General features: G+C 38.0%; 6 protein-coding genes and 1 long non-coding RNA gene across 14 annotated transcripts in view; all 7 read left to right on the forward strand.

Annotated features, from left to right (window-relative positions):
- The window catches only part of LOC111871882 (tripartite motif-containing protein 3), a 102,245-nt gene extending 84,785 nt beyond the window's left edge, over positions 1 to 17,460 (forward strand). For all 4 annotated transcript variants that reach the window (XM_023865264.2, XM_023865263.2, XM_023865265.2 and 1 more), the window contains exons 6-11: positions 1,959 to 2,246; positions 4,969 to 5,337; positions 8,528 to 8,713; positions 11,930 to 12,037; positions 13,034 to 13,184; positions 15,143 to 17,460. In XM_023865264.2, the coding sequence (XP_023721032.1) occupies positions 1,959 to 2,246; positions 4,969 to 5,337; positions 8,528 to 8,713; positions 11,930 to 12,037; positions 13,034 to 13,184; positions 15,143 to 15,381 (1,341 nt within the window). In that variant the 3' untranslated portion in view covers positions 15,382 to 17,460. The remainder of the gene's footprint in view (positions 1 to 1,958; positions 2,247 to 4,968; positions 5,338 to 8,527; positions 8,714 to 11,929; positions 12,038 to 13,033; positions 13,185 to 15,142) is intronic.
- A 3,719-nt stretch (positions 17,461 to 21,179) lies between these two features.
- Positions 21,180 to 57,577, forward strand: LOC111871881 (DNA damage-binding protein 2-like). Its single transcript, XM_023865262.2, has 8 exons — positions 21,180 to 21,582; positions 28,321 to 28,515; positions 31,046 to 31,191; positions 32,175 to 32,330; positions 36,577 to 36,708; positions 48,835 to 48,967; positions 50,625 to 50,835; positions 54,193 to 57,577. Exons 1-8 carry the CDS (start codon positions 21,376 to 21,378, stop codon positions 54,243 to 54,245), a joined length of 1,233 nt encoding a protein of 410 aa, XP_023721030.1. The 5' UTR covers positions 21,180 to 21,375; the 3' UTR covers positions 54,246 to 57,577.
- LOC111871880 (mRNA-decapping enzyme 1A) lies at positions 40,659 to 43,468 on the forward strand. Its single transcript, XM_023865261.2, has one exon. It carries the CDS (start codon positions 41,027 to 41,029, stop codon positions 42,494 to 42,496), a length of 1,470 nt encoding a protein of 489 aa, XP_023721029.1. The 5' UTR covers positions 40,659 to 41,026; the 3' UTR covers positions 42,497 to 43,468.
- A 4,337-nt stretch (positions 57,578 to 61,914) lies between the features above and the next one.
- On the forward strand, positions 61,915 to 77,757 carry LOC111871889 (splicing factor 3B subunit 4). Its single transcript, XM_023865272.2, has 6 exons — positions 61,915 to 62,214; positions 67,261 to 67,344; positions 71,575 to 71,720; positions 73,704 to 73,832; positions 74,863 to 75,682; positions 77,352 to 77,757. The coding sequence occupies exons 1-6, from the start codon at positions 62,181 to 62,183 to the stop codon at positions 77,585 to 77,587; spliced, it is 1,449 nt and encodes a 482-aa protein (XP_023721040.1). The 5' UTR covers positions 61,915 to 62,180; the 3' UTR covers positions 77,588 to 77,757.
- A 13,939-nt stretch (positions 77,758 to 91,696) lies between these two features.
- LOC111871876 lies at positions 91,697 to 97,132 on the forward strand. The gene is made up of 3 exons (XR_004513826.1): positions 91,697 to 91,845; positions 94,307 to 94,534; positions 95,438 to 97,132. It is a non-coding gene; the product is annotated as an uncharacterized LOC111871876 (long non-coding RNA).
- A 2,985-nt stretch (positions 97,133 to 100,117) lies between these two features.
- On the forward strand, positions 100,118 to 126,960 carry LOC111871888 (protein FAM117B). The gene is made up of 9 exons (XM_023865271.2): positions 100,118 to 100,519; positions 100,929 to 101,089; positions 108,461 to 108,549; positions 110,978 to 111,216; positions 113,585 to 113,742; positions 115,779 to 115,905; positions 120,565 to 120,642; positions 123,193 to 123,325; positions 123,406 to 126,960. Exons 1-9 carry the CDS (start codon positions 100,288 to 100,290, stop codon positions 123,767 to 123,769), a joined length of 1,581 nt encoding a protein of 526 aa, XP_023721039.1. The 5' UTR covers positions 100,118 to 100,287; the 3' UTR covers positions 123,770 to 126,960.
- A 12,837-nt stretch (positions 126,961 to 139,797) lies between these two features.
- The window catches only part of LOC111871901 (Ca(2+)/calmodulin-responsive adenylate cyclase), a 375,443-nt gene continuing 371,061 nt past the window's right edge, over positions 139,798 to 144,179 (forward strand). For all 5 annotated transcript variants that reach the window (XM_023865290.2, XM_023865293.2, XM_023865296.2 and 2 more), the window contains exon 1: positions 139,798 to 140,238. The gene's annotated coding sequence lies outside the window, so the exon portion shown is untranslated. The remainder of the gene's footprint in view (positions 140,239 to 144,179) is intronic.

Consider the following 144,179-nt stretch of genomic DNA (forward strand, 5'->3'; position numbering starts at 1 on the left):
TTTTTCAGGCTTATTTGCATCCTTTAAAATGAGTGGATATCAGTGGAGCATACAATGACTAATCAAGCAAGATGATACCAAAGCTTTGATATAGATACCATCCCTGCTATATTTCTGAATATTGCTCTTGCTCCAGCTGTACACACATCAACATATTTCTGCCACCTGATTTCATGTTCTTTTATGTAGGTATCCATGATATTATATATGTCTTTATCTGTAGTGTGGTTTTCAAGGGACTACAGCACAGTTAATCTTCCTCAGTTTTATTTTGGTAGCAGGAACAAGCAAACTTGATAAAGACTGTCAGTCTGGATACATCTGTTGATTCATTAATTTGTAATAAAAACCACTGCATTATATAAGTTGCATGTTTTTCATCAGCTGATGGAACCTGAATGCAATTATGAACACCTGCTTATCCATCAAACACCCCACCATTCTAACACATGCGTTAATTCTTTATTTATTTACTTTATTAATTTCTGTTCATCCATACTGGTACAACCACTGGATATAGAAAAGTAAAAAATGAATACAAGACAGTACAATAATAATTACAATAACAATTAAAGTTTTCAGCATTGTATAAGTTTTCCCTGTGCATGTAATTTGGTAATTCACCCTGTAGGAGGCCATTTCATTTCATTTATTCACCTTCCATAAATCCTGTTGAAATGCTACCAGGGTTGCATTTCCATTGTTACTCTTTACAACTTGGGCTGTCAGCTGTGACAGCATTTTAGTGCCTCAGCTTCTACTTGAAAGACATGTGTCTTTAGCTGTATGTTTTGGTCAAGAAATTTCAGAATGCCCATCTACATAGTTTAGCACTGTTTATACTCAATAATGCTTGTAAACCCCAAAGACAATTAAGATTTACATTACCCATTTCTGCTTTCACTGAGCACTGCATCTGGATTGTCGCTGTTGGTGCCTTCAGACAATGATGTTGACTGAAATTTGTTTGCCTCCTTTGTTCCAGCTGCAACCTTGCCTGATCTGTTCTTTAAAATCCTCCCTTTAGCCACTGATTCATCAAAGAATGTACAATTACATAGAAAAGTGGCTAACTGCTGGAAATTTTGCACTTGCATAAGTGATTAAAGTATAAAAGATTAAAGGAAAATTAACACTGCTTATGTATGCTTCACAATTCTGATGGCAGCGTACCGCAGCTCAAACAAGACAGAACTGTTGTTTGAGACAGTTCACATATGTGCCTTACTCTGCAATAGACACAATGATGTATTGCTCATATCTCTTACATATATTGCCCCATGCTCATTTTTTAATAAATGTGTTAGGTATAGGGAGTTTCTGAATACAGTTTATTAGCAGTGGTAAGAAATCCATGTATCACACAATTAAAGTACCTTTGTGTTTCTTTTAAGGACATAACTTACTTATTCATGAATTTTGTAAAATTAAAATTTGTCATTAGAGAAAGTTTTTGCAGATTACCTTGTAACTCTTGGCACAGACTGTGCGCTGTATAAAGTACACAAACAGCTGTTAACATTACTTCCAACTACTACCATGCTTTTATTGCACAATATCAGTTACAAAATTTGAGATGACATCCCTAGGTATGTAGTAGTAATAGTAAATAAAGCTGTTAAAAGTTTCTTTTTAATTCTTTTGAAAAATCGGTTGAAATATAGTGACCGTTTTTTAAGATTCATATCATGTATTCTTTAGCCCTTCAGTTCTGAATCTTGGGATCTTATGCTAGAACTTACTATTGGAGAGGTTCTTTTGACTGTTCTTAGTAGAATACATGTCCAAATAGCTTTTTTTTAGGAGGAGTGAATTTGATTTTTGAGGGGTACTTCTTTTAGTGTCATCTTTTCATATTTTATGTTACTATTAGTACTCTGTCTGATTTTAAGTGATTCAGGTGCTGTAGAGTATAGGTCTCCTGTCATGGTGTTAAGACATTACTGCTCTGTGTTTAGGTGGAGAGAGAATGTGAAGGTTTGCAGTATCAGGTGGAGGTCCGCAACATCACACAGCGTATTGGCAGCCTAAGTGAAAAGTTAGATGCTGCAGGAACACTAGGAGAGCCTCGAGAAAACGCATTTCTTACATGTGATTTCACTCACAATGATAGCTATGCAACACTTGAGACTGCTCTCTCCAAGCTTGGCCGAGTTCGCACAAGCACAACATTTCCCAGCTTGTGTACGGCACATCTAAACAGTCCAGCAGTAACACAACTAGAAACAATAGCTCTTATTCACACAGTAAGTAAGGTGGTATCACAGACTGCTCAGTATCATTCCAGAATGGAACTGGAATGTATTACAGATACAATGTCTCAGTTTTAAAATCAATTAATTAATTAGTAAAAATTTGTCTCAATAAAATGAATGCAGCATGCTTTATTTGACATGAAATTTTGTGTAAAGTGATAGCACAAATTGACTGATATGAATTTAATTTCATCAGTGAAGTTTAAGAACAATGAGGATTGCATTTAATGAACTTTGATTTGTCTTCATGTGTATGCAGACAGTTAAACAGTTTCCATTTTTTTTTTTCAAAATTTCAAGCTTAATGTAACTCAGAATTCCCAAATACTTAGAAAAACAAACTATTTGCACATCTCCTACATGAAAAAAGCATATGCAAAATCTTGTACTTTGAGGGTATTGCATGAAATGTTTACCCCTTCCTTTTTTTTGTTAAAAATGATCAATCCCTTGTTAGGAAGGAATATCAAACTTTATCAATGAATGCAATAGTGGCAGTATAGTTACCCACATATTAGACAATGGAATATTTGCTGTCAAGGAAAGCAGAAGTTACACTGTTTTTTGTGTCAGCAGAAAATGTTGCATAAGCAAAGAGATATCTTCATGTGTAGTTACTATAGGATTCTGACGATGGTGTATAACACACAGAGATATTGGATTTTTGGACTTTAGCCATCGTCCTGGTTTTAAGATAACTAAGAAAAACACGACATTTTGGAAACTGGATCTGTTTCCATCCTCAGGTGAGGGAAAACACCTATTCTGTTGGGTCCCTTAGAAAGAGCTAGCCTCAATCCATTGTGTTTTCCCTCACCTGAGGACGGAAACAGATCCAGTTTCCGAAACGTCACGTTTTTCTTAGTTATCTTAAAACCAGGACGATGGATAAAGTCCAAAAATCCAATATCTCTGTATGTTCATGTGTGTTTGGTGCCTGGTACCTGGATTTCTGCAAAACAAAGAATATGAAGATTCACAAAGGCAGTTCAGAAAGAAGGGTTCAGTGCTGGAGCGAAGGATCTTTCACTTCAAGCATCCATAGCCCAGAGAATATAGAAATTGAAAGCAATAATGCAACAAAGCTAGAGAAAATCAATGAGGGAAAGAATAATGAAATTGGGCAGATCACAGTGTTTAATTTAACAGATGTTGCTCTGAGATCTGCACATTTTGTAGAAGGTGTGATGCTCAGACTTGGTGAACATGATAAAGAGCAGAGAATTAATTTTGTTGCATTGTTGTATTTCACAACACAAGATTATCTGATGATCAGTTCAGTTTGTTTGGATTGAAAATAAGCAAAATATAAATTTCTGGGCTAATGAATGTCTATGTCAAGTACATAATAAATGATGATTGGTGGAATAAAATTACTGTGAGGGTTGCCACAGTATAATCAGACCTTTCTTTTTCTTCAGTGACTCAGTCAACCCCATTATTTGTCATGCTGTATAACAAGTTTATGCTTCAAATTATTGTTCATGGACTGGTGGTTAACACTTGATGGTCTGTGCAAGATAGACACAACTAATGTGAGCCATGATTTCCTGGATAGTCGTTCCTCACCATTGTGTAGGTGACCATGTCTGTGGAGAGGATTGGCAGTCCTATAGGATATTAATTCATGTGCTTTCTTTCTTTGGGACTGCAAGGAGAAATTATATCCAAGGAAACATGGTTTATTAATGTAAACCACACACATCTGCTGTTTCAGAATACATGACTTCATCTTGAGGAAGTCATAAAGCAGAATGATCATATTGAACAAGTTTTGCAGTGAGAACAACTTTGTGTTTTTGTGCTTGTGTGAATATAGGATTTATAACATTTTGTATTCAAAACTTGTGTATTTTTAAAGGGTAAACATTTTATGTGCTACTTCTTCTATTCTAAAGAAGTTTTCACTTTATTTCCTCTACCTTTTCAGAGTGGTGGTTCAGAAATGTGTGTTTGCTTCAAATGTAAACAAACAAATTGGAATATGCATTATAAAGTACATGCACAGTAAACAACAGACTTATTATGAGGCATTGAATATTGTTTATGAATTCTTTGACAGCATCTTGATTACCTGTAACCTAAAATTCGGTTGGTTATAAATATTGAGCAGTAATTAAAGTATATTAATATTTTTGTTCTGTATTTGAATTATGACAAAAGACTCACATTACATGTACAGTTTCTTTATACTGATGTATGACTCATGCAAGAGCTGCAATGTTTTCAATTTCCTTCCAGCACATAAATTAAATTTTAAAATAAAATTAGCAAGGAATGATAACTTACTAATGAAGAGTTCTATCTCCTGAGATATAATGCCATATAGTCTTGAAGGTGGAGGCAGCAACTTCAGTGGACTACAGGGCATTATACCCCAGAAGATATAACTCTTCATAACCACTGCCGTGAGAGCTTCAAATCCTGGATGACTTAGTAACTTTGTGACGATTTTTTAAAGTTTCTCTTGTTTTGGAGAAGTTTTACCTTGTTTACATTGAGTGAAAAGCTTTATTTTGTAACTTGCTATGGAAGAAGACCTGCAAGAAATACTGCGGGCTTGAACAATCATACAGCATGGCAGTTCTCTTTGTCTTTATTGCATTTGGGAAATTAGATTTATTTGTACAGTTATAAGAACTGCAGTTTCTGTATTTACTGTGTTTATTGAGTTTTTTGTTTGTAGTGTTCATTGGATTCTTATTTCCCATAGGTTGACTACCATGGTGATCCTCGTACATCAGGTGGTGATCCTGTCACTGTAGAAGTTCTCCCATTGGATGACTCTGGCAGTGAATCTGCAGCACTAGATTTTCAGATTGAGGACACTGAAGATGGCACATACAGGATCAAATTTCGACCCCCTGCTGCAGGAAGATATGTGTTAAAAGTGTCTGTATTTGAACGTCCTATTAAAGACTGCCCTTTGTTCTTTGATGTGACTGAACACAATAATCCAACAGCAGTGTATGGTTCACGTGGCTCAGGCAAAGATGAATTTCTTCAACCTGTTGCAGTTGCTGTTGATGAGGCTGATGGAGGAACAGTATATGTTGTGGATACCGGAAATTCAAGAATAAAGGTTATAAATCATAGTTTTATTTGAAAAAACTTCTGTTTTAGGAGGTTGTTCATTATTTCACATAATGAAATGCTCTTTATGAAGTCTTATAGCTTGAAAGAAGTTTACGGTCTTGTGCATCATAGTTTCCAAGCTATCAGACACTGTATCATAATGTGACACATGTAGGAGATACCCTGTGCTGCTGGTATGGCTTGTGCATATGTATTGTCATGTGTTAGTGACTAGACAAGAGGGTTTGGACTGAATATTAAATTTATTGAATGTTTATAACTTGTAACTACAAATAATTGTAGCACTTTCACTGTTCTGCGCACACTACAGATAACTACAACACACTTCAAGTCTTCCCAGTCTTCTAGTCTCCATGTGCTCATTGCTTGGTAGCAGCCTCTGACAGTGGGGATTCTCTTTACTGCTTCTGTGCTCAACAGCTCCTGTCCTCACTGGCTGGCCACTGACTGCTAGTCCTGGTGTGGTAATTGGCTACTGGCTTTCACAAGCACATTCATTGTTGGTTTTGAGTCCCATGGGACCCATGACCATATATTTTTGCCTCATGACTCTCTGCCAGTCCTGGTTTCCTTTTGTTTGGTTCAGGGAAATTCCTGCTGGTTTTCGCCAACACAGTCATTCTTGATTCCGAGTCCTGTGGGACCTGTGACAGTATTTTGCTTTCTCACAATTCTGGGAGTCATGCAGCCACTGGCACAGTCATTCTTCATTCCTCCTTATATAACTTCAACAGAGACTACATAAAAAACCCTTCCTCCAACAGTTTCTATATTGTTATGCACATATCCATTTCCACAAGAACGGTTTTATTGAGACGTTGCCTAGAAATGAACATCTTCCCTGGATCCAGTATTTTGGCATTTAGGCATCATGTCACAGTATTCTTGCAAGGAATCTCTTAGTCTTCTGCTTGCATTTAGCCCTGACTGGAGGAATACCAACTCCTTACTGTCATGAATCTCAGACTGATACATAAGCAATATTTCTGGATCAGTTTTTCTTGATACTCATATATTCAGTAGTCCTGTAATGTTTTATTAATCTCTACCTTTGTAATGTGACAGAGTTACTCTAACTTTCTGTTAATCCACTTTTATTTGTATAATCACACCTGATAAAACGTCTTCTGGGATATAATGCTGTATAGTCTGTTAGAAGTCTAGTGACATTTCAGAGGAACATGTTGCCTCAATCTTCAGGGTAGAAGAGTGAGATACTTATGGCATTGACTGTAAATATTACTGTCCTCAGAGATGTAACTCATATGATCTGGTACAAGTTTTTCACTTCTTAATTTCCTTTCTGATTCTCTCCTTGGAATTGGCCACAGGTACTGTTTTGTCTTTTCTTCCATTCAGTAAACTCTCTAAAAATAATCTTTTAAAGAATCCATGTTTATTACTCTATTCTCGTTAATTCCTTTTACCTCCTATTTGTTCACTCAGGACCCTATTTATTTACTTTATTTTTCTCCTGCTTTTTTATTGTTACCCCTTCTCTGCCCACTGAATCAGCTCCTGTTAGTGCTGTACAGATGTAGCAAAATGTCTCTGGTCTTTGTTGAGTGCTAAAAATACAAACTTGGGTTGGCCAACCAATGGAGGCACAGGGAGAGAAGAGAAGACCGCCAAGTATTAGTGCATATGGAAAGAAACCAATCCTTCCTTGTATTCCCCCCTTCCTCTTTTCATCCTTTGCCAGTCCTTTCCCTCCTTCTTCGACATAGCTCAGCCTCAGGGATATTTTGTGTCGACTGTATCTATTCTCTCATTCACATTTCAGTTAATAACTGGCCCTTTGAAAGGTCACCATTTCCTTACTATGGTTCACTTCCTGCACCTCATATGGTTCAAAGTCATTGTTTCTTCCATTCCCTCTGTCCATGGAAAGCAACCCTTTAAAGATCTACTATTCTGTACTTTGTTTGCCTTACTCCTATTGGTTCATTCAGAGACCTAGTCCTCTCTTTCCCTATATTCATGCCAAGTTTTTTGCTTCCACCATCAGCTTACTTCTTTACCCTGAAGATGGAAGCACTAGTTTCCTCTGAAATATTGTTACCTATCTGTGAAAACTACATGGTGTCATGTCTCAGAAGACAGCATCTTCATAAGCATGAGGATCATAGAACTTAAATCTCACATTCTAAGATGTTTATTAGATTTGGATTCTTGAAAAATGTATAAATATAAAAAACAACTTCAATTGTCACTTCCTTATCTACAAGATGAGAGAAGGAAAGAAATTGCAACAAAATATTTTCCTTACATTGGCTTTGCTAAATGCAGCATAAAACTTACGACTTGTCATTAGGAAACTTGGGGGGGGGGGCCTGTTATGTAAAGTACATGATGCTAACAACATGTTAAACTGCAATCTGAGTATTTACTTATTTGAAAACTTGCTTCGTATATGTTACTGTGTATAAAGTGGACACAGGAAGGGTCATGTCCATCCATATGATTCATATCTGAACCTACCAAATGGATTTCCACGAAACTTGGTATTGTGGATCTATATCAGAAATACAAATGCAAATTTGATTTGCATTTGTTCACTATAATCCCTGCTTTACATGAAGTTCAAATCAAATCTACTGCTTCTTTCAGAAATGGCTCATCATACAAAAGAAGGATTATGTGGGCAAAAACTAAGATGTACATTTGTATCTGAAACATTTTTTGATATTCAGAATTACTGGGTTTTTGGACATTTAGAATCTATTTTTGATATGGTGGATATTTAAAAATTACAAGGAAGAAAGATGATTTGGTGCTCACTTAAGCACAGAAAGATCTTTACTTTGTCAAGGAAAAATAATTTATAGCTATGGACAGTGTGATTAACTTGGCAGTGCAGCATTATATTTAGGTGAATATCAAAGTCAGTAAGGTATGAAAAATAGCAAATGACATTTATAATATTTTTTCTTTCCCTAGTGTCACAGCATATCAGAAGTAGTCACCTAGAGTAATGATTTTCAAATTTTTCTTTCAAACTGTGAAAGTTCACAGATAAAATAAGGAGCCTTGTAAATTTATATAGGTTTTTCCTGAGAAGGCTCATTAAAGTGGGCTGTGACTTTGACTTCTGTTTCAAGAAGTCGGTAGGGCTCCATCATCTCTTCAATATAATGTTATATCATGCACTGATGTACTATGTATGTCTGCTGTAGGTGCTTACACCAGAGCTGGAGTTTGTTCGTCATATAGAAAATGAGGGTCTGGCGGGGCGGAGCTGCACTGGTATTGCTGTTTCCAACAGTGGGCTTGTTATAGTCAACTGGCGCAACAAATCCGTTACTGAGTTATCTCCTCTTCATGGTGACACACTTTCCAAATTTTCATATAATGCCTTCCAGGTAAATACATTTTATTTTAACATCTTATTTCTGGTGTTCAGCAGTCTCCTGACCTAATCTCTTGAAACATTCTTGTGTAAATTATCATTCCTAGTTTTGGCACTCAGACGCATTTGTTTTTTCTTCCTTTCTCCTAGCACAATTTACTGGAGGGTTAACTGACTTCTTGATACTGTAATGTGTTAGTGAGCAGATGCGGGGTTTGGATTGATGATTGGATTTATTGAATACTTAGAACTCATTAACTACATGTAACTATAACAATTTCATGGATCTACACACACTACAAATCACTGTACTACAGCACACATAAAGTCTTCTGTGTGTTTGCCAGTCATTGCTTAGTAAAAGTCTTCTAACAGTGACAATTCCTTTGCTTCTGTGCTCATGTCTGTACTGGCTGGCGACTATCTCGCAACTGACCATCAAATGCGGCTCCCAACTGCTGCCTGGGTTCTTGTTATTTAACTTTGGCATGGACCACAGAGAAAACACAATTTTCATCAATTCCTCTGTTGTTGCTGATGTGCTGGCAAGCTGTTGCCTAGCAGTGTCTCACTTGTTTATCAGTCCATTACCACACAACGGACAGTGTTTAGATAGTCATGTCACAATTTAAAAAGTTATAACGTTACAGAAACCTAGTAAGGAACCAAAATTGCCTCAGAATTTATGTCTGATAGCTTCTTGTCCACAAGAGGCAAGCTACTGTCTCAGCCAGCCTGGTGTCCTTGCTATATAACCTTGGGTCAGACTCAAAACAAAACATCACCTCCAACAGCTTTTCTGTTGTTGTTACAGGCAGTTGCCTAGCTATAGCCTGAATATCATTTCCATGAGAACATGTTTACTGAGTAGATTCTAAAGGGTTCTGACAATGATGCATGACACTGAGCTGTTACTAAGAAACGCATATTCCTTCTTACGATTGTTTCATAGCAACAGTCCTACATGTTACAGTATAAATTGTATAAATTAAAATTTTCCATCAGTCTAATCACACGCAGCTTTCATCCTGCCATATTCATTCATTCATTCATTCACATTCCATAAAATCCTTACATGGTTTAAACAACCAACAGATATAGAAATCGTCAAGTAGTATGAACTCATCTTGCTCATAAATCAAGCAGGTGTCACACCCAGGACCTCTGGATCTGTAGCCAGGAACTCTCACCACTAGACCACAGAGTTCTTCAGCTTTTTATTGTGTACAGCCTCATTTTAATAGTCATGTGGAACATTTGAAATATGAGGGTCATACTGAAAGTCATGAGCAACAATTTTTTATAAAGTAACATGCTTTATTATTGACAAACTAAATACACCACCTCAATCTACATACCTTTTTTTATTTTTCCACATAATCGCCACTTCTTTGTACTCATTTCTCCCAGCGTTCTGGGAGTTTGAAAATTCCCCTTCTGTAAAATTCCGTTCCAGCCATCTGAAGACACTGACACACTGCATTCTGAATTGCCTCCCTTGTCTCTAAACGTCCATGCAGCTGATCCTTCACAAATCTGAAAAGATGGTAGTCAGAGGGTGCCAGATCAGGGCTATAGGAGGGGTGTGGAAGAATTTCCCACCCCATCTTTGCAATTGCTTCCAATGTGAGGCGAGCGGCATGGGGGTAAGCGTTGTCATGCAGGATGATGATGTTTCATCCTGGACGTTTATCGCACAATGCACGACGGAGCTTGTGCAGCATCTGGACATAACGAGCAGCATTGATGGTTTGCCCAGGTTCCAAGAATTCGGCCAGAATAAACCCCTCTGCATCCCAGAAGACTGTGGCCATCACCTTCACAGCTGATGGCACTGTCTTTGCCTTCTTTTTTGATGGAGAATGCAAATGGTGCCATTCCGTACTCTGCCATTTCGTTTCAGGTTCGAAATAGTGAAACCATCGTCACCTGTCACAATACAGAGCAATAAATCATCACCTTTGTGTCGATATCTCTGCAGCAGTTCCGAGGTGATAGCTTTTTGCTGACCTTTGTGGTCTTTGGTCAATAACTGCGGGACCCAACGAGCACAAACTTTCCTATAGCACAAGCTTTCAATCATCTCCTGTACTTCGCTGTGCCCTATTCCAAGTTTTCGGGCTATTGTGCCCACAGTCACACGCCTGTCATCTTGAATAATCACATCCACTCTTTCCTTGTTGCATTCAGTTGAGGCTGTTCAAGGACGACTGCTCTGAGGCTCATCTTCGATGCCGGTGTTCCCATCTTTAAAATGGTTCAGCCATCTTCGAACACTGCTCGCACCCATGCACACACTTCCATAAGCACGCTGAAGTCTCTGTTGAATTTCTGCAGCAGGGATTTCCTCTTTCACAAGAAATTCGATGACAGCATGCTGGCGAAACGACATATCATTGTTGGCCATTTTGTTAGGAGTGATACTGGTCACGTGATGCAAGCTATTGATGTCACAAGACACTCAGGGTTGACACAACAGCTGGTTCCACCTACCATTGTACTCTCTTTCGTCTGCTGTTCCCAGGTTGCATGCCAAAAAAAGTTACTCATGACTTTCGGTACGACCTACATGTTACATATGTTATTTTGATTTCTTTATCAAAGATATCACCTGCAGTAGAAGAGTCATCAAGTTCAATATCTGAAATATGTACACACACACACACACACACACAGAGACAGAGACAGAGACAGAGACAGGACATGATGTACTATTTGTCAGACAAAAGTACTTATATGTGTATACCAGTGTTGACATACTTTCAGATACAATTCTGATGCTTGGTAATAACTACACTTTTTGCTTGTGAAATCCTCCACAAATAATTAAAACCTCACTTCCTTATAATGGAATCACTGGCTATGGATCAGTCACCGTCACATAACACAGACATTTGCTACATGGAGACTGAGCACCTAATTGTACACACTATGCTGTACCTTTTATCATTCTACATATTCTGGCTGAATGGCCATTTTAGCCATTTTACATTGAAGAATGCCACAGTTCCCACACATATTTTACCCTGTGCTGAGGCATGGGTTTTGAATTAGAATTTTGTATTGGCACAAATAGGCATAAATATGACACATCTTGAAATCCATACACACCTATAATGGACTCATCCTCTCATGCATTTAGTGGGTCATTCACTCATTTCATATCTCTGTGTTTGTGTGTGTTTTACCTCGAGTTTCATGTTTAATAATCATATGTGTAATTTGCTAGGAACCGATTGATGTGGCAGTGGACAGGGGATATGGTCACATCCTCGTAGCAGACAATGGCCTCAGTTGTGTCTTCATTTTTGATTCTGATGGAAAGATTCTTTTTCAGGTATATATCTCATTTTAAAATTTAAATATATTTAATTCATGTACCTTAAGCATGTCATGTTTGGGAGTAATGAATCAGTAAGCTGTGATACATTTTTAGAATTAATCATAATGTGACACAGCAGAAGAAAATGATCCATTAAGTTTATTAACTCAGAGGAGCAACCCCTGAGTTAACACTACTTCTTGCAGCCCTGTTTCCCAAAAACTCTCATTTTGTATGGCTTGAAATTCCTAGGATGAATTTGGATGATGTTTGGAATCTTTTGGGCACATTTCAGTCTCCAGAACACTAACCTTTCAGTTTAATTGGTTGGTTGATTGGTAAGTACAGTAGCTGAATGACTTGCAGAATATTATGAATGGTCAAAAGTTCTCACAAAAACTGCTGAATATGACAGCTCAAGGACATATATGCAAAAATATGCCTTGCTCTCACCGAATTTAAGTATTTAAAGTGCTGAAATAAAATCTCTAGTTTACTGTATCATTATTATCATTATAAATCCACAAGTATAATCACATGTATTCATTCTGAATATGACGTCTCTTTGCCTCATGTTGGATAGGAATCATTTGGCATGTACTGTAGCTCTTAACAACTCCACCATTTCACATATTGTGTTTCGTTTAGCATCATAAATCATGTCACGTACACAATGAAGGTTTATTGTAGTACATAGTTACTGAGACTATTAGAACATACTGTTTGTCATTGCTTTTAAATGTCTATACTTTTTATTCCAAAATGCAGTTTTACAATTCTGTGGGTTTCTTTTGCTCTTTTCCTGAATGTCACATACAACTTGATGCAAATGCCATTCTTTCACTTCTGACTACAACACAACACAGGCATAAACATATTCATACAAACCAGCATGCCTGTTAACAGTGGGACATGAGGCCTGCAATGTGAATTTTCTTATCAGGTGTAATTTTGTTTTAGCTTATCCCTATACTGGAGTTTATGCCAATTTTATAACTCTGGATTTCACAGGTAGGGAAGAAAGGCAGTCAGAGAGGTTACTTCAACCTGATCTCATCAGTAACAGTTGGACCAAGTGGAGAAATTATTGTTGCTGACTCTCGCATCCAAGTATTCTCAGCAAAAGGAGACTTCCTTGAAGAACTTTATCCAGAAGGAAAAGGTTAAGTCTGTATTTAGTTAATTTCAAATTTTCAGGTATCAGAGCAGGAATATGTTATAAATAGGTTTACAAAATATCCTTTAACCTGCCACTGTCAATGAATAAGGTATTTTCATTGGCTGTGTTAATATTTTGTCATAAAGCTAAAGTTATCCCTGGGCTTAAATAATTAAACACCACATCATGAAAATGTATGTAGGAGAGGAGATGTAGGTCCATCATTCTTGACCTCAGCACGAGATGGAGGTTACTGGTCAGCTTCATGCTCTGCTGCTTTATCTTGGAGGGGGGGGGGAGCCACTGCTATCCAGTGGATAGGAGGCTGTGTGGGTCATAGAGCTGGTCTGGATGTTACAGAGAAGAGAAAAATCTCTGCCCCTGTTGGGACTTGAATCCTACACCTGCACACGCACGCACACACACACACACACACACACACACACAATTTTTCCAGTCTCTGTCAAGCTGTGTAACAAAATGTGAAATTAATTGCAAAATGCAAAACTAAGCGATAAAGTTCACCCTGTACTTATTTAAGCACTGTGCCATTTTGTTGTGGAGGTATAGATCCACACATTCTTAACCTCAACTCTACGTGGAGGTGAGTTGTCAGCTTCGCACTTCAGCCATTTCACTCCCCAGGAAAGGAGTCCCTCATAGTCATTGGATAGGAGCCTGGGAGGGCCTAAGAGCTGGTCTGGATGCTGTCCCTAGAATTGAACCCCTGTTCTTCAGTCATCCAGTTGCTATACCAGCCGAGCTATCCTGAAATGTGTCATATTTTAAATGTCTTTGTATGTCTTAATAGTGTCCTGAATGATTCATTCCTTGCTAGTTTGGGCTACAGAGCACTGGTTATTTGTTTGCTGCATTGCTTCATGCCCTCTTACTAGGGTATACTACTTTTTTTAACAATAAATATTACATTACGTTTTCTCTTTTTTGGCTCCCAAGTTTCTTTTCAAACTCTCACATAAGCTCACTGAAGGAAAGCACTGATTTCTGTTCTCTGCACTTCAGCCTTTACACTGCTTCTGAAGTTCACTTGTGGGTAGTTTTTGTTAAATTAAATATTATAGTTACTTTCAGAAACTTGTGCTGAGTAACATTATATTAGAAGTGATGATATTGTGGATTATCAATACCTGAAACATATGGGGGGGGGGAAATCCTGCCCCACAGCGTGTTAAATAATATAAACCATACACCTATTTTCATTTAGGGGGTTACATTTTTCAGGTACACCATATCCAGTTTGTCATAATATGCAAGGAAAATAAGTAATTTTTGTTTTGTTTCAGTTTTCTTTGTGTTTAATTGACAAACTTAGCTACACACATTTTGTAAGTGTTATGTGAGTTTGAAAATTCCATTTGCTTTATCTACAGTACTATAAATGTAAACATTTTTGTTCCTTCATATTTTTGCTGTCTGATTTTAACATTTAAAATGTAATTTTCAGTTGCATATATTTATTTACTCCATGACTAATATTGCAGATTAAATCTTTGTCCTATTCTTGAATATGGTATCAAAAATAGACAACAACTTTCCCATTCTTGACATTTGAGATGCATGTTTCTCATGCAGTGTATACAAAGTGCCCTACAGTAATGTTGTGAATCAAACAATTTCTCTCTTCTTCCCCTCATACCCCAAACACTGTTGCTCATTTTGATCTGTGAATTAGGCTAGCTGTTGGAAGATAAAATGTTGAGGAGACATTCAAAGAGTTGTTAAAAATTTAAAGCCGTGTACACTTTCTGGGAATTTTCCATTTTTATCTTGCATAATAACACAGTGTTAATCTATGAAATAAACGGCATACTTTAATTAAAATGGTGTTGCTGTAAGCTTGTTAAATATTTAATATAAAAAAAACTTATTTTTATTGTGAGATAAAAATCAACTTTGTGATAAAAGAAGTGTCTTGAAGGTCCTGAAATTCTGTCATATAGGTCGTGGGAGGTACGGAGGTGTAGCAGTAGATGGAGAAGATCGGATCATTGCTACCCGCTCAGAGAAGAATCGTAATTATATCCAAGTTCTAAGGTTTAGTGATGGGGGTCTTATCTCAACCATTGACTCTCATGATTATCGACTGAAACGGCCTAGCGGGATGGCTGTCACCAGTGATCATCATGTCATTGTTGTTGACCTTGGAAATGATTGTGTTAAGAAGTATAGGTATTGGTAGGTAATAATCAGAGTTACCTCTTTACTGTGGTTTAGACCACTGTGGTTCAGTAGGAGTCACAGTGTTTGTGCTTATCTCACGCCACATCAGTCTAATTACAGGTTGGAGCAGTACTGCATGTATCCTCTTCACAGGGCTACATCCCAGTATTGGAATAAGCTTCTAATATTGGTTGCTGGACAAGTAATAAGTCAACAAGCATAAAATTTGAATGTGGTGTGTAGATGTTTAAATTCTTACATCGAACAGGAAAATAGTTTTCAGTTGGATGTTAAGATGTGCACAGTGTTATTACAAATGAATAACTTATACAGAGTCGGGTATATGCAGTGCATAAAATGGATGTATCTTATTTATTACCGTTTGTTTTAGAAGATAAACGAAAACTGTATTATCAACAATTATTTATATACTGTACTTTAATTTACAATTGTCTGAAAATTCAGTAGGATCAGACTTTTTGTTTACCATTGAGTGAATAACATTTTTCTCTACCTCTGATGGAAAGTATAAATTATTTCTCCCCAGCATTTCTGCCTATAATTATAATACAAACACTGACAGACAGTTCTGAGCATCTGTGTATTTCTATAGATTTTGTATATGGCTCTCTTTTTCCATTATTTTTAGGAGTTACCTTTCTTATATTTGTTTTTTAACATGGTAATGCTTTTTTAACATTGTGACTGAAATTGAAATATTGTGTTTTTATTGTTTTTGGTTCACTCATACTGAAAGTATCTCATTCTAGTACCACTTTTTTTGTATCACAGATTGAAATTGAAATACTATTATACAATTAGTCTAAACATGGCAATGTTTATCAGTTTGTGGCTTTGTCATTATCATGCTGTTTACAAAAAGAAGTATGAAAGTTATCCATGTAACACATTATTTACTGTGTTTCAGTCCAAAAAAATATCACAAAGGCAGCATATCTAATTATGTTTTGAAGAATATTCATCTATATGTGGCCCCTGTCATTAGTTGGGTTGTGTTTCTAAACATTGAAAAGCACCGCATATATCAAAAATATGTAAAACAGGAAGCATATTGAGCATGGTGTAGAAGGAGAAGGAAACAATGTGAGTGAGTCAGGGCACATGTTACAGCTTCTACTGTGGTCACAAGTAAGCAACTGATGCCTCTCATAGCAAGCTGTGGATATACAAAAATGTGGATAACAAATATGTATGACAGTAGTCACTGTTTTACCATAAAGGGGAGAGAGAAGGAAAGAAGAGTGATGATGGTAGGGTGGACAAATAAGTGGACTGGAGAGGAATACTGAGGACAAGAGTGAAGGAGGTAAAGGTTCAGAAGTTTATATAGCATTGTATAACATTAATCTAATTATTTTTTAACAAATTATGGTTGATTTATATTTGTACCCTATTTTATGTGCTGAAGCAGGTTACCAGATATGGAATTAGTCCCAGTGGGGGCACGAGATAATCAAGCTGGACAAAACAGTTACAAAATTTTCTTCTTCAATATTTGTTTCATCAAATCATTGCCTACATGCAGTAAAACTCAGAACTGTTCTAGGTGGGTAATTGTGGATGTTGCATCATGTCTGTCAAGTACCCATCATTTTCACATCTCTACAGAGTGTGTGTGTATATTGCATTACCCCACAGTGATAAGTTTTTCCTGTGGGTAGGATCACAGGATACAAAGTTTTTTTTACATTCATTACTGACCCTCCTATAGATGCATATCATCCTGTGACATTACATTTTAATGTAATGACTAGATATGGGGTTTGGATAGCTAATTGTATGTATTGGGCTCTTATAACTTGTAACTAGAAAGACGTATGGCACTCTCATGGATCTACACACTCTGCAGATCACTGTTCTGCAACATAGATACAGTCTTCTGTGTTTTAACAGTCATTGTCTGGTAATGTTCCCAACATTGTAGATCCCTCAGCTTCCATATACATGTCCTTACTGGCTAGTGACTGTCTCGCAGCTCCTCATGGCTGCAACTCACTAAGTTCAAATCAAAGTCAGTCTGCCAGTCCATCGCATTGTCAAGCTGCATCCAGGGCCCAAGAGTAGATTTTTGTTACCATCAGACAACCTTCATTTTTATTGATGTGGTGCACCCTCTGATTAGATGATGAGTCTGTCCTTTACAGTTATTGCTGGCTGTCGCAGGTGCAGTCATTCTTGGGTTTGAGTCCCACAGGACTCATGACCATATTTTACTGTCTCAGATTAGAGACCCCCCAACCTGGATGGCCAGGTCCCTGTATTTATATCCTCCAGTAGTAGGGTGGCCCAGTTATACCCCTAGGCACTGGCTTCCCTTTTCATTGCCTCCTATGACTCACAGAACTACAGTGGAGGTATTTGAAACTGCCTCCACATGGGCAGTTCACTGAGTTGCCTTGCCTTCACTGGCTATATAGCCTCGGCTTGGACTGCATAGAAAATACTGTTTCTAACAGTTCCTTCATTGTCACTGATATGCTGGCTAGCCATTGGCAAGTGACATCTTGCTTGCTTATCAAGCCATTCCCACACAGACAATGTTTAAGTAGCCATGTCACAGTATCTTTAATACCTGTGTCTCAGTGGTACAGTTTTTTTTTTAGTATGCCTGTCAAGTACTTAAAATTGCTAGTGAACATCATCCTGGTAATTTGAGTGCCTGAGCTATAGGTTGAAATCCTGAGGAAATGCATGTTGCTTTTTAATTTATTTTGTTTTATCACTGCCATCCATTGTGTAGTTCCCATTAATCTTGCAGCAGAAGAATGGAATATGTAATAAAAATACAGCGTTGTTAAAGGACCATCATTATTGTGGCATTATACTTCAGTGGGAGGAAAAGCACTTTTCAAACAACTGCTGTGCATAGGAAAGTGCATGTTCTCCAAAGATTTCACTGCATGCTCACTCAGTTACAATTCATTTCCTTAAAAGGAATAAAAAAATTCTTTACAAATGTGGTGCAATACCTTTGAATGATAATATTGTGCCCAACAAAAGTCCAGAAATTTTTGGAGGAATCCACCTCTTAACTGATGTCTGTGGTCTGCTTCCTACATTTTCTACATAAAATCATGTACTTACATAGTGTGTAAATGATTAAAGAGTCTTTCAGTGCAACCTTGATATCACTGTGATAACAGACACTCTGACATTTGAATTTTATGTATGTACTGGAAATACTCCTTAACAGTGCTTCAGTATGGCTGTGTGACTGATGGATGTAGAAACTCTTCTGCATATATATATATTTCTGCTGATGAACAGAAAAATGCAATATTTTAGCAAGTAAATATATTATGTTTTTCAATCTCAAGGCAGCACTGCATTCAAAGAGAAAAGGAAAGGAAACTCTGCTATATGGAGAATATTGTGCATTAGTAGATGATGAAAACATAGAAGCCACTTCTTCACCAAGCAGGTTTACAGTTTGAATAAAATATCTGGTGTTCATTTTGCCTGTAGTACTGAAGTGGATTTTCTTTTGATAGGAAATATGCCTTATGTACTTCTGATGGTAATTTAAGCGTCTATGACACAGTACACCCTCTACCTGCATTACAGTGTTAAGTTAGTCATCATACTTTCATTTATTGTTGTTCCTAAATTATACTTGATGAACATGTTGCTGATGTAACATTATCTGTGACATTTATTGGTAATTATGAATATATTAAATTTGTGGTTGTATTTAAAACTACACTGTTTCATTTTATTACTTTGCACAGTTCTGAATTGGATTATTATGTAATCTGTATTGTAGATTATCTTTTTTTTTTTTGTGAAATAAAGTTTATGTCTGTGAACCTTTATAAAAAATAATGTTGTGTTGGACATTGCTTCTTCTGATTCCCCTGAATATTCTTAATTGAAATTTATAAGCATTGGCGACAAAACAGTTCCATTCTGAATAGCAAAAGCATAAGACAGATGTTTACCTACATGGACTTAACTATAGGTTTTATTTCAAAATATGAACCAGTATTGAGATGTGGTTACAACATGTTCAGTGAGAGTGTTATACAATATAAGTATTTCCCTCCAGAGTTATGTTCTTTCCTTAAATCTGTAAATAGATTATGTGCTGTTTCATTCTACTCCAGTTTTTTACTCAGTACTTGACGTATTTGACATGCAGAATATCTGGCCAGAATATGAGAAGTTACATTGGAGGATACATAATTATGTTGTCTGCATGTAGAACTAAGCTTGAAGGAAGAATAGTGGTTAATATTTCTTTTGAAGTTGGTAAGAATATTCCTCAGTAGTTAGTATGGGCAGTCAGTTTTATTGCCCTTTTTGTAAATAGGTACAATAAATACTCATAGATTCCTTCAATTACTGTGACCATTCTTCCTCACTCCACATATAATGAGTGAGTTGGTGAATCTCAGAACAATGTTCTATTCCTGCTTGGATGAATTCTGATGAAATTCAGGAAATTTCAATTTCAACATAACTGGGCTCATCTATATAAATCATTTGGTTGCATGTGTTTCAATCTGCATGACATCTTTAATCCCATGTACATTTATTAAGGTAAAGTCCTGTGCTTAACTACTTAAGCACTATGCCGTGAAAGTGTATGAAGGAAAGAATGTATAGATGTATATATCCATATTTTCTTGACCTCTGCACTAGTTGGAGGTGAGTGATGAGCTTCACACCCCGGCCACTTTACCCCCAGGGAAAGAGCCGCAGTACCCATTGGATAGGAGGTTGGGTGGACCCCAGGCCATTAATTCAGATTGCCCAAGATGTACAAAAAAACGCAAAACGCAGAACTGGAAACTAATCTTTCCTATATATCTGCTCACTTCCTTCATCTTCCATCCCCCATTTTCTCACTGGACACAAGCAATAGCAATACTGCTTTCTATCACTTGTTAAGTGTATTCAAAACCATTGTTTCCGAATTGAATTCAGTTCCTGGAAGAGTTGCTGAAGTAGTAAAGGAAAAAGTATACAACATTCTTTCAGAGAACCCAGGATATGAACAAATTTGTGAAATTGAAATTTTAGCCAGAAAAACATACTGAACTGCCAAGTAAAAAATCGCTAACAGTAGAACAAACAGTAACTTTTTTACATGAGCCCTAAGTTCCATTGAGATGGACATAAGCTTTTCCTGCTATGAGGACATCTTACAAGGCAATAGAAGGCGACTAACCATGGAAAACCTAAAATATTTAGTAACTGTGAACTGCAACAGAAGATAAGATGTAAACTTGGGGAGCTAAATGTGAGTACCATTGAACCGCTGGTTTTTTAACTTCTAACAAAAAAATGTTGGCTTCGTTACATGATTTGTATTTAAGTATAGCTTTTCATTGTAAGTAAATTATTCAATGTTAGCATAAAATTAATTTAAATGTCGATTTGTTGGTCTTGAAATTAAGTAAAATCAAATTTAATATTTGGAATGAACTTTTTGTGTGTGTATATTTTACGTATACATATTTAAGGGATCCCCCCTCCCCCCGCCCCTCCCACTGGCTCTACAGCGCTCTTGAGCTCTTGAGCCCCGGCCTCTAATTTTCAGTTTCATGTTCATTTTACAGACGGTAGGGCTCCTTGGACGGGTGATCAGCTCGTCGCAAGGACTGTACCTAAACAGAGGACAACATAAACACAAAATAAACACACACACACATACCAAACATCTATGCCTTGTGTGAGATTCGAACCCACAATCTCGAATTCCGAGCGAACGAAAATAGTACACGCCTACACTCTCGGCTGCTGTATTACTGCATAAAATGTTCGGACCCTAATGACTGCGATAAATGTGTCGTCTACGTGACCCCAAGGACGCCAAGGACCACCGATCCATTATTTAGTAATCCGTGGCCGTCGGCAAGGTGTCGCGGGTTTTTGGCGGTATTGAGTAGGGGTTATGAAAAGGCAGTGGGGTTTGGTTGTGTCAGTATTTAAGTTTGCAACGCGTAAAATTCCATAATCTACCATCAGTACTGCATGTGCTTACTTAAGCATGCCTCCGAAACATCGGAATCGAAAATGTTCCCTCAAGGACTCCAAATGCGGTGAAGGCGGTGCTGGCAAACTTCGCAACGTTTGTAAAACAAAATGCGGAGGCGATGATTTGAAAATAAAAGTGAGGAACAGATGCCAGCACAATATTGTAAATAGTTTGGAATGCGTTAAAAGAGGCTGCAAAGCGACAAACTTGTTGCATAAGGTGTGTTCTTTAGCCCGTTATGAAAGTACAGGAGGATTCGAATTTATTGTCGAGGTGTCTGTGGTCTATAATTTTCAAACCTTACGTGCCCCGAAAGGCACGCATGTTGGAGTTGTTTAGCATTCTGCAGTATTGATTCTATAATGAAACTTTTTGAGTTACACTTTAATATTCCATAAGCAGTTTTATTTTATTTTTTTCCGGTTTGAAAATTACAGCCCACGGAAACCGTAACAGTAATTTAGAATCACTCTGTACTTATGATTATGTTGGATTTCGATATACATAACCAATAAACTGCATTTTCATATGATGTTATTAAACTGGTTTGCAGAGTTTAACTCTTGAGTGGGGGTAGGTCAGTTGAAGCGAGTTTTTGGTATTAGAGTATGGAAGAGAATTTGCTGATTTAGGGTCTGTATCACTTTACAGCATGCTATCGTGAAGTGAATTCTGCTCCTGAGTGCTTACATCTTGTGGATATGGGCAGCATTGCCCATGGTGTAATCACCCACGAGTTGAATTAACATCAACAGTTAACTACTGGAAAAGCGAGAAGTTAGTAACATGCTCTATTCTGAATGAAAGGTGTTAGTGGTAACTCCAAGACAGACAGCTGACAAACAGTTGTATTCAGGATCACACAGTTGTAAGAGATTCAGGCTCCCATGACAGTTCTGCCCCAAAGTGGATCATGTTTCAGGAAGATGGCACCAGTTGATAGAGACTGCATTGTCATTGTTCTGGAGATTCTTATTATTTTCATCTTCAACCAAATGAACTGTATTGACAGGGAGGAAGAAGGGAGATGAATGAGACTGTGTGTCACAGTTCCCACTGAGATTGTCTGTGATAATACTTTTGTTGAATGAATGAAATTACAATCACTCAGCATCTACAGTGATCCAGTCATGGGGGGTTGTGGGTGGAAGCTGGACACACTGTAGATGAAGGGATGTGGAAGGCAATATAATTGAGAGCATACTGGTAGTCAGCCAGATAAGAAAGATGCATGAAAGAATGTTCATGGAGCAATACATGCTGCTTCAATTCAATGGAGTTATGAACCGGTGTAGACAGCTGAAAGTCTCAACTTAAAAAAGACAGGGACATTGAACCCATAGTGTCATTTGTTGTGCATTTTAGGATATCATCACTCTTCTCTATGTATTGCTATGTCTCTTCACAAGTGTAGGGTTTAATGGCATTGTTGTCAAACCATAAATAAACCATGAAAGCATCTGTATAGTATCTTTGCACACAAGGTGAGATAATGACTTAGGCTTACAAGCGAAGAGGTTCTGATTAGGCTGTTGACCCATAGCCAGTCTTGTTTCAAATTGCCCAAGCACATGTGGCAAGAGAATCTCATCCTTTGATTGAAATGGTATGTAATTAAAAGTTAATTTTTCTCCGTAACATGGTCCTCCTCATCCTTGTGTTCCTCCTTCTCAATCACGTAAAACTTGCTTGTACCATCTCCTTGTTATTTATTAATTCATCTTTCAGCATATTTCTCTTAAACTTTCTCAAATTGTTTTGCTTGTCTCCTGCTTTCACCTATGCATTTGAAAAACTCATCTCATTTGCTGTTAGTCCAGTGATACTGCTTGGTCTATGTTCATGTTTCTGGTCCATATTTAATATGAGCACCTAACTATCTAACTTCACGGAGCTGAGCTCTTCTTGAGAAGCCGCCATTTGTGTAGCTACTCAACAACTTCCCAACATTTTGTGGAACCAGAAGGTTCATTATTGTATTCACAGGAGCCTCCCATGGAACCTTATCCTGAGCCAGATCAATCCAGTCTTTACCACCTCATCCTGTCTCTCTAAGATCCATTTTAAAACTGTATTACTTCAAATATAAGATGCATATTTTACACATATTTTTTTCCCATTGAAAAATGAATATGTGTCTTAAATTTGAAGACTGTGTACTTTTTTAATTTTTGCCTAAAACCCACATTCAAAAACTGAAATTCGAAGGTATCATATTTTCAAAGTAATATGGTATTATCCACCCACCTACATCTTGATTTTCCTAGTGGTCTTCTTCCTTCTGGCTTTCCCACCAGTATTCCCTTTGTATTCCTGTGCTCTCCCCATGCCCTGCCCATCTCATCCTCTTTGACTTGATCATTCTAATTATACATGGCAAAGAGTACAAGTTATGAAGCTCCTTATTATGCAGTTTTCTCCAACCTCCTGTCACTTCATCTCTTTTCAGTCCGAATATTCTCAGCACCCTGTTCTCAAACACCCTCAGTTTATGTTCCTCCCTTAATGTCAGAGTCCAAGTTCCACACCCATACAGAACCACAGGCAACATTATAGTTTTGTATATCTTAACTGTAATATTTTTAGACAGTAGATGGGATGATGAAAGGTTCTGGACTGAATGGTAGCAAGCATTACCCAAATTCAGTCACCTCTTAATTTCCTCTTGAATCAAATTTTGATTTGTTACTGTCATTCCAAAGTATTTGAACTGTGCCACATTTTCAAAGGATCTATTAGCCATCCTAATGTCATGATTTTTCTCTGCATTCTGGTGACGAGACAGTAACATATACTTAGTTTTCTCTGCATTTACTTCAAGACCAACCTCCTTACTAGCATTAATTAAAGTTTTTGTGTTTTTAAATAAACATATTACTTCCATCTTTGGAATTTCATGCTTCCAAAGTGTATCCGTACAGTCCTGCTTCTGCTTCCTGCTACAGCCCAGTCATCTGTAATTTATGGATTCCAGGCCCTGCCTGCAAGCAACTTAGGATGTTAAACACAGGTGGAAGAATGTGATACTGTTGTCAGGTCTTCATTTCAGCTCCTGGCTTCAGAGCATCCACTTGCAATGTTTGCAGTGATTAGAGGACATAGTAGCATGTCCAGCAGCAGAAAGAATCGTGAAGTGATTCACTCACAAAGCAGGAAGTTTGCCAGTGTGCCTGGCACATACATGACTGTTGGCCAGTACTCTTTCAGGGTGGGCATTGCTGAGAACTGATGAGGGATTATATTTTTGCTTTCATCATTATTTTACTTCCTTGGTATTTAAACTTCTCCACTTCCTTTATCTTGATTATTACATTTTATTTTTTCCATGTCTCCTGTCTTTCTTTGCTACGAACTTTAATTTAATCACTGAAGACGAGATAATTAGTGCGATTAGTAAGCTCAAATCCAAAAACTCTTCAGAATATGATGGTATAACTAACAAATTAATAAAACTGTGTAGACAACAAATAAGTAAACCCTTAGTATATATAATTAATAACTTAATAACAATGGGCGTATATCCTGAAAGACTCAAATATGCAGTGATTAATCCGATACATAAAAAAGGAGACGAAACTATGATACATAATTGTAGACCAATATCAATAATAACTGGGTTTGCTAAAGTATTTGAAATGGTAATTTATAGAAGACTCAATGATCAGATNCGACTGTGTTGATCACGAACTCGGGGTAATGAAACTCCAGTATCATGGAGTTCAGGGCTCCTTCTTGCAATGGTTTAAATCATACTTTCAATATAGGAAACAAAGGGTTGGACCAAAGTATACCAATAAGAAATATTACTCTCATTGGGACCGAGTCCATTCGGGAGTGCTTCAGGGCTCGGTACTAGGACCTCTGCTATTTATATTTACATCGATTATTTTCCCCTCGAAATAAGTAAAACTTCAGAAGTCATCATGTTTGCAGATGACACAAGCGTCCTTTGTACATCCAAAGATTTCAACAATCTAAAAATAAAACTGGAAATTGTTTGTAGTCACATGAGTAGATGGCTTCAGGCCAATCTTCTTGCATTAAATCTTGACAAAACTAAAATGATAAAATTTACACCAACAGTAGCTACTGATTATCAGCTAAATACTTTGCTTCTTAATACAATGTTGAAAACAGCTGAATCGACAACTTTTTTGGGTTTTCAGCTTGATAATCATCTGACTTGCAAAGCACATATAGACCAGTTACTCCACAAGTTGAGCACAGTTGGATTTTTAATGTGAAAATTATTGTGTGTACTAAGCATAAATAAGTGGCCTCCATAGTCTAGGGGTAACGTTCCCACCTCATGACTCAAGGTACGCGGGTTCAAACCCGGCGGAGGTCGTGGAATTTTTAAAGGCAGAAAAATTCAGGGAACAATTCTCCGGGAGGGACTTTAAGCCGTGTGTCCCGTGTCATAGATTTACGGCACGTAAAAGAACCTCATGTCTCTAGGAGACCTCTGAGCTAAATTAGGCAAATTTTCCCGCCCAAATAGTTTCCAGTGCCTCCGGTAGATGGGGAAAGTATTAGGTACCACTGCCGGATGAGGATCGACCTCGCTGACAGAAAGGGACTAATTATCAGATACCACTCCCAGTAGAGGGCTGACCTCGCTGGCAGAAAGGGGCTGATAACAGGCACCAGTACCAGTAGGGTATGGGGACAGTAGAAATTAAAGGGGGATGCACAATGGACCAATAACTGGTCTAAGTGCATGGGGAAACCCACCTCCTCTAACAATGAATGAAAGAATGAAGCATAAATAACCTAAAATCTGTATACTATGCATATTTTCACTCTTTAGTGAAATATGGAATAATATCAATATTAGAGTCAATTTTACCGACCACACAACATATTTTTATTATTATTACACTACATGTTTCGACCTCAAGAGGTCATCCTCAGGTGTACGAACACAGCTGTATAATTACACGCAATCACATTCGTCTTCTCACTTATTCGATCCTGTATCTTATTCAGGCCCACGCTCAATAATATATCAAGCTCCTCTCACAAAACACAAGTTAAAATATTGTTCTAAATGTCAAAAGTTAAAATTTAAATTTAAAATTTAAAATTTGTGAATCGAATTTCAATTCAGATCACTAGTTATGCTTTCACTTTCACTTGTTATTCAGTCACTTCCTACTTACGTTCATCACTGCGTCAAGTTCACTTTAACTAGTTTAATTATATTATTGGTTAAAAGTTCATGAATTAAAGTTCAATTTTAATATATTGATTGCACTTTTTACTTTTTGGAGGTCTCGCTGTTCTTCTGCGTCCTCTGATGTTGCTGGATCTGTTACAGTCCTTGTTGTGATGGCTACTACATGTAGTGTAATAATAATAAAAAATATGTTGTGTGGTCGGTAAAATCGACTCTAATATTGATTAAATACACAACAGGATGCAAGAAACAGTTAAAGTTATGGAATAATAAACTGGGGTAATACTCCTGATTGTCATAAGGTTTTTCTTATGCAAAAGAAAATAAATAAGAATAATGATGGGAGTGGGACCAACCCACACTTGTTGTGACCTGTTTAAGAAGCTGGGAATATTGCCAATTCCCTGTGTATATTTGCTTTCACTTATGACATATGCTGTCAACAACTACGACAGGTTTTTGAAAAATAACTGTATATGATTGGTACTAGGAATAATGATCATCTTCATCTTATCAGAGGGGTGTATATTACTCAGGTATCAAGCTATTTAATGTATTGCCTAACAGTATCATAATTTTGAGAACAGACAAAAATCAATTTAGGAAGGCTTTATTAAGATATCTGCTGAGAAATTCATTTTACTCTATCGATGAATTTATAGAGCATACAAGAGTTACAAAGATAGAAGATAAATAAATAGTATGAGTAAACATATTGTAAGTTACTCCCTTTGGTTGGGTTTAATAGTGGCTGTACTGATTAATTTAACACTTGACAATTCTAGTCAGTTAAGGCTGAGAATGGACTTAACATGTATGCATTTTTCTAAATGGAAAAATTAGACTGACAACTTGTGCTCTTTGTATGAGGCTCTATTTACCTTATATATATTTTATATTTTAATTGTATATGTTATATTTAATATTGTATATTTATATTTATTGCATGTGATCTTTTATGTAAGACTTTGTATGTGACAAATTTTATATCCAGCCCTACTGGGTAACAACTGGATCTATGAAATGTAATTACAAATAAAAAATAAAAAAAAAGAACTTGTCCTTGATGATGTTTTCCCACATACTCATACTTCTTCACTGTTAGTAAAGTATTTATTAAACAGCTTCCATTGTTGGTTCTAAAGGGTTCTGACAATAGTGTATAACACTCAGAATTACTGGGTTTTTTGGACTTTTTCCATCATCCAGTATTCTAGAAAACAGAAAACATGACATTTCGGAAACTGGATCTGTTTACATCCTCGAGTAAAGGGGGGGGCACCTACTCAGTGATTGAGGTTAGCATTTTCTAAGGGACCCAAATGAGTAGGTGTTTCCCCCCCCCCACCCCCCTCACTTGAGGATGGAAACAGATCCAGTATCCAAAATGTCACATTTTCTATTTTTTAGAATACCAGCCAATGCTAAAAGTCCAAAAACCCAGTAAATCTGACCTTCCATTATTCTTTGACTGATCCAGTTTCATTGTTTCGTTTTATCTTCTGGAATTCTCCATTTCACTATTGTATAATTAAATATCTTGTTCATAGACTTTATCCCTGTAGTGTCTTCATTTTCTTAATATTTATAAAATATACCAAAAGTTGGTGCTCACTGCCAGCTTTAACACTATTTTAACATGTAAAAAGGATGTAAACTCCTTTGTCATAATTATATAATGAGAGATGTTTCTCCATTTACCATCCCAACTATATTTCCTTATGTTATGATATGACTTTTCATGTCTGTTTCTAAGTACACCATAATTTTTTATTCAGGCAGGTCGTGATGTACTGATTGAGAACATATCATTATTTTCTTTGTATAAGAGTATTTCTCCATTTGATCGCCGTATCACAGTCATTGAATGGCATCCAAAATATCCGGAAGTGTTAGCAGCAGCATCAAAAGGTGGAGATATTCTCGTATGGAACTATGGAACAACTGTAGCTCAGCAACTGATGATAAGAGGAGTAAGTTTTTGCACACTTGACTGTCTGGAATAGTTGATGTCATTATGCATTATATATGGCTGTCAGTTAACTAGTGGTACAGTAGAATGCCAATTATTTGAATTAATTAGTGACAAAAATGATTCAGATAATCAGAAATTTGGGTAATTGGTTTAAATTCTTATCCACGAAAAAACACTATGATACTACTATAATGTACTATACAGTTATAATAATAACAACAAAGAAAAGTTTTAAAACAGGTGGAACATGAAAAATTAATAAATGTAATTATAAATTAACATTCTCAAACACTTTTTTTTAAAAAGTCCAACAATGATATTTGTTTAGCAGATTCATATTTTGGTTGTGGTGATTTGGTTTATAGACAGTTCAAATAAATGTGATTTGTATAATCAGTGTTCTACTGTATTTAACACTTAGCCCCCCTCACACACACATGCATATATATATATATATGATGATTAGTGAATAATGTATTGGAAAGTAATTGTGGAAGAAAGTGGTATGTATATATATATATATACGAGGGGGTACCCAAAAGAAACCGAACTTATTTTTTTTTTTTAAACTTATTTATTCAAATTTTAAGCACAAACCTTCAATCCCCTTCAAAGTACTGTCCATTTACACTAATACACTTGTCTAGTCTTTTATTCCATTTTTCAAAACATTGTCTAAATTCATCTTTTGAGATGCTTGACAGCGCCTACGTTGTTTTTTTCCTTCACCTCAGCAACATCAGCAAAACGCTGAAAAAAAGTTTTGATCATTTCGGGACCCTTCTTTCAAAGCACAGCATGCTTCCACGCGACCTTGNTTGTGATACAGACAGGGCTGTGTGAGCAGGGGCTTTGTCATGATGGAAAAACCAGTCACCCGACTGCCACAAATCTGGCCGCTGAGCTCCAAGTCACTCCCGACAGCTCCACAATTTCTTCAATGGTCCGTCGTCGATCTTCCTTGATGATTTCACGAATTTTTTCAACATTTTCATGTGTTCGGGCCGTGGAAGGACGACCAGAACGAGGTTTGTCATCAATTGACATTTCACCATTTTTGAAACGGGAAAACCACTCAAACACTTGAGTTTTCCCCATAGCATCGTCCTTGTACACCGTTTTTAACATTTCAAGAGTTTCTGTTCCACTTTTCCCGAGCAAAAAGCAGAATTTCACCGCCGCAAGCTGTTCACGAAAATCAGCCATTGCAAAAATGACGATCACACAAAACAGTTGTCACTATAAACTCTGCTGAAACTAGTCCTTACCTTCTGAAGCAACGGTAGTTGGCTTATCGACTCAGGAATGTTAGCTCTATGCGCTCATAGTGGCAAAACACGGTACTACAAAAGCTCTGCCCACAAAAAAATTAGTTCGGTTTCTTTTGGGTACCCCATCGTATATGAGGCCTACCTGCCTGGCTTGATGGCACCTGATGTTTTATTCTGCTGGGGAGAGCCACCAACCATTTAACTGTCCAACTGACATTTCCTATATTGTTGCATATTGATTCATTGCTGCAGAAATATGTTTACCACCACATTGCACAGCAGTGGTCGCCTCTTCTTGTTCCAATATTCTGGCTTTCAGCCATCATCTCACTACATTTCAAACAGTAGGAAGTTATCATCAGGCTATACACATACCATGCATTTCAACAAACATTTGCTATATTCTTATCATACATTGAAGTTTGCTAGTGGGTTTATTATCTTTATTAATTTCATTTAAACATAATTACTTTAAATATGAACATAAAATTATAAAATATACCTAGTTACATGGTTCTGCATGGGCGTGAAACTTGGTCTCTGACTTTAAGAGTGGAACATAGACTGAGGGTGTTTAAGAACAGGGTGCTGAGGAGAATATTTGGATCGAAGAGAGATGAAGTGACAGGAGGTTCGAGAAAACTGTACAATGAGGAGCTTCAAAACTTGTACTCTTCTCCAAGTATAATTAGAATGATCAAGGCAAAGAGGATCAGTTGGGCAGGGCATGTAACATGAATGGGGGAGAGGAAGAATGTGTACGGGATATTGGTGAGAAAGCTGGAAGGAAGCAGACCACTGGAAAGACCAAGACTTAGGTGGATGGACAGTATTAAAGTGGATCTTAGAGAGAAAGGATGGGATGATATAAATTGGATTGATGTGGCTCAGGATAGGGACCAGTGGAGGTCTCTTGTGAACATGGTAATGAACCTTCAGGTTCCATAAAATGCTGGGAAGTTCTTGAGTAGCTGCACAATTGGTAGCTTCTCAAGAAGGGCTTAGCTCCATGAGTGAATGAATGTTAGACAAGAAGGTATTTGAGAATAAGACATTGAATGAAACTTAGAATTTGTTCTTCTTTTGAAGTATCAAATTTTCTCATTCACAGATGAATTTCTGAAGTTCATTATGTTGGGTGATCATGAATTAAGGATTATTGGTTGGCAGGGTTTTGAAAGAAGTTGAGAATATAGGGCTTATGTGATGTTCAGCCTCTGAAACTTTGTAAGCTGAAATATTTTGTGTATATTTTAGAAGGGAGCTGGTGGATCAGTGCAGGGCGTCAAGTTTCACCCACAGAAGGAAATGGAGATGTATACCATAGCAATGGATGGCACTCTTTGTGCTTGGAACTACCTACATAAAACCTGCAAGATATTCCTTCAAATAAATGATTATAGGTAACTATTAGTGATGTAGCATTCATGGGTGTTATGCTTTTGATCTCATATTATCAAATATTGCCTTCTGGGTGGAGATATGGTATCATAACCGAGAAGACTAAAATGTGAATACTAATTTAGAGATACATTTGAAAATCAAAGTAATCATTGTTCTCTATTTAGGTTTGTAAGTAGGTGTTTTTGTATACATGTGTTTAAAATATTCATCTTTGTCTTCAGGAATGTGATCTTACATAGTTTGGTAGGCAGGTACAAAGCTAAACGTCCCAGATTCCAGAAGACAATACTCATAGACACTGCTATGAGAACCTGAAATACCACAATCCGTCTTTGTGTTATTTATACTCCAACTGGGTCCACTTGGTACAGCGGCCACTGATTGGCCTATTGTAGCCTGCCCCAGGTGATTATGATAAAGAATTTGGTGGAATGAAGATTGGCAAGGGAAACCGAAGTACTCAGAGAAAACCCGCCCCAGCGCCACTTTGTCCACCACAAATCCCACTTACCCAGACCGGGGATCGAACCTGGGCCGCCGCAGTGGTAAGCCAGCGACTAACCGCTTGAGCTATGGCGCAGTCTTACTCAAATCATTAAATTTCTGAAAAAAGATAAAAATATTGGATCACATTAAGTTCTGAAACATTTTTCAGTTTGATTTATATTTCATGAGACAAACATGAACGGTTATTTAGACTTCAAGTGAAATGGTTGCCCTGATAACCATATTGGTCCATAGACCATAAAGTCCATCATCAGAGAACTGATACCAGATCACAATGAGGTGGACATGCAGTTGGTTATGTTCTCTTGGCACATTCGTCCTCCATTTCAAACAGTGTCACCAGAGCTCTTATCACCATTTTGCACACCCTTATATGTTAAGATAAACCAATGGATTTCATACTTTCCCAGATTATACTCTGTTCTCTCCTATAGTGTCATTGTCACATTAAATGAACATTGATTTTGTTTTACAGTAAATGGTACACAGGTCTTGATGTTTGCTTCTCGGGTGGCCACTTGGTTGCAGGTGATAATTGTGGTTTTCTCACTGTGCTTTCATTAGATGGACGGAAGATGTGGGAAGGAAGATTACACAAGAATAAGATTACTCATGCTGAGTACCATCCTAGGTAGGAATAACTGTTGAACAAACCCGATTCATGTCATTCTGATAAATTGGGTGCAGTTAGTTTTAATTTCAGAAGAATCTTGTGTAATAAAGGGGGCATGCGGTAGCATAGTTGGTTGAGGGGCTATGCTACATGCCAGAAGGTTGCGGGTTCAAGTCCTGATGAGGTCATTGGATTTTTTTCAATTGACCTAATCCTTCCAGCTGCATTATGGCCCTGGGGTTGACTCAGCCTCTAACAGAAATGAGTACCAGGAATTAATTAAATAATTTTCCTGGGGAGTAAAGTGTGTCCGGCGCGTAAGTCTGACAACTTTACCACCGTCTTTGAGCTGACTGTCTAGAGAATATGAGACCCTCAACGTCTCACAACCCTATGGGCCTTCATGGCCTGGTACAGGGATAGCTTTACTTTTTTTTACTTCTGTAATAAAACAGGTTTTTGCTTATTTGCTTTACCCATTTCAACCAAATTTGAAGTAAGCTGATTCTTGCCCATTCATTACAGGCTGTTGCAGTCATACATAACTTTTGTTTTCACAGTTGTGCAAGCTTCCTTCTTTTAAGGTTGTAGTAGGATCTGCAGTGTCCTAAACCTGTGGCACCCAAATATTATCATTCTGTGAAATGCTTAGTTGAAAACCCACAATACACAAACCCCATTTTAAAATTATGTTCTTGAAAATGTTTTTGTTACAAGGACAAAATTATATCCTAAGAAACATATGTAGCTGAATCTGTACAGATCTCTTTCCTTCTTAAAACAAAAGTACCTATAATACTAGATGTTACAATAAATTGTGAACTGAATTTTTAGCATACTGTTTGAGAGTTTGTCTGTCAGTCTTTGTGTATCTCATTTGAACTTTTGAATCATTTGACCGATTTTCACAAAATTTTGTATGGACATTATGCCGTTAGATGCCACCCCATTGTCAGATTTCTTAATTTCATGCTGTCAGTAGTAAACTTCGTTAACACACAGACTTGTAAGGTTGAGTTACATTAATATCCCTTAATTACAGGGTTCTGAAATGAAGTATGGCAATAGATCTTAAAAAAAATATGACTTTTGTTTAGCTGATATCTTTATAATGGGAGATAACATAGACTCTATAGAGAAAACCACAGAAACTCAAAATTTATACTAGTAAGAGGTTGGTTTAGAAGAAAATGCAAAGAAAACTGAGTACATGTCGATATCACATCACCATTATGCAGGGCAAAATGAAAACATAAAGATAGCTAATAGACCATTTGAAAATGTGGCACAGTTGAACTGTTGGGTAATGACAGTAACATATCGAAATTGGATTCTGGAGGAAATTAAGAGAAGATTGAATTTGGGTAATCCTTGCTACCATTCAGTCCAGAACCTTTTGTCTTTTCATCTGTTGTCCAAACCCATACAAATCAGAATATACAGAACTATAATTTTGCCTGTGGTTCTGTATGGGTGTGAGACTTGGTATCTTTTATTAAGGGAGGAACATAAACTGAGGGTGTTTGGTAACAGGGTGCTGAGGAGAATATTTGGACTGAAGAGGGATGAAGTGATAGGAAGTTGGAGGTAAGTGTATAATGTATAATTTGCCAAGTATGGTTAGAATGATCAAGTAAAAGAGGGTGAGACTGGCAGGGCATATAGCATGCATGGAGGAGAAGAGAAATGTGTAGAAGTTTTTGGTGGGAAAGCCAGAAGGAAACAGACCTAGACATAGGTGGGAATATTATGTTGTGGCATGCAGACCCATTGCCAGGCAACGACTATGAAGTAAGCAGCTATGCAATGGCCAATACTAGGCAGTAGCCTGTAAACACCAACAGAGGAATGGTATTTTCTGGGCTGTCTGTGCTGAGATGTTATAAACAGGACAAGTTAGGAACGGGTGGGGAAGATTGCAGTAACTCCTAGAGTGTGTAGATTAGCTAATAAGTGATAGTTTTATAGCAGTTGTAGTTGATGTGAATCATTAGCACCTCACAAAAATGAAGCCCGTCGCACAGAAGACACCAAATAGGTGGGAGCCTGAAGTTGGTTTAGTTTGAGAGAGATGGCTCTTGCCACATTAACACGGTGTGAGACATGCTGGTGGGTCACACTTCCCTTGTTTGATGAGAGATGTGAAAAAGTAACAGTGGACCATCTGGATGTGAAGAAGAAAGTGGATCTAGTGCAAGCTTCTGTAAGTGAAATAGGTCGGCTTGTTCAAAATTTGCCCAAAGTGAATGGCAATGGTGCTAAGTGGAAACAACTAGCAGACAGAGCTGAAGCTGACAGTCGCAGCTTCTGTAAGTTTATAATTGGACAGGTGCTATATACCAGTCTATTTCACATGTATGCAGGAGCATACAGGGAAATGAGGGACAGCCTTCACCTGAACAGTGTGGAATTGGGACAGGAAGATGCTTCACAAGCAGAACAAAACAAACACCAAAAGAAAGACAAAAACTCTGGAGCTGAGTGCTGCACCAAGAAACAGAAGAGGCCACCTCCAACTTACCAAAATCCACAGCCGATATCAACAAAAAACTTCTTTGCGTCACTCAGGGACTTGCCCATGGAAGATGCAGAGACAGGTAGCTAAGGAAACTACCAGAACACCTCAAACAAATGACAGTACAGGTGAAGGTAGGTCAACTCTCGTCATATTAATATCAGAGGCAAACTTAATTAACTAAGAAGTGTCATGAGTAGGGAGATCTTCTGGAACACTGCAACCAGAATCTGAATAACAGCTAAAAGTATGGTGGACTACAATGCCATACAAAAATTCTTCACTGAGAAAAATCTCCACTACTGTACATTTTACACAAAGGCAGGTAAACTGGTTAAAGCCATTATCAGGCATTTGCCACCAATACCTCTGAAGAGGACATCACTGTGGCCCTCGAGGAGATAGACTAAGATGTCATCAGTGTAAAACAGATGACTGCCAAATGTCCCACTCCAGAAGGAGGGGTCACACATGTCCCTCCCCCTCTTCCTAGTTACTCTAGCAAGGAATCAGAAAGCTCAAGAAATCTTCAAATTGACAACACTCTGTGATATAGTTATAAAGGTTGAAGCTTGTAAAGCCAAAAATAGGCTTACACAATGGTACAGTTGTCAGCGCTTTGGCCACATCTGAGTACACTGCAGGCAGCTTTGCTTCCTGTGGCGTGGGGTTGGTCATCACCATCTTGGGTGCTCAGAGAAACAGAAGTCAGAGATTGTCGCAACCTGCTATAGATACAACCTGCAAGAGGGGGAATTGCCGCAACAAGCAAGTTACAGAACTTGCAGTCATTTCCAGGAATTACAGCGCAGTAAGAACCTGCGGGCAACAACACAGTGTCAGCAGGGAGGACATTCTTCTCGAACACAACATATCTCCTGCAAAGTGTGATACAGAAATTGTACATAATTACGTATTTCATCTTAAGTTAGAACTGCAAACTTTTATAGTGGTGAGACTGAGTCCACTTGGTACTGCGGCCACTACTGACCTATTGTGCCAGCCCCGAATGATAGATGATGTGATTGTGGAACAGTTGGTGGAATGAAGATAGACAGGGAAACCAAAGTACTTGGAGAAGACCTTCCCCAGTATCACTTTGTCCACTACAAATCCCACATGATGAGACCCAGGCTAGAACCTAGGCCGCTGTGGTGGGAAGCCGACGACTAACCCCCTCAAACTTTTGTAACTGAATAAATTTATGTTAATAAATCTCATCAAAACGATTCTGCCTGTGTTATGAATGTGTGTATGGACCTGTGTCTTTGAAAAACTCCTGAGTATCTAAGTTACAGCCTGTCAGTATGACCAAAGAGGAGTCATGTGCCTGCCTGAACTGAACCACATCATACCCCTCTGTTAAGTAGTACCAATTCCCAAATCTGAGTTCCCTATCTAAGAATTCCTATTGGTGCCCCATTAAGACCCAATAGTTAGTTCGTGGTCTTAACAGCAACAGTAATAAATCCTGGTAAACCAGTCCATCTTCCACATGCCATTCCATATTCCCAACCCATCATTACTTACATCAGTAAACTGGCAAGAATATTACAGGAGTAGTGCTGCAGCAATGTTTTGTCTGGGTCAGATAGTTAGAAGCCATTATCAGTTTCTAGAAAATACTGCCTGTACAGTTGGTTTAATATAACCATGATGTGTTCTCTTGTATGATACTGTAACTTATGGCTATAGTCATCACATTTTTATGCACCAGGCACTGGTGAGAATGAGCATTTTTGTTTGCAGGGAGACATGGCTTCTAACCACAGCTTCTATTGACCGGACTGTGAAAATGTGGGACATGCGGTTTTTGAAAGGAAGAGATAGTGTGCTGACTGTTTTGAACCATGACCAAGCTGTGAACTCTGCATATTTCAGGTGAATTTGTTTTGTCCTGTGTATTATTGAAATGTTTATTAGTGGCAGATGCTTTCAGTTATGAACTTATTGACACTCCTGTTCCATGTCTGGAAAACATTAATTACACTTCTGGAGAGACAGATGTGAAAAAGTAGTAGGACTGCAAGAATGATGTCTGACAGATGGGATCATGGGGTTGAGACCGTGATTTTCCCATCTCTTGTAGTAAGTATAACTATTTAATTTTTAGACCATTTATCTTATTTCATTGTATAAAGAAAGCTATGCTTATGATATTGTGACGAATATGATCATTTGCTAGGCAACGGCTAGGTATGCACGGCCTAAAAAAACCGGAATGATAGCAGAAACATATATGACCATTTGCTAGGTAACAAAGCACAATAGATCACTGTAGGTCACGGTGCAAGGGCCGAGAAGGCCCACCCCTTATACATTCATACATTCATTTGCTAGGTAAGAACTAGGTAAACACTTGTTCCTCCAGCAGCGAATATTAACAATATTCCTTCAATATAATCATCCCCCCCCTGTGTACCACCACCTGCCAAATTTGTGGAAGGCATCGTACACCATCAGCCCGTCCACTTCTGTTGATGTCCAGCAGTGACCACCCTACAGCACGAATCATCTCCTCTCTTGTGTTGTAACATGTCCCTTGCAGTGGTTCGTTCATTTTGGCAAAGAGATCATAAACGCACGGACTCATATTGGATGAGTATGGCGGATGTTGCAGTATCTCCCATCGCCAGCAGTGAAGGAGATCCTTGACAGCGTCAGTGGTATGAGCCCTTGCATGAAGGATGATGGGGTTTGTTGCCAACAAGTGTCGTCGCTTTTGCCTGAGTGCTCGACGAAGATGATTACGCAGGAAACTCCAGTAGCAGGCAATGTTCACTGTCTGTTGTTGAGGTACAGTGTGGTGCAGTATTACTCCATCAATGTCATATGCCAGAATGAACATTGCCGTCACATTACTCTGTGTAGGGCGCACGTTCTTTGTACGAGGAGAGCCAGGATGCTTCTATTCATTTGATTGTCGCTTCAAGTGCAGTTCGTATGAGCGAGCCCAAGTTTCGTCTAAGTGATGATCCTTCCAAGGAAGTCATCACCTTCCTTCTGGTACCGATCCAAAAAGTCCTGTGCAATTGCATAATGTTGCCATTGTTGCACCTCGGACATTGTATGGGGTACCCAGCGCGACGCAGTATTGCAGTATCCAAGAATGTGGAGCTCGGTTTTGTGACATACGCCTACCTCAGCAGCTAACTCCCCCGCAGCCCATTGACGATCGACATCCAGCAAAGAAGCAAGAAGCCGAATTGTGTGGTTGTCAACATGGGGTCATCCTGAATGGTATCCCTCCCTTCACAGAACAATTTCACCCATCGTGCCACTGTGTGATATGGCAAAGCAGCATTACCACATGCTTTTTGCAGTCCCTGATAACAGTTTTGTGCACTACGACCTCGCGCAACTTCAATTTTTATCCAGGAGCATTGTTCTTGTTTCGTAAACATGTTGTTAGTGTGCTTGAACTAGGCTCCTGCACTTCAAGACGATGCACAATGCAACTCAATGAAACATAACCAGACCACTCACTGCACTATTTCAACTGAACTTCTGCTATCAGCTACAGATGGCGCTTGTGCCACCTGACGCACATCTTTCATGTTACAGCAGTGTTGCCACTACTTTTTATCCAACCCTTGTATATATATGACATGGGGGCCCACAGTAGCATAGTTAGTTGCACAATGCTACAAGCTGGAAAGTCAGGTTTGAGCCCTGATAAGGTGGAATTTTTCAGTTCACCTAATCCTTCCAGCTGCACTGTGGCCCTGGGGTTGACTCAGTCTCTAGCAGAAATGAGTACCAGGAATCTTCCTGGGGGGGTAAAGGGTGGCCGGCTCATAAGGCTGACAGCCTTACCGCCATCTGTGAGCTGATTGTCTAGACAAAATTTGAGATCCTCAGCGTCTTACAACCCAATGGACCTTCACAGCCTGTTACAGGGATAGCTTAACCTTTATATATATATATATATATATATATATATATGTGAGACATCTTCCATTCCTTGGTATACTCTTTTTTAAACATTGTTAATGTGTTAGAAACTGTATCAGTCTGTTTCATCCATATTTTAATAGTTCAATTTTTATTCTCCTGATGCTGTTGTTTTTCTCATTGTAGTAATCTTGAGTGACGCTTTTCCACTCAGTATTAATTTCCTCATTTTCCATTCCTGCTTCTATAAAAATGGATCATGGAAAAATAAGGTGAAGACATGCATACAGGACTGAAATGACTTCAGATAAAATCCAATACTGGATTTTTTTGGATGGAGGGGATGATCAGGCTCAAATCCAGGAATTTCTTGTAGGATTTGAAGTTCTCACAGTGGTGGTTATGGAGAGTTCTGTCTCCTGGGATATAACGCCATACAATCCATTGAAAGCTGACTGACATTTTGGAGGAACATATTGTCTCCTTCTTCAGGATCAAAGAATAAGCCAAAGCAAAACACCAGCATGAAAGCAGGTGACAAGCAGAGCTCTGCCTCTGGCTTATTCTTCGAAGCTAAGATATTGAATTTAAGAATGCGTTAGTCTATACATCCACACCCCTCTATGTCTTAATGGTGTAGTACTTAATTAAGCCCAAGGACAACTTTACTTCTACAGTGGTGACCATGCCAGTTTCTGAAATTGGAATGGCACAGGCATCACTTATGTTAGGCCCTGAAGTTTTGTGGCAGGAGCTCTTCAGGCATGCAGCTTCTTTTAAGGCCAACGTTTTGTATATTGTATGTCACACCCACATGAATCCCTTTCAATTTTGTAGTAGTAACTGAAGAATGTTCTGAAATTTGATAGGGACACTGTAAACATACAAGAACACATCGTAAAATAAATTACAACAATTACAACAGTTAGTAGCTGCCAATTGTGCAGCTACTAAAGAACTTCCCCACATTTTATGGAACCTGAAAGTTCATTACCATGTTCACAAGAGCCCTGCACTGGTCTCTATCCTGAGCAAGATCAGTCCAATCCATACCATCCCATCCTCTCTCTCTAAGAGCCATTTTAATATTGTCCACCCACCTACATCTTGGCCTTCCCAGTGGTCTCCTTCCTTCCAGCTTTCCCACCAATATCCTATATGCATTCCTTCTCGCCCCCATTCGTGCCAAATGCCCTGCCGATTTCATCCTCCTTGACTTGATCATTCTAATTGTACTTGGAGAAAAGTACAAATTATGAAGCTCCTCATTATGCAGTTTATATGAATTCTAGATAGATTAAATATTTTAAAGAATTTCGTTTCAGAAGTGCCCTTACGGAAAACAACCTTGTCATATTACTTTCTAAAAAATAATTTAACAAAATGCATTAAAAGTGAATATAACTTGTGCCCAACTGGCTAATACTTAATAACCAAAATTAGTTATGCTGGATCAGAAAACTTTCTGGCTTTTGATATTTACATTTTCATTATTAGATAAAAGTTATATGGTCCTATAAAAACGTGCCAAATAATGTGATAATTTCCTAATGTAGATGACAGTTCGCGCATTAACATTACAATCAGCTTTGGCCAAGCAATAATTATGTGCAGCTGTAAAGGTTTTTAAATATGTCATAGACAGTTACATTCTAATAGGCCGCACCATAGCTCAAGCAGTTGGTCACTGGCTTCTCACGCGGCGGCACGGGTTCGAACCCCGGTCTGGTCAAGTGGGATTTGTGGTGGACAAAGTGGCGCTGGGGCAGTTTTTCTCCTAGTACTTTGGTTTCCCCTGCCAATCTTCATTCCACCAAATGTTCCACAATCACCCTCACCTTTCATCTGGGGCTGGTACAATTGGCCAGAAGTGGCCGCAGTACAAGGGTCTTACCCCCACCCCACTAGTCATAAAATAAAAAAAAAATACATGCCAGTAGTGCAGAAGTGTGTAGGTTGTAGTTCACGGATGGGTTGGAGGTACAAACCGACATGTAAATTCGGAATAATCATTCAAGTGATGGAGAAGTTACGTTAATGTGGTATTTTTATGGGTTATGTTGTACACTTCATCGCTCTTCACGCAGTATTTTTAGTGGATTCTTGTAAGCCAGTGCTTCACTTTTCTCGTGTGCACATTTTTTTCTTCAAGAGTGTAATACGGTGAATGCATAACTGCAAGTTCTGTGGAATTATATATAACGTATATATATGTTGATGCATGGTTTGCAGTATGAAAATATGAATATGCGTGAACGAACTCGTCACAGCTTTCATACCGTTTCATACGCTTTAGTATTTGAAAATGGCCGACGTAATTGAGTTGCGTATGAATGTAGCAGCGTTAAAAAGGGTCGATCCGTATGTAAAAGACATCCTTGAAACCGCAACACATGTTGCTTTATATACATTTAATGCAGATGATAACGAGTGGGAGAAAACTGATGTTGAAGGTGCCTTGTTTGTTTATAGTAGAAGTGGGGAACCGTATCACAGTATTCTTATTATGAACAGACTCAATACAAATAATCTGGTTGAACCCGTTATTCAAGGACTAGATCTACAATTACAAGAACCTTTTCTTTTATATCGGAATGCAAGCTGTCGTATTTTCGGTGTTTGGTTTTACGATAAAGACGAATGTATTCGTATCGCGGCAGTGCTTGATAAACTCGTTAAAGAATCCGAAATGAGCAAAAAATTTCCAGACAAAGTTCCTGTTAAAAACAAATGTAGTGGTGATACAAATGTGGACATATTCACAATGCTCAGCAGAGCTCAGGAGGATTACAATTCCAACAAGAACCAAGCAAATATGAAGCATGCTTCAGCAGAAGAGTCAAAACCAGAGATGCCACAGGGTGTTGTGGATTTTTTTGCTAAAGCTAGCAGTGGAACATCTCATTTTTCTTCTGATAAGGTATCTCAACCAGCAGGTATATATGTTGGTCATCACCAGTCGAGAGCATCAGGTACAGAACTTCCTGGTGACTCAAGTGATGGTCAGCTGAAACCTCTCTTGCAGCACCTGATTCCAAATCCAGTACATACTGTGGAACAAATTGAAAAGCAACAGAGATCTGTGACTCCACAGACAGATGCTGTGTCAGCCAAGAGAAGTAAAGGGAAAACACTATCCTGTAAAGACAGCAGCAGTGGAAACTTACAAACAAGGCCAGTGTCCTCTGGCAGTGTGACAGATGGTATAAAATTACAGCTTGGCAGTGTACTTGTGACACAGTCAAGTTCCAGTACGTCATCGGGGTTGCTAGAGAATAGAATGAGTTTCCTCCGCATTGCATCTCCAACTACAACATGCCCGCAACTCACCCAATTTTTTGGAACTGGATTTCAGAGTGTTTCATCAAGTGGAAAGCTGATGGATGTTATCACACCTGATCAGCGACCATTATCAGCACCACTGTGCAGTGGAATGGAGACACCACAGAGACCAGCACTAATGCCACCTACCATGTTCACCTCATCATCTCAGAAAGATGCATCTAACAAACTAGAAGCTGGTAACAGTACGGTTCAGGTGCATAATTCAGATGTGGCTTCAGTGAAACTGAGATCAGAACTACCAGTATCAACCCTGGCAACTGGCACGAGTGGTACAGTTTTGCTGGATGATAGTGTAACACCAGTGAGGCCTGAACCTTTAACCAGAAACCAGCTTCTTCAAGCATTCAATTACCTTGTGAAGAATGATCCTGAGTTTGTTAACAAACTTCATGAAGCATATGTTAAATCATTTGCAGAAATGGTCTTGTAGACAAGTAGGTGATGTGTTTTCTTATGTACAGCAGTAAAGTAACCTTATATTATGTTGTGCTGATTTGAAAAGAAATTATGTGAATCTGCTGGTCTTGCATATTTTCAGGTAGTGTCATAAGTCGTTAGTAAATCCAAAGAAGTACAGTTTATGTGGAATTTGAGGTTCTCACAGCAGTGAGTATGAAGAGGTCATTGATACAGTGCCATATAGTTTGTTGAAAGTCAGTTAATGTTTCGGAGGAACATGTCATTGGCACATGTTCCTCCAAAACATCATTTGACTTTTTACTTACTACAGGACATTATATCGGAGAATACAATTGAAACACTTTAAAAGAGATGTACTTATTGTGGTGAGTTTGCACAATCTTGACATGGAGCTATATTGAATAAAATGATGTTATACTTTTTGACTTGTAAATAATTCCACTTTAATGCATTGGGTTTAAATTTCTCTGTCCAGTAGCATGTCAGTACAAGAGTTTGAAGTAACTCACTATATCTTGACTGCAGTGTTTATATTGCTGGTCTGGTCTATATTATTTGTTTTGCAGTGAACTATATTACAAAAACTTTATACAACTGGAGTATGTATATATACATGCACTCCTAGAGAAACAAAATATACCAGTAATCTATGTATTATGCAAGAAATTAGTACAGTGACAGTTGACAATGTTGCTTTATTGTGAATAATTGTGATACTCTTTCTTTTATTTAAACATAAATTTGAATATGGACCATTTTAATTTATAAACCAAATATTACTGAAAATGTAATTGCTAGTGATTATTTTTCATTACAGATTTATTTTTGTCAGTAACACTGTTGCCCTAAATAAAAAAAATCTTTCAAATAAGTGTTGGGTGTTTTCATAGTGTCCTGTAATAGGGGTCATCTGATGCTGGTGCACAAAAGGCACATACGTCACTCCTTGTAAACTATAATAAACTTACTGATATTTTGTGCAGTTTTTGTAGTTATTTTTTCTTTGTCTTTCATTTGAGTGGTAATACAACATAAATACACTGTAGAAGTTTGTGTGTTATGACAGAGTTTCACTGAGAGCATAGCTCCAAATTGTTGAACCTAACGTGTGGAAGAGTCTGACACATCAGGTTGAACCTGCTGAAATTCAGACTGGTGAAATGTAAATCTGCACCCTGAGCACATAAATACAAATAAAGCATAGCCAGATTACAGCATATGTTGCAGATATTTTCATGCTGTGGGAAGATAACATTCATGCATTAAATTTCTTGAGAAATAAAGAAAAATTCCCTTCATGTATTCTCTTTCAGTTCTTCAGTTTGGTTGAATGGGATAAGGATCTATCCTAACTGAAAGAAGTTGTAAGAAAAGTAGTGTTCTGTGAGATATGATGTTTTTCAAAATGTATGAAAGTTACAAGTGGAAAGTACTAAATGATTAAAATTCTTAACAGATGATCAGTACAGTACATAATGTACTTGATAGCATCAGTTACATTATTGCCTTCATTTAGTCCAGTTATAAAGAATGTTGTAGCTCCATAATTTATGTATTCGAGATTCTCATAGCAGTGACTGTAAAGAGTTCTGTCTTCTGGAATATGCTATGTAGTTCCATGAAAATCAACTAATCTTTTGGAAGATCATACAGCCTCAGTTGTGAGGGTTGAAGAGTAAACAAGCAAGAAGCAAACAGAACAAACCATGCACAGGATTGATACAGGTTAGGGGGGGATCTAGCAAGCCAACAAGTCAACACCCATTGGCTCTTACTGAAGAACGGAATAAACCAATGATGGAGGCAAAACGTTTCTCTGATATGTTGGATGATGTTCACCAGATCACACAGTGTTACATCACAGAAGAGAGAAGTTTTCGGGTTTAGTCATTCCATGTCAAAACAACTAGCGCATGGTGACGACTGGATTTTTTTTTAGTGTAGTGAAACAGCATGTATATAGGCTGCTATGACTGAAGTAAAATTAAAAAATGCTGTCCTGAGTGTTGAAGAGTAAGCTAAGCAAGAAGCCACTATGAAGCAGGCAGTAAACAGCTTAGTAGCCATCACTGTGAGAATGTGAAATGCAACACTGATTTGCAGGGTGTTTCATTGTGTCTAATATTTAGACATGAGGGTCGCAGTAGTCCTAACATTCAAAGTATAATTTTTTTGCTTACATAAAAGTCTTTACCTCAAGCCTGTTTCTTGGAAGAAGTTCAGAACACTGTGGTTGAGGATTGTCATGTATGTTGTTTTTTTTTGTGATTTACAAAAGGCGTTTGATTGTGTTAACCATAAAATATTGTCACATGTTGGGTATGTCATGCGACAACTTCACGTGGGTCTCGGATTTAACCAATCTTTATTGTGCTTCACTCTTACAATTATCACTTGCAATATCACTTGACTTCTGGCCCAATACTTCAATACTCAATATTCTCATACTCAATCTTCTATACGTGTCATAAGCTCGGCTTATGTAGGTGTTCTGTGGACTGGATACCAGACACCATTCCTCACTGTTTCATTTCTACTGTCTGCTGTTACATAACGGGCGCAACGAACTCTCCGTAGTTCATTTCTAGGGAGACACGTTCATTGCTTCTGCGTTGTCTATGCAATGGCTCCCTGTTCTTTGTGTTACCATGGAAGTGCCTATTCCAAACTCATGTGTTCAGCAATCCTTTGCCTCGGGAACACCCCTTCGCAATGGTCTGTTTGTGTTCAGTTTGTTGCTGTTGGAACTCAACAATTTCCATTGTAGCCATTGTGCAGCGATGGACATAAGGTAACGCGTCACAATATTATTGAATAAATTGGAATTCTATGGAATTGAAGGAAAATTTGAAACACTTAATGGGATCTTATATCACAGGTAGATATCAAAGAGTTGTATTGGATAATAGAACTGACAGTAACAACTCATCCAAATGGGAAACAAATGTGGCTTTCCACAGGGCTCAGTTCTTGGTCCCTTGTTTTTTCTGCTTTATATTAACGATTTACCTAAAATAAAAATAATAATATTGTATTATTTGCAGATGAAACCAGTATTACAGTAACTGACACTAATAAGTTAAACTTCGAAATAAATAGTAATCAAACTTTCAAAGATATAAATACATGGTTTAATGCTAATTTGCTTACCTTGAACTTTAATAAGACTCAATATGTCTAGTTTTGACCTATGAATTATTATAATATCACTACTCAAATTAACTATGATCAGATAAATTTAACGAATGTGACAGACAAAATTTCTGGGATGAATTCATGGAAACAACATATTGATTATGTTACTAATAAAATATCCATTGCGTGTTATGCATTGAGAAATATGAAATATATTGTACCTTTAGATGTGTTAAAGCTAATTTATTTTGCTCATATACATTCTATGATAGGTTATGGTATAATTTTTTGGGGTGGCTCTTCTTGTGTTAACAAAGTTTTTATATTGCAAAAGAAAGTAATTAGAATTATAACAAATTCCAGACCAAGAGAGTCTTGTAGGGACATTTTTAAGAATTTGGAAATAATGACATTCTGCTATCAGTACATATATTCATTACTTTTATACACAATTAATAATAAACATTTATTTAATTTTAACAATGAGATTCACAAATACAAAAACTAGAGCCCTCAGTAATTTATATTTACCTGCAGTTAACCTAACATATGTATCAGGTATTAAAGTTTTTAATCATCTTCCTCAAACAATAAAAATGTTGGCTACTGATGTGACAAGTTTTAAATCTGCATTGAAGAGGTTTTTATACCATTCTTTTTATTCCATGAATGACTATTATCAATATAATTGGTCATAAGTGTGTAAATTTGTAATGTTTTTAATTCAGTTAATATAGGTAATATAAATAAAATGGTATTAATTAAAGTTTTATAGTAAGTTATTTTTAAATTATGTTTATTAATTAAAATCTTATTAATTTTTTACTTTATATTATTAATTATGTTAATTAATGTAAGTGATTTTGATTATGTGACTCATGTAATTTTGTATATATATCTTGATATATCTATTTTCAAAGGGACCATTTCCACATCCTATGTTTGTTACCTGTATGGATATATGGAAAATAGAGGAAATGAATGAATGATTGAAATTCAATCACTAGTCCTATTCTGATAGATTAACACACTGCTTTGTCTGTACAAAAATATATTGTGCTTTAGACTGCTTATTTGCAAATGCAAGAAATAAACATTGTGATAGATGATTAGAGTGAGGCCAACATTCCATTATTACGAGCCAAACTTACCATTAAGTTTAGTCCATACAGAAGGTCTTCAACGATGTCCATCAGGCATTTTGACTTTAACTTCTGTTAGAAATTTCCATTTGGTACCAGGTAACAACCAAGCACACAAGGTAATATGCTGAGTTTATCACCATATCCTTGCTGCTCATACATGACCTTACAGGGAAACAATCAGAAAAATATAAAAATTATGTGCTCAGAAGTCTTTATCCATTTTGTCTACAGATTTTAGGTCCTGCTGCCTGTGAATATTTGTATTTTATGCGATATGATGCCATGTGGTTCAATGAAAATCAACTGACATTATGGAGAAGATGCCACATCTGTCTTTGGGTTCAAAGAGTAAGCCAAGCAAGAAACCAGCATGAAGCAGGCAGCAAGCTTACTCTTTGACCTTGAAGATGGAGGCAATACATTCCTCCAAAACATCACTTGACATTACTGGACTACATGCCATTATGTCCAAGAAAATAGATCTCTTCACAGAAATGTTTGTTTCAGCCAACTCTCAAACACAACTGAAGGATTAATAAACAGTAGTGCTTGGTCAGGAAGCCCTTACTGGTAATGACTTCTTGACATCGGCAAGTTGTAGGTTAAGTGAGGTTCATGAGAATTCTGAGGAGAATCTTCTGCCATTCAAAATGCAAGATATTGAAGAATTGTTTTTTTTTGGGGGGGGGGGTTGGTCTGCAACCATCAACACGTCTTACAGGCTCTTCCAGAGGTATTTGATCAGGTTAAGGTAAGGAGATTGCAAAGGCCATCTGATAACTCAATGCTTTCTTCATAGAAAACCAGTCTTGGAGGAGCTTGTAAGTATTTTTTTGGGCCATTATCTTGCTTGAAAATTCAACTGGGAGGTGTTTTGTTTGTGAAATGGGGGAGGATGACCACCTGAAGGATATCTTTGTACTGTGTCTTCTCTGTATGTCACTAATTAAATGCAATGGTCCATTATAATTTTGTGTATGACTGTAACATTGTCTGCACCATGTTTAACTATGGGTAGCTGGTATTTGGAGTTGAATCTTATATTGATTGAACGTCTTATGTACAACACGCTATCAGAACCAAATATGTTGGACTTTGACTTGTCAGTCCACAGCAATTAACTTTCTCTGTATTAGTTCAGAGCTCATTCTCATTGGCAAACTGAAGTTGTGCATACCAGTTTCTTTCTAAAATGAGTGGCATTTTTGCAGGATGTCTTCCCTGAAGACCAGCATCCATGTGACATTGGTTGTGGAAATGTTCAGACTGGCCATGTAGTTTTCCATCAGTTTGGCAGTAATCTCAGTGACTGTATTTTTGGAATCTTTCTGAGGCAAACATCAAATTTTTCTCCCCCCCACCACTTTGTATTGGTAGTAATTTTTGGTCTTCATAATTTGGATGAGTGGTGTACAGTGCTGTGAGCAATGCTTGATAAGAGAGGGAAGGTTCTTGAGAGGAGCATCCTACAGTATTATAAATGACAAATTATTATATGTTATAGAAGGCAAATTAAAAAATAATCATTACGAGTAAAATACAAAGTGGATGAAGTCTTTTGAGTGCATTATTTTTATGTTTTCTGCTTGTGTCATGAAGGTCACATTTAAATGATAAGAATGTTGTGATGAAGTCAGCCTATTACCCTGTGTGCTTGACATGTATTTGGTACAAAATGGAAATTTATAAAAAAAGTCATAGTCAGAAAGTCAAATTGACAGATATTTTGACCACTGCTATAGTTGTTTTTTGAATACTGTTTTCAGAATGTTACATATCGGCAAAAGTGTTGGTCAGGATTACACCATTTAGAATCTACAAGTGTTGGTATTACTTTTGGCATGATGGTATTGAGGAATATAAGAGCATAGAAGGATGAAAGACATTCACCTTTCTGATGAGTTTTACACATGGAAGGACATCCATATATAACTTCTTATCATAATGTGTATATAGAAAAAATCCTGTGGGTAATTAAGACAGTTCATATTTTTTTTGCACTGTTTTGAATGATGATGCTTTTCCTGTGTAATAGGATGTATTTCTTTATTTCCCCCACTTTTTACAGCTTAACAGACAGTTCACATTTGTTGACCACTGATCAGCATAGCCAGTTGCGAATTTACAGGGCACCACTGTGGCAGTTGCAGAATATTATTCCACATCCACATCGCCAGTTTCAACATCTCACACCAATTAAGGTGACTTCTTCATTTCATACCTTCAGTTTCAGAAGTAGGCAAAAGTTGTCTAAATTTTAAGCATTACAAAACTAAATTTCATTCCCAATTTAGTATTCACAGTCATCCTCCTATTCTGTACCATATAATTTGTGTAGAGAAAACATTACAAAATGAATATAAGGAAGAAGCAAGTCTAACTTTTAGAAATGATTTCTGTAGCTGTCTTATTTTAGGTTATGATTTCATAGTTTAGGTCTTTTAAGCACAGTAAAATCCAGTATAAAGTTGACAGAAATATAATACAGCTTTTAATACTCTATTACTATATGAAATCATTTTTGTTTACTTCTCTTTCCTAAGAATATAAAGCAGGTTTCCAAAGTCACTGTACTGTGAGTATCTTCCCATTTCAGATTTTAATCCAGTTGGTGGATTTTCACAAAATTTGGTATGAATGTTGTACTATTAGAGACCCACTGAACCTTATATATCTAAATTACCTATGGTCAGTAATAATAATATCGTAGATGCCTAAACTTGTGAGGTCAGGGACACTAATACCGCTATAATTATATCTAGAATCCTGAAATCATGTATGGTAACAGATCTTTTGAAAATTGTGTAACTATTGTTAAGGTTGTGTTTCTGTAGAATGTAGAACAACAGCATGATAGCTGCAAAAATATCTGTACTTAGCTTTCAGTTTGATGAGTAAATAACTACTTTAATTTTCATTTTCATTGCCTTAAGATTTTCATATTGTTATTGCAAATAGCAATATAATTTGTTTTGCTGTATGTGGATTATGTTTAGTTCTCACATCCAGTAATCCAAGTATGTAGAGCTGTAGTATCAGGTACCCATGATTTAATTTAACTCTTGATTCACGAGTACCTAAGATCCATTTCTAATTTTAATTACATCTGAACCATATAAAGCACATGATGTATACTACTTGGATACATATATGACTGTCAAGATGTCCTTGTGCTTAACTAAGCACTAAGCCACGAAGGATTATGAGACAGTGGATGTATAGATCCACAAGAGAGAATGTATTTCCTGTGAAACAGGAACTCAGTTTTTAAGTACTGTTTTGGTGGACCTATGCTTCAAAGGGTTAACTACAAACCAGATTATCTAAGAAACAGCCATAGCAGTGTAACTTTCTACAAGTAAATTGTGCATGTGAAAGAATAGAAGCATAGAGTTGCTTGTAGATCCTAAAGGGTTCTGACGATGGTGGATGACACACAGAATTACTGGGGTTTTGGACTTTTTCCATCGTCTGGAAATTTAGGTAATAGAGGACATGACATTTTGGAAACTGGATCTCTTTCCGTCTTCAGGTGAGAAAGGGAGACACCTACTCAGTTGGGCCCCTTAGAAAGAGCTAATCTCAATCACTGGACAACTCCTGTCAGATTTATCCAGCTATTTCAACGTATAGGACTAGGCTAGTTCAGTGGGCGGTAACAAGAAACCATGAAATAAAAATTGTGATAGAGCACGTACATGCGTGGAACTAGGATAGAAAAGGAGGTAGAAATTTGTGCTAGAAACCTAGCTGACAAAACCCAAGTGCATGAGCACCAATGCTTATGTTCCAAAAAGTGTGTCATTCACTGTAATCACATATATTAGGCTGTTCAGATTCAATTTTTTCTATTTGTAGGCAACTTGGCACCCTCTGGAAGATATTGTGGTAGTAGGGCGCTACCCAGATGAAAAGTTCAGTGGTTATGTACCTGGAGAGTTACGTACAATTGACTTCTTTGATGCGGACATGGGAACTTACAAGTATGGACTGAGTGATCAAGGCATCGGTGGTATTATCAGCCTCAATCGATTCAACATCCTGGGAGACACATTGGCTTCTGCCATGGGTATGTTTCTAACATTCATTTTGATGATGGCAGAATATCAAGTTATCTTGTTATCTTTCTATAATATAGTCAGAATTTTATGGGGCATTTTGGGTTGATGACTGGATTAACTGTACACTTTCAACTTGTGACTGCAATTAAGGACTACGCTCTCACTATTCTACAAACTTCACAAATCACTATATTACACCCTAGCTCTTCTCAGTTTGTTAGTCTTCACAAGCTGTTGCTTGGTAGCGGACGTTCCCCTTACTCCGGGTTCCCAAATTGTCCCCAGTCTCAGCTGCCAGCTTCTCACAGCAACAGCTCACAATGACTGAACCCCAGCAATTAACTAACTCACTGCAACTCATAACTTATCTTATAACATCTCAGTACACACTGCACAGAAAACTTTGTTCCTCTATATCTGTTTACAGGCTGTTGGCTAGCAACGGCCATTGTGTAGTTGCGTAATTTGCGGTCATTGCCTAGCAATGAGTCTAGATGTCACAATATTTTCCCCTCTAAGTGCAAAATTATGTAGTATTTCATGGAGTTTCTTACACTACTGCACATATTTTTGTATATAATCCATAAATTTGTAGAAATCATAAGTAAACATGTTATGTAAATGTGCAATATTTGTATTTAATGAAAGTCCATGGCTGCAATGAAGATAGATTTTTAAGTTTTAAAATTTGGATGTTTCTGTATGACAAAGGAATGCAAGTTTAGTTGAACATTAAATGTGAATAGCTTCATGTGGGGAGGAAACAATATTAGCCCTATACTTGTTCAAATAACTGGGAATAAAGTCACATGAGTAATTATGGCAGTCAGATCAAATTTGAGGTATCTAGAAAGAATTGGACCAGTGATTGTTGTCAAATTTACAGTGAATTTCTCACATTTAATGTCATGTAATGGACACTTTATGTATATTACGGGAGCTGCATTTTCATAGTTTGCTTCAAGAATCTGTAAATTACTGCTTTTGTACATAAAAATTTCACATGAAACTATATGTGAGTCTGAACCTTTTCCAGTCTGGCATCAAAATGGGCTCAACACCACATTTCATCTAGGGTGGGGTTCATTTTCAAGTCAGCCTTGATTTTGAGTTTTTCTGCTGTTTTTACTTTCATATATTGTAATGTCTACCAGGTATTACATGCACTTTCTGGCGTTTGTTCGTGATGAAACTGAATTCATCATTGGAAATTTGATGTGCTTATCAAAACAAAGCCGTCATGAACCAGATTCATTCAGGAAAAACTTTTGCAAAATTAATTCCATCCAGACTACTGCAACATGCCAAATAATATTTACTGATCAGGGTTAAAATTTGAAGTAAATAGAAAACCCAAAGGAAACAGATACATTTTCTATACAAACAAAGAAAAGAAACTCCATGGTTCTTAGTCTGCAAGGAAACTGTACCGACTGAGCGACTGCCGCTTGTCGGTGAAGTTAGTACTAACTTTAGAGGATAGAGGGTGTCACGTGGTCAGCGCAATGAATCCCCATGGCCGTTAATTTCGGTTTTCTAGACTGAAGCCACTGTTTCCTTGAAATAGCTCCTCAATTATCCTTATGAGGCTAAGTGGACCCTGTTGCAGACCCACTACTTCTCAAAAAATCTGTCTGGTAGCACCAGGAATCGAACCTGAACCTCTGGGTCTGTAGCTAGGGACTCTGACCAGTAGACCACAGAGGCGGTCACATTTTCTATATTAAAACTTTAATTTCAAATTATTTAATTAAGCTTTGTCTAAAGGCAAAATGTCAGTTTCCATTTCTGAAGTGGAGAGTTTTGTTTCAACATTTACATTGTTGTTCTCAGGGTATAAACTAGCCCAAGGTTACTTTGTTGAATATTCACAACTTTTTAATAATTAAAAAAAAATTGTTGTCAAGTTTATATTTTGCCACAACATGATATGATGAAGAATGCAAGGTAGCCTGTTATGTGGTCTACCTACACTGCTGTTGTTAATCATGCCTTATTTTATCTCCAAATCATGGGTAATGCTGCTGTATTAAGTCTTTTAAGGATTCAAGAATTTTGAGACTGATAAGCCAGTAGCAGCTTCAGGTACATGTCACCATCAAGATTAGCACCAAGAAGAAGCACGAGACAGTCATTTGACACTTGAATCTTGGAGCTTTCTTTTTATGTCTCAAAACAAATGTTTGAAGTAGCATTCTCTTCCAGAAATGTCCCGTCTGTCAGTGTTGAAAATCTGCTTTGATGAGTATCATCCTTCTATGATTTTTGCAACTGCTTAGGAAACTCCATATCTACACTCACTTTTTACTCGATAAATGAAGATTGTGCAAATTTGCAGAGTTTGTAAATTGCCCAAACTTGCATTGGCTGGTCATAAATTCAAGGTACACCTACCATTTGCCCCATTTTCCTTGGGTCCTTGAACAATGAGAGGGCTTCCTTGTGAATTATGAGAAGCTGGAATTCATATTGCATTGGTTATGCGTGTCAGTACAATGGGTTAATACTCTTTCCAGTTTCTCCATTACTGCATTTCTTGTTTTTGTTTGTGTTCCATTTCATTTCACCAACATGTGTTTAAGATTACATGTTTTGCAGATAAATGATCTATTGTTGATGAAGTTCATAGCAGTGTAAATGCACTTCAGTTATTCACCTTTTTCAAGTCTTATTATTATGTCCAGTTTTTGTGCCATGGGCGATGACCTCCTTACTTTTTTGGTAACACTAACACCAGAGTCACTTGCAAAAAAAGATCACCCGTGATACACAATATGAAGATGACAACAGATAATCTGAGCATAACATGAAGACGATCTGAAAGCAAAGAATGACAATGACACAGAATGAACAGGATTCTGGGAAGCCTTAACATCACATCAGTATAAGTGCTAGCCTTGTAAGAGATATAATTGAGCTTGTTTAGAAGATATCAGGTATGTAAGTACACATCTGTTGAGCTCATTCGGAAAAAAAAGCTGGCTATGTAAATACAGATCCTGTTTGAGTGAAAACTCCAAAAGTGGTTGCTTATTTAGTGAATGATGGCTGTAGATGGAAGTAACTGAATTGAAGTAGCCATCAGGGGCTCTTACTGGAACTTCTGTTATTGCTCACACACATTCACATTTGTTTGATTACAAAAATGATGTTCCTAAATATCTGCATGGGTTTTAAATCTGCAAGCAGATAATCTTGCAGCAAAACTAAGCTAAATTCTTTACAGGTTTTGGTGTTATGTATGTACAAATGCTACTTTTTTAGTTATTCACTTTTGTATGTATACCCTTTTCTTATATGTCTTTATGTCATTACCTGTGCTGATTGCTGTTTTATATATCTTACTAATTTGTATTTGTGTGCAGGTTTCAACATTCTCATATGGCAACCAGATAGGACCAGTGACCTGAAACATTAAAATCTACAGAAGAAAATAAGTTGATTTCAGAACAGAATGAGGATGATTTAGATCTGGCCTTGAGGGTGATGAAAGTAAACCCTTGTAAAGGCATAAGATAACTACATTCCATCAACAGTGTTTTGCAATCTTTTGCGTGTTGTGTTCTGGCAGGTCAATTTATCAAACTGTATAGTCCCAACATAGTAGAACAGAGTTAATCTTTTTCAAAGAAGTGTATTTCCAAAGTTATGTAAATTTTACTAATTGTTAATTGTTAAGTTCTTAAGATCTGCAAGATGTTTTATTACTATAGTTATATAAATTTTGTTGGCAGAAATGTGCTTATAGTATAGCACTAATGATAAGTTTATGCTTACGGTCCCATGAAGTTTTTGTGTGACTGAATTAATTAATTACTTTGGATACCTCTTATTCCACTATGTTGACCATAAAGTCTCACTAGTTGAGAAACACTGCTGTACAAGGTTTGGAAATGTAGAGATTACTTTGAGTCTTGCAGCTCAGCACAATAAATCATTGTGTTGTTTATAAAAGCTGGAAACATACTGTTTATTTTTTTTTTTCCAAAAAAGGCGGTATTTCCTTTAGTTCACTCCTCAGCTTTTAAGTTATGTCTATAATATAGAACTAAAAGAGTTATTTCAGTTCTTTTTTAAAAGTTTTCCTACATATAGCTGAATCTAAATATCCTTTTGTGATGAAAGGTAGTTCTGCAACTAGTTACATTACTGATTGGCACAGTATATGATATTCTTTCATTTTGGGTCTGATTATATCTCCAGTACATTGAACAAGCTTGGACATAACAGTTGGCAATACCAAAAATAACAGACTGTGAACAAGGAGTTCCAAGAAGAACTCGTGAAGTCGGGTTTCATATTACATAGATTTCTAGTCCTTGTATCTGTTACGGCCATAGTGTTATTTTACTTTTGTGAAGAATTTGTTTCTTAAATGTAGATTTTGTCTGCATTAAATTTTTCAGATATGACATTAAAATTTGGACTCTCTCCAAATTTGTAATTCTTCTCTTACAGACAAATTTCATATGTGATCGGAAGGTATGTTTATATACCTGCCCATTGTATATGAAATTTGTTACTGAATAATTACAGATACCAGATTCCATATGCCTGCCTCCATTTACTTGTTAGTTATTATCATCATACTGAAAGCTGAAGATGATGTTCACATTAATGCCATATTGTTACTTTACATCCCATAAAAACTTACGTTAAGAGAAGTTGTATGCTTTTTAAAGATCTATTGCTGTATGTCATTTCAGGATTTTTTATAACCATTATGTTGGCTTTAGAATTGCCTCCACTGGCATAATATTCATGTCAAGTTTGTTGAAAATGAAGCAACTGTTTCAGACATTAAAAAGGACATACCCACAAATACAGAATGATGATTTCATAAGCCAACTTTCTTTCCATGAAAAGTACACTAAAAGTGAATGTATACTTTAAAAACAGTGTATTATTTTCACAAAATATTTGTGCAGTAATTGAAAATTTCTATAACTTTATGCTGCAGATTTTTTAGAGCTTTCCACAAATCATGAACCTCTCAGGCAGGAGAGTCATCAAGTTGTGTGGGGAAATTTGGCTTCTAGTCAAACCAACAAACCTACAGCCTAGATACATTACAAATAAAATGAATCCAGGTTATGGCAAATAGTAGAAATCTCTCTATTGTTGACAGGAGAATGTTTGAACCTAACAGTAATTTCTCTTCAGTTTTGGCCCAGTAAATTATCGAATGGCTACAATGAAGAACACTTATGCATTTTACACTAGACACATATCCCATGCTGCTTCAGATTGTCCATTGTACTTTGTACTTTCACACAGAGAAGCTATTCATTGAACTGTTAATAAAGGGTGGTTACTAGAGGACACCCCCACCCCCAAAATATATAATACATGTGTGTTTTCATGTATAGTGAAATGCCAAGTGTTCATTGAAGAGAAATGAAATGAAAACTATGCTAGGCCCAGAGGTACTCTTCAGAAATCACTCAGATGCCTTGTGCAGGAGACCAGGGTGTAATGTTTGAAGAGTACTATCTTTTGGGATGTAGTCCATTGAAAGTCAGCTGACGTTTCGGAGGAACATATCACCTCCATCTTTAGAGTCGAATAAGCCAATCAAGATACCAGTGTGAAAGGATGCCACCTTTCACTCTTGTATCTTGTTTGGCTTGTTCGACCCTGATGATGGAAGCGATATATTCCTCCAAAACATCAGTAGACTTTCAGTGGACTACATGGTGTTACATCTCAGAAGACAGTACTCATAACCACTGCTGTGAGAACCTCAGTTCCTACATGTGGTAGTTTTGTTTATAATGTGTTTAAGCTGTAGTGTATTGTTTCTGCTAGCAGATACAAAGAGCATTTGGCTTTTCTACCTCAGAGGTTCAACAATTTGTGAGGCACTATAAAATATCTCGTTGTACTAGTTTATGTGGCAGGATAATTTTCCAAAGTGAGACACCTATATTGAAACTCCCATTTCAGTTCTCCACCACAGTATTTATTTCAGGCTTGTGATCTCTTTATTGATGGCTTACCTGTTGAAATGTACAAACACCATCAGATGTTCATCAGCCTGTGCTAGTACTCATATGCCAGTGTTCTTGTATGTAGGCTAATATTATCATTTATTTTCTTGTACTTTTGTCATTACTAATTTCTGTATGTAAAATTTAGTGAACAGTTTACATCACTGTTTCCTGAATAGTGTTATGCATAGTGATTCTGAGGTTTTAGAAATAATTTTCTAGAATGGCAGATGTTAACCATCACAGCCATGCTATAAATAATTTCAATTAAAAGTATAAATTTGAAACATATTTGTGTTTCCAGTCAGTCCTTTAATATTGTTAACAACAGGAAATGTATTTAAATGTGTAGTGTATGCCTCTGCAAGATTATTAGCACCTAACTGATATGTCTAATTAGAAAGTGAAGGAAAGATTCAGTCTAGTATTAACATCTGAAGCTCTGCACCAAGCAAGAAACCAGCAGAAGCAGTCAGCAGATAAAGCTAAGCTATGCTGAACTTGCTTTCTTCTGTTTTCTCACTTGGCTTATTCTTTGACCCTGAAAGTTGTGGAAGTTTGTTGTTTCAAAACATCAGACTGTGTCCTAATTACATAGGATTACAACCCAGAATACTCTACAAGTGTGAACAGTCTTATTCCTTTAATTTATTATTTATTCTGTTTTTCTGGTTGTAAATAACAATGTTAATATTATTCTGAGGAAGGGTGAAAATTTATTCACACTTTGAATGTGAAATTTTCTGAACACATTAATAAAAGTGGCCTTTTCATTCTGTGTTGTCTTCTCTCATCATTGCACATTGGCACATAGTGCATTTCCTGGATGTCGTGTAGTTATTAGTCTTCTTTTCTTTTGATAACCATTAATTTAAAATTGGCATCATATGCAGTTTGCAAGAATCAGAGAATCTGCATAACATGTCTCAACTTTTTAATGATATCCTGTGATCACATCACATGATCTGTGTTCATAGATTTCATCATAGTAACCATTTTTTATGAAGTGTTAAACTGAGAAACATTTATCATATACATAAAATCTTATGTTTCAGTGGTCATCATACATGTCTGAGTTTCCAGCTACATGCTATGCCCATCAGTGATTTTCATTTATGTTCATATTTTTGTATCTTACCATCCAGTTGTCTTGGATAGTTTGAGTTGCACTACCTTAATATTGTCACATGTCATTGTGACTAAAGATGGGACTGAAATTGAACGGACACATCAGCTGTTGGTCTACGCCGATGATGTGAATCTACTGGGTGATAATGTAGATACCATAAAGGAAAAGCCACAGACTTTAATTGATGCAAGTAAATAGGTTGGTCTAGAAGTAAACACAGAAAAAACTAAGTATATGTTACTATCTCGTCATCAAAATGAGGGCAAAATCATGACATAAAGACAGGAAACAGATGTTTTGAAAATGTGGCACAGTTCAGATATTTGGGAACAACGATAACAGATCGAAACCTGATTCAGGAAGAAATGAAAGGGCGATTGATCTCGGGTAATGCTTGCTACCATTCAGTCCAGAACCTTTTATCTTCTTGTCTGTTGTCCAAAAACATAAAAATTAGAATATACAAAACTATAANGGAAAGCCAGAAGGAAAGAGACCACAGGGAAGACCAAGGCGCAGGTGGGTGGACAATATTAGAATGGACCTTAGAGAGATAGGATGGGATGGTGTGGATTGGAGAGATCTGGCTCAGGATAGGGACCAGTGGAGGGCTCTTGTGAGCACAGTACTGAACCTTCAGGTTCCATAAAATGCTGGGAAATTCCTAAGTAGCTGCAGAATTGGCAGCTCCTCCAGAAGGGCTCAGCTCCATGAGTAAGTAAGTAAGTAAGTAAGTAAGTAAGTCCTTGTGACTAAGATGCGGGTTCGGATTGGTGAATCGGTTTACTGGATCTTCACTAGTTGTAACTACAAATAATTGTAATTCAAGTTTACTGTAATTATGACACACACGTTAAGTCTTCACAGGTCTTCTATTCACTTCTCTTACAAGTACTATACACTAGTCTCTCAGTCTCTCTGCTCTAGTTTTCACGGGTTTATAACATGGGCACTGTAACAGTCTCACTCCAAGTATTACAAATGAATAAAGCCTTCCAATCACACTTCACGGGTCGACTTCTTAGTCCTCTTCTACAACAAACTCAGAACTTGGAACTGAATCGTAGCACTGTTTGTTTTTAAGATAACTCCTTTGCATGGACCCAAGGGAAAACACTGTCTCCCATTGTTGCGGATGCATATTTACTGCTGCGTTGCCTGGCAATGTGCTTTTGCTTAGCGTGGACTGCATAGAAAACACAGTTTCCCTTCCACTGTTGCGGTGTGTTTAAAGAACTGTTGCTCAGCAATGCGTTGATCAAATCTGTTACAATATATGTGTAATGAAACATCCATCCCACCCTGTTTCTTCGAATGCTATGCCACTAAAAAAAAGCATAAAAAATGTTCCTCATGGAGACAAGCCCAGGAAAAATTGTTAATTTTGCTCTTACAGGAATGTGTTCAAGGCCCAAGTTAATTTATTTCCTGTATAAGGCACTGAGACACAAATGACATGAAGTTCATTTTCATAGTAACCATGGTAATAAAATTTGTCCTGAAGGTCACAGAAATGACATGCGTATGAGTCCAAGAACCCGGAGGTGATAAATTTAAGTGATTTCCAGGGGAAACAAAAATTGTTCCTCAAATTTCACTGTAGATTTTTCTGCACAGGCATGCCTGATATCTATCTGTCCTATACTGTGTCTTCATAATGGAATGTAGAAACAATTATAAGTACAAGAAATGTTTGACTAGGAGAAACAACTTGTTTTTCTGTTTAAAAATTATGTGCTTGTCATCCAAAAGATGACCCCATTTCTCCCAGATGGTGTGCTGTAGAATATGTGAATGCAAAAAAAATTAATAGCATGTCTGAAGTTTTTTTGTACCAGATCTCACTGGTTCAGAATTAGTAGTTAGGGACAGTGGTGAATCTCCCATGGAGGCAATGAATGAATGTATAAGGGGTGGGCCTTCTTGGCCCTTGCACCGCGACCACAGTGATCTATTGTGCCTCCCCTTCTGATTGTCCCCTCAACAATCCTGGACCTCGAGTGAAGCGCAGGATCTTGTATATGGGGACGTCAAAATAGTTCAATTTTCTATGTTTATACGTCATTTGAGACAAACATTGTTACCAAAGTTTGTGTGATACCCATAAAGAAAGTAGTTCTGCAATAAAGGTAAAAAGATTTTGGATTAAGTTTGAGAATATTACAATTCCACAGAGAAGATTTATTCATAGAATTATAAATAAACTGAAATGGAATTGTTACTGGAAAAAGGCTGAATCAGAATGCTCTGTGGTTGCTGAATAGAAATGGGATGAAAGTGGAATAAGACTTCGGCATCCTCCTGAAAGGTATCTCGTGCACTGTGGATGTGAGAATGGGTGTTAAAACTGTCACCACAGCTATGAAAAATAAAACAAATTAAGACAACATGAACTGCTATCACAGTAAAGTTAAAAAAAACTATCCCCATAACAGGCCGTGAAGTACCATAGGGTTGTAAGACATTGAGGCTCCCACCTTTTCTCTAGACAATTGGCTCACAGAGGGTGGTAAGTTTGTCAGCCTTGTGCGCTGACTGACCTTTACCCCCTAGAAAGATTCCTGGTACTCATTTCTGTCAGAGGCTGAGTTGAGCCCAGGGCCATGGTGTGTCTGGAATGATTAGGTAAATTGAAGAAAAAAATCCACCTCATCAGGACTCAAACCCATGACCTTGTGGCTTGTAGCAGCACCTCAGCCAGCTACAATATTGATCACAGTATTGATGCAAACTTACCTCATTGTAAGCGGCCTCCGTAGTCTAGAGGTAACGTTCCCACCTCATGACTCGTAGTACGCGGGTTCAAAAACCCGGCGGAGGTCGTGGAATTTTTAAGGGCGGAAAAATTCAGGGAACAAGTCCTCCGGGAGGGACTTTAAACCGTGGGTCCCTTGTCATAGATTTACGGCACGTAAAAGAACCTCATGTCTCTAGGAGACCTCTGAGCAAAATTAGGCAACATTTCCGCCCAAGTAGCTTCCAATTCCTCCGGCAGATGGGGGAAGTATTAGGTACTGCTGCCAGAGGAGGGGGGACCTCTCTGATAGAAAGGGACTAACTATTAGATACCACTGCCAGAGGAGGTTGGAACCTTGCTGGCAGAAAGGGGCTGATAGTAAGCACCAGTACTGGTAGGGTATGGAGACAGTAGAAATTAAAGGGGGACGCACAATGGGCCACTAACCGGTCTAAGTGAATGGGGAAACCCACCCCCTCAATACGGAATACCTCATTGTTACTGTTATTTATGTGGAGTTATAAAGCAAAATTTTAGTTCAAATACTCATACAATTAAATACCTGAATTGAAGTTTATTCTTTTCATGAAAACCTCAGTGCATGACTACAGGTTATTCCTGTTACTGTTAGGAATATGTTCAGAGACTAATTGACAACATTTTCAATATCTGCTGTAACCTGAGGAAGTATGTTTTGTAATGTGTTTAGGTTTGTCAGTTCTGCTAACAGTCCAAATCTTCATGAGCCCAGCTTGATGCAATGAGCATCTGTGTTATGCTTGAGATGTCCAATTATTTTCAGGGGTTGTGCTGGATTTGGGATTTCACAGCAGTGAATGTCCATACTGTGGTTTTGTATGTTATGCCATAACCCACAACATGAACACGAAATCATCAAATACACTACGTAGGATCTCAGAAGACTGGAAGAGGAATTCTATTGTAATTGTAAGAGGTGTTAAGAAAATTCATCAGGGACACAGGCTCTTGGGATGACGGTGTGCAATTTGGTTAGGTACCATTGTTTCGACGGAGATCGATGCATCAGTTTCCTAACGAACGACGCAAACTATCAAATTACACGGTGGCACCTTTTCTTAGAAGACCGCAACTTCAAGCTTGCCTCTGTGTGAACCTGCAAATCTCAAAAATACTCTTCGACAACAAAATTGTAACAAAATTTCCCACCAGTATTCTTCTGAGGAGAATTGCCATGTCCGATGTTAGAGCAGCCAACATAATAGAACTTTCGCTGGTCGTTGCGGAATATGCGATTTGATTCTAATCTTGGTTCATTAGGATCATTAGGATTAGGATTACGTTTTTAGAAGCACTTGTACTGTTGTCACTATATGAATAGCGATCTAGAAAACTGCAGTTCTGGTTTAGTGAATTAACAGAAACGTTCAATTGCTGGAATGTATGGTAACTTTAACCCGTGATCCATAATCGATAGCAGTCGTGGTTCAGACGCGTTAAGAAGTGAGAGAAGTGAGGATGGCGGCGGGACCGATTGCGGAAAGAAATCAAGGTATAAGTGACAACAAGTAACTGTACACAAGCAATACAGATGTATAAGAACTTGTATATAAAGTTCATAATTATTTAATTATACCATCGTACTAGAAGCTATTAAGATTAATATGAAACTAAGCTGATATTGTTTCTATGTAACCTTCAATAGAAGGCTGATGGCTGTTCAGTTTAGTACTCAGAAATTTGATTTGTAATGCATATCATTAGACCATGTATCAACAGCAGAAATTGTTATTCTTATCTACTCAACACTAAAAAAAAATAATCATGTGGCCCACACTATCGCCGATTCTGTGTGAGAGCACAATCTGTTATACCATTTATGTCAGACGAGATTTGCGGCCAGTTACACTGATACCCAGACTGGGCAGAAGTTTCTGGTCATTGTTAGGATACATTAGATTAGCATAGTTTCTAATCAACATTAAATCTGGAATAGCTCCTTGGTGGGCTGGATGGCCATGCACTTGGTGTTTGGTTCCTTGCAGGAGTAAGAAATTTTGCTCAGTTCTGCAGTATCTGTACTGTCTCTTGGGCTTACTTAGCCTCCTACCCAACAGGTATTCGGATTTCATTCCCCATGGGTTAGGTGTCTGGGATGCTAAGTTGACTGCCAATGTCCCTCGAGTGTCAAGGTTGAGAATTGGTGTATCTGTACTTGTACTCCGCATATGTGTTTTTATGGTTTTGTGCTACATTATTTAAGCATAGGGAGAGCTCTAGGACCAACATGAGGTTGGAAAGAGGTGATGCAGAAAAACTGAATGGGTGACGTACATCACATGTTTCACCACTTCAGTGAATGAGATTATCATACCTTCAAATCTGTAAATATTTTCTGGGACTAAAGAACGTGAGCAGTACATGCAGAGACACATTTTTACAGATATTTTCTCACAACAGTAATTGAATGCACTCAGTGAGAGCAATATGTTTATTAATGTAAAACCAAAGTTATTATATAGTAATTGATCATAAACCCTGTATTATGGCATTTCTTCTACTCCACGAAGTTTACTTTCGCAGCCTTCTTGAAAATCTGTATCTTTTTTTCCCCCACCATTAGACTCTAGTTGATTATTATGTTGTCAGTTATGTCATCCATAATGCCATCCTACTCTCCGTATTCATTTTCTTAGTCTTTTTCACATATTCATGTGATGGTCACCAGCCATCCCCCTCTGCTAAAACTTTCCTTCATAACTTTACCTTTTATATTCTCGCATTTTATCCTTTTCTATATCCATTTTATTTTCATCATCATCCCTCTTTATTTCTTATTACTTTCCAGTCCCTTTTATTTGTCTGCCCTACTGTTATTCATTTCCCCCTTCCTCCTTCTGTCTCTTTAACATCAAAACAGTTCCCTCACCTATCCCCTTTCATACCTTTATCTCTATCCCTCCTCTTACTTCTGTGTCTTTCCAGTCCCTTCTATTCTTCCTCACTCCATATCCTAACAACAGCAGAAGATTTTCCTGTACTGTAGCGGTGTCACATTGGGTTTTCTGTGAACTTGGCAGGAACTGGCTGTAATTTATGCAGAGTGTATCAGAATTCAATGGCAAAACTTCAAGACCGAACTCCACACATATAGAGAGAAGAAAAAAAGTGTATGACAACATGGTTCCGGAAATGCATAATTACAGAGTTATCCGACCTTTTAGTAACATTAGTGCAATCCGACACTCCCAACACTGTTGCAATGTTACACTGAATACGTCTGTAATGCCAGCTGGAACACTCCGGGCACGTATCAGAGGAAATGTTCAAAGTGAACTCCTGCCTGAATACAGGCCTCCGCTCGTTGTTGCATTGAGTGCCACGCACAATCAAAAATGCCTGGTGTAGTGCATACTGTCTGACAGGCTGCCACACTGCGTGCATGGAGAGTTGGTACATCAACAACAGCAGTCAAATACACGACAGACTTTAAGTGTCCCCACAGGTAAAAGTCCGGGGGGTTTAAGTCAGGAGAGCGTGGTGGCCAAGCAATAAGTCCACCCCCACCTATCCAGCACCCAGGATAATGTGCATTAAGGTGCCTGCGGGCAGACAGACTGAAATGTGCAGGAGCACCATCATGCATGAAGTACAGCTGTCAATGGGATGCTAGTGGCATGTCTTCCAAATAATCAGGCAATGTAGTACGCAAGAAATCTGTGTAGTTCTGTCCAATAAGCTTGTCCGGAAGAACATAGGGTCCCAACAAACACTCACCAACAATGTTGATGAGACAATTCCGGAAGAACATAGGGTCCCAACAAACACTCACCAACAATGTTGATGAGACAATTGGATAGTTGCATGGGAATTTGTGTCCGCCTACACGTGCTGATTATGAAAACGTTGGATTCCATCCCTTGTGAATGTTGCCTCCTCCGTGAACAACACAACAGCTGCGAAGTTAGGCGTTGCACCGCATTGTTGCAGGAACCACCGGCAGAATGTTGCTCTTGCAGGATAATCCGTAGGGAAACAAGGCTTGTACACGTTGTAAATGATATGGATACAGGAGCTGTTCTCATAGCAGTCTCCAGATCGTCATGTGCGGGATATTCTTCTGCAAGCCTAACTGCCTTGTGCTGACTCCAAGACTTTGATCCACAGCGTTGAGTACATCTTCTTCCTCCTCCTCAAGGGTTGTACTTCTTGGCCGTCCCCCTGTGCCTGGTGGACATGCGAAACTCCTGTGTTCGCGTAGGTGGCAATGGATTCCTTCAAATGTCTTTTGGTCTGGCAATCTGCACATTGGGTAGTGTTCGTAATAAAGCGACGCATATCTGAAGGATTACCATCTGCCAAACCATACATGTAATGCATGCTCACGAGTTCTTCGTTTGTGTACATTCGGTATCACTTCACAGCAGACTGCAAACAACACCTAATAATCACAGATAACAGACGTCATACACACCTTTTGGATACGGCTACAGCTACTTGACTGGAGACGACAGGATATCATCTGCACGTCCTAGAGGTATTCAGGCCCACATCAAATTGATTGGCAACATGATTACTTGTGTAACATTTGTAACTGGTGTCTCACAGCTTTATTCTGACAAACAGGATGTGACGGTGTGCACTCCGTAAATTACACACTCAGATAACTCTGTAATTATGCATTTCTGGACCCATGTTGTCATACACTTTGTTTCTTCTCTCTATATGAGGAGTCCATTCCTGAAGTTTTCCCGTTGAGTTTTGATACACTCTGTATATAGATATTTCATTGGCCCTTATATTAATAAAAGTGAGCCAGGATAGCCCACTTAGTGTAGTGATAGGCTATGTGCTGGACAGCCAGTGTTTGATTCCTGATGGGGGCAAGAGATTTTTCTCTTCTCCACAGCGTCCAGACTGACTCTGGGACCCCACCCACCCTCTTATCTAATGAGTCCTGGGGGCTCTTTCTAGTAGGGTAAAACAGTGGGGGTATGAAGGTGACCACTCACCTCAATCCAGCGCTGAAGTTAGCAATGGTGGAGCTATACCTCCAGTCCCCCAAATGTCTTTATTGTGTAGTGCCTAATTAATGGAACACAAGGATAACTTTGCCTTCTTTTTATGTTAATAGAAAGAAGTTTCTCACTGAGGTGTTTTATTCTTTGTTCTGGCTGTTAGTTTTTGTAGTGGGTTCCTAAATGTATGTGTTAGTTGGTTGTTTAACATTGCTGTCAGTATTGAGACTAGGTAGTGTTAGTAGATCCTTCTTTCCCCTCAGCACTAGAGTTCGGGGTGAGCTTTGGTCTCCTGAACAATCTACCTCCATTCTTCTCTCTTCATCATCTTTCCTCCCCATCCCTTCACTTTCATTTTATGGAGATCATCATATATATCTTCGCTGATGTCGATTTCCATTCAGTCCATCCATTGATCAACCTGAGGTTGATTGTCTGTTTTCTGAACAATTTAGTTTTTATGGTGTGAGGTTGTTAGCCTCAGCCCCAACCCCAGCCTGGAGGACCAGGGTATCCCTCTTTATCAGTCTCCCACCCCTTGACCTGTCTGGCATGGGTGACCCTACCAGTAGCTATGCTACCACCGGCATAGCTCTCAGGGTCTCAGGAGCACTGAAACCCCACCACCACGATAAGGTGGAGACGCTGTCAGTGGGTAGTCAGTGTAGATAGGATGATAAATGAATGAGGAATTCTAACCCAGCACTTCCCATATACAAGTCTAGAGCATTAGCACTAGACAAACCTATTTGGTAGATTTATTGTGCAGGACTGATTTATGTAGTCTCAGATTTGTTGCGGTAGCATAGTTGGTTGAGGCACTATGCTACAAGCTGGAAGGTGGCAGGTTCTAGTCGCAGTGAGGTCATTGGATTTTTTTCAATTGACCAAGTCCTTCCAGCCGCACTATGGCCCTGGGGAGTAAAGCGTGGTCGGTGCATAAGGCTGACAACCTTACTGCCATCTTTGAGCCAATTGTCTAGATAATGTGGGACCCTCAACGTTTCACAACCCTATGGGCCTTCACAGCCTGTTAGAGGGATATCTTTACTTTTTTTTTTCACTTTGCAGCATTGTATCCTGCAATTATAAAAAAGGAAGTAAGTGTTATGTTCTTCAAACCAGCTAACATTCATTAATATTTATTTCCAGTATTTGGTGTCCAGATTCATTGTTATTTGGAACCCATTTTAGTGCCAGTGTTTTTCTGTGGGTATCTAGCTATTCTGTTTCAGATGTAGACATCAGTGTTATATTTTAAACCCAAATTAACTAATTTCTGAGAAGCTGTATATGAACTGCATGTTATTGGAGCCAAACACATCTCATACTACTAGTAGCAGCAGCGATGACAACGAAGACACCAGCAGTGACACTGACAAAAAATAACAGTTATCTCATTGAACGGGGGTTATGGATGTTGATGACAGTACCAGTTTTAAACATGCCTTTTATGCTTTAGTTGGCCTGTAGTATCATTGAACTATTATGAGAGCTAATTTTAAAATGTATCACCAGATATGTTAAGATTGTAATTGGACAAAATAATAAAGTAATCTCACATTCTTGTTGCATTTCAGATGCCACAATTTATGTGGGTGGTCTGGATGAAAAAGTCAGTGAGGCTTTGATGTGGGAGCTTTTTGTTCAGTCAGGTCCAGTAGGTGAGTATACAATTTTCTTATGGTACAATCAGAACAAGATTTGGTGTGATACATTACAGATGTTACTTCTTGTAAGTGATTGTCTGCATGTTTGCTGGTACAATCAGAACAAGATTTGTTGGGATACATTACAGAGGTTACTTCTTGTAAGTGGCTGTCTGCATGTTTGCTGGTACAATCAGAACAAGATTTGTTGTGATACATTACAGAGGTTACTTCTTGTAAGTGGCTGTCTGCATGTTTGCTGGTACAATCAGAACAAGATTTGTTGTGATACATTACAGAGGTTACTTCTTGTAAGTGGCTGTCTGCATGTTTGCTGGTACAATCAGAACAAGATTTGTTGTGATACATTACAGAGGTTACTTCTTGTAAGTGGCTGTCTGCATGTTTGCTGGTACAATCAGAACAAGATTTGTTGTGATACATTACAGAGGTTACTTCTTGTAAGTGGCTGTCTGCATGTTTGCTGGTACAATCAGAGTGAGGAGGATGTGGACAAGTCCACTCATAGGAGTAAGGGTGGGGGGTGGAAGTCAGTGACACTGAATGGGAAGGGACTCTCTTGTTAGGAAGAAAAGTTGGAGGAAAGCAAGTGAAGCCAGACTTCGCTCATTTTGTATTTATCTTAAAAACAATTGAAGTTATAGTGTAGTCCGTTTATTTCACTGGCTTTCATGATAATATGGAGACAGTAAGATGGATGTTGGCTGCAGTTTCACTTTTACCTTAGTTCTTATTGTATGTCTTCTTAAGTGAAGATGAGGCAAAATTCACAAGTAGGGAGTGAACAGCCTATATGATTGGGCGCTGAAGAATCTTCGTGCTCCCCTACACTCTTCGTTTACAAGAAAGATATAGTGTCAGTATCAGAATTGTAGATGATTACGTGATTGGACTGTGCATGGTAACATGTCTCAGGGGAATCTAGTACACTGATATTCATGAAAGAACACTTACCATTCTGTTGGAGGATGTAACTCTTAATTTTTAAAATGACATAAGGTTTCAACGTGGTAGTGGCCCTCCTCACCTTTCTCACCGTACAAGTGATTGGAAGCATTCTGCAAAACAGAGTGAGTCTAAACTGTATCAAGACTTCAGTAGGTGTTCATTTTGTTTTGTCCCTTGTAACTTCTGGACCTATGGTCTGAAATTCTTGAATTTAATTGGAAAGAGGTCATGGAATTGCGAGATGATTTGCTTTATATTTCTTGGTTTTCTCTCTTAATTTCCTTTGTGTAGCAGTCTGATGTTAGGTTACTTTTATTTCTAAGTCAAGATTTTGAAGATTCATGGATTTGTTAAACTAGAGGAAGGTTTATGGATAAAGAATAGTATACTTCACCAGTTATTTCTACAAATTTAAATTTGTGGTCTCTGTTTTCATAGAATTTAGCTTTCGGTTGGAGTGTGTCGTCCCCCTCATTTTTATATATATAATGTGTTGGGTGTATAACACGACAAATAACTTCACACCGTATTGGATATAGCAAAGTTATTGCACATTTACTCTTAGAATTACACAATTCACAATCACACAAGTATTTCCATCGGCAGTATCACACTTACTGCTCCTGCTTCCATTCACTCTGGCAAATGTTAGACTGCAACTGACTGGTTACTCTGGTAATTCTGTTGTTATGTAGCTTCCGCATTGACAACACAGAAAACAGTTACAGTTACGTGATAGCTACCACTGTTGCGAAACGTCATGTTTACAGGCGTTGCTGCGGAACGCTGCTGAGAGTTGTTTAGTGCTGCGTAGTAACCGCGGTGTCCCCTGTTACGTCACCACGGGAGGCGACCGAGTGTTTACTGGCCTGTTACTGTAGCAGCGGCAGTTGCTCCGATGCTGTTACATCACTGCTGGAAAGGGGGGGGGGTGTTTACCGAGCGTTGCGCCATCCACGTCACAAAATATATATATATATATATATAATATTAAATGCTATAGATTGAAAGCATCATTTTCACATAGCAGCAGAGCATTTGCTATGTAATGTAACTTTGTCTGTTTTATAGTAGAGCCTAGGACTGCCTGCTAGTGAACATGTTTATAGATGAATCACAAAGATGCTGTCTTGATATTGTGAAGTGCATAGTAACTCTGCACTACAAGAACTATTCTTTCATTTGTTTGCATGAGCACTTAATATAAACTTTGGCACATAGAGATTCCTGTTGCCTGGGTTATCGCACTTCAGCTTGTTAAGTATGTACCATTAATAGAGTGGTATCTGTCTGCCAGAATATACTGCAGCACATCACAGAAGATAATTTTCATAGTGACTGCCATGAGAACTTCAAACTCATGTATGCCACATAAGTAAGACGTGTTATGAATGAAGAAATTTCTTGGCCATTATTTCTATAATCGTTTTCCATATTACACTTTGCTTTGTAATCTGTAAGCATAACACTTAGTACAACATTAAGTTTATAGGACCCATATTTTTTTTTTTGTGATGATCCAAGCTTCTTATTATGCCACATGAAATAGCCAGATGATAAAATAATTTTGTGGGTAATGTAGTAAGTCAAAAACCAAAGTCTAAAATATGATTTCATGCATTTTACATGTGTGTAAAGTGCTTCTTTCATTGCTGCGAATTTAATGCTTCTTGCTTCACATCAAATACCAGAGTTGTCTGATTTCTCTATGTTGGAAGCTTGTCATTTTTGTTTTTCATTATTATGTATCACCGAGCCTGTCTTATGAAATTTCTTCCAGTATTGCTTTGCGTAGTATGATTGCAACATTTCTTCAGTGACATATGTTTTATAATATAAGAAACCATTATTGAACACTAAACGGTTCCAGTGTTCCCTTGAAGGTACTAATTTCTGTATATATAGCTGAGGTATTCAGTATCTGTGATAACCTTCCTCAGTCTTGTGGCTTTTGCAGTTGAATGTACACTGAGAGAATTGCTTGGTGTGTGAAAGTAAAAAATATGCATGCCCTGTCTAAAAAATACACTTCAGAAGTAAATTTTCAGGTTACAGGTTGCAGGTACTGTCAAATATATATACACAGTGTGTCCAGGTTCTGTTAGGACTGTGTTCATTGAAAATACAAGACATGAATTATTTTCAAAATTTCACTCTTTTTATTCAAAATAGTCTCCTTCTGAATCAATACATGGTTGGGATCAATTGAAAAGTTTTCGAAAACGGCCACTGTACTCATTTTGTGGCATCGCATTTAAAACTGTGGTACATTCCCTTTGGATGTCCTGGATGGTGTCGTGACCATCTCCTTTCATCGCCAGCTTAACTTTTGGGTACAACCAGAAATCTGCTGGAGCCAAATCTGGTGAATATGGAGGATGATCAAGGACTGTGATCAATTTTCTGGGCAAAAAATCATGCACAAACTTTGATTTGTGAGGTGGGGCATTGTTGTGGAGGAGCGGCCAGGAACCTTGATCTTGATATTCAGGTCGAATTCGAAGAATTCTCGCCCACAAATGAGTGAGGACTCTGAGATAATAATCATAATTCACTGTTTGACCTTCTGGCAGAAATTCCTTGTGAATGATTCCATTGGAATCGAAGAAAACGGTTAGCAGTGTCTTTACTTGACTCTTTTGCATGCACACTTTCTTTGGTTTCAGCTTCTTTGGGCTCAACCACACTGCACCCTGCCGCTTTGTGAGAGGCTCATATTGAAAAGACCATATCTTGTCACCAGTAACAATCAATTTTGTAAATTTTGTATCACATTGGGCTGACCGTAACATGTCTATGCAATGTTCCACTCTGGCATGTTTTTCATTGCCTGACAGCGCGTGCGGTACAGACCACGCACAGACCTTCCGTTTGCCCAAATCCTCAGTCAGAATTTGATGCACAGTACTTTTTGGTATTCCCAAAAGCTCCTCAATGAGTCGCAGAAACACATCTGTCTGATGCAAGGATTTCGGTCACTTTTTTCACATTTTCTTCAGTGCGACTTGTTCTCGGCTTTGATGCATATGGAGCATCTTCAGTGTCCTCCCTGCTGTCACGAAATACATCATACCATCAAAAAATGTTCGAGTGACTCAAACAGTCACTACCATACACACTTTTCATCATTTTGTATGCTTCTCTGGCTGTTTTGCCTAACTTCAAACAAAATTTTATGTTGGCTCTCTGTTCAGCTGCCATTCCTAACGGATCCTGGACACACCGTGTATGTCCCACCTATTCATTTTTAATGACTTGTGTTATTGTTGCCACCAGTAAATGTCCACATGCCAAAAGATCGTGTGACACAAATGCATCAAGGCTATGGCTTTGTAGAATTTATGGGTGAAGAGGATGCAGATTATTCCATCAAGATAATGAATATGATAAAATTGTATGGGAAACCAATTCGTGTTAACAAGGTAAGTATATACTGAACAAATTGGCTCAGGCAGTAATGCTTCTGACTTATATTTTAGAGGTTCCTGGCTCACTGGCTGAGGTATCTGTAGTTTTCCCAGCCCCTTGCCAAAGCATGTGCTGGGATAGTACCTTAAAATTAGGACATAACCACTTCCTTCCACTGCCTCTCCTGTTCATTATTCACCATCCAGTCGTTCATGTTTTATGATTCAATTTACAGACATCATTGTTGAATTAACCACACACAAATAAATAACGGGGTATAGACTGTACTTTGTATTTTATTTTTCCCCCCTTTTATTTTTTAATTTAAAGTAGGAGTCACGTCCAGGCCCTGGGAAGGATAACCATAACACCAATGGAGAGATTTCTCAGTAGCTCAGGTGGAACAAAACTCACAGTTCTCAATAAACTTCTAACACTGCTTAGCATGCATGGGCTGGAATAAGTTGAAATATGTAATGTAGAACAAGATTTTGTCTGAGAGATGAATGGTTATCCTTCTGTGTGATACTTATTGAGAGATTTTTTTCAGTAGTTACACACAAACAGAATGTATCATTGTAAGGAAATAATTTATGTTGGTCAACATAAACTCTGTGATTTATATGTGCTTTCCTAATTGTGTTTGTTTTACTACTATCCTTTCATGAATACTGGCTTGCAGTCAGGGATAATATATGCATAGGATGATAATTTCAGGGATCTCTAGTGAAGTAATGAGATGTCTGTCTGTGTGTTGTCAGATTTGTTTGATTTCACTGAACTGTAATGAACTGAAACTCAAACTGAGTAAGACTTACAGTTATAGATTTAATATCAGTGGACATAATTGTAATTATTATTCAGAAAAGAAGTTACAAAGAGTTATGATCCTTAATTATCAAGGCACTTCTTTAAAACAGTTCATTTGTTTAAAGTATTATTCCTGCATCTATGACTGTTTCATTGTGTTATTGAACCTGAAGGACTAGAACCTGGCCACTGTTAAACATTGTTCTACACTATACGGTGTGTACAGTGAGGGGCAACATAATAAGTTATCGCATCATCAATCCAATTGTTAGCTCAGGCTCTGATTACAGCGCTTGTGATCTTAAACTCGAAATAGGTCTGCCAATTGTGGACCCTTGAATACGTCTTGGTATCAATATCTGTTAGCCTTATGCCTCCTCTCTCCTTTCTTATCCATTGAAATTACCATGCTCATTAACTGTATGGAGTAAAAGGTAAAGCTATTCCTGTAACAGGCCTTGGAGGCCCATAGGGTTGTGAGACATTGAGGGTCCGACATTGTTTAGACAGTTGGCTCACAGATTGCAGTAAGGTTGTTGTCCTTACACACCAGCTGCCCTTTACCCCCCAGGAAGATTCTTGGTACTCATTTCTTAGACACTGAGTCTACCCCAGGGCTGGAAGGATTAGGTTAGTTGAAAAAAATCCAACTGTAGTAAGTATAACAGTAAATTGGATACTTTAGGAAGGAAGGAAAACATTCCAGAGTAAGTGCCTGCTTAAATACTGTTCTCATAATTAAAAATGTGATTTTGTCTCTCAGCCGGGATAGCGTAGCCGGTATAGTGACTGGCTACAGGCTGGACAACTGAGGGATCAGAGTTCAAGAGCTGGTAGGGTCAAGAATTTTCTCTTTTCCACATTGTCTAGACCGGCTCTGGGGTCCACCCAATCTCCTATTCAGTGGGTACTGGGGGCACTTTCTCTGTGAGTAAAGTGGCTGGGGTGTGAAGCTGACCAGTCACCTCCAGCTAGTGCTGAGATCAAGAAAAAGTGGATCTATACATCCACTCCCCATACACCTTCCTGGTGTAGTGCTTAATTAGTTAAACACAGGTACAATTTTACCTTTTTATTATTTTGCTATGTCATGCTTTGGCATCAGGTCATTCCTTTCAAAACCACCTCTCTAGATGTTAATTGTAAATATGAAACAGTGCTGTTAACTTTTTCTTCAATGGTTTTAGGCATCAGCTCACCAAAAGAATCTAGATGTAGGTGCTAACATTTTTATTGGGAACCTGGATCCAGAGGTAGATGAGAAACTCCTGTATGACACATTTTCTGCATTTGGTGTTATCCTTCAGACACCTAAGGTAAGTGGCTTTTTGTTACCCATAAGGAGTTTTGATACTGAAGTTGTTTTCATTTTATACAAGGTGGTATCAGAAAGTTCCCGGTATTGTTAATGTTGTAACTGCCTTGGTGAAAGAAGATGAGAGGGTAGGCCAAGGTCACACTTCCACAAGCCTATTGCATCAGTCTGCCATGTGACACTGCGCTGTGAACATGCATTGTTTTTACATGAGTGCTTTTTCAACTTCGTGTTTCTTTTTGGCTGCGATGGATGGCAAAATCGAGCAACGTGCCTGCATCAAGTTTTATATGAGGCTCAGTAAATCCACTACTGAAACCCATGAAATGCTTTGTGAGGCTTTTGGAGAACATTCTTTAAGCTGGACAGTAGCTTTTGAATGGCATTCACGTTTCGTGGTTGTTTGAGTGTCCGTTGAAGATGATGAATGTTTATGGCAACCAAGCACCAGCAAAATGACAGAAAATATTGAACAAATTCTAGAACTCATCAACAAAGACCATCGCCGATCAATCCATGAGCTCGCAGACACCATTTGGATCAGTTACGGATTTTGCTAGGAGATCTTAACAGAAAATCTGAACATGTAGCATATCGCTCCTTCATCACGACAATGTGCCCACCCACACGTCCCTGAAAACCACAGAGTTTGTGTCTAACAGAAACCTGGTTATCATTCCCCATTTTCCCTACTCTCCAGACCTAGCCTTCCCTCCCACCCTGTGATTTGCTTTGTTTCCCAAATTGAAAATGAAACTGAAGGGATGATGTTTTGAAGTAATGTCTGGCATCCAAAGGCAATCACAAGCGGTACTTGAAAGCTTCAGGAAAATGACTTTTGCGGTGCTTTTGGAGCATGGGAAAAATTATGGTGTTGCTGTATGCATTCCCAAGGAGACTGTTTTGAAGGAGATGGCCAGCATTTCTTTTTGATCTTGTCCGGGAACTTTCTGATACACCTCGTATCGTAGCCACAGTGTTGTTACTTTTTTATAGCTTCTCAACAGTGTGTTCTGTCTACTGCTTTGCAGATCATGCGTGATCCTGAGACAGGGAATTCAAAGGGGTTTGCATTCATCAACTTCGCAAGCTTTGATGCTTCTGATGCCTCCATTGAAGCAATGAATGGACAGTATTTGTGTAATCGTCCCATCTCTGTCTCATATGCATTCAAAAAGGATGCCAGGGGTGAACGCCATGGTTCGGCAGCTGAGAGACTTCTGGCTGCACAGAATCCCTTGTCTCAAGCCGACCGACCCCATCAGCTATTTGCCGATGCTCCTCCTCCAGCACCATTACCACAGCCTCCCACATTAGTTCCTCCTCCACCTCCTGTAGCCATGCTTGGTATGGTTCCTCCACCACCACCCACTCCTGGCATGCATCCTCCTCCACCTCCACCAGTTCCACCCCCATCTAGTATGCCGCCTCCTCCAATGACAATGCCACCAGGCATTCCTCCACCCCCATTACCACCACAACCCATGCATCATCCAGGCCATCCACCCCTACCTCCTGGACCACCAGGAATGCCACCCCCACCACCACTTAGGGCTGGACCACCACCACTGCCTCCCATGCCTCCCACATCAACCCCACAGCAGCAACCACCACAACAACAGCAGCAGTCACAGCAACCACTTCCACCACAACAGCAAAACAGCGTGGGACCAGGGATGGGTCAAATGGGACACATGCCACCAATGCCCCCACCACCTCAAGGAGGTCCCCCTCCACCAAGAATGATGCCACCTCCATGGCAGGGTGGTGGACAGTTTCCACCACCACCACCCCCACAGCATCATCAGGGACCTTATCAAGGCAACTATCCTCCACCACCGCCGCCACATGGTAATTGCTTCATTCACTTCAAGAAGTTCTTACATGTGTAATCTCTTGGCTCTTATAATTGCTGTTTCCCTGTTGGCTCTCTTGGTTGAGGTTTTTATTTGCCCATCCGGATGAATGCCAGGCTAGTACCATAATTAGTCCACAACCACTTCCTTCCAAATCCTTCCCAATTCATATTTATGTCTTGTCCTATCAGTCAGTACTTCATAGCATGTGATATTGAAAGTGTTGTAAAGTAACCCACCACCTATGGAGGAAAATAGACATTCTTCATTATGACCACTCATATTCTTGAATGCATTGCTTCAGATAGAATTGTTTGATTTTGAAGATCCAGCATCTTGTGGGGTAGTGATGAGATTTCCAGGTTCCAGGATAGTGAACAGTAAGGGGGTACCATGTTGTTATTACTTACTCAGCTGAACATACTAAAAATCAGTAGCGTTCTGATGAACAGTGACTGCAGTGACATGAATAATGAACGTATGGTTAAGGTAAAGGTGAAGTTTCCCCTGTGTCTAATCCTCAGACCTTGAAGGCATGTGGAGGGACTGGAAGCAGGGTCCACACATCCAGCCTTGGCAGTAGATGGGCATGAGTGGTCTGCTTCATGATCCCAGCGCTATCCATTTGTTGAATAGGACCCTGTTTTCCATTGGTTGATGGTTGATCTGACGTTATCTTATGATATGTTAGAGCACACATTTTCAGTTCCTTTTTGCAAGGGGAATGAAACAGTTTTTTCTCCTTTTTGTACTCTTAACTGTTTAAGTTTGTTCCAAATATGATAATCTGTTAGATTTAAATCTGGAGAATGTGGTATCCTTCCTGTGGATTTAAAAAATTCAGTTGTCATCATGTTGACACTTTCAAAGAACAGGTAATATGAGTGTACCACATAAACTAGACTGAATACATGAACATAACTTTAACTATTGGCATGCAGTTATTACTAAAGAACATAATGACAGCAGTGTAATGAATTAAAGCAACAGATAATAAAAGAATTTTGAAAAAGCTAACACAAGATAAATGTGGTCTGCTGCAGCACAGTGACATGAAACCGATTACAGCTCATGACATTTTTTAAATAAATTTTAACTCAATTAAAAAAAATTATTATTTTACGTAGAAACTCATACCAAATGCCAATGTAATTTAATATCCACTGAGTAGTATATAAGTAAACAGTAAAATTATACATAGAATATAGCCACTTTACTTCTTATGTATGTAAACTTTGAATATAGTGATTAATGCTAGTACAATGATAAGAAATATTCAGAAAAGATTATGTGCTACAATTCAATAATTGTGTAATTAAGAACACTTGTAGATGACCTTGTAAGTGTTGAAATGTGTAGTGTGATTTAAATTAATAAACGTTTGTTGTGTTGACAGCTGAATTTGTAAAATTAATAATGTCAGTTCTTTTTTTATAATTCAAAATGGAAAATATTTTTCTGTGTAACAAATTAACCAGACTGAATTTATCTTTTTGTACATGAAATTAGGTATGTTTTGTGCAACTTGATGAGTTTCATTGAAATGCAATGAGCCATTCATTTTTGCCTCTGAAACTTTTTTTGAACCAGCCAGTGTTATACTGTTAACAGTTAGCAATATGAAGTTGATGAACTGTATGCTGATATCACTTTTAATTTTCTAGGTGGACCACCACCTGGTTGGCGACCACCTCCACCAGGCCGACCTCCATTTGGACGTCCTCCATTTCCACCTCGTGGTCCCCCACCACCTCCAAGAGGCATGAGGCCTCCCCCACCTCCACGTGGTGTAAGACCTGGTCAGCCAGGAAGCAGTGATGGTTCATATGACAATTATGACAATTCTTATGACAATAATAATTATGAGAATAATTATGATAATTCGTATGATAATTATTAGGCAAGTGTTCATGATTCAGTTATAACAGTACATCCTAATTTGGCACAGAAGGTTTTCTCACAAGTTCTGTAATTTAACATATCCTGTTACATGTTTCAAGTGGGTCATTATAATTTATACTGATCTATAATGAGTATAAGAATGAATAATATACTTTATATGTACATATACAGCATTTTTTTTATTTCATGCATCCTGTTGTGTCGTAATATACAACTTCTTTATTAAAACTGTCACAACACAACTATATCAAGGTCAGTGCCTAGTTTGGCAGAGCATTTATTATGTATTTCACTGGGCCATGCCATAGCTCTGGCAGTTAGTCACTGGCTTTCCACTGCAGCAGCCTGGGTTCGATCCCAGGTCAGGTTGTGTGGGTTTTGTAGTGGACAAAGTGGCACTGGGTAAGTTTACTGCAAGTACTTCAGTTTCCCCATCCAGTTCTCATTCCACCAACTGCTCCACAATCATCATCATCAATCATCCGGGGGTTGTACATTAGGCCAACTAATGGCTGATGAACCAAGTGAACTCAGTCTCAACCCACGTAAATAAAATGACAAAAGATATGCATTTCACTTCATCCTCAGACTCCTGTTATCCTGTAATTTTTTCTTACCACAAACACAGATTATGAGCCATCATTGAATGGAGGTCATTCCATATTTTAGACCACACACTGGATACTGTGATACCATTTTCTGTTGCAAACCAGAAAGATTACAGAGTGACAGTGTTCACAGGATGTCATAGTGACTAGCATACTGATGTCTCGCCAAATGGTCTCAGTTCTGATTATGCATTCATCAGGTGTTTATGGTTGTGATGAAGTATATTTTGTCATCATTTCCCTTGCCTGGTGGGATCTATTTTCTTGGATATAACAACATTTAGTCCATTGAAAGTCAGCGAACATTTCGGATTGTACAAGTGATCAGATCATTTAGAGTCCTTGAGATGGCACCACTTGCTCATTTGCTTAAGAATTTCCTGGGATCTTACGTATCATGAAGGTTCATTACATTATTCACAAGAGCATGCCACAGGTCCCTGTCCTGAGTCAGGGTTCTGAGTCTGCACAGGATTTGACTCATTTTGCCGTGTTTGGTGCAAGTGATGTCGCCACCAAAATATAAGTGCATATTCAGAAGGAACATATGTGCTCAGCACATATTATTCATAATACTATTCAAAGAACGGCACATGGTGGCGTAGTTGGTTCAGTTACTATGCTACAAGCTGGAAGGTCAAGGGTTCAAGTCCCGATGAGGTCATTGGATTGTGTTCAGTTGACCTAATACTTCCAGCCGCACCATGGCCCTGGGATTGACTCAGTCTCTAACAGAAATGAGCACCAGGAATATTCTTGAAATATTCTTGGAGGTAAAGGGCGGCCGGTGCATAAGGTTGACAATCTTGCTGCCATCTATGAGCCGATTGTCTAGAAAATATGGGAACCTCAACATCTCACAACCCTGTGGGACCAAGAGTATAAAAAGATCTTAGGCTACAATAAAACAAGCTGGCGTGCCCTACTCCACGGTATTGAATGGCTTCTAAACATGTTTTTGTCCCTGAAATCCTTTTTTGAATCTCAAGATAAATGTCCATTTGTTATCAAGGTGAATTTTGAAGCTCCTTAGTCAGAGGCTTGGCTGCACTTTGTGCACAATCAAGCATCAATTTTTAATGCAGCAGTTGAAGAAGTAGAGGGTCATACAGTCACAATTTTTGAAGTTATTAATATGTTAAACAATCTGAAAAACAATTTTAGTTTCTAAGCCTGAGGACTGCATTCTTTCATCTACTGGAGAGAAAGAAGCCTTTGGGCTGGAAGTGACAAAATGTCGTCCATATGTTTTACTATACTGCCATAGAATATTTGTGCAAATGGATGTCTCATCTTGAACACCTGCAAGCCTTTAGCTGGGTAACTCTTTGTATGATGCAGCACTGGGAAGACATTAAAAAGACAATGGAAATTGTGTGGAAAGTTACACCGTCATTTGACATTGATGATAATGTCTTGTATGATAAATTTGTATGTATTAAACAATATATCAATCCAGAAAAATTGGCTGAGTAGAAATCAGCAAGAACATCACCAGATGGGCATTGGGTGGAAATTGTTTCACATTTCAATACCAGTGATGTGCCTTATTCAAACACATTGAAATTAGTTGGGCTCCTTCCGAGTCTGCCTGGAAGTAATGCCCCAACTAAGAGTGTGTTTTCCTTCATGGAGAGTTTGTGGACAAGTGAGAAGACCCAGCTATCTGTTGAAATTCTGAAGGCAGTTTTAATCACCAGAGTTAACTTGAGTACATTTACATGGATTTTTTTGAAAATGTTGTGTGGTAAAAGATATGTCTAGAAGAAGATCCATTCCTCCCAAAAATGTCAATGACATGGGCCTTTGGGAAGCCAATGTGAACCTGAAAACTTTGTCAGGTGAGTTAATCATTTGTCTTAAATAAATTAATTGCATTTAAGATATGGCATAAATTTTATATTCTCAGAAATAATACAACCAGAATAACATTTTCCATTCAAAATTGTTAGTGTGTTCATGGAAAAGCACTTTGCACATTTTAATTAATTATAATAAATTGTTCTGGTCAGATAAATAAGTAAGCGATCTTGTTCATGTGCATATGGGAAAATGCAGAGAGAGAGAGAGGAAAATAAAATTCACTGTATGAGAGCTGCTTCTTTCTGTTCTGTACAAATGCCGTTGATAATGGCGCAGTGGAGGCTGCATTGTATAGCGATGTCTGTAATATGCCTCACCATTAAGATGGCATTAACTATTTAGGGGTAGGAGGGGAGGTTCAAGTGAGAAGGAAACTATTAGGGAGTATATACAAATTTCTGCCAAAGAAAGTCTAGGTTATTATAAATTGAAGAAGCATAAGCCATGGTTTGATGAAGGATTCTCAAAATTATTAGACAAATGGAAACAAGCCAAATTGAAATGGTTACAGGATCCAAACAAAATAAATGAGGATAACCTGAACAATATAAGACATGAAACTAGCAGGCATTTCAGGAATAAAAAGAGGGAATATCTGAAAGACAAAATTGATGAGCTTGCAACAAACAGCAAGAACAAGAATATTAGAGACTCTGTATAGAGGAATAAATGAATTTAAGAGGTGTTACCAAGCAGGAAGTAACTTAGAGAAAGATGAAGATTGTGATCTGGTTGGAAATTCCACATTTCGAATAGGTGGAAGAACTATTCTCAGTTACTGAATGCACATAGGGTCAGTGATGTTAGGCAGTTAATGATATGTACAGCTTATCCATTAATACCTGATCCTAGTCCTTCTGAGGTTGAAATTGCTACTGCAAAGGGAAAAGATATAATTCACCAGGTAGAGATCAAATTCTGGTAAAAGTGATTCAAGCAGGAGATGAAGTATTACATTTTAAGATCAAGAAGATAATTAATTCTATTTGGAATAAGGAAGACTTCCCTGATCAGTGGAAGGAGCCTACTATTATACTAGTTCACAAGGTTATGAAACTGACTATAGTAATTATCATGGGATATCACTGCTATCAACTTCATACAAAATTTTATCCAATATTCTTCTCTCAAGTTTAAGTTGATACATAGATGAAATTATTGGGGATCATCAGTGTGGGTTTTGATGAAAAAGATCCACTACTGATAAGAATTTTGCATTCATCAGATACTGGAGAAAATATGGGAGTACAATGAGACAGTACATCAGCTATTTGTAGACTTCAAGAAAGCCTATCGTAAATGCCAGAGGGAAGTATTATACAATATTCTCACAGAGTTTGGGATACTCATGAAACTAATTAGGATGATTAAAATGTGTTTAAATGAAACCTATAGTAATGTTCATATTGGCAAACATTTGTCTGATAATTTTCCTATCCAGAATGGTCTGAAACAAGGAGATGTTTTATCACCACAGCTTTCCAACTTTGCTTTAGAATATACCATTAGGAAGGTCTGTGGAGCTGGGGTCGAATACCTCCACTTTGATCCTGCGAGTCGTAGGAGGCGACAAAAAGGAAGTCTCAAATCTGAGACAGTAATATATTATCACGAGTCCCAACGGACTCAGACCCGAGAATAACTGCACTGGCAAGGGCCAGCAGCATATACAAATGGCAGACCCATCCTCTTGTCAGAGAGGGTGCCCCATAAAAACAAGACCGTAAATGCCAAAGAGTAATAAATATCTGGTTATGAGCCCTAGATGGGGCTTGACACCAAGATTTACTGACTGACTGGCTGTCAGTCACAATGTGACTTGGACTTGGAAGTAATCAGTCCCCAGTTACAGTTGAAGGCTGAAGTTCCCACCTGGAACTTTTGTACCCCATTAAGGTCAACTGAAATAGAGGCTGACACTGGAGATGATGTGGACGAATCCACTGAGGGTAGCAACTGCTGTCATCATCCAGCTAGGCAGGTAGACTTCCCACTATTGTACTAACCTCTCAGGTAAACCTGATACAAGCAAAAGCAGCTGAAAGACGACTTCATGTTCCATAGCACCAGAAAAAGGACTGAAGTTGGCATGAAAGAAATGGCGGATTTTTAAACCATCTGCTCTCACTTCAAGAGGAATAACCTCCCATACTTCACCTTCTATTCCAAATCCCAAAAACCTATAAAGGCTCTGATACTGCACCTTCCATTCACCACTCCTGCAGAGGACATCTCAGATGGGTTGGTGGACACTGGCTTTGATATTATTAGCAACACTCAAATGTCAGCTGCTCACCTGCAGAAGGAACATTCACAGTAAACCTTCCCCACTTCTTCATAACTGAGAAACATTTGCCATATTGTGATTATGACAGAGGTGTACAAAGCTCAGACTTGTCTTGTGCAGTGTTACAACTGCCAGAAATTTGGCCATATCTGGGCTAACTACAAGCAACGTCTATGTTGTATGTGGTGTGGGGGTGTTCACTTGCATAAAGAGTGCCTGGAAAAGGGCATTGTAGCATTGATACCAACATGCTGCAAATACAAGTTAGTGGACAGAGAGGAACCTCATCCCTCAAGTATTGAAGCTGCATCCATACCAGGGATGAGATATGAGGAAGAATACTTTGGGAAGAGAGTTCTCTTCCAACCACACCACTCTTGGACAGTCTTTTTCAGCGGCACTGCACAGCAACACAGCAACAGCAGCAGCCTTATCTGCCTCCAGCTTTGCAGGCCTGCCTTGCCACAATGAGAGAAATGAGTGTCTTACCTCCCTTGAGGCACAACCAGCAAGTCAGTCAGTTCAGACTCCCAGTGTGAACAGTTTGTGTCTGAACATCTTGCTCAAAGTAGTTGCAGTGGTATTTCATCAGATCATGACACAGCTCAATGGGACCAAGTCAGAAGAAGACAGAATAGTGGCCATCACAAAAATTGTATGAAGACTGGTGAAGTAAAATGGCTGCATGTAGATAACATGTACTGCTGACTATGACTGTGAGAAATGACAGACCCATCCTCTCATCAGAGAGGATGCTTCACATCAACAAACCTCAACTGTCTTACGGCAACAAAAATCTGGTTTTAGGGGCCAGAAGACTGGCCAGCCAACTGACCATCGATCATAATGCGGCTTTGACTTATAAAAAGTTAGTGAGTTGTGAGAGAGTTGTCAGCCAATAAGAATGTGAGCACAGAAGCACTGTTAGAAGCTGTTACTAAGCAACACATTGTGAAGACACAGAAGACTTACTGTTTGCAATAGTGATTTGTGGAGAGTGTAAATTAGAGGAAATGTTACAATCATTTGTAGTTACAAGTTACAAGCATTCAATAAATCCAAGTAGTGTCTAATCACTAACAAGTATCAATATATTTATATTTTCTTCCAGATCTAATGTCCACCCCACTTATGAATCTGTTATCAGCAAGTGAACTCATATTAAAATTAATAATCAAGTGTGTTTGGAAAAATATCCTGATGATCGGTTTCTGGTTGAAGATGAAGTTCCTGCTGCTTTATGTAATAGCAAGTCTACTGGGCCCTGAACAAAGTGGAACATGGCCATAAATATAGAGTATACATACTTACCATTTCTTTCATTTCCATCAATTCTGTCAAATATTGCTGTGAAGTATCAACTATCTGTTAGTATGACAGATGTGCATTCTGTGTAACAGCAGTTAACATATTCCATTCTGTATTATATGCCATATTTACAGTGCACACAGGCATGGAGCAAAAGTCATTATCCTCACTGTTTATTCAAACAAAATGGTTTCCATGGCATCAGTAATGGATGGCTTGTATGCTGCAGCCTAAATCAATATTGTTCAATTGATTGAGCATACTTCAGCATATTTTATATAGGTGGAAGCACTGTCAGAAGACAGGTATTTTAACTTGTGTATGTGAGTGGTTTCTGTGTTTCTGTTATTCCTTGCACTTGAAATGTATGTCTCTCATTTAGGCTGCTACTAGGGAAATCAGTAAATACTGTGTACCACTGGCCTGTTTTCACATCCTTTAACTGATTCATTTGTATGGCTGTATAATGCTTATGTGATACTCGAGATACATTACTAAGTTTTGATTATAGTGCATTTCCCTTTTCTTGTTAATTATTAATATGAAATGAGTTAACTGTGTGCTCTCTGTATGTATGTATGTATGTATGTGTGTTTATATATATATATATATAGAGAGAGAGAGAGAGACATGGGTAGGAACTGTTTGAGACATACCAACTCTCAAAACACAGCTTCAATAATTTCTAGCCAAGTAATAACTGGAGGCTTAGTTTTTATGTTCTTCTGTAGTAAGTTTAATCTGTACATATTACAGCTGCTTGGATGATATTTTACCATTTGGACAGCATTTACTCATCTTATGGAGTCATTTGATTTGAAACACCTGATTGAGATTTCAGAACATTCACTATTTGTGAACTTAGCACTCTAATATATGTGTTTAAATGAGTTGTCTGTTGAATGTCCCATTCTGTATTATAATTATTAATTGTGCCATGCATAACAATATAATTCCTTGGGAATTACTAGACATTCATTCAGTTATTTCTTTGTTTCTTTCTTAACACAGTTTCTTGGCTGAAAAGTCATGATTCAATTCCTGGCAGGGTCAAGGGATTTTTTCTTTTCCACAGTATCCATACTGTCCCTGGGGCCCACCCAGCTTCCTATCCAATGGGTGCCAGGCTATTTCCACAAGAATAAAGTGGATGAGGCATGAAGGTTACCACTCACCTCTATTTAGTGCTGAGGTTAAGAATGTGTGGCACTATACCTCCAATCTCCCATCTGTCTTTGTGGCATGGTGCTTAATCAAGCAAAGGGACAAAGAGACAGCTTTTTATATGATCACATTACAATATGAAATATGCATTCAGGTTGGACAGCTGAGGAATCATAATTTTATTCCCAGCAGGGGCAAATGATTTTTCTATTCTTCGTAGCATACAGGTTGACTCAGGGGCCCACCTAACCTATCCAGTGGTTATGGGGATTCTTTCTCTCAGAGGTAAAGCAGCTGGAGCAAGAAGCTGGCCACTCATCTCCTCCTAGTGCTGAGGCTAGAGTGACTGGAACTATACCTCCACTCCCCCATGCACCTGCACGGAGTGTACGTTAATTAAGTACAGGGAGAGATTTTACCTTAGCCTTCAATTCCATCACTCCAAAATCTATATAGAATGAACATTTATGCTGCTTGCACCTGAAGATTTGTTTAGCTGCAGTGATATAAGGATTTATTTTCATAGTGAGAGTAACCATTTTATTCATCTTTTGTTCTACAGTTAACAAGGTGCGGGTTGGTAATTGACAAAAGATCCATGTCTCTAAATGTGACTTAAACACAATATATAGCAGTGTGTGGTTATTAGAACTAGATTACAAGTAATTATATTAAAATTGTACTCTTAGCAGAGTCCATATGTCATCAGTATGCTGTAAGTACCATTGTAAATTAGTGCAGAAATATGTAAGATTTGAGGCTTTCACAGTGNTAAATGACTCTGAGCACATAATTTTCCAACATGGACAACATTTTCACCTCTAATGCATGTCATACATCTGTCATCAAAAGCAATTGACATTAAAATACACATGCAAATTACCTCAGCGTAACAAATGGCAATGCATATATTCTATGGTAGGGCTTACTCTTGCTATATCAATCTTTAACATACAATTATGAAACCCAGTTTTGTCTCAGTATTGTAACCAGTTATTCACCATTCTAAATATCAGTGTGTATACTCTCTCATTGAGGTTGATAATGCATTGTCTTTGTGTATAATTCTTATACCATGTAGCATAGGTATAGTAGCATCCCATGGAATGTCTCACTTCTTTTTCTGTCTGGGCATAAATAGCAACTGAAATATAATATATACATGTTCTTGTATCCATCCATCTTTTATGTCCTGCTGCTGTTTAAGTTGCCAATGGTGGTACGTGCTTAATTAATACTGCCTACATAATGTAATTTGGTTTCAGTCACTGGGTCAAGGGAATGAGTCATTTGTGCTTGGTTCACATCTCTGCTAAGCTGGTGTGACTCTATGGACACCCATGAATTTAACGTTCTGCTCATCACTGGTAAGCAGATGCACAGGAGTACCAACATGTATCAGCTACTGTCACCATTCATCAATGCTTATTTTGTTACCTGAACTGACTTTATGGAGCTAAGCCTTGCTTGAGAAGCTGCCAGTTGTGCAGCCACTCAAAAACTTCCAGTGTTTTATGGAACCTGATGGTTCATTACTATGTTCACAAGATCCCTCCACTAATCCCTATCCTGAGCCAGATCAGTCCAGTCCATACGACCACACACTATCTCTCTAAGATCCATTTTAATGTTATCAACCCACATACATTTTGGGCTTCCTAGTAGCTCTTTCCTTCCAGCGCTCCCATCAATATTCTGCATGCATTCCTCTTCTCCCTCGTTTGTCCTACATGCTCTGCCCATCTCATCATCTTATACTTGAACATTCTAATTATACTTGGCAAAGAGTACATGTTATGAAGCTCCTCATTATGTAGTTTTCTCCAACCTCCTGCAACTTCTTCTTTCTTTGGTCCAAATATTTTCCTTAGCTACCAGTTCTCAAACACCCTCAGTCTACATTCCCCCCATGATGTCAGAGAACACATTTCACACCCATAGAGAACCACAGGCAAATTTATAGTTTTGTATATTGTAATTTTTACGTTCTTAGACTGCAGATGAGAAGAAAAGAGGTGTCACTTGTCTGTTCAGACAAAACTTGACAGTTTCTTCAATCCTGTGTTATTATGTTCAAAAACAAAGACGAGGGTTGGAACTTTAATAGTGACAACACTGCTGTAGAGATGCCATGCAACAGGACCAAATAATGTCGCTTATACCACACTTTAGTTATATGCCTACCTTACCTCAGAGCAAATGGACTCTCCCTTCCCACATCACGTGCGTGCGCAGTGATGAGAAGAACAGAGCCTCGTGTTAGCTGGTGGTCTAATGTAGTGTTGTCACGATGTTTTTGAAACAGGAACAACGGAGTTGGATAAAGATTGAATGTGCCAGAGGCCGTACAGCACAACAGTGTCATCAAGGTCTTCAAGAGGCTTGCGGGGAATCTACATTGTCTTACAGAACAGTGGCAAGGTGGGTAAAAGCCTTCAACGAGGGATGCCAAAATGTGGCAGACATGCATCGGCCAGGTCGTCCTAGTGTCAGTGAAGAAGAAGTGTATGCTCTTTTTGCGTTACCGGAGAGTGATCGACGCCATATGATTCGTGAGCTGGCCTGAGAGACAGGATTAGCGCATACGACTGTGCTTCACATTCTTAAGGAAAGCCTGGACATGAGAAAAATTGCATCACGATGGGTTCCGCATGATTTGACGGAAATGCAGAAATGGCTATGATACAACACTGCTCATAACCACTTGGAGCGCTATGAGCGTGAAGGAGAGGCTTTCTTACACCGTATCATTCCTCTGGATGAGACATGGGCCAAATTTTATGAGCCACAAATGAAACACCAGTCGAACGAATGGTGTCATTACAGGTGACCACGAAAATCAAACGTTCGTCAGAACCCCAGTAATGTGAAAGTTATGGTGATTCTCATGTACGACTGTGACGGTGTTATCCTAACACATACCGTTCCCCAACAGCAGACCATCAGTGCACAGTATTACTGTTCATTTTTGGAACACAATCTGCGACCGGCTTTGAGAAAGAATCAGCGACACTTTCTGCAGAACTCACTAATCATTTTGCAGGACAGTGCTCGGCCGCATGCAACGCAAGCTGTGGCTGATTTGTTCGATCGATGGGGCTGGGAAGTGCTGTACCATCCACCATACTCCCCGGACTTAAGCCCTTATGACTTCAACTTAATTCCTAAGATGAAGGAACCACTTTGTGGCAGTCATTTCAGAACTGTTCCAGAGATTCTTCAGGCAGTAGACCACTCCATTCAAACTATCAACACAACAGGCACTGTTAAAGGTATCCTACGACTTCCAACCCTCGTACAACATCTGAGTCTTCTACTGATGAATGTTGTCTTTTCCTAGATTTTGAGTAAAGGTTGTGCAGTGATATTTTTTCATTTATTTTCATTAAAGTTTCCATTTATTTGTGTTCTAAGTTATTTTGTCTCTTATAGCTACCTTTTGCGTGACTAATCCAGATGGCTTATACTTCCAGTTAATCCGGATTAGTGAGGGTTTGCTGTATTTTTACTTCAGTAAAGTAAGGTAATTTGCAAATAGTGGATGGGAGAGAGAAAATTGAAACTATCATTTTTGTCTAAAGTCATGGCCAGCTCCCAGTAATTTTAGCGCATGAATGTAAGTCATGGTAGCAGCTATAGAACTAAAGGGCACTGAAGTACCAAGAAAGGAAAAAAGATATAAAAGAAAGATAGTAATTTGATGTTTTACTGTGAGCTGGAATAGTTATCGTTCTCCATTTCTCTTAGATTGGCTTAAATTATATTATCAGTTTGTTTCTTTCTTCTCTTAAAATATCTGATTATTCTTGTGTCAGTGGTTTTCTGATAAACACATCTGACAGGGTAATATCCTTTTGTCCTGACTGATTCATAAGCAATGTGTCTACCCATCCTGAACATCTTAATTACCAAGTAGTGTATTGCCTGATTTTCTCACTCTACTTCCTTGTCTTAGCTTATATTGATAAAAAATCAACAGCAAAATGTCAGGGACTGTAAATCAAAAATAAATTGTGGCTGGGAAATTATATATATATACATATTTTATAATGACTGTTAGGGTATAAGAAGTGATTATAATATATTTTGNCGTTTTAAAATACTTTTTTAATTTAATTTAAGAATAATAAATACTTCAAAAGAGACATAAGAATAAATATTTTAAACATACAGACAGATTTATTAACAAGCAGTCTATGTCTACTATTATTAATAATAGTAATAGTAATAATAGTAAATACATAGTAAAGGCATAAAAATAGCCAGATAGATTTTTCAACAAGCAGTCCATGTCAACAATTATTAAAAAATTCTTGAAGAGAATAGAAGACATTACACAACAAATAATAAGTATAAATCTTATTTTTTATTGTAAAACATAGGATCTCAAAAATATATAAGGAAGTAACAGTTAAAATCTGATATGATATGATACCCTGTTCCCATTATATTTGTCAGCACTGCCAAGTCTTATAAATTGTTTGCCATTTTATGTATAATCTTATGTACTTTTCTCTCTATATTCTTTATCAACTAGTTTTCTTGTTGTGATGTTTTTTATAGCAATGAATTAATGAATGAGGTAGCAGACTAGAGGTGCATCTGACTGTCATATGGGAGGTACCAAATTTTAATTCCAGCTGAGGTCTTTTTGTGTGGTTTTCTACAGTCCCTCCAGTGAATTTCAGGAGTGTATCATACAGTAAATCATGACCATTCCCTTTTCATATCCTTTTCATTTCACCATGCATAATCATTTGTGTCATGTTGCACATATTTCTGTGGGACGTTTCTCAGATGCCCTAAGGAACTAAATGCCAATAGTTTGTAAACAATTATAATATTTCCTTCTTAGACTTTAAAATTCTCATGAATATTTTTGACATCCCTGGAGCTAATATTATCAGAAAATTGAATGTGTTAATGTAACATTTTCCGATGTTTGGCCCAGATTTGATTCATTGCTACTACTTTGTGGTATTGGAAACCAATTCCAGTAGGAAATTCTTTTGCTATTGTAAGTCCAAAGTTGTACAAGAAGTCTTTCAAATATAGGTTACAGTCTTGAGTATAACTAACTACCTTCATGGAACAGATTTCTTCTTTACAGGCTGCCAGTAATAGTCATTCAGACAGTAAAGAAATTCTTAGCCATTTATGGAACCCAAATATTCATTAGCATGTTCGTAAAAATCTGCCACTGTTAAAGTCTGTTGCTCTGTGTAACATTTGTAACAAGCTTCTAGGAAGCTTGCTTCCTGCTTCTTGCTGGATTCTTGCATACTTTACTCTTTGAGCCTGTAGGTGGAGGCACTAATGTCTCTCCAAAATGTCTTTTGATTTTTACTGGCCTACATGGTGTTATATCACAGAAGATGGAACTCTTCATAGCCACCACTGTGAGAACCCCAAATCCAACATTTAGAACATATTAGTTATTATGGTGAGTAGTAATTAGCTCCTTCCCCAACCCCTGATTCAAGGATCATGACTGGTTCAATACATTTGCAGCTACCCTCCATATCTGGAGGCTGTTTCCTCATCTACTCATACAGATTAGTAAGAGATTGATCACTGTTGTCACATACAGGTATGGAGCATGAAGGTACCAGAATTTCTAACACAGTGTGATTATAGTAATTCTCTTCAAGATGTGTAATCAATTATAAAATGTAACAGTGGATTTAAATGCTACTAATTGTAGAAAGACAGTTTTACTCTTTTAATTCAAACCTGTTCCACGTCAAAAGCTTAAAAATGTTCTTTTTAAACTGTCATTCCCAGTCTTTGCATCCAGAAATGTTCACATATTTTTTAGTGTCTTGGCCACTGTTGAAGACTTACCTTTCATAGACTGTAGAATATATGAGGCAGAATGACTGGTGAATAATGGATTGGAAAGAATTGAGGTATTGTCTTGGTATTTGCCTGGAGCAACCGAGGAAATTCATAAACACTTAGTCAGGCTAGCTGGTATCCCAGCCAAATTTTGAACCAAGTGCCATTCAAGTACATGCCTTTAGCACTACTGCTATACTAACCTACTCAGGTTTGTAAGCTTTAAATTACATCATTTGTATGTTGTTTAAATGATGCTCTTTCAGCTGCAGAAGCTATATAATAGCATCAAGTGCAGTCTGAAGATGCTCATATACAATGAATAGGTGGGGATCAGAAAGGAGGCAGTTGTGCACTATTTTAATATAGTAATATCTGAACATTTACCTGGAGAGACCAAAAAAACCATGAAAAAATCTGTCTTGACAGTAGTTGTAGGATTTGAAATTATCACAGTGGTGGTTATGAAGAGTTCTAGATTCTGGGATATAAAGCCATTTAGTCCATTGAAAATCAACCACCATTTTGGAGGAATATGTAGCCTCCATCTTCAGGGTTGAAGAATAAACCAAGCAAGAAACCAGCATGAAGCACATATTGCATTGTATCCCAGAAGACAGAACTCTTCATGATCGCAGTTGCTTGCTATATTTTAACCAGGAATAGAGGTCCAGAACATTGCCATACACCAATCTGCTTGTAGTTACAACTACTGTGATATTTATCAGGCTTAATGGCTTCAGCAACCCACTGCATTGGAAATGCATCACTATCACTATCACTATCTCTGCATTAAAATATTGTAATAACTCACCTCCCTTATGAGCTTCAGACACCATCCTCTGTGTGTGGAAGCAGTAGAAAGAAAGATCTCATTACATGCTTCTTGCATTATAAACAACTGAGGAATGGAAGAACAGTGTAATTAGTTTGTCCAATGTTACAGTTCACTAAACATTTGTCTGTTGTAACCTGTGTTAAAAAATGTAAGCATGATAGAAGTTGGAAATAAACTCTTCTTCTGACATACAGATACAGTTATTTCCTACTCTGATTGTAAAAATAACACTTGGAATGTTTGTTGTTGGTTATTCTCAGATGCCCTTCTGAGTACCAGTATTGCTGCAGTCCGCACTGTTGTATTGTCAATAGACAGCATAAGGAACTTTGGGAGACATGGTATTTTTGGTAAGTATAATTCATAACAAAGCATGAGAGAAGAACTTTATTTTCCAACAGAAAGTATGTTAACTATTATGACATAAATTTCATTCAGTTCATATCAACTGTGTGAAACTTGGATATGACATTTTTATGGGGGTGCATATTTATATTGTAGTTGTGAACGTGTGTTGTACCATGGATGGTTACTGATATTTTGAAGGAACTTCCTGCCTCCATTTACCCTCCATGCAGTCTCACAGGTTATTACCACTTTTCAGGAGAACCTGCTGCCTCTGTCTACTCTGAAGATGGAGGTGGCTAGGTCCTGTGAAACATTGGTAATCACCTACTGTAGTATATGGTGTCATAATCCAGAAGACCACAGTCTAAATCCATATTCCACAACTGTTTATGGGGGCTACCTGTTAAATTCAGATGTAAAGGTTTAAATATATCAGTATTAAACAAAATTTACAGAATACAAAATAACTGAATGTACTTGAATATAATTTTTGTTCATTTGTAGTAATGTATATGTGATTCTTACATCAGGAGTTGTCATATTGAGTGGGACTAGCAGCTCCTTGTAGCCAGCTGATCTCTTCCACATATTTATTATCCTTATTAAGTGACTCCGGTTTCAATGTTTTGCGATGAAGAGATTAAATCAAGACAGAACAATATGTGTTATTTAGCAAAGTTGCTATTTCAACAGCATTTGTGAAGATGAATTTTAAAATCGTGATCATCCCTATGCAAGTTTGTACAGTTGACCAGTTTAGAAATGTGTTTTCCAGTCTGTTCTGTTTCCATGCACCCTTTCTTCTTATAGTCTTCTCCAGATTATTCTTATGTACTCAATATCCCATCTCACTTAGTGACTCCACCTCAGCTGAGCAGACTGGTTTAGCAGTAACAATCTAGACTTCTACTCAGTAGGTGCTTCGTTTGAATCTTGGCTCGAATACTGGCTATCCTGACCAAGGTTCTTTGTGGTTTTCCTCAGTCCTTCCAGGAAAATGCCAGGATAGTACCTAAATTAGGCCAAGACTGTTTTCTTCCAAATCCCTTCCAATCCATTGTTCACCAATCATTTTACCATTTGGTACTGTACAGTCTAGATACTATATGGTTTGAACATCTATTTCCTTGTCTACATTCTCGCCCCGCCCCATACTTTCCCCTCCATAATTCTGATAGATAAAAATAAGAAAGTGATCATTTGAAGAAAGGCAGAATGTCTTTATGTAATTACATGTTATTACTTGTATTATTATTGTAAACACTACAGAGTTTTCATTTCTAATTTTCATTTCCTGCATCCTGTTGTGTTATTATAAAATTCTTTATTGTAGTCTGTCATAACACAACAATATAATGGTCAAGGTCATCATTACCTTAGCTACGTGTTTCAGCTTTTAAAGCCATCATCAGGCAAAACACATGATTACTATATTCACACACTATTGAACTGCAATTTCATTGTGACAGTAAAGCTGGATACTTTATAACTGTTTCATTATAAAATACATGGTATAAAAATATAATAAATCATAAAATTATTATAAAACAAAAGTTATGTTATAAAATATGGTTAAAAACTCTTCATGTGATATTGCAAATTATGAAGTCATTTTGTTGCAATCTTGTTGTTATATTCCGGCTGACATATAGCGGTATATTCAAGACTTGTATACATAGAGTAAACTGCTTGGAGGCCCGTGGTATAGGTGTAGTATTATTTGACATTGGCCGGTGCCTCATTTTACAATGTATTTTGTCCAGTCTGTTGGGAATAATGATTGCAGCTCAATTGTGGAGGTGAAAAAGAAGAAGCAATGAGAAATTAAAATGTTATGTAAATAGTCACACACGGTAGCATAGTTGGCTGAGGCACTATGCTACAAGCTGGAAGGTCACAGGTTCAAGTCCTGATGAAGTCATTGGATTTCTTTCAATTGACCTAATCCTTCCAGCCACACTATGTCCCTGGGGTCGACTCAGCCTCTTAACAGAAATGAGTACCAGGAATATTCTTGGAATCTTCTTGGGGGTAAAGGACAGCTGGTGCGTAGGGCTGACAACCTTGCTGCCATCTATGAGCCGGTTTACTAGAAAATGTGGGAACCTCAACATCTCACAATCCTATGGGCATCCACAGCCTGTTACAGGAATAAGTAAGTCACAATTTTATGTAGTGATTGTAATGTAAAAAATATGATAAATGGCCTGAGGATATTCTGAGCAAGAAACATGTTTCCTTGTCCATGGTTTATGCTGACCGTCTTACAGTGTATACACTTCTTCACCTTATTCTTCACTGCCACACTACATGTTTGAGCACTAATATGCCATCCTCAGGTGTCTTTATGCACGTTAAACTATTGTACTGCACGCCATGATGTTTTCATTCTAAAATGACTAAAATGTAACAAAAATATCTCAGAGGCCATATTGAAACCAACATAAGTGTCTTCTGTTTCAGGTTTGGAGCAATAGTCATTTTTTTATTTGTTCTTACATCAGCATTTTCATATGTGATTGGTTCCTGTAAACGCAGACAACAAAATCTGATTCGCATCAGAAACATTTCAACTCCAGCAGCAATTCCAGTGATTAGCACTATAAGTGGACCAGGGGGCATCATTCAACCAAGAGTTAATTACAAAAAGCCACATTCATCTTCAGTGCAAGCTACTGCAATCATTAGCAAGTGAGTAATATTTTCAATTCCATGATTGCCCAAGCAGACAGAGGCTCTGATCCTGAAGATGGGGTGACATGTTCCTCCAAAATGTCAGCTGACTTTCAATGGACTACACAAATTTATATCCCAGAAGATAAAACTCTTCCAAATATCGAGTTTTGTCACAATTTGTGAGCAATTTTGGAGATGAAATATGTAGTCACACAGATAGATAACCTCCATTATGCATTCATTTTGGGCACTTTATACAAAGAATGCATAAAAATTAGAAATAATGACAAATCAGAAGTTTCACAGATTGGTATACAGCACTATAGATGAAATGGAAAAGTACATATTAAAAATAAGCTCCGATAATATCCCTCCAAGAAATTATAAAACATCAACCCAAAGGAAGAAGATTCTTAAGAAATACCTTTAAAAAAGTTAATATTTTTTTAATACACAGGCAAACTTGCCCAATACTGTGACGAAGAAGATGGTTGTTTGAAATGTTTTTCGGTGTGTATATTTAAATATGATGTAAATAAATTTGTACCCCTATATAAAGCACTGGTTCTTTGCATCAGCATTCACCAGATGAATCTTGGACAACAATATTTAGTTTAAGCCTTGAATGCTAAGTTTTGTCAAAATCCTAAACTGGTTTTCAAGATTAAATATGTGACTGGACAGAGGCTTCATACAAGGCGGTCCTTATTTTATGTAGATGCCTGAAAACATGTAAATCTGAAATAAAAGTCTTTTCATGTAATAAAATCATGAGGACATGATTTCCCAAGAATCTGATATATAGATGTTGCTCTACATGTCTTTATGGTAGTTATCTTTCACAAACATTTATGTTTTTATGCAAAAAAGTTACTACATTTCATTCTTACATTAGTAAAGATTTTAATTCTGTTTCAGCTCTGATATGCATGTGGAAGATTTTGCAGGTCCTTTGGATCCCCCATATCCAGCAGTTCAACCGGTTACTATAGTAAGGGGCAATGTGCCTCCTCAGGGTTTTCGACAAACTACTAGCTATACTGAACTTGTGCTACCTCCTGGTTATGTTGACACAGAACACTACAAAAGACCATTTTGAGGTCCTTGTTTGTAACACATGTATTGTCTTCTTTACTATAAAGCAGAATTTATATTACTGAAAATTGAAAGAGCTTTATTTTTTTTTTCTGCCTGGATGTCTACTTTCAAGAGAAGATAGTGTACATCACATCTTGTTTCTGTATGATAGGTGTCCAACCTTCTAATCATACAATCAAATTTCATTATTCATACTAGAGGCACTTGCCTATGATGAAATTCGTATCTTTCCCTTCAGTATAATAAAAGAAATAAATAGATTGAATTATGAATATTTAAATTTATATGCGAAGGTTCAGATTTCATGATTAGTCACTTTTATTCAGATTTATTTAGCAAAAAGTTTCTAGGTAAAATTTAGGGGTAAAAATATGGTATTAATCCCCTCCCCCCATTTTCTTGTCCAAAAGTATGGAAGCCGAAATTACACTAGTAAGTACACTATGTCAGAGTTGGCTCTGATATTTGGGGTGTTGTGTTTTCTGCATACCTTACTTCATATAAAAATGTTGTGACATGAGAGCTGAAGCCAGAAAAGTGGAACAAATAAATGTGGCCATTGCCAGGCAATGGCATAGTAAACTTGGCAGTGGTCAAGCTTACGACCGTTCAAGTGACTAAGCTGCCGCTGTAGCATAAGATACATAAGATAGGCATGATCTGCTCTGCAAAGCCTGTATTGACAGAAAACTTGTGTATCATGCAACAGGAAAAATTTTTCAGTAACATGATATATGTCCAAAATATACACTTGACGAAAGGCCAAGCATATTCATACAAGAGAAACCCATCTCTTCATCAGAGAGGGTGTTACATAAGGATTATTACTCCAAGGATTCAGTTTTGGGGGGAAAAAATCTCTGGTAGTGGGTGTCATGGGGCTTGCCACCAAGAGAAACTGATTGGTGGTAAACTGCCAGTCATAGAGTAACTTTTACTCTGACTTTGACTTTGACTTTGACTTGAAGCCAGTCAATAGCATTTAAAGCAAATGTCATTTGGAGGCAGTGCTATGAGCTAAGTAAACAATTGCAAGACTTACATATAAATGTGGCTGTGCTCGCAGAGACACATCTCAAACCCCATGAGAGGTTCTTCATTCCAAATTATCATTTTAATCGGACTGACCACTTCCTGGGAAAAAAAAGGCATTCTCCATAACCACATAGACCTGTGCTATATACTCGTATGTGTGATACATACACTTGACAAAGGCCAAAGCTATTCATAAGAAAGATACCCATCCTCTCATCTGGGAAGGTGCTACATAAGGACTACAACTGCAATGGTTCAGTTGGGTGGGGGCTCTGGTTGTGAGCCTCAACTGGTTTAGTGCCAAGAAGAACTGATTGGCGGTATACTGTCAGTCATAAAGTAGCTCTAACTCTAATTCTGACTCTGACTCTGATAAGCCAGTCAGAAGTCAGAGTCAGTAGTTAGCAAGAGTCTTTTTTTGGCTAGTAGGGTGGGACTAAGTCCCTTGTACTGCAGCCACTTCTGGCCTATTGTACCAGCCCCAGATGATAGGTGAGGGTGATTGTGGAGCAATTGGTGGAATGAAGATTGGCAGGGGAAGCCGAAGTACTCGGAGCAAACCTGCCCAGCGCCAATTTGTCCACCACAAATCCCACTTGACCAGACCCAAGATCGAACCCAGGCAGCCACACTGGGAAGCCAGCGACTAACCGCTTGAGCTATGGCACAGCCTAGCTGACAGTATTAGTCATATTGTTAACTACTGTTACCTAAAAACAACTTATGATGACAGAATAACAAACAAAACACTTTATATGTGCTGTAATTGTAATGATCTACAGAGTGTAAATCAGTAAGACTGTTACAGTTACATGCAGTTATGAGTTACAAGCATCCAGTAAATTCAATTATCAGCCTAAACCGTGTGTCTGGTCAGTATCATGTGACAATATATTTTGAATGTTTTGAACATAATGATTACATTATTGTCTCCATGGTCGTAACACTAATTTCCACTTATCAGTATTATGTTTTCAGTGTTGAAAATCAGGAACTAAGTCAGCGATTCACAATGCTAATTGTTCAGGAATTAACAAATATGAAACATGTTTATTCCAAAATGAAAATGTCAGTATTATTCTAAAAATATTTAATAATTGTAATCTGTATATGTAAAATGCAGAACATATTGAAGATGACAGAATTACTTCATGTATTGTCATTGAAGAAAGGTTCAAACCTGCAGTGGCAGCTGAGTCGTAAGTACAGGGCATGTGCTGCATATTATGAAAAATAAACTATTTGCAAGGGAGACAATGTAAGGCATGCAATGTGTTTCTGTAAAGAAAATCCAGTTACAGTTGTGCCAATACAAATCATTTATAAGAACTTAAATTGTTTGTAGCTGTCAGTAAAAGGCATTGCTGAAAGAAGAATTGTTTGTAGTTGTATCAGACAAATTCTTAATTTTTGCCATGGCTGTACAAGTATGTATATGAATCTATGAAATTAAAGAGCATGATTCTTGTTTGTATGACAACTGTAGTTCCACAGCACTTGACAAGAAATTCCAAGCAGAATGCATAAAGCCTACTTTCCTACAGCATAGATTTGTAGTCAGATGTCAGATTTGTACCTAACATGTAACTAACTAACCAACTTCATGGAGCTGAGCCCTCCTTGAGAAGCTGCCAATTGTATAGCTTCAAGAACTTCCTAGCATTTTATGGACCACGAAGGTTCATTACCATGTTCACTAGACACCTCTACTCGTCCCTATCCTGAACCAGACTGATCCAGTTCATACCCCCCCATCCTATCTCTCTAAGATCTATTAGTATTGTCTGCCCACCTATGTCTTGGTCTTCCTAATGGTCTCTTTCCCTCTGGCGCTCTCACCAATATCCTATACGCATTTCTCTTTGTCCCCATTCGTGCTACATGCCCTGCCAATATCATCCTCCTTGACATCATTTGAATTATATTTAATATACTTAAGTTATGATGCTCCTGTCATTTCATCTCTCTTTAGTCCAAATATTCTCCTCAACACCCTGTTCTCAAATGCCCTCAGTCTACCTTCTTCCCATAATGCCAGAGACCAAATTTCACACCTATGCAGAACCACAGGCAAAATTATAGTTTTATATATTCAATTTTTATGTTTTTAGACAGCAGAAGAGGAAACAAAAGGTTCTGGACTGAGTGGTAGCAAGCAATACCAGAATTCAGTCTCCTCTTAATTTCCTCCTGCATCAGGTTTTGATTTGTTACAGTCATTCCCAGATATCTGAACTGTGCCACATTTTCAGAACATGTGTTACCTATCTTTACTCGTATGTCATGACTTTGCCCTGCATTCTGGTGATGAGACAGAAACATATACTTATTTTTCTATGTGTTTACTTCTAGACCAATCTCCTTACTAGTGTCACTTAAGAGTTATTTCGGCTACACCTTATAGTACCCCAAAATGTCCTTTCACATTGGGCAGCTACACCATATAGTACCCCTAAATGTCCTTCCATGTTGGGCCCCATGAACCTTAAATCTGTCACTGGAGTAGCCCCCAAGATGTCTCTGATCCAGGGATGGGCATTGCTATTGGGAGTTACTACCAGAAGCAATGCTACAAATAACCAGAGAGCATCAGTGGAGCCAGCATTAAATTAATGAAGCACCAATGGAGACATGGTTACCACAGACAATCAGCGCACTATGGACAGCAGACACAAGTGACCAGTTTGTCATTATAATTTCTATTACAGTACTTAATTCAACCCTGAAAATGGAGACTGCATATTTGACTGAAAGTTGGCATCCATCTACATTACTACACATTATCACAATCTGAACAATTGGACAGCAAAAATCTTAAAATTTATATGTGTGAGCTACAATTTCAAAAAATTTAATTCTATTGTAGGCTTTTATATTCTCGCAGGGGTAGTTATAAAGAGTTCTTTCTTTCTCTTTTACCTACTGCTTGCTTCATGCTGGTTTCTTGCTTGGCTTGCTCTTCAATCCTGAAGAGGGACTGACATGTTCCTGCAAAATGTCAGTTGACTTTCAGCTGACTACAAGACATTATGTCCCTCTAAGACAGAACTCGCCCTATTCTATCCTAAATATTTTATTTAGCATTGTATTCCTATCTAAGAGTAAAGGGTTATTTTCACAGGTTTTCGTAGACAACCATTTAGTTGACCAAATAGTAAAAAATACTGTTTATAAAATATCAGATTTAATTATATACGACTTTATATTTGTTTCACGTCATCCGTTTCCACGTTAGCGTAACACGCCTTAGTGTACATATTACACAGCATGAAATTCCTTCCCCATTCATATTACGAAATGGTGGGTTTGACAGATTAGTAATTTCAATCATATGTTGGTACTGCAACTTCATTGTCTAATGTCACTGAGTATGGCGCTATTTTAGCGCGTAGGTGAGCCAATGGGATCGCGAATCTTATGTCACGTGATATACGAGCCGAGGACAACAGAATATCGTAAATGACAGGAACGGAAAGTCTCAGAGAGTAGAGTAGTTGAATAAGAAGTGAGGTACAACCAAGGAGCGGACGTCGAATGGATGTGTGCCTGTGTTTGAATGTACAGCTGTCACTTTAATTACTACATATCATTAACTGCATAGATAAGAAACAAATTTCATTAATCTGTATGATAAAATGTCCGGACAAGGGTCGCAACGATTCCGAAAATCTTCACCCTGCTCATCATCAAAGCAAGGTCCAATGCGAGCAACATTACCTATGTCTTCGTTATTAAGGCAGGGCAGTAATTTAAGAAAAAGTAAAAGTAACAGCCCTACCTTATCGCCGACATCTGCGTGGAAAACTGTGATTTCACCGGACACCTCATTGTCTGGTCAGAGAAGCCCAGGATCCTTGAGTTATAAAGGTACTGGGACCTCATTTAAGTGTCAGAATAATCAGTTTTTATAATTACCGTGGCCCGGATACATTTGGGAAGAATTAGGTTGTTGCAATTCACCATTTGGCCATATTTTTCCTCGTAATTGTTTCATAAATAATGGTGCTTTATATTATCGCTTGCAACTGAAACAAAGAAAGTGTATGGAACCAATCGTTTAATTTACATGAAATCTCTTGTACATCGTTTCTTTATCTCCAAAAGTCATTTCTGTGCAGTTTCGTAACTAACGCACTTTAAGTTGGCCCGCAGTTCGAATAATTGGCAGTCCTTAACAGTGTCCTATAAATTTATGTATGTGCCATTTTACACTGAGAAGAAAATAATCTGTGAGGGAATTTGAAGTATGTTATTTGTGTTGCTTTGATTCTTTCAGCAAAATCAAAAACTCTAAATTCTCGATCAAGTAACAGTTTCAGTGGGGGCAGTGTGATACGCCGCACAGCCTCTTTGGATACAATTTATCTGAAGGGTCAGTGGCCAAGAGAGAAGTTTTACATGTACTGTGGACATTTACTGGTTGACAAATCAACACAGGTTAGTTGAGAACACTGTGTAGTCAGAGTTCTGTTATTGCTATGTGAAGCTAATGATTTATTCTTCGGAAATATGTGGTAAGAAGGTGGTACATAATAGAGTAGGATCAGTGTGGATCCAAAATCTGCAATATTGGTTAGAGTGCCGCATTCATTTTGTAGCTTGGGGAATCCCTCCCCCACTTTGTGCAGTAAAGAAGTGATATTACTGCTAGGGTATGCTGAGATACCAGATTGTGTTCATTCACTATGTATTGCAAAAAATATTATACCAATTGTGTCTTTTGATTGCAATTTATGTAATCTTGGGAGAGCATGTACGTCTAGCTGATGAAATGTATATTGTATTTGTGAATTCATTTGTTAGGAAAAGTTATCCATTACACTCATGTTACTGTATAAAACAGAATCTTTCCATTTGCCCTCATTTTTGTTGTAGATCAGTTCACCTGATGTGCCAGTGGAAATTAGTGTCTTCTGGGATGTGATACCTTATAGTTTGGTAGATAGGTACAAATGTTTTGGAGGAAGATAACTATCTCCATCTTCAGGTTATATGTCCCAGAAGACAGTAATCTTCATAGTTACCACTGTGAGAATTTCAAGTCTGAGATGCATAAGTACTACTTTCGGTATTATGTTTGCCTATTAGTGCATTCAAATCTCTCATTAGTACAAACATTTCTAATTTATTAACCATATGCTATTTTTTGTAATAATTTGTAAATTATACACCAGCTTTTTTTATATATATATTATTAAAGCATATATATTTAATATGTGTTGTGAAATCTCTTTGAAATTTTGAACCATGCTTCAGTTACATATTCATTCTAGAAATGTAGTTGTCTCTAGTGGATTGGATTATTGTTTGTTATTAGCATTATGTCCCATCATTTCTTCTTATGGTGTAATAGAACTGGATGTAATTATTACTTTCTTTTGAACCATTTCGCTGGCCACCTCTCCACCAGAAATTGTTTTGGATTTTTGTATTTTGCTTCCCAAATATATCATCTCAGAATTTTTAAAGTAAATTCCAAGTACATTCATCATATCAGTCATATTTTGTGGCCTTCTTTATATTCGTGTTGGGTCAATTTTGATTTTTGAAACAGACCTTGGGTCAGATTGTATTTGTGCTCCACAGTGCATACTTGGAAGGTGTGTTGCTGTAACATCTGCCATAATCCTGTGGAATATTGTGCACATATTGCTTTGTCTGCAGGGTATTTTTAGCAAGTCCAGTTTTCATCATTGTCCTATGGAATGCATGTTTGATTTTGAAAATGGTTCCAACACTGAAACAGTTCCCAATGTGTTGACATTTTTTTTAAATATTACTAACATATGGGATAATGACTGTGCTATGTTATGGCCTGTCTGAAAAAGGATGGTTTCATAATGCAGTCAGTGAATTATGATGATGTTTTATGTTCATAGTTTCCCTGTTGAAATCTTTCTGATCCTGACACAACCTTAGCTGTATTGATGAAGTTTCTCTGACATTAAGGGAGGAACATAGACTGAGGGTGTTTGAGAACAGGGTGCTGAGGAGAATATGTGGACTGAAGAGACATGAAGTGACAGGAGGTTGGAGAAGACTGCATAATGAGGAGCTTCATAACTTGTGCTCTTCTCCAAGTATAATTAGATGGTCAAGTCATGGAGGATAAGATGGGCAGGGCATGTAGCATGAATGGGGGAGAAGAGGAATGCTTATAGGATATTGGTGGGAAAGCCAGAAGGAAAGAGACCACTGGGAAGTCCAAGACATAGGTGGCTGGACAATATTAAAATGGATCTTAGAGAGATAGGATGGGATGGTAATTATTGGATTGATCTGGCTCAGGATAGGGACCAGGGGAGGGCTCATGTGAACACAGTAATGAACCTTCAGGTTCCATAAAATGCTGGGAAATTCTTAAGTAGCTGCAGATTTGGGGGCTTCTCAAGATGGGCTCAGCTCCATGAGTAAGTAAATAAGTAAGTAAGTATTGAAGTTAGACTTGGAAGGATTCTGACGATGGTGTATACTGTACTTCTTTTGGCTTGTTTTGGACTTCATCCATCGTCTGGTATGTAAAAGACAAAAGACCACGACGTTTCAGAGACTTAATCTGTCTCCATCTGCAGGTGTGTAGGGAAGGATAAACCTACTCAGTTGCGCCCGTTAGAAAGAGCTAGTCTAGTCCAGTGATTGAGACTAGCTCTTTGTAACGGGCCCAACTGAGTAGGTTTATTCTTCCCCACCCACCTGAAGACAGAGACAGATCCATTCTCCGAAATGTCATGGTCTTTTACATACCAGACGATGGATGAAGTCCAAAACAAGCCAAACAAAGTAAAGTAGTGAAGTGATGAGTGACTCCTCTTTTTGTGTATTGGGGATGGTCAGACTGGAGATATAAATAACCTGTATGGATAGTAGGCTTCCAGGAGTCAGACTAGCCTAGTCAGTATAGCAGTAGGCTAACGGCTGGATGGCTGGGGTTTGATTCCCGGGAAGGGCAATATTCTTCTCTTCTGCACAGTGTCCAGACCAGTTGGAGCCACACAATATCCTAGCCTATGGGTATGGGAGGGGGGAGCGTGATGTGGCGTGAAACTGACCACACTTCCATCTAGTGCCGAGGCCAAGAATGGTGGAGCTATACCACCACTCTCCCATGTGTCTTCATGGCATAGTGCTTAAGTAATTAAGCACAAGGAGAACTTGACATTTTATTGGTGGGTTTCTTGGACACTTTCACGGTTAAATTAGGATCTCTCTTCATGACCAAGATGTCCATGAAAGGAAGAGTATATCCACTTCCAATATGAATTTCATGATATGTCTGAGGCTGTTGAGGTGGTGATAAAATTTTTGTAATCTTGGCTGGTCCATGGAGCCAAACCATGAAAGTACAAGGTGGTTCAAATATGACCGGGATGAATTTTTTTTTAAAAACCATAATTGCCAAACACTTACTTGCACATATCAGTCTTCAACATACTCCCCTCCGGAGTCAACAAATTTTTAACAACGTTCTGGAAGCATCCTGATGCCATTTTCAAAAAGGTCTTGTGGTTGGTGGTGTATCCACTCCCGAACAGTCTGGATGACGGTGTCGTCCACAAACCACATGCCTTGCAAGTCTGATTTGAACCTTTCAAACAGGTAGAAATCACATGGGGCCAAATCGGGACTGTATGGCGGATGTGTCAGGAGGTTCCATTTCAATTTCCGGAGGGTTTCCATTGATGTTTTGGCCATATGGGGGTATGCATTGTCTTGAAGGAAGGCTACCCGCTTTCCACCTGTCTTCTGCTTGGATCAGAACTCTTCCTTCACTTTCACCATGCACTTTGACAGACGTGAACAAAATGGTGCGCATACAAGCTGCCAGTCATCTCTTACAGCAGTTTGAAGACGAAGGTGATGCATTTTTTAAGTCTACAGTGACCACCGATGAAACGTGGGTTCACTACTTCATTTCCAAGTCCCAGCAGTCTACATGGATAACCCTCTACCAGTCCCAGAAGAACGTTGCCATCACTTTTCCTGCCGAACGGCTCCTCTGCGTTCTCTTGGGTTTGGGAGAACTGGTATGCCGCCACTTGCGTGATGACTGCTGGGACTTGGAAATGAAGTGGTGAACCCACGTTTCATCGGTGGTCACTGTAGACTTAAAAAATATGTCACCTTCGTCTTCAAACTGCTGTAAGAGATGACTGGCAGCTTGTATGCGCACCATTTTGTTCACCTCTGTCAAAGTGCGTGGTACCCACCGTGCATTCACCTTGCGATAGTGCAGGTGGTATTTCACGATGTCTTCTACACTGCCAACACTGATGGACAGCATTGCTCCAAGTTCCGTGATAGTGATGTGCCTATTCTCACGAATAAGCTCCTCTGCACGATCAGTGTTTAGCTCAGTGATGGATGTTCGCAGCCAACGATCATGCGGTTCATTCTCCACGCGCTCTCTGCCCGCTTTGAAGCGCTTACACCACTCAAACACACGGGTCTGTGAGAGACACTCTTACCCATACTGTTCTTGGAGTCTGGTGAATGTAAGCAGACGGGACATTTTCCCCGAGGAATTTGATCACAGTGTGTTGTTCCATGCTCCGCGGTACCTTCTGTTCACCCATCACTCTAGCAACTCCCAGACAGGACTGAACAGGAGGGAGGGTGGAGGTTGTGGCTTCACACTCTCAAAGTCGCACAGCTGCTGCGCAGTGCGGGTTGTTTACACACAGACCAGTCCTGATCATATTTGAACCACCTTGTATCATTGGCATATATTAGCCAATTAGGAGGTTTGTGGCCTACTGTATCCAGTGCTGTTTTCTCAGAGTAGTCCATAAGCATGTTACTGATCACTGGAGAGCGTGAGCTTCCCATTGCCTTTCCCTCTTTTTGCTGATAGAATTTATCCTCAAACTGCAAGTACAGCAAGCCCTCAGAAGTTCAGACTAATTGGGAGCGAACCCTGGGCAAAATCAGTGGAAGTTTGAATTGTGGAAGTGCTACTGAAAATATGTTCTGGGAGTTACAAAATGTACTTCACGTGTCTTCTTAGGCAATAGAACTTTATTTTGAAACTTAGATTGCATATCATAAAATAAAGTTAAGTGTCAAAATATATAAAGGTGTAAGTTTTAACATAAGTCTTAAAACATTTTATGTAGCCTACATATTATTACTGAGACCATGTTTAAAAAATGAACTTATTTTGGTTTTGCGTTCCACTACATCTTGCTGATTGTGGCAGTGTGATCATCAGAGTTGTAATCCACAGAAAAACATTTGGCCAAATTATTGCAAATTCTGAAGAAGTCCCTAATAGTGATTCTACACTGTACATAATTTTAAACACATGCCCAGAAAGTCCATGGTGTTTCCAACCTGCAAAGATGAGCATTCTGAGGAAGAACTTTCAGATAATTTAAATTGTACATATTATAATAATAAATTTAAAAGTAATAATATTATTAAAATTGCTGCAGCGTGAAAGTTGCACGTAGAAGCACTGTGATGTTGAACACTGTATAATCTTTAGTTTAAATGTGCTTGCCTAGCCTTCTAAGATTCACCAGCAAGAGTTCTGTATAGTATATATTTAAAATTACATGGGTAGAGGGACCTAAATATTTATAGTTACTAGGTATTTGTGGGGGTACATGGTAGCATAGTTGGTTCAGGCACTATGCTACAAGCTGGAAGGTTGCGGGTTCAAGTCCTGATGAGGTCATTGGATTTTTTTCAATTTACATAATCCTTCCAGCCACACTATGGCCCTGGGATCGAGTCAAGCCTCTTAAGAGAAATGAGTACCAGGGATCTTCCTGGGGGGTAAAGGGTAGCCAGCATGTAAGGCTGACAACCTCAATGCCGTCTGTGGGCTGATTGTCTAGAAAATGTGGGAGCCTCAACGTCTCACAACCCTATGGGCCTTTACGGCATGTTACAGGGATAGCTTTACCTTTTACTAGGTATTTGATGTGTAATGGAAATAATTTGTCTTACTGTTCACTGTGAGCTTTGTTATTGTCCAGTTGTTCCTGCCATGTTTTATATGTGCTGGATTGCTTCTGTACAGTACAGATGTCCACTTGGATCTATAGTATGGTAATATGCAGTGTATAAGAAATTCAGGAGCAAAATGTTTGCCAGTTGCTATCTTAAATTTAAAAGTGTAATTAGTTACAGGGAGAAATTTTGCTTTTGTAGGATTTGAGGTTCTTATAGTGGTGGTTATGAGTTCTGTCTTGTGGTAGATAATGTTTTGTAGTTTGTTGAAATTCAGCTGGTCTTTTGGAGGAACATGTTACCCCCATCATCAGGGTCTAAGAATAAGCCAGAGGCAGGGCTCTGCTTGCTGTCTGCTTCATGCTGGTTGTTTGCTTGGTTTGTTTGATGCTGAAGATGGAGGTGACATGTTTCTCGAAAACATCAGTTGACTTTCAGTGGACTATGTAGTGTTGCATCCCAGAAGATAGAACTCTACAAATTTTGCAATATTTTCAGAACTTTTTCTATCTAATACTAGTCACTATATTTATGTAGGTACTGAGGAGTGCAGTCACAATTGTCTTCTATTTAAGCAATTCTCAGAATTGACATACTTTATTGTCTGATGTACTGAGGAGTGCAGTCACAGTTATCTTCTATTTAAGCAATTCTCAGAATTGACATACTTTATTGTCTGATGTACTGAGGAGTGCAGTCACAATTATCTTCTATTTAAACAATTCTCAGAATTGACATACTTTATTGTCTGATGGAAGTTGCCCAGTGTACAGTTTGCTTTGTATATTATATGTTCACCTGTAATAAAACTCATGCTGCCATCTGTGTGAATGAGAATGTGTCTCCTCTCTAGATTATCATGTTGTAACTCCTGTTACATTTTCCAACAGTTCTGTACTGTGCAGTGTGACCATATTCATGTCCAAACACACAGTGGGATATTCTTTGGAATGATATTTAATGATTATTCTCAGATGGCAGGCCCTCCATGCAATGACATGTCCTGTACCATTGTTACAGATATATTTTTCCTACTTTCCTTAAAACAAAATTCAGTTTTGTAGATTACCTTTCAAAGTGCCCCTCCCCCACATTAAAGTTAACTGCTTCTCATGCAACAAGCAGCATCTTCTTCAGGGTGAACACTTTGTGCTTCAAAGCATGAAATGAGTGTATTTATTGTATGATACACTGTTCCTTATTGTCAACAGTAATTTTTTGTAGCCTCGGGTTGTTGTTCACTGGTGTCAGGAGTATCTCTTGCACTTGTGTTTCACAGGCTTCTCCTTTTAGCTTTCTAACCAGAGATTATGATCTCCCTAAATGAAGAGGCCTCTTTTTATTTTGTAAAACATATTTGCACACTTTGCAGCTCTCTTNACCACACAAATACAATAAATATTTTTAATGTAAGTGTTAATTTTGAGAGTTACCAGACTCACTGTCACTTTGCAGCTCTCTTCCTCCCTTTGTTAGCTGGAAACATGCTGTTTCTGTTCTCATCACAAAACAATGTACCTGTAAGAAGAATGTTCCTTTCATGACTGTGAACCGCATGGTTCTTCTGGTTAATNGCACACTTTGCAGCTCTCTTCCTCCCTTTGTTAGGTGGAAACATGCTGTTTCTGTTCTCATCACAAAACAATGTACAGTGTAAACTGCTAGATGATGACCAATAAAGATGGGGGTATGGAAGAGGAAGAGGATGTTTGTCCCAAGAGCAGGAGTGAAAGCAGTCTCCACATATAGCCCGCATATTTTTTTTAGGTTTTATAGCCATCTGTCATGCAGTCTTTTCTTTTGATTCTAAATGTATCGAGGCTTGTAATAATAGATTCTTCATTGATTTTTCAGACTGAGGAATGGACAAGTGAACAAAGAAAGTTGCATCGGTGTCAAGACTCTAGTGGAAATGAAGATAAATTGGAAAAATATATAAGACGGTATGTTATATCCTCAAACAGATTACTTGTAAATATTTATTGTTTGTTGAATTCCATTGTCAGTTTACATTAATATGTCAGTGGGCTGAATCTAAATTACTGTGTAATTCAGAAAGATAATTTCCTCTTTGTTACATCATTCATAAAATCAAGACACAGGATATAGAAAATGTCAGTTCATCTCTCATGTTTAATGGGATCAGTGAATGCACTCACTTATTTTAATTGTAGTTTAATCAGTTTTCATATTCATGGGCCTATGAAAGCTGCTTATGGCATGTTGGCTCCTCAAAACAGAATGAGATGCTTACAGAACTTAAGACCAGAATGTCTGATCATTTGGTGAAAATTCAGGATTAGTGGCTAGGCATGCCTTTTCCATCACATCCAATAAGCAGACACAAAACACTGCTTAGTGGTTTCAGTTTTATGATGTGCAGACTTTTGTATTGAAGCATTCTGCTATGTATGATATTTTTCTCTGTCTACATGTTAGTTATTATGCCATTGTTCACCCAGTAACTTACATCTGTATAATTACTAACTTGTGTGGATGAAAAATAAATGCTGTATTTTATGTCAGTACAATGCCTACAGATTTTTTCCATTTTTCAAAAGGCACCTCACCAGTAAAGTAAGAGAAACAGCATTTCTGGTAGAGTTCTTTTCTGTTGACACACTTCTGTAATGTTATAGGTGTGTTTTGCCTTATTGTGTTGCCAGATCTTTCTACCTGTCAGTGTAGCCAAGACTCAAAAGAAGGATAAACATGATGCTGGTTCATAATCCCCCTCCCTCCCCTCATAGGTTAGACATTTGTTTATACTGGACACAAGTTTCATCTTCTGAAATGCAGTTTCACAGTTCTTTTTTAATTTTTTAAAAGAGTTTTATATGAAGGTCAGAACTTCAAACAATTTCAGATATATGTATAAACTTGCACAAATAGATTTCTTGAGAAAAACTACTGCTGGTCCCCAAAGTTTACTTTTGTGACTTTCTATATAAAGGAGATATTTACATATTTGCACAAAAAAAAAAAGGAGGCCTATTGCATGCCAGAAACTTTTCTGAATTCATTAGTTAATATCTAAGATTTGTTAAGAAAGAAGAACTGGAATTTTGGAAAAATTATTACTCTGTAATTATATACAAGTATAATAAAAGGCTTGAAAAATAGTAGTGGCATGATTGAAATATGATTAAGTTTTCTTATTTGGAAGCATCCTAGCGTCTACTTAACATTTTTGACATAAGAATATTCATGCTTGAGGCTTAGCATGTGAACATGCCATCAACTTGATTATAAGATAAACCCAACTTTTTAGAACCCATAGAAAAATTCACAGCGTATTAGTGAAAGGCGGTAAGGTGATGGGTTTTACAGCCTAATTATTAATAAGAAACACTGCATTAATTAGGTCAATAATGTGATTATTTTTAGTACTTTCCTGTATATAATTTTGTCCTATGATGAAATCCTATTTCACACTGGGACATGTTATAATTTTTAAAATTCAGGCTGCAAGTATATGTACCTGATACAGTGTTCCTGCTCCTCTGGTCTGATGTGTAGTTCAAGAAATTCAGTGCTCCATTAATATGTATTGTAAGCAAATAAAATTACAGGTAGGAAATGCAAAAAAGGAACAAACTTCAATGCTGATCTTACAAGAATTGTGAAGTAGGTGTAATGATAAGTACTAACAGCAAAGGGATGTGAAAAAACATTTGAAGCTCCACTTGAAGCTATATTTTGAAAATGTCTGTACTCATCCACCTACCAGTATTATGTGCCATATGTACCCATTAAATACCATGTAATTTATGGAAAATGAATACTGTATAATTTCAGATTATGTATTCTCAATACATGATATAGAATCCAGTTTTTAACATGTTTTCTGTATATTACTTTCTCTTTGTTGACTCCATGCTACATAATTGATTGATCACCTGCCTTGTTATTATATATTTTCTTAACCCTTTGCATGCCATGTGTTGACTAGATTGGCTCAGGGTACCTGTGTTAATGCTCACACAGCTGAAGAGGTCAGCTCATTGTTAAACAATTATTACATCGTTTCTCTGAATAGACAGACTCCAGCATAGTATATGTTTAGAAGACAGAACTGGCTTTCATATGGTATATACATGCTGTAGCTTGAAAGTCATTTGGTGAATGTTTCTGTTCAGCTGCATTTATTCAGAGGGTACTTGGGCATTTTAATCAGGTCTGTGCTAGGGCCTGGGAGTCAGGATTAATATCTTCATTTATGTTTGATGTCTTGAAGAGAAACCACCAATTAACTTAGGGCATGTCATGCGTTAGGTTCCGGCCTTTTCATTTACTCTTCTTAAGCAGAGATGTTGATGTTCCTTCATGATCTGTGATATATTTTGAGAATGCTCCATATACATGGTGCAGATTGCAAAGAGCAAACAAGGACAGTCCCAGTAGCCGGGAGCGAACAGCCGCACTTGGCCTGATTCTTCAGCCCACTGCCACAATGCCAGCAACTGTGTCCATACCTTCAGCTGCACTGACTATACAAAGTGGAGGGGAATTGCAACACAGTGGAGTGTTGCTGCCCAGCACCGGCACAAACACAACCTCTTCCTCCTCCGCCTCCTCGTCTTCATCTACTTCATCAGCCACTGCCATGGGTGAGTTGGTATTCTTTTGGAATTGGAGTAATGGTATGAATTTGAAATTCTTTTCTTTAATCATACAAATACATGCACTGAATTCACAGCAGAATGAGTATAGCTTATAATGAGGACTTCATTATAGCGTCAAAAATCATTGGAACCATCTGTTTCTTAACGTTGTACTTGTGGAAAACCAGTGCATAAAACCAAGGCTTTTTACCTGAGCAGACTATCACTTTCCCTGTCTTTCATAAATATACATTTGTGAAATTCGTTTTGTAGTCTGTCTGTAACAGTGTGATCAACATAATGAAAAGAGATGTCATAGGCGTGAAACTACAAATGATGCAGATTCTATTCAGACATCTTATGAGAATGGTTTTTATTACCTGTATGGTACTAGAAATGTGTTATCTGGCAGATAAATTAACAGTTATGGATTCATGTACAGTTTACATGCCACTGCCTTAACACGTGTTTTACAGTTAAGCATAATGGCTGATTTTGCAGTCATCAGTTACTGGTGTAACATTGAAAACTTGCTTGTATTCCAGTCGTGACATTTAGAACTCATGATGCAGTGTACATACATAAGTCTCAGTGCACTTCTTCATGTGTTATGCATGTTATTCAAGTTCAGTATAAACTGATGCATTTAATCTCACATGCATGCACATGTGATGCAAATTATGAGTGGAATATGTATAGGACTTGTGAGTATGCAGCAAATTGTGACCAGAATATGTATAATCCATTTTTGTGGACATGAGGAAAATAGTGAGGGGCTTCAGGTTGTAAAGGTTCCCTTTTGATTAGTAGTTGGCTGCAAGTAAAATGTTCAGAATTACTGTTTTTTTTTTTTTTTTTGGATGTTTTCCATTGTCCAATTTTGCAGAAAGTAGAAAACGTGGCATATCAGAAACTGGATCTGTTTCTGCCCTCAGGTGAGGGGGGGGGAAGACACTCATTTGGACCCCCTAGAAAGAGCTAATCTCCTGTGATTGAGATCAACTCTTTCCAAGGGCCCAACTGAGCAGGTGTCTTCCCCCCCCTCACCTGAGGACAGAAACAGATCTGGTTTCTGAAACATTGTGTTTTCTGTTTTCTAGAATACTGGACAATTGAAAAAGTCCAAAACCCAAGTAATTCTGTGTGTTATACACCATCATCAGAACCTTTTAGAATTAGAATGTTCTTAGTTATTTTCAATTTAATTTATTAATCACTACAAAGAAGAAATATCACCATACCCACATCATTTAAACCTTGATGCCATATTGTGTTATATATAATTTAGGTTTAGGAGATGTCTTGTAGTTACATATTTAAACAATTTGTATTTATTTAGTAAAGTATCATGATATCAGGGTTCCACTTCCATTTTTATGCATTTTTTGCATGAAGAACATAATGACCACCATACCGGGTAGGTAATGTCAATGCATCCATGTTTTATGTACAAACCTACTGAACATGTGTGAATGAGATTTAGTATTTGGGCAGTATGTACTAGAAATTATAATGCAGTTTTAAGTTCTGTTTCATGTCGATCCCCTACTTTACGTGAGCCTCAAACTGAACTATATGTTTTCTCAGAAAAGCGTATGATAACAGAGATTGATACATGGCATAGAATATAGAGCTCATTAAGATATACAGCTTTCATTTGAAATGTTTTGCAGTGAAGTCTGTAATGACACTGCAGCATTAGCATTTCTTTTGCAATAAATGAACACCAGGACTACTGAGATAAACACAAAGTAATAGGTAGGCCATTTGCAGCATGTGTATCACTAGTTGGACACCTCTGAATTCATGCCACATACTTCATGATTGTTCATGTGTCAACTGAACTCTTTCGCAACTGTTAGTGTAAAAATTATTCAGTGTAGACAGTAGGCATATGTGACATCCAAATTAAATGTCTTTGGAAAATGTTGTGTTTGTGCTTTGAGAATGAAACGTTAGCTTGGAATATGCTGTTATTGGTAACAGTTTGGTAGGCTTTGGTACAGTTTGCTTTTACTATGATGATAACTGGACATTCTCATGTTACACCATTGTTATTCTTTATTCACTTTGATTCCCTGTTTTTGTTTAATAACGCCTTTCTTGTAGTCAGGGAGTTTTCACTTTGAATTGTGACTAGGACTGTAGTTTTCCTGACAGGGTTTGAATAGTTTCCCTGCTCCTTAAGCCATGTGCTGGGGTAGTACCTTCAAACAGGCCTTGATAACTTTCTTCTAAAATGTTTTTTGACTTAGCACTTTTTGTCATGTGCATGTTTCTCTTTATGATAATGACATCCAGAGCTGACACATTTATTAAATAATCTGTAATTCATAATACAGTCTTTTACTCTTTATATTGGGCTGTCTTCCAGGTGCATCCCACTCTAAAGCAGTCCCAGTGAACATTCCTGTGAAACCATTGGTGCCTCGACCTCCCATAAGGAACTCAATAGAAGGGCTTAACCAAGAGATTGAGAGGCTGGTGCTCAAATCAAATGGAGCTCAAGATACTGAGAGAGAAGAAGAGAAGGTTGGGATGTATTTTTTATTTCAAGTTTGTATCACGAAGTTGTCATTATACGGTCACTCCTGATACAGTAGAACTACAAGTCATTTCAGCCCAATTTACATCCTCATAACCTATATCTCTGATGCTTTTTAATATCATATTGCCATCTTTTTCTTTGCTTGTTTGTATGACTGCCTTCCAGGAGATTTCACCATCAGAATCACAGTAGTCATTTTCTTTATGTTATATTTGCAGACAACCTACTTGAATTAACTGCTCTTTGCCACTTTATTTTCAGGCATTTGTCATTTATTTTTCTCTCATATAAGAGACATTGTACATTGTGTTCAAATAAGACAACATTTTGGAACTGATTTATAACAAGTATTTTTTGTATTTATTCTTGCTTTAACTTCATTGTGGGTCTTTGTTTTCATGTGTTATTGCTTCCAGGTATATCCTTGAATATCACATTCGTATGACTGAATAAGTAGGACTTGTACACCAATCGAGGAAAGCAAAAATTAAGAGAGAAAAATGTTTATTGATATCTCCTGTCTTGCTTACATGAAATACAATGTTCATTACTTTGGTTTGTCTATTAGAGTCATTGTATTTCATTTATTTCCTGCAGATAGAAATTTACATTGGTATAATATTTGAAATGTGTTAGTTGTGAGCAAACTGAATTCGCTTTGCTGCAGTAGATCATTAAGTACCCATTACTATTCATCACTTCTTTTAATGTATGGTTCATTTATGCTTTTAATGTTCAATTTCTTGGTAATTCTACAAGCAGAACGATTTCCTTTAACAACATCCTTGCAGACAGTATTAAAGTTTGTAGCTAAAGAAGAGGACTGAAAATGTTAACACAATTTTTAGTTTGGAAGTTACTAATAAAATTTGCTTCATGACTCCACTTATACAGTTTTCAACTACCTGCAGTTCTATTCTGACAATAGTTGTAGGTTTCCTGCATTACTGAATTTTTTATGCTATTTATTTTCCACTGTATTTAATGTTTATTAGCAGTAATACCCCAGAAATGATTTGTATTTGGAGCACACAACATGTAACATTGATAATTGCTTTGTTATATAACACATTGCAGCTTTGGAAAATAAACTACCAGTTTTTAAGTTTTGAAGTTTTCACAGTAGTGACTGTTAAGATCATGGTTTTCTGGGTTCTGGCACTGGTAGTCTTTTGGGCAGATATTGATGTTTCAAGGAAAATGCAGGCTCCATCTTCAGAGTTGAAACATGAAGGTTCCGAAATAGGCTTGATTGTATAGGAGGATGTTACATTGCTTCCCATTGGCTGGCACAGAGTTCCTTTTGTAACTTGCTCTGTCTGTGTCCACATACAGTTGACATACCTGAGTTAACCCTTTACAGCCCAGTGGTTAGTATATATACCAGCTGCTTTAACATAAACATTCTTAATTCTGCTCCAGAGTGTATATGTATGTTTAAAATGGTTCTTACAATCAACGGTGATTGGTTCATAAGCAGTATTAACCAGATTATTTTTGTAGTGGAGATATAATTTGTTACTTGTGAGATACAAACTGACTTTTTGTGTATTATTCAGAATATATTCAGATTCTAAAGGGTTAAGGTCTTTAAAGCCACCTTGTACAGATCTTGAAAGTGTGAAGGAACTTTTCTAGGTGAACAAATCTTGTGTGAGCCGGGAGAGCGTAGTCGGTATTGCGATTAACTACGGGCTGGAAGACCGTGAGGTTGGAGTTGGAGTCCTGGTAGGGTCAAGAATTTTCTCTTCTTCACGTCATCCAGACTGGCTCTGGGGTCCGCCCAACGATCTATCCAATGGGTACCAGGGGCTCTTTCCCGGAAGGTAAAGTGGCCGCAGTGTGAAGCTGACCACTCGCCTCCAACTAGTAATGAGGTCAAGAAAATGTGGATCTATATATCCACTCCCCCATATGCCTTCATGGTGTAGTGATTAAATAGTTAAGCACAGGGACAGCTATACCTTTTACAGAGCTTGTTTGCTTCTATAACAGATTTTAACCCACAATCCTGTTATAGTTCCAGACATACCAGGCTACACCCGAGGGCCACCGTGCACCACTGGCTGATCTTCTCAGGTCCACTCGCTCAGTGAACACTCAAACTCCAGCTGGTGGAGATTTCACTGGAAGCTCACAGTCTTCAGGTGACATATATTTGGATAGGGAGAGAGATACTCCACCTCTTGAAACAGCACATTGTCTGATGCAGCCATGGTGACTCCTTCCCTTGTGTAGAAATACCGTTATTCTCTATTTTTCTGTATGGCAGTGATGTTCACAATGTAAACTCACATATCAATGCAGAAATTCAGTGAAAATCCCAATTTTGATAGCTCTTAATGGTAGAACACATTTTCATTATTAAATGTCAATTTTATAACCCAGTACAAGGTTTGAAAGTGTGTGAATACCAGAAGAAGTTCTAACATGTGCATAAGGTATTATGATTTCCCCATGTAGACATATGCTAAGACAAAAGTGATTATAAAAACGAAAGATTCATATATTTCCAGTTTTATGAAATATGGGATTTTTTGGGTTGGAGTGACTACTATTCTGAACACTATGAAAATGATCGTTCCCCATGCTGTTAGAGATAAGCAACTTTGTTTTCCTAATTTCCATTTCGTTTTACTTCAGAATAGAATCAATCCCATTTGTAATCACTCACAAGATTTTAAATTGAATGTAGGCACGTCCCTTGTACAGCTCTGAAGGTGTCATGTGAATATATATAGACATTCAGTCACTAATATTATAAATACACAAGTTTTATTACCATGACTAGTATAAAGTCCATTGAAATTTCAGTAGGGAGATTTGGCAGTTCCCTCCTGTGCCTATGGTTTCTACAGATATCCCTTCAATTAATTTACTCTTATGCCTTATATCCATTGATATGTCATGATTTAACTTAATATATTTGCTGTGAACTCAGGAAGTTTTAGGAAGACATCTTGATAGAATAAGTGGGGCTGCTACTGGAGGTGACTTTGGTAGAAGTCAAGACTGATATCACCTGTAATATATGTACTGAACTGCTCTGAAACCAAAATGGGAAAATTCTACATTTTCCATTCCTAGCCATGGTTTCCATAAATATCCTTCTTATTGATCAAGTCTTATACAGTATAGCCCTGAGAGACAATTTAAAGCCACAACTCCACCTAATATGGATGCTGTGAACTTCAGTTCTGGAAAGACAACTGGCTATAGAGCAGTTGATGGTGCTACAAAGAGGTAACTATTCTTTGGCCAAGGTCAGGGGTGTAGTACTGGCATAAACATGGTTACCTCTATTACTGCCATCTTTATTTGTATTTGTAACCACTAACAACAATGAATACTGCATACTGCTGTAATAATGACAGAATAGCAAGCTAAGGTTTTTTATATATATAAAAGGTGGCCCAGGAAGAAAGGTCAGTATTCTGGGATGTCATTGTATCAGTCATTCTAAGCAAAAGAGTGTGAATGTACATGTGTCCTGTTCCGAATGGTTTCTGAGATAGAGCTAATTCACTGTACAGTAGTTTGTGTTTGGTGCTCAATGTTGTCCTTCCCTCTCACCATATTTTGCCATTGTCTGAAGCATGTGAATTGATGTGCAGCATCAGTTGGCTATTGTGACTGTTGATAGTGACATTGTAGGCGTGCTGTGAAAAATGCCCACATATTCACAGATGCTGAATATACTGATATGCTGTACATTTATGGCTTCTGCGATGGTGGTGCCACTGCTGCTGTTGAATACTATCGATGGTTTTCTGTACACAAAATTTTGGACCATAGAGTGTTTTTTCCAAGGTGTTCAGTACATTGTGTGAATGTGATACGCTTTCCAGTGTTCATGTTTCATCTGAACGAGCATACTAACTACATGTGGAGGAACAGGAAAATATTCTCTAAATGGTACAGCATAGCCCTTCTACTAGTACACAGAGATTTTCTACATGTCTTGGTGTTTCATGAACACATACGTGGTGAACATTGCATGATGACAGCTTGTATCTTATTCCCCCCCCCCACCTTTTGCAAAATGTACACCCAGGGGACAGTGCCATGCATCTAGAATTTTGTCACTGGTTACATACTCATCACCAGGTGCTTCCATTAATACTGTTCACTGATGAAGCTACTTTCACCTGTAGCAGAATCAACCACACATGTAACTCACATCGATGATCTCACAACAATCCACATAGTACTGTGTAAACAAATTTTTAACAACATTTCTCTATCAATGTGTGGTGTGATATGATTGATGACATGTTGATTGGTCCCATTATTTTAGGTGATTGTATGACAGAACATAATTACCTAGACTTTCTAAAAAATGATTACCAGAACCACTAGAGGATGTTCCTTCAGCTACATGGATTGCCATTACCCTCAGCATGATGGAGCCCCTTCTCATTATACCTGACTTGTGATGCAACAGCTCAGTGACACTTTCCCTAATCAGTGGATCAGCCATGGCAGTACTATTAACTAGCCACCAAGATCACCAGACTTAACCTTATCAGCTTTTGTTTGTGGGATTGGATGAAGAGTAAAGTGTACAGAAGAAAAATGGATACATGAGACAAAGTGCTTGTTTACATAATGGATCTTGGAAACCGTTCAGAACAGGACACATGTACATAAAAACTTTTTTTTTTAGAATGACTGATACTGTGATGTCCCAGATGATTGACCATTTCCTCCTGGAAATGGGAATGGCCTTCAGAGCTGCCATCATGTTACTCCTGATGTCATCAGTGTCATCAGAATGCCTTCACTTCAATATTCTCTTTATCTTTGGGAACAGAGAAAAGTCTTTGGGGCTAGATCCAATGAATAGGGAGGGTGTTACAGCACAGTTATTTGTTTACTAGCTAAAAACTCCCTTGCAGACAATGCCGTGTGAGCGGGTGCATTGTTGTGATGCAAGATCCATCAGTTGTTGGCAAAAAGTTTTGGTCATTTCTGTCTGACTTTTTCACGCAGCCTTTTCAGTACTTCCAAATAGTAAACTTGGTTGACCGTTTGTCCAGGTGGTACAAACTCATAATGAACAATCCCTCTAATATTAAAGAAAGATTAGCAACATTGTTTTGACTTTTGATTTGGACTGACAGAACTTTTTTGGTTTTGGAGAATCGGCAGTCTTCCATTATGCACTTGCCTCTTGGATTCAGGGTCATATTGGTAGACACATGTTTCATCACCTGTGATGACATGGCCAAAAATGTCATCTTGCCTCTCCAAAAGGTCTTGGCAAATTTTGTCTCTTAGCTTGTGTTCTTCAGTGAGCGCCTTCGGGACCATTTTTGCACACGCCTTCCTCATGTCAAGATCTTCAGTTAAGATTTTCCTGATGGTTTCCCCATCAATGTTTGCTTGCTCTGCTATGCTCCTGACAGTCAGCTGATGATTTTCACGCACAATTTGACAAACTTTTGCAACATTTTCTTCAGTTCTGCTTGTTGTTGGCCATCCTGATCTCTCTGTTGGTGACACTTTTTCTTCCTTTAGAAAAACTTGTCACCTCCTTGTAAACTGCTGTTTTCTTCATGGCATTATCCCTGTAAACTTGCACTAACATCTCTCTGATTTCACTTCCACTCTTTCAAAATTTAACAAGAAATTTAATGTTTGTTGCTCTAATTCAAGCTCCAACATTCTTGCGACAGCACACCAAAACACACTCAGATAATAATGGACCCCACTCAGAAAGAGACTGACATAGATCAACAACAACATAGTTGTGAAATGCTGATATGCTAACATAATCAAACCATGTTGCCATGGCAATCATACGGTGGCAAGTTTGCGAACTATTGTCAGACCTTGTGTGTACTGCATATCTTAACTCTGACTCAGGAGTGCCTTGGAAAGGTATGCAAAACAGTGATAGTTTCTATATTTATGTTGGTTTAACCTCAAAATTTGTTATTAGATCTCCTTTTCTTTCTGTACTAGAGGACACTGATAGGGTAAGGAATACATTGCATCAAGGTCTGCCATGCTCAGCTGAGTGATGTGTGTTGGCTGTTCAAACCTCAGCAAGTTTTCACAAAGGTTCAAGGGATGGTTCATATAAAATTCAGTTTGTTCATCCATTGCCTTAAGTATCGAGATGGAATTGCATCTTTCAGTTCTTGTAGACAGACCATGGAAGTTTCAGGTGAGATGCTGAGTGCTTTGCTAATGTAAAATAGGGGCTACTATCACCAGAGTGGATATGTTATGAGACAGAACTTCTGTTACTGGGCTGAAGGGAATATACTCATATATAGCTGCAGCAACAGCCTCTTTGCGGCAGTAAAGCACCATTTGGAGTCATCGAGCCGTACATGTTTAAAGAAAAAATCAAACCATAACAGTTAATTCTGATTGATGTGCAAGTATGCATTGCCGGAAAGCTTTATAACTGAAGAACTGCTCAGATGGAGTATGATTTCAATAAGATGGCATAAATGACAAGACAAACTGTGAGTATTTCCAGGGTGCTTGATTGTTAGGTCTGGGGACATTACATGACTTGCAAGGCCTCCTAATAATCATTCCTAACTCTTTTCTTTGAGGTTTTCCCAGGGAGATTTTACACTTTTAGTGGGCTCTTGTAAACATGGATAGACTTTTAATGAAATAGTGTGTTATCAAGTACAAATATTCATTACTTATTTCAAATTAAAGGCTATGTGAATTCTTATGGTTGTTCAATATATAATTATGTGAATTACATGTTAATTTAGTATGAACGCTTATGGATTTGGTACCATAGTTTTTATTTTAACTTGTATTTCTCTCACACTTAGGACCTCCATCTCGTGAGTCATTTTCCCCTCTCATTCCTGGTGTAATGGATATTTCTAGACCTCCAAGTGATCTTCAGGGTAGGTACAATATTTGTTTCCGAGCTAATTAATATGCCTACACCTAATTCTGAGAGAGTTTAATCCAATGGATAATGATTAAAACTTCAGATATCAACTGATATTTGTACTGTTTCTTTTAAGCAACAAGACACTATATGCTAAACCAATTATCCATACAGTTCTAAGTAAAAGTGTGTGAGCTTTCCCCAAACATACAACTGAAGCTCGTTAACTTCCAAAGAAACTACAAAATTTTGATGCAGCACAAAAAGAATAACTAGTAACCACTTCCAACTGACATCAGATGAACAAAGAATGAGCCAACATCTGCACTTCATTGCATGCCTTGGAAGGGTGGCCACATAAAGGTTGGAACTAACTACATGGAGCTGAGCCCTTCTTGAGAAGCTTCCAGTCATGCAGCTACTCAAGAACTTCCCAATAATTTATGGAACCTGAAGGTTCAGTACCATGTTCACAAGAGCTACAAATTGGAATGCTAAAATGAGATCCATATGAATCATTATTTTGTATGTAAGATGCAGATAAACCCTTAAATCAAGTAAAATATATCTTAGGCATATAGAGCTTTGTCTGCGACCAAAAAAAGTGTACCTTTAATATGACAAAACATAAAATGTGGGTTCTTTAAATTGAGATTTCATGGTATATGTTTACTGTTTTGTTACACAATTATCATGTCTATTAATTATATAAGATGTAGTCAATACTTGTGGTCAGGAGATTAAATCACTGTCCACTATTCACTATCTAGTTTGTTTCATGTAACTTCCTACATATCTTTCTTGGACTGTACCAAATGTTTATAATTTTCTGTTATATCGTATTTTATTTTTGACCCAACAATGGAGGTCCATAGTCAAACTTGCCATCATTTAATGAGCTGATGTAGCTCAGTCAGTGAAGTGACTGGATGCAAGCCAGATGGCCTGGGTTTGATTCACAGCAGGGGGGTAGTTATTGTTTTGCTGAGTGGTCATAATGACAATTGTGTTGTTAAATATTTCATGCCCTGTCTTAATTCTGAATACTTGCAATTATAAGAGTTCATATATTTAGAGAAGTCAGAAATTATCCGCACTCTTGTTTCTCCAATTTATATACACGAAAGTAGGGGTTGAACAAGTATGTCATTTTTCTACATAGTCTCATTCCTTATCAATGCACTTGGTCCAGCGGTCCACAAGCTTGCGTATGCCCTCCAAGAAGAAGGTTTTTCTTCGGTTATGCAACCATTTATGCACCGCTTCTTTGTCTGTAGAAAATTGATGACCTCGTAAAGCATCTTTGAGCAGTCCAAAGAGATGATAGTTGGAAGGGGCAAGATGTGGGCTGTAGGCAGAGTGTTCCAGCGCCTTGAAACCCAAATTGTTAGTGGTTTCAACAGTCTGGCCAGCCATGTGTGGGCATGCATTGTCATGCAGCAACAACACTTTCTTCGACAATAGGCCTCAGTGTTTGGTGCGAATTGCTGGCCAGCAAATCACTGTATCCTGCACTATTGATCGTACACCCTTTTTCCAGATAGTCTTCCAGTATAGGCCCTTTTGAGTCCCAAAAAACGGTTAGCATCACCTTTCCTGCAGAAGATTGAGTCTTGAATTTCTTGTTTGGCCACTTTTAAACTTCTTGATCCACTCAAACACACTTCTATGCAGTAGAGCCCTGTCCCCATATTGTGTTGAAAGCCTCCAGTGAATTTCAGCCCCTGACACACCTTCCAAGCAGAGAAATCCGATCACTGTTCTTTGTTCCTCCTTGGTGCACACTGCTAGCGGAGTGGCCATGTTTACACTGTCACAGCATCAAGGAAAATGACACGATCAAGATCAAACTTTGATCAAGTGACCACAGTAGTACGAACTCTAGGCATGCATGCATAGAAGGCAATGTGACAAACCTAAAGATGTGTTATATCGAAAGTGTGGATAATTTCTGACTTTCCCACATACATAATAAAAGGATAGGGCATGAGGGCCACCCATATTAGCATCTGAAATCAACGGAACTGGTTGGTGCAACTGTAAAAGTGTATTTTTATTCAGGGGGCATATATTTTAAATCTCAGTCAGGGCATCAGCTGTCCTGATGTGGTTTGTCACTGTCTCCTCAGTCCTTCCAAGCAAATGCCAGGACTGTACCTTGATTTAGTCATGATTACTACTTTCCACTTTATTGATCATCCTACTGTTCTATGCTATATATTCTAGATACTGACCACTGTTAAATAAACGAGAGAAAAATCTGAAATCTAGGCACAGAAATGCATATTGATTTACAGGTATTCAGTGGCCTTTACTCCCACTCTTTTGTAACGGGTCAGACATTTGTGAAAATCTTGTTTCCAGACAAATATTTGATCATCGGAAAAATTAATCAAATATATTAGTCTTAATGACTGAGTGAGATCATCAGAATTCAAAACACCATCTTCTGAACACAGAGTGAAAATTTTGTTGCAGTCCTTTTGGGGAGTTGGAGGGGCTGCTAGTGGTGACCAGACAGTGTTTTTCAGCCCCCAGTCTGTAATGTATTTTATGTATACAGGTGGCAGCAGGGGTTCATCACCTGACCAAGAGACTGGTAAACTGGGGACTTCACCACACATCAACAAGTTCCTTGCTAGAGAACCACCTGATGGGTGTGAGAAAGTTAATCTAAAGTTTGTGGAAGACACCAGGTAATTCTCTTTGTTCAATGGCTTTAGTAGTTTTGTGATAGGATAACAGTAAGTCTGAGAACCAACATCTTGGTTTTCAGGAGACCAATGATAGACCTGAGCAAATTGGACTACTGTCCTCTGAAACCTAATGTGACGTTCCAGTTGAAACCCAGTCTTGGGTCAGCATTTCTCCCACTTCAGCAGCCAGCCCGGATGATGATGGATGAAGCCAGTGGGATAATTAATGGGGAAGTGAGTCCCACCTCTGCAGCTGTTGACACTCCCAATAGTAATAATGTACAACAACCACCACCACCACCATCACCATCACCACCACCAACACCACCGCCACCACCACCACCATTAGTGCCACAACTTCAGGGAATGGGTATCGACAGTTGTGCCACCCATACTCCCGCCCCCTGTAGCAATGACCACAGTAGTGACCACACAGGGATATAATAGTAATCAGTTATAACTAATTGTTAGAAAGTACTGTTCTGTTGCTGGAGGTGTCTGATGTTCTAGCTTCCTCGACTTCTTAATATAAAGTTATGCTGGTATGGGAGAGTCATAGTGTGTTACAGGGGCAAAAGCTTTTCTCTTTCAAATGGAAGGCACCAAGATCTCGTGTGGCATAGTTCAGCATTGACACACGAGAACTCTCTTGGCTTCATCACCACCACACAATATTTGCTAACAAGAGAAAAAATTTGAGAGCAAGAAAACTAGAATGTAAAGAGACTTTTACCAGTTATAAACGTTCAGTTGATCAGTTTAGTTCTGATAACAAGAAGGACAAAACAATAGTCCAGATGCATTCATCTTTGCAGATAATGACATTGTTTGCAACCCTTACATGACGCCAACTGATGGTACTTCAGTTACAGAATACTTTGCAAATGTTGTATAGTACGGTGTATAACATTACAGCTCAGTTTCAGTTACTGTTTGTTTTGTGTCAGCTTTCTTTGAATGTGTCTTAAGTGTACTGTTCTTAACAGTTTACGTATTGAATGTCATATTAATATGTTGCTTATTATACATTATTCTGCAGTTCTGTGTAGACAGTGGAATTTATTTTTGTTTATGCATCAGTGATTTGGCATTAGACGCCATCACATATAAAAATGGTAGTTCAGCCATAAATTCAAAGCCAAAAAATAATATGTATAAAATATATTTTATTTAGTTTTACTTTATTTCATTTATTTACTAACAAGTTTAGTAGAGAATTTTCTTTGGTCAGTGACCAATAATGTAATATAAATTTAAGGGTTAGCATGAAATAAAATCCATTTACCAGCAGACTTTTATACTGCCAGGGTCCTAGGGTTCCTGTTGCCCTTAATTTTATATTCCTTTAACATATAGATGTTTTCCTTTCTATTTTGTGACCAATACTGGTGCAACTAGGTGGGGGTGTTGAGTGTGGGGTCTTGGGTTGAAGCCTAGCTGCAGACTGAGCTGGAATATTGTATCCAAATATTTTAAGATGAAATTAGGAATACTGAATGACTCAGAAGCGTGTAATATATAAGCAACACCAAGTCAGCAGGTAGCTGGGTTATTGAGTTAACAGTCCTTAACTGAAATTGAAAGTATAAATAAGCTGCATAGAAAAATCTGGGAATTGTTTCATGCATTTACAAGAGAATGATTTGGTGTATGATTTTTTATTAATTATGTTATAATATGAGACAATTTTAAGACGAGCGAACAGAAGCTTTGAAATTTGGAAAAGGGGGCTGGAGTGAAATTGAACATTATAGGAGTTGTGTATAATAATTTCAAATTGAAGATGCAATTTGCTGTGCATTCTGTGGTAACTGAACGGAGATGACTAATAGTATCTTACTTTCCATTTCTTGTGTGAGGTTGTTAGCTCACTTCCCAGTTACCCAATCCCCATCATTCGCCACTCATTTTCGAGTAGCTCAGTTTTGTTTTTCCACCTTAACAGAATTAGGGGGGAAAATGGATCAAGTACAAAAGTTCTTATAAGGCTGATTGTTTGCATTTGTAAGGGACTACAGTATATATTTAAACAAAATGGCTACTGAATTGGAAAATGTGAATTTTTTTTAGAATCTGAAGAAGTGTCAGGGAGTGTGTTAATATTTTATCATCTATAGACCATGGTGTGTTTGTTGTGATTGTGAGTTGTTTTTCCTCCACAATTTTGTATGTGAACATAGTAAGGCTGTAAATTATCGGTATCTTTTGTGACTTTCCTTTTAAGATTGAAAATCAAAGTTTGGGAAAAATGTTCTCAGGCTTCAGTGTTAGGGTGTAGTATGTGAACACTCCTACTGTTTAATCCCATGAGCTGTGAGTTGCAAGAATAGTAATAGGCTTCGCTGTTGATTTTGGCACAGTTTTCATTAAAACTATCGAAGTCTTGCAATGACTGAAGTCCAGTTTATGATTGCGTTCATCATTAACCTTATGGAAACTTGTAACTTGGCATACTTCAGTGGTCTGATATGTGGGAGTGCTGTTATGATTACAGGTGCATTATATGGTTCTTGTCTAATAAAATCACAAATTACCTGTTAGTATAAATACATTTGTTTTTAATAGATAGTAAAATGTTCAACATTGCAAATGAGCATTTTCATTTTTTCACTGATTTATGTTGAATTATTCATGTTGATAAAATTTTGAAAACATGGGCTAAAGAACAAGAAATGTATATGGCATTTATTTGCTGTAATGTTGGTTTCTTTGGAACGTAACTCACACTTCATGGGTTTAAGATCAATAAAGGAGAATGACAGTAGTCACTGTGTTATGTTGGTAATTTACAAGAATATGGCACAGAACAGTACAAATCCACTTGACTCGGCTTCATCTTTAACTGCCCTTGCTTCTCCAGTTGGAATAATATGATTTTTTTAATCATTATCTGGAAAAAATTTTAATGTTCATGGTAAAGACTGAAGAAAAACATTAAAAGCCTCAAGTTAATTCTGTTTTGGAAATAAAGCGTTAGTCATTACTGTTGATAGATCTGTTTTAATGTTGCAGCTCTGTTAATTCTGTTGCTTGAAATTGTCGTCTAACTGGTAACAAACTCAAAAGTAGAGGTCCCTCAAAATATATTTTCCCATTTCCGTCCCTCATCCGATCAATTGTATAACTGTAAGTTTAAAAAGTGTACAGTAAAGAGAAATGTGAATCCCATGATAACTTTTAAAGTAAACTTAAAAAAATAGCCCTTGATTATTACGCTTAATCTGTGCAGGAATTAACATTATGTTAAGAAAGGAAAAGAACCACATTGTAAAATGGTTTTCATTTCTTTGAAAGGCTCTGAGAGACGAACAAAAATTGAAACAAAGATAGCTTCGGCAATGAACAAATATATGAGAGCAGTAGTATACTCCATGCTTAAGGGTCCAGATTCATAATTATAAATATTTTTATAGTTGTTCAACAATCCTCAGAACTAACTTTTGTAGAGAAAGTGACAAGTTAACTGTAACCAAAGTTTTGTGTTTATGGCAGCTTAAGTTAACTGTCATCTCCTGATATTTGTCCATGAATTTCATTTCTGTGTATCATGTGTTTTGTCAGCAAGAAGCAGTGTTTATAAGGCAGTGTAATGGATTTAAATACAAAAAAAAAATTGTTTATTTGAAAAGTACATGGAACATTGTGTGAAAGGTGATAAAGTAATTAACTTTAAATTGAGCATATGGCATCATTCACTGCAAATAATGTTTCAGTGTACAGTATTTGTCAAGTATGAAGTAACATTTCTTGGCCAAGCATATTAATAATGAGATCAGTATTGTTGGACTTTTGTATTATCAGTGTATTCTGCCTTATAAATTGTCATCCTAATGGAGACATTTGTTGGTACTCTTGGCCATAATTTATATTCACTATGGGATTAGCTTTGTGAAGATCACTGCTGCTTCGCTAGAAAGAATGATTATGGCAGATAATAGACTGGTGAAAGTAGGGACATCTATCAGGATTTTATGTGATGGTTTGAAACATAATATAGATTAGTTGCCTTTGCTGACAAGACAGGTAGTGACGAACACTGGTTGGGTGTCTTGCATAATGCTTTGTTTTCGGGAGGCTCCAGGTTCTGATCTTAACCCGGAGACTGGATAGCCTGAGGTTTCTGTTATTTGCCTCAGTCCCTCCAGGCAAATGCTGGGATAGTGCCTCAAATTAGGGCACTGCTGGTTTCTTCCACATATTTTCCAGTTCATATTCTGTAATCACCTTGCCATTTGACACTTTGTAGTCTCCGCTGCTGACAGCTCATTAAATAAACCATAAACAAAATAAGTAATGGCTGTAATTAGAATTTATTTTCAGTTATTTACCTTCCACCATACAACAGTATTAAGGTGTAAAATCTGTCACTGCGCCACACGTTTCAGTGTTCCAGGCCATCATTAGGTGTGTTAAAATTTGGGGAACTGATGTGCCTTCTGTGCTACTGTGACCAGTGTTTTCATATTTAGAGTGTTTTTAAATGGAGTCAGTGTAGTTCCTCCTTCAATGCCACGTGTATTGTCTTTCTTAGTATGCCTGTTGCCTGTCAGATGTGCAGTGCAATGTTTTTTCAAGACACCTGGTGATTGCTGAGTAGGCCAAAATGTAGTGCAGTGACCAATTTTTTTTAAATCTTGATATTGTTGCATGGTGGATGGTAAACAACTGAAAATAAATTATGGTGCAACTACAACAGGATGCTAAGATACAAGGTTATGGGCTCTAGTTATTGTGTTTATGTGGTATATATAACATAACACTTTTATTATTTTTATAAATCTGTGGATGATTCCAATGGCTTTGTATTTTTAATTAACTTAACTGCATCATGAAACTTTTTCGTACGTATTGACTTTATCACCAGCAGGTTTTACCAAAATGAAGCCATACTCTTAAACCATAGTAAATACCAATCCTGGTTAGAAATTTCTCCAGAAGATCCCAGTATAATATGTGTAAGGACAATAGGAGGCCATGGTAGTGTGAAGAAAATGTTGCAACTTGATGAAACAGTAAGACGAGTGAATATACTGTGTGCCTTTGGCAATAAAGGCCAGTGTCACAATGCTGCATGTATGCACTTCTCACATGAGGAAGGTATGGCTGAATGGACACAGGTTAGACTGATTACTGAGCCTTAAGTGCTGTGTACTCTAGTCCTGTATTTGTTCATTGCACGAAGGTGAGGCGAGGAGGAGGGCAGGGTGGGTCCCTTGATATCATGTTGTGCTCAGCTCAGTTTGTTTCCGTTGAGACATGAATGAGGAAACACGAGTGCTTAACACCTGCAATCATGCATTCCAATGACTTCATTAGTGTTACTGTTTTGCTGTAATTGAATTTGTTCTTATGGTTTCAGTAGCAACAAAATTATACTTACCTGTATTGTTACCCATTTGAATGTGTGACTTATGTTCCAGATTATAGTGATTGTTTACATTAAATGTTAAAGAGATAAATGAATATGAATAGCATTGTGTATGGAAACTTTTTTTATAGTGGGGTGGGACTAAGTCCCTTGTGCTGTGGCCACTTCAGGCCTATTATACCAGCCCCAGATGATAGGTGAGGGTGATTGATTGTGGAGCAATTGGTGGAATGAAGATTGGCAGGGGAAACCGAAGTCCTCAGAGAAAACCTGCCCCAGTGCCATTTTGTCCACCACAAATCCCACTTGACCAGACCCGGGATCAAACCCGGGCCGCCTCAGTGGGAAGCCAGCGACTAACCACTTGAGCTATGGCGCAAATTTGTGGTTAGTTATGTGATTTACTGAGAAGTAAAAATATTTTTATGATTATATTTGTTTAATTGTATTCAGACAACTTATTTATGAGTGTTTCATCATGAATCAAAGTTATTCACTGAGAATACAAGTGTTTGTGGTATTCTATACTCTTTAGGCTGTCATTACCCTTATTTGGTTCATAAACTCCTCAGTTGGTTGAACTGTTGAAACTCTACAGATAAAGTTAGAGGATCTTTGAAAGTTCGTGGATGCAATTATAGCTCATTTGAAATTGAGGTTTTGAACTCTTGACAGTGTGTTGATGAAATTGTGACACTCCTCACTACATACATTAAATTAAATCACAGTACTCTTCAAAATATGGGATCTACATTGTCATGACATTCTTAAACAGTGAACATAAGGCTGAAGTCATGGTGCTGTTGACCTTGTGTAGGTAACATCACCGTGCTCTTGACAGAGCATAGATATACTTTGCAACATCATGTAGGAAGTCAGTTGATAAGTAGTTGTGTTACCTGCAAATGGTATAGATTATGAATGGAAAGTCGAACCTGGATTCTAAGTTGACAGAAGATGAGGCTTATGTTGGATATAACTGGTATGGGAATATGCACTTTATGCAGTACACGTACTGGGGTATGAAGCTTATCAGTTTACTTTCACCTGATGCTGAAGTCAAGAATGCATGGAGTATACCTCCATTCTCCTATACATGTTTAAAGGTATGGTGCTTAATTAAGCACAGGAAGGACTTTCTTACTGTGGAAATAATTAGCCTCTGTTGTAAAAGTGGTCTGCTTAATTATTCTGGTAGCTTGGAACTTGGAAGTGGAATCATGCTTCCCATTGTTACTGATCTTAAAATCATAGTTGACACTCTTAAAAATAAGTAGAATAATGGGAACTAAGCAGAGATAGCTGTGTCAGAAATATCCTCAAATATATTCACTTACCCAAGTTAGATATGTTGAATTGTGGGCTGTGGATACCACAAAATACTTCCTGTATTGCAGAAAATGTGCTGGTATCTTGCCACCCAAACTTTGACACCCATCTGAGTCCTGTGCCTTGCCCTTTATGTGTTACAGTTGTGTGTTCATCACCACCATTTCCACTTTTGCTGTTGCTAATTATGTGTGTTTTTGGAATCACTGATTTGGTGTAATCATCATCATCATCTGAAACTTCACTTACAACTACATGGCTGGTTTGAAGCCCATATATGTTGATTTCAATCTCAGATGGTTAAATTAGAGTATTAGGCAGCTGCACAATAACTAAGGCCATTGATACATAAACAGAGGGTTTGTGTATTTCATCATTGCTTTATGAAAACTCTATCTCAACATATTATTTCATTCTTCAGCTAGAGTGCTAAAAATGAAGCATACAATAGAATGTACAGTATATGTGAAACCATAAATAGGGTATTTAAGTAGACACCATATGTAAAATCATTCGAAAAGACCGATAAGAANGATCTCAACATATTATTTCATTCTTCAGCTAGAGTGCTAAAAAATGAAGCCTACAATAGAATGTACAGTATATGTGAAACCATAAATAGGGTAGTTAAGTAGACACCATATGTAAAATCATTCGAAAAGACCGATAAGAAAAATGAAAATGCGTTTTATGATCAGTTCATAATATGTGAAATGTGCATTGTTAATCATCAGTATAGTGATTCAGTGTTCTTGGTCTGTTTTTGCTGTCTAGGATGTGGTGTCTTCTACGCGAACCCTCACTTATACAGTTCTTTTGTGAACAGTGAAAGTGTCGTGTTCTACATATCTTGTAATGTCATCTGTGGACTGCTTATCTCGTGACCATGTTTTGTTGCTCATAATTTGTCTCTCCAGTTCTTGTTCATCATTGCATCTGGCAGTTAGGTCTTCCCTTGTAGCCTCTTGTTCTTTTCTTTAAAACACTGGTCAGTTACATTTTTCAGTAGATGGTGACAATATGCTATATCTAAGTTCCTCCAGTAGTAGGCTGTCCTTTGCCATTACTTATGACAAATGCAGTAGTATGTGTCTCAGAATTTGCAAGACTTTCTTTATGCATATGGCTATCACACTTTCCAACATAATGAAATACCTTTATAGTAGGTTGAACCTATCAGCTGCAGTCATAGGTCAGTTCTGTGACTGTTTTCAGTGTGAACAGCTTCTTTGCAGCGAAGATTTCTGTCTTCTGGGATATAACACCTTGTATCATGTTGCAAGTCAACCAGTCTCTTGGGGAAAGATATCACCTCCATCTTCAGGGTTGAAGAGTAAGCGAAGAAGTAAGAAACCAGCATGAACCAGGTAGCAGGCACAGTGACGTTTGACTTCAGTGGACAGTCCAGCGCTATATCCCAGAAGATAGAACTCTTCGAAATCACTGCTGTGAGAGTGTCAGATCCTACACAACCCCTTTGCAGTGTTCTGGTGAAATTATCCTGTGCATGTTATTACTCACGTGTCTGTATGTTGAATTGTCATTAATTGTAGGATCTACCTTGTTCAGTTACTTTACTCTGGCATCCAATTTCTTTGTCTAAATTTGGAAGGAAAATATAATTTTCGTAACAAAAAATGTGGGTGAATTCTATTTTCATTAGTTGTATCCTGTTTGTGTGAACATTGATTCAGAGTTTGTGTTATTGGTCATCCACTGAGGATATCTTTTATAAAACTGAAACATGTAGTGGATTAAATATTAATGAAGTAAATTATTAATACTGTATTGCTTTGTGACATATATATTGAAGTTACGTCATGAGCAAAACCGTCTTTGATTTATTCATGCCAGCTTACCACTAAGGTTTTTGTTTTGGCTCATAATCTGGACAATTATCTGAATCATCTGGCCCTGCTAATTGCATCAGTTTCTATTCTCACTCTTAGAATTCTGATTTTACATTGCCTAGACTTCATTGAATTTCACATGTGTTACCATTTTAAATGTGCATTATGCAGTGCTCAAGGTGTGATTTAAAACATTCGGTATATTCAGAAACTGTGGTATAATAAATGATAGCAGTGTGCCTTAGTTACCCATTTGTGTGAAAAATAATCATGTGTACAGATCATCAGTGGATTTATAAAGAACACAGTATATAAGTCTATTTGATCGTTTAATAAAAATTGTTAAGCAATAAAACCAAACTGAATAAAAAATAGTTTGAACACATTGAAATACAAATTTTCATATTTTCCAAATTACGCAACAAGCCATGCTACCATAGAAAACCTAATAATAGAATAAAATTCTTATAATACAGACACTTGAGTTGGAAACTTTGACTTGCATGGTTCCTCAGATCTGTTTTTATCTTCCTCTTTGGCCTGTATTGCAAGTATCTTCTACCTCCTTGAATCCATACCAGTGTTGGTAGTTCACAGGCTTTATCTTTGTGTTTCCATTAGCACAGTAGGCAGGAGATTTCAGTTTTATGCGAAAGGAAGCTGGGAACATGGGCACTACAAAGTGGTGGCAAGATACAAACTCAGAAATTGATAAGGGTCAGAGTAATGAAAGAACATTTCTGTCTCCTTCCTACAGTTATTTTGTATATGTTTGTAGGATCAGGGAGAGATGGATCAGCTTCGATGTCACATTGACTTCCTTGCAATAAGAGATGAGAATATTCCTTGTTGGCCCCAGTGTAGTAGTATTCATTTTGGTGGTCCTGGTTGTGTCAACCCAAAAATACTAAAATATGTAATTAAATGAGTCTGACTTTAAACCCATATCATGTTTTGCCAATAAATTAAAATACGACTACAGCCTATACACACTACGAGTAAATATATGGATCCTCATGTCCTGAAGCCTGGCGAGCAACTGAAGTAGTGTGGACGAAGATTTACGAGCACAAGTAAAAGCCAGAGAGTCTGCTGACGAGCACAAGCACGAGTAATGTGGATGTGCCTTTACACACAATAAATATGCTTGTATCAGTACAGGATGTTACTTGTACTTGTTAGAAGTTCCAACCATGTGTACAACTTAAGTAAAGAAGTATATTTGTATTAAAATTATACAAATCGGTACACCTTACCATTCAAATGAGTGGCAATTGATTATGCACCAGTTTGTGAAAATGTTTATTTGCTTAAATATGCTGTAAAGTACTGTTTTATCTCCAGAGATATCTCTATTAAAAGAGAAATACTGTGTTTGAGAAGTGATGAATCTGGTTTATGATTAAAAGGAAATGTCTGATTTACATATGGACACAGAACAATGGTTCATGATGATACATTTACATGCTACAGTACACAGATTTCTATTGCACTTGGTAATGGTTCCTCCATTGCACAAACAAGCATTGATTAAACTTACGTTTTCTCAGTCATTTGAATGTCGGATTGCAGGTGTTCAGGTGGAGATACAGATGTACATATACTAGAAGGAAGAGGAAGTATGATCTCTTGATATATTAACAAGTGCGCGCGCGTGTGTGTGCATGTGTGTGTGTGTACACGTACCATATGTTGTGCTTGTATGCAAGAGTGCTGTGGTATTGCAGATAAAATAAAATAACGAATGTTATTGCACTTGAAATTATTCTTGGTATTATATTAATAGACATAAACAAAAGCACTGACAAAAGTTTGATAGATAAAACAGAAATGTGAATAGGGCAATTAATGTACCAATCTTCGTTTCCCCTTTATATCTTTTTTGTGAAAGTAATCTTTAAAGATCTTGAAAAGAGTGAATGACAATATATCAGTCAATATTATTGATTTTGTTGAGTTGTGGACAGGCCACATAATAAGATAGAACGGAGCTGATTCCTATGCAAAATGGCATTATATGCTTATTCAGCTTTTGTTTTTATTACATGGGGTTATTTTTAAGCAAGGATTAATTGAGAACTGTGTCCTATATAATTTTTTGTATCCCCATGCAAATAAACAACAGAAATTATTATTGGAACTACTTGTCTGTTACAGTTGACTTTTTTCAAAGGTTATTATCCCACTCCAGTGTGCCTTATCAATTACTGAAGTTTAAGCTAGAGGGGAATATACAAAATGTAAATCGTAGACTGATAATCTTCTTTAGTTTCATTGTTTTGCAGTTTTGTGATGAGCATAAGTCTGCCAAATGGTATGAAAGTATTTCAGTAAATATGTGTTTTATGTGAATGGACCTCAGAAGTTTACTCATTATGAAATCTGCTAAAATTAATACTGATGGAAATGTATATCAAATGTTGGAAATTATACTGTCACATTTCAGTACTGTATTTGCACAAAAGTAAGATCCTTTTTTATCCATTTTGATTCCTCTAAAATGGAGTTACCTTGCAATGAAAATGTAACCTGTAACAATTGTGAAGTTTCAGGCCCAATACAGATTTGTTATCTAGTAGCACTTGAAATATCTGCAACCTGTTTTACTTCCCAATGTGTACATTATTGGGTCTTCTTTCTTTACCATTCATCAAGAGACTTGTATGCATCTTTCCTCATTCCTCAGACACACATAACACCTTCAGTAGAATAATAAGTTTTACATGACAAACGTGCAGATCACATTGGTAATATTGCAGTGGACGCCAGTGTCAAGCTGAAGTGCAGTTGATTGTGTAATACCACTATTTCAGTATTTCTTTCCTACATTAAATTTCTCTGACCTTTTGTCATTTGATTTCCTTATTTTTTAACATTGCCAAATGTTTTCATATTTCACTAATTCTTTGTTTCTTCAAAGGTATTGTATCCACTGCAGAAGTTACATGTCATAACATAAGATGAAAGAAATGATCTTGAATGGAGAATAGGTAAGGATTTGGAGAGGCAAATGTATTTTTTATGGTACTGTTATGATAAATTCTGAGAGAGACAGAACAATCACAAAAAGGATCTCAGGAAGGCACAGCCAAGATGTAAACCAGGTACCTATACAGTAACTGTGTTGTTGCATCTCAGGATGCATGCATTGTTTGTGGTTTATATCATCAGTCATGTTTTATTATGAAAGTTATACCCAGACTACCTTTCAGTTGAAATGAAGCAAAGTCCTGTCCATAAATGTAAAATGATGTGACATGATGTCTAGAAGTAAAAATATTGCGCAATAAGAGAAATGGTTACTGAGGCATCTATCATGGGGCAGTGTCAAATACCAATCTCTTAACAGCCATGTGGGCACATCAGAACCAACCCGTTGGGTACACTCACAAGAGTCGAACTGATTGGGATGGTGTTTTGTAATCAGTCCACAGTGAAGTGATACAGAGAGCCTGTGAGCCAACAACTCCCTGCTATCAGAATCCAGATCTTAGCAATGTGTCTGTGAAGACATTTTCCAGTGGAGTTTGAAATCAGACATCCCTTTTTAGACTTCAGGTTGAGTATGAAGATTATAATAGTCTTCTGGGTTGTGACACTTCGTTGGTAGAAGACTAAGGCACACAGAGGGAAATGGTAAGGATACAGAGGTGTGAGGTTCAGAACTAGGACTAGGAGTAAAATGACAGGAACCAGTGGATGCCAAGGGGAAAGGAATGAAGATGCCACTTAACTTGCCTTTCCCTGTATGTTTCATATAAATAGCATAAAGAAAAATGGAAACTCTTCTGAAAGCTAGTAATGATATTGGTATATAAATAAACAGGAAAATGTATATTTTCGTGTCTCATCACCCAAATACAGGCAGAAGTTGCAATATAAATACTGCTAATAAATCAGTTGAAAATGTGACATCTGGTTCACACACTTGTGAACATATAAGAAATCAAAATAAAACGATAAAAAATTAAGGAAATGTTATCTTCTGGTAAAAAAATAGAGGACAAACAAATATTCAGTTTTAGTGACAACAGATATAAACAACCGATAATGCATTAGATGAACCATATGTGCGCATGGGAAATTAATTTAAGGAATCACAATTTTGAATGCATTGCCTCAAAGTAATGGATCCTATTTTAGTTTGTAAGTACAGAATTCTTGCAGTGCAACAAATGTGACCATTCTAGGACTCTGCGTACATTAAAACATTAGAATATATTGAAAATTTCAGAATAAATTAGGAATATATTCAAGCCCTTAGCATGGCAGTATTCCACGAATTCTTCTCAGTGAATAAAGAACAATACAGATTACTGAATCTGATCGCAACAGGCAAAGCAACTTGGCTACAAATGAAATAGTGACCTCTGTTGGCACAGTCGATGAGTTGTAATTAGAAATTAATTACCTCATGGCTGATTTACAGTGTCTAAAGCAGGAGGCTTTTAGTGTCCTTGTTAAATATTTATGCCATCCCAAGTTACATTATCCATGTTGCCATCATCAGATCCATCAAGAAACCAGCATGAGGGTTTGAAATAGTGAAACTACCTCACAGAGCATATCAGCATGAATTGCATTAACTATTCTTCAGTGTCATAGCGGCACATTTTGGACTGATATAAAGTTAGCCAAAACTTAAAATAATTCTAAATAGTTTTATCATCCCAGTAACTCATTTTATCAATCTAAATGATCGTTAGGAGGACATAACTCTAAGTGAGAAGTATTGCACAGAAAAAGTACTTTGTTGAAGTTTTTAATCATCACTTGTGTGATGTTCTATTGAAGGTCCTTTAGATTTTGTTGATGTGGGATAATTGATAACTTTTAATAGGCATAACTGTTACACAGACACAATTGGACGAGTCAGTTGAAAAAAAACCAAACACTAAATGTCAGCACCTCTTAAAAAATGTAGAAAACATTATACAAGACAATTTAAAATACAGTCCCTTTTTGATCAGTATTCCCTTGCTGTAGCTTACCAACCATGGATGACAACTTCCAGCAGTTCAGTATAAATCAATGAGTATAGTTAACTACCAAAAACATAAGTCAGCCATGTTAAACAAAGCATCACACATTTAGTGAAGATAACAGTCCAGAGACCATGTATATAATTCTGTATCATATTGAAACTAACTCAAATTACCAAACTACCATCTATCATTGTTACTAAAAAAACTCTTGTAAAGAGTAAAAACAGTTCTGTAATGAATAACTTTTTAATTTATTTTTAAAAACCTTCAAGTTTTCTATTCTCATTCTTTAATTTAAATTCAATAAATAATTTTTTGGCCAAGCCTAGGATGTAGAAGAAGTCACTATTAAATTGAAACATATATACAAGAACAGTTCATAAAATAGAACTCAGTCACATATGGAACAGTCATAAAACGAAATTATACATAGTGATAATCAAACCACAAAAAAGTTGAAATTGTTCAAGTTATAATTGATTGAATAGGGGGTACGCGGTAGCGTAGTTGGTTGAGGCACCATGCTACAAGCCAGAAGGTCACGGGTTCAAGTCCCAATGAGATCATTGAATTACAAATATAAATCACTCTGTCCAATGTGACCTGTAAGTTTTTTACTACTTGAAAACTCAACACCCTTACATGTTTCGGTCTCTGTGGACCATCTTCAGAGGGCAAACATAACTACAAATAGGAAACCACCATCACACAAGTTGTTTAGACGTAAAGTACGTACACTTATATGCTACAATACATAGTACACAAAATAGAACATTTCACAAACACAGCAGTTTCCTGGGAATCTAAAGTTTTTTATAAGATTGTATAAAATTTCTTGATGCTAATTAAAAATTTTTTGGATTGTCAGTAATTAAAATTCGTAAACCATGCAGGCTCGTGTTCGTCCTCCCATCGTCCCTCATATATGGGGCAGATATTGTGCCACCTGGCTATCTTGATGTGGAGGTTCTTTATATCGTCCAGGCTTTGCTCGTGGCTGCTGTGCTGTTTTCACAGAGACCGAAACATGTAAGGGTGTTGAGTTTTCAAGTAGTAAAAAACTTACAGGTCACATTGGACGGAGTGATTTATATTTGTAATTGTTAGTGTGACGGACCAGAATGAAACAAATCAAAAAAAAAAAAGATCATTGAATTTTTTCAATTGACCTAATCCTTCCAGCTGCGCTATGGCCCTGGGGTTGACTCCACCTCTAACAGAAATGAGTACCATGAATTAATTAAATAATTTTCCTGGGGAGTAAAGTGTGGCCGGTGTGTAAGGCTGACACACTTACTGCCATCTTTGAACCGATTGTCTAGATGGTGTGGGACCCTCAACGTCTCACAACCCTAAGGGCCTTCATGGCCTGTTACAGGGATAACTTTACTTTTACTTTACTATCTGTACTGTTTGTATCAGGGGTAGGTTCTTAACTGTAGTTCTTACCTACCAACTCTACTACTTCAAAATTTGTCTGGTTCTTGAAATTTTCCATATGAATGGAAAAAAATCATGGCAGAATTCTTCATATTCATTCTGTGCAGTTTTGTAGCCATCTAACTGAATGGGCACAAGTTCTGTCCAATACCTGCAAAACTCAAAAAGTCCTGTGTATCTATGTTTGCACAGGTGCTGACATCTTTTTTACTCAGCTGTACTGTATTATGGTAAAGCAGCAGTGTAATGTATTATTATTATACAGAAGACCCAATAAAAAATAGGGCTTCTAAGTGGATGGTGATGTGAACCCTGTTTTGGGATGATGTCACAGAAATGGATCTTACCAATAAAATAAAAAGGTAAAGCTGTCCCTGTAACAGGCCATGGAGGTCTGTAGGGTTGTGAGATGTCAAGGCTCCCACATTTTCTAGACAGCTCACAGATGGCAGTGAGGTCAGCCCAATGCACTGCCTGCCTTTTAACCCAAGAATGTTCTTGGTACTCATTTTTTTAGAGGCTGAGTCAAACCCTGGGTCGTAGCGTGGCTGGAAGGACTTAGTAAATTGAAAAATCCAGTGGGCTCGGGAATCTAACCTGCGACCTTCCAGCTTGTAGCACAGTGCCTCAACCAAATATGCTTACCAGTAGCAGAGCATAATATTGTACCCTGAAGATGGACACTGCATATTCCTCAGAAACACAGGCAAAATAGGCCAAACCACATGGCACTTTACCCCGAAATAAGATCAGTGTCAACGATAAAGCAGTTCTATCATCTAGGATATAGAAGACAGAACCACGGCTGTGAAAATCTTAAACCCCAGAAAAGTAAAGCTGTCCCTGTGCGCAACTAAGCATACCACCGAAAACTATGGTATTGTGGACGCATTAACGTCGTGCTATATGGTGATATACCAGTACCACGACTCCGCCCAATGTACTCCCAAGGAAAGTGCTCCTTTTTTATTGGACTGAAGTAGTTCATTCCATGTTGTCATAATTTTGTTGCAGCCGGATACTTTCCCCCTTTTAACTGCAATATTCTGCAGGTTCACATTTCATATTCTTTGTGCTATCACATAGCATTCCATGTACATCCTCATGCTTTTGTTTTTGTATTCTTTCATCTAAATTAAAAATTCATACTCATACGCGTATCGTATTACTATGGTCATGATCGCAGAAGCTATGTATCGTTAGCCATAACTTCTCATTCTGCAGTTAGACCGTTACGATGGTTACGATCTTTGGTTACGATCGTTACGATCATCTCGTATACATCTTACAATCACGTACACAAATCAACTCCAACTTCCCCTCTTGAATACCAACTCAGTGGTTGCGGTGGTTGCGTTGGATTGGGAACATAATTTTTGTAATGTTGGTGTCCAGTTGCATTGATTTAACATTTAGGCGGGGGGGCGGGAGAGGGGAGATAGACTAAGTTTATGGTTCACAGAATAACCGCGTTGAGACGCTGTAGTCAGTAACTCGCAAGGCTGGTGTTTGTGCTGTCAGTTGTCCGTCCTACTAGTACGTGTTAGTAGGCGGACTTGGTGAAATAAATCGTGGAAGGTGGTAACAAGAAAGAGATTTTAAGAAATGAAAATTCCACTGAGAGAACATTTCCCTTAATATTTCCAATTCGTTTGATTAAAATTCGCAGGTTCACTTGTTTGATCTACCATTTTGTGTTCCTTAACATGTAATAATTCTGTGAAGTGCAACCAACCCAGTATCAAGAGGGGTCTATCGGAAGTGTTCTGTGTTTGTGGTGTGCTGCGTATGAATGGAGTGTGTTGTATTATAGTTTCTTGGTGGTGTTTAATGATCAAAGGACGTATGTGAACCTGATAAACAAAAAAGAAAACTTAACAATCGATTGAAATTGTAAGAAAGGGTGGATGAAAAAGAGCTATAAAATCTCTTGCAAAATAGGTGAGTAAAGATCCCAATCTAACTTTTGTAGAGTACATTACCTACACAGTAGGGGCTGCTGATTCAAGTTTGTCAGGAAACGTGTTCTCTTTTGAAATAATTGTATAGATTGTCCAGCAGCATAAATCAATGAAGGGGCCTTGAACAGTGTGCGTGAGTGTGGGTGGATTTTTGAGAGTATTGTGCTCTTAGAATTTACGATAGTCCGATTCTTGTTTTCTAGGGCTTCATTCTCTTGGGATTTACGAAATGTATCCTTAGTTTTATGTCTCGGAATCAGTTTCGTTTAGGCAGGGTTCAAAAGTTCTTACTAGTCTAAATTAAAACTTGAAAGTAAATGACCCTTCATACCAGTAATTATTACATATAATTTAACTCGTACATTTGAAACGTCCTCAGGTAAAACCTACTCAGTTGGGTCCAATAGATAGAGCTAGCCCCTATCTCCGGAGAGGACGGGAACAGAATCCAGTCTCGGAAACGTGTTTTAAAAAAGAAACAGGACTTTAAAAAAAATAGACAAGACGATGGATAATGTCCAAAAACATAATACTTGGACAAGTTTAAGGTTATTCATAAGACGAGAAACATTTGAGAGTGTATGTCGTGTTAGTTTTTTGGGCACCCCTCACCCCTTTATTGACATAGATATCAGTTATTTTTCTGAAGATAGCGCACAAGGAGGAGCGTTTCTTATATTAAACTTGTTTGTTCTACGGATGAACCATTTGGGAGAAACATGTGACTCCCTGTGCCTGATTTTCGATATAGAAAAAACCAATAACTTACCCCTGGGTGGCTCTCCAAGAGGAACATGTTTTGTATTTATCATTGTTTCTGTGGTGCACCGTTTGGGAGAAACAGTGTGACAGACTGACCTTTTGCAGTTATACAGGCAGTACACATGAAACGTATACCATTTTACTGTTAACAGGAGCGCTGGCATCCATACCATCTGTGGCATTTCTCTTAGCGGCCTCTGTATTCCCTGCGACAACTTCAGTATGCGGCCAGGTTTTGGCCTTAAATTGGCACTGAAGGCGTTATACTCGTACATTAACTCGGAAATTTGTACTGATTTGAACAAAAAAATCTTCCATGCCCTGTCCTGTTAAGTAGCGATACCCTGAACTCACCTTGTGACACTCACAAGCGAATCTTTCCAATTTCTGTGCATGTGTGCTGTTACTTTCTGGTCCAGATTAACATATCCCAGGATGTAATCGAACGTGAAGCTAATTTTGTTCCCACTGTGGGCTTAAAGATCTGTACTGCAGCATTTGGACGAGGCTATAGTTTTTGTATTTTGTTGAATGTCTTTTGGGGCCGTGATAGCTCAGTCGGTGTAGCGACTGGCTACGGGCTGGAAGTCCGAGGGATCGGAGTTCGAGTCCCGGTAGGGTCAAGAATTTTCTCTTCTCCACGTCGTCCAGACCGGCTCTAGGGTCCACGGAACCTCCTGTCCAGTGGATACCGGAGGTAAAGCGGACGGTGCGTGAAGCTGATCACTCCAACTAGTGCCGAGGTCAATAAAATTTGGATTTATACATCCACTCCCCCATACGCCATCATGGCGTAGCGTTTAATTAGTTGAATGTTGAATATTGACCCTGAAAGGCCTATCGTGACCAAGAATGTATGTTCCTGTTGTTAGGGATCAGTTCACTCTCCAGAACTTTGGCGTTTTATTTCGTGTTGACGCGATATATGAATAATTTGCTTGCAGATATGCTTGTAGACGTCAGATACTGGACCGGCGCCAGTTTGCGAACCGTTGGTTGATCACCACTGAGATAGAGAATATAGTACTGTGACCACGAGGCACCAACCATAACATTTTAATGGAATTGTGGGGTAGTATCGCTGTAAATTTTATTGCAGACCTATAATTCAGCCCCTACCAGAGACGTTGCATTGTATTCACAACCTAATCTCCTACCGTTATAGCTTCCCCTTCTCTCATCCCCAGATGAGTCGTCACAAACCCGTCGTATCTCTGGTCTAATGGTCAGAGTTCCTGGCTACAGATCCAGAGGTCGCAGGTTCGATTCCTGGCGCTACCAGATTTTCTGAGAAGTAGTGGGTCTGGAACGAGGTCCACTCAGCCTCGTGAGATAATTGAGGAGCTACTTGAATGGAAAAGTAGCGGCTTCGGTCTAGAAAACTGAGATTAACGGCCGTGGGGATCCGTTTTGCTGACCACGCGAAACCCTCTATCCGCTAAAGTTGATACTAACTTGGCCGACAAGCGGCGGTTGCTCGGTCGGTATAGCTCGCTTGCAGACTATAGCCACGGAGTTTGTGTGTTTTGTTGGTAGACGGTACCGGGCAGTGGCAACTCGAGTTAGGTAGGTTCGAATCCTGCCAGGTTATCTGTTTTATGACTGCGTTTTTCTCGCAGTTTTCCCATGCCCTTCCAAGTGAATTCCAAGGTATAGTTTGCCGTGAACTGTTATGGAAAGTCGTGGTGTAGTGGTTAGCACTTTTGCATCGCATGTAAGAAATCGGAGTTTCGAATCCCGGATGTATCTTGACTGAGGATTTTCCTGGTATTATTGATCCAGCCACACAGATGGTAAGTAGTATCCAAAATTAGACCAGGACCCCGTAATTCCACGCCCTATATTCGACGATATACTTGTATACAGAGTGATCCGTTTGGGTGCCGGTAAAATTGAAACAGTGTGAAAATAATAATAATAATAATAATAATAATAATAATAATAATAATAATAATAATAATTGGTGTGGCGAGCCGGTGTAGCTCAGTCGGTATAGTTATTTGCTACGGGTTGGACAACCGAGGGGTCGGAGTTCGAGTCCCAGTAGGGTCAAGAATCCTCACTGCTCCACGTCGTCGAGACCGGCTCTGGGGCCCACCCAGCCTCCTATCCAACAGGTACTTGGGCTCTTTCCCCGGGTGTAAAGCGGCAAGGACGTGAAGCTGACCACCCACCTCCAACTAGTGTCGAGGTCAAGAATATGTGGACCTATACATCCATTCCCCCATGCCCCTTCATGGCGTAGTGCTTAATTAGGTAAGCACAGCGACAACTTTACTTTAGTCGCAGTGGCAGTAGTAGTAGTAACAGTGGTGGTAGTACAGCTGTTAGGAAGTTAAAATGGAATGTTCTTCCGAAATGTCAGTAAACTTCTATCAAACTTCACGGCGTTACATCTCAGAGGATGAAAAATGGGTCTGCTCTTCATAATAACCGCCGTGAGGACCACATCCCACGCAGAAGATCTCGTCATTTGTCGTCGTTTAGCAATTAAATACAGTTAATTTAAATATTAACACAATGGTGGGTGCGCAGTAATACATGCTAGTTAAGAATCGCATCTGGCCATGTTTTGTTCCGCATGCGCAGGTGAAGTCTAAAAAAGGAATCGTATCTTTGTCCCTCTCCCCCTCCACCCTTTATTCTTCTAGTATCACAACCTGGTCCCCTTTATTTCTTCTTCCTGTCGTCTTTCGTTTAACTTCTCCTTTCGGTTTCATATTAATAAAACGGTGTCTGCGCCCCCTTCTTTTATTCCGTTTTTACTCTTTGTCCTCCTCCCTTCCTGCCTCTCCTTTACGTTAAAATCGTTTAGATGAATGTCGCTGGCCATATGGCGATTAAAGCCATTTCGCATCCTAGAAATGTCCCTATAATAGAGTTTTGTAATTAGTTTGGGTTTTCCCCGCGTTATACCTGGGCGCTACAATCGAGCGTGGCTGGAATAGCCAGTTACAAAAGCTTTCATTTAGCTTATTACTACACCGTTAATGTTGTTATTGTTATTAGTATCGTCGATGTAATTCTTGTAAGTAAACCTTCAGATACAGCTGAGGTTTTTGAAACATATTCAGTCTGTTCGTAGTAGTTTTCCATCAGGAACCTTTTCTTCTCTATAGCGATTAGGCTACGGACTTGATTGGGGTTCAGTTCCAAGCA

Source organism: Cryptotermes secundus, unplaced genomic scaffold (genome assembly GCF_002891405.2).
Source record: "Cryptotermes secundus unplaced genomic scaffold, Csec_1.0 scaffold1350, whole genome shotgun sequence".
Lineage (NCBI taxonomy): Eukaryota > Metazoa > Arthropoda > Insecta > Blattodea > Kalotermitidae > Cryptotermes > Cryptotermes secundus.

Coding starts and splice junctions, on each gene's coding strand:
- LOC111871880 (XM_023865261.2), top strand. CDS start 41,027: ATGGCCGACGTAATTGAGTTGCGTATGAATGTAGCAGCGTTAAAAAGG.
- LOC111871888 (XM_023865271.2), top strand. CDS start 100,288: ATGTCCGGACAAGGGTCGCAACGATTCCGAAAATCTTCACCCTGCTCA. Junction 113,743..115,778: donor CTGAGAGAGAAGAAGAGAAG/GTTGGGATGTAT, acceptor ATCCTGTTATAG/TTCCAGACATACCAGGCTAC. Junction 115,906..120,564: donor TGGAAGCTCACAGTCTTCAG/GTGACATATATT, acceptor TCTCACACTTAG/GACCTCCATCTCGTGAGTCA.
- LOC111871889 (XM_023865272.2), top strand. CDS start 62,181: ATGGCGGCGGGACCGATTGCGGAAAGAAATCAAG. Junction 67,345..71,574: donor TGTTCAGTCAGGTCCAGTAG/GTGAGTATACAA, acceptor TGTTGCCACCAG/TAAATGTCCACATGCCAAAA. Junction 75,683..77,351: donor TCCACCACCGCCGCCACATG/GTAATTGCTTCA, acceptor TTAATTTTCTAG/GTGGACCACCACCTGGTTGG.
- LOC111871881 (XM_023865262.2), top strand. CDS start 21,376: ATGCCTCCGAAACATCGGAATCGAAAATGTTCCCTCAAGGACTCCAAA. Junction 48,968..50,624: donor AACATCTCACACCAATTAAG/GTGACTTCTTCA, acceptor TTCTATTTGTAG/GCAACTTGGCACCCTCTGGA. Junction 50,836..54,192: donor CACATTGGCTTCTGCCATGG/GTATGTTTCTAA, acceptor ATTTGTGTGCAG/GTTTCAACATTCTCATATGG.